General features: G+C 38.0%; 1 protein-coding gene across 1 annotated transcript; it reads right to left on the bottom strand.

The window, feature by feature from the left end:
• Positions 1 to 3,822: 3,822 nt before the first annotated feature.
• On the bottom strand, positions 3,823 to 61,085 carry LOC121300777 (caskin-1-like). The gene is made up of 21 exons (XM_041229635.1): positions 61,037 to 61,085; positions 46,173 to 46,270; positions 45,283 to 45,428; positions 43,958 to 44,053; positions 41,266 to 41,396; positions 31,813 to 31,921; positions 31,333 to 31,441; positions 30,677 to 30,771; positions 29,500 to 29,617; positions 24,866 to 25,084; positions 21,942 to 22,046; positions 21,172 to 21,290; positions 20,612 to 20,699; positions 19,143 to 19,243; positions 15,706 to 15,816; positions 13,460 to 13,561; positions 10,428 to 10,566; positions 7,647 to 8,887; positions 6,089 to 6,863; positions 5,414 to 5,849; positions 3,823 to 4,550 (listed from the first exon to the last, which is right to left on the bottom strand). The coding sequence occupies exons 2-21, from the start codon at positions 46,231 to 46,233 to the stop codon at positions 4,454 to 4,456; spliced, it is 4,398 nt and encodes a 1,465-aa protein (XP_041085569.1). The 5' UTR covers positions 46,234 to 46,270; positions 61,037 to 61,085; the 3' UTR covers positions 3,823 to 4,453.
• Positions 61,086 to 105,950: the final 44,865 nt, after the last annotated feature.

Here is a 105,950-nt window from a genome sequence, read left to right as displayed (position 1 = left end):
GCAAGGCACATATACAAATTTATGACATTGCATAAAACCAAGTCTACATATTTACTAATAGAATGACCATGTAATAGCTAAAGATACATCTGCAAAAAGCTTCCACAAATAATATAAAACTTTACATTTGTGCTGTATTTTCTTTTTGAACATGTAGTCTTTTTCTCCCTACCTTCACTTTTTCATATACTTTTATTGTTTTTCACTTTTAAAAGACATTTCAGATTTGGGGAGCTTATTTTTATAAATGATATGTTGTGCGCTTCAAACATTAGCATTCGGGCACAGCTGTTGAGAACATGTATACAGGGATCCAATGATATGTACTGTATATATAAAAAAAAAGATCAATGAAAAAAGGAAAACGTTTCTATATTCTAGCAGAATATTGGTCTTAGGGCCATAGTACACATGATACCTTAACATTGGTTTTCTTCTCTCTCATGTTTTTAATTTAGGAAATATTTTCTCTTCTATTTAAAAAAACAAAAACAAAGGCTCTTTATTTTTATATTTAAAAAATCGCCAAATCTATTGCAGCCTGGCAATTCTGGCACCTCTAGAAGTGACTGCAATCTATTGTATCACCACCAGAGGGGAGTCTTCATAATAACTAAAAAGTGGTTTTAGCTTATATCTGTACCTGTTCTAGTTTGTAAACAAGAATGCAGTATCCATTCATATCCTACTTAAATCACACACACACACACAAACTAGTACTGCTACAAAAAAAAAAAAAAAAAAAAAAAAAAGCCTATGCTAAAAACCTTCCTATCAATAAATAATCCAGACAACATGTACTTCCACATCTTTAGCAGCGTATACTGTATAACAAGGTCCAGCTGCAATCAATGCTAACCACTGTGCTTGTTTAATGATCGGTGTGTCTTGTTCTGAGAGATAGCTCACAGATGAAATCTGCACCGCACTGTGCCCTGGCTAGATTAATTACTACACGAGTCGTCTGCCAAAGAAAGGTAAAAACAGTTCCCACATGGTTCAGTGGGTACATATCTATAACTATAGCTGCATAACCACTGTACTGTGTATTTTCACCCAAAGTTAGTATAAGTGTATACATATTAACCCAAAGTTGTTGAAACACTGCATCAGAACTAAATTTAATAACCATTAAAAAACCATTTTTAAAAATTATTTTACACTTAATACACGACAAAAAAAAAAAAAAAAAAAAAAAAAGGTTGATATTAAAAATGGTCAGGTATTTGTGCTTACATTTAGAAGTGTTATAAGACGTGTTATTCCAAAAATAATAGTGCATTGCGAAGATGATGTAAAGCACGGTATAAAATAACAACCGCATCATAGGACAGATTAGTTTCATTTTGAACACTAGCAGAACCTCGCAGTGGGGTTTATTGTAGGACCATGATTGATACATATGCTGCTGCAGTGTGTCCACACTGCACAAAGGTCATTCAATTCATTTAAAGGAGCTGTTTGCGAATGCGTTATTTTAAAATTGTTGTATCACAAAACCATCGCTCATGTAATCTTGATTGGTGCCTTTGATTTAAAAAAAAAATAATAATAAAAATGTAATAATTAATTTGTTAATAGACAGCTATTAAAAAAAGTGACATGACATAGCTTCAAGCGTTCTTTACAATATTAACACTATGGGAACATACTCAAGCAGCACCATTTGCCAAGACATTATCTGGACACACACATACAGCGTCTTAGAAAAAGGCTACTGCATCTTTATAAACAGGGGACACGCAAACAGAAACATATGAACATAAATTAAACATGTCAGGGAATAGAAATAACATAAAAATGGCATGCCAGTGGTAGCTAGTATTAGCATTTTAATGTTGAACTTCATGCACAAAAAAACCATTACAAAAAATACATATATATTGTGCATTCAAAAGCAGAATACCATTTTTAAAATATAAAGTACAAGTTCAACCGGTTCGTTAAACAATTAGGTCTTTAAAAAGGTTGTTCACAAAAAAGCGTGGTCAAATTTAACAGCAGGTTATGTGGATACTTAAGCGGACACACATTTAGTGAGATTCAAACCCCCCAAATCCATATATAAAATATAATTGTGCTGAACAGGGCACTGTAGTTGCAAGATTTAAGATAGATGCATCCTGATAGAGCCACTATCTACAGTAAGCTTGGTTCTGTTTAGCTGAACTGCTGCTGTATAGTGCCATAGGAATCACACTTTATGAAACTTCTAGTCTTTGGAAGTAGTAAATAAATCGGTGAAGCTTGTTAGTTCATGCACGAGATTATCACACCTTTACAAACACGGCTTCAACGTGTTTTAAAAAAAGGAATTCTGCATGTTTTTAGAGGTCGACAGATAAATGACATGAGTATCTATGGTAGCAGCTTGTATTGTGTTACCATATTGATCCAATACAGGAAGGGTTACAAAAGCCATAAAACGAAGCCCTCAGTGTATGTCTTTTTACATCGTAATACAAAAGGCTATTATATAACTGTTCATGTATTTCGTAAAGTGGGATACGATTATGATTAACAAAGCAAATCCTAGAAGTGCAGTACTGTAGAAGTTGCCTATTCAAACCATGCCATACAAGTATAGAATAAAAATGATTATGCATTTTCGGCATACTGTACTGCCTTTGATGGTCATGTTAAGGTCGTGGAATTATTTCATTGTGTGCATGGGAACCTCCCATATAAGAAGTCGGCGATTTTCAGACCAGCAAACAAGTTTCAAAGGGATGTTGTCTGCAACAAGGCTTGGATAAACATAGCAGACTATATCAAGCGACCATTTTCTACGACACATTTACTAAATGTTGTGTTGTGTGAGCTCTTTAAAAATATAAATTAAACACAGCCATGGTTTAGAATATTCTCAGCCACCATCTCTAATTCCAACATGGTAATGTATAAATACATTTGAAATATATATATATATATATATATATATATTATAATATATGGGTTATATATGGGATATATAATATCATATATATATATGATAGGCATATATGCATTTATATATATAAAACGACCCTGTTCAACGATAATTTTTAATTCAAACGAATATTTTTTTGACATCGTGTTCGGATACAAAAATAAGATGTTAGTATTTGCTAGAAATGACAAAAATACCTTTTACCACCTCACCAGAAGTTGCACGACAGTTTCAACAATGACACATGAAAAAGTTCTCCGTGTGATGTGTTTGATTAATATATTTAAAATAAATAAATAAAAATAAAGCACAGCAGCCCTTAATCCTCTATTTAAGTTTTAGTCAGCAAGAAGTAAACAAACTACCATATGCACGCACATGCATAGTGATCTCCATGGAACGCCATCTGGGTCAAAAAATGCATTACAACGCCATTTCCATGTTTGTTTTATTTGATGTTTTTAAAGATAAATTTCAGTTTTCGTTTGCTTGTTGAGCTACAAAAAGGCACAAGTGAACCTCGTGTTAATACATTATGAAATGTGTCTATGGCTACTCTTTACTGCGAAGAAACATCAATGGTAAGGAATGAAAAAAGTTCCAAATAAATCAAATGCGGTGTCAACTTGATTTACTATTTATTTCGGGGACAAACAAAACAACATTTAACTTTAACTGCTATTTGGCAACCTTTGTTATGTAGTTAATTCACCGGCGTAAGAAGTAAGGCCTTCACAACGTATTCTTTACTCCTGGGATATTTTTCTACTTTCACGTGTTACATATTGTAACGTCTTGTTGTAAAATAAAGGCACACACGCCCCCTGCTGCTCTGCTGTCTGTGTGCGTTCTGAGCAATATAATGGCTTTTATTACTTTTTGAAAACGAAGACATATTCAAATGAATATTTAAATTATGAGCGAATATTCGAACATGAAAATCCTGTGTTTGTCCCAGCACTAATATTGTTTTAAACCGTGAACCGGCTGATGGGAGTCAGCTGTTTTACCACTCAGCAAAACAAAACATCACTGCACTAACAAGTTTCTCTAGCGGACAATTATTTATTTATTTATTTTTGTAAGATTTAAGATATAAACTCTTTTCTGTCTTCATGCTTACAATTTACACATACCATTGTTTATTTATTAACTTTTTTTTAACGATTTTTTTACAATAGCTTTCATACTCTAGACACAATATAGAAAAAAAAAGATTGATATATTTTCTTCTGGAAAGTCCCTCAAACTGACCCTCTTGATCCTCTCTGTCTAGGCGCTCTGATTTTCTTTAGCACAATCCTGAGGTAATTCATCTTCATTTTAACAATTGGTTAATTGTGCAAACTGATTTGAGTTGTGTTGGACATTGAGATGGGATCTTCAGTACACAACTCATTATCCATCAAAGGATTGGGAACAGGGAGGGAGGAAAGGGAGGGAATTCTATCGGAGATGGTTTTTGTGCCCTTGTACCCACACGAAGTCCTGAGGTTTGTGAATCTTGAGCTTTCCTCGCTGTATTTACTCCAGCATCGCATCGAGCTGGTCAGCCAGGTCATCGAACATGCTGCCAATGTCATCCAGGATACTGACTGTGCTCTTTGCCTCGGTGCCAGAACTGAAAGACAAGGGAGGAAACGACAAGCGTCAGGAAATCTGCAGGAGACTGCGGTGCTTCTGTCTCTTAACAAAGCTTTTGATTCCTGTTAGAAAATACAGGAAAAAATATCTGAAATGAATCAAATCTGCCCATGTGTTTTGTCAGGGCACCTGTTTCCACTGTGGCATCATTCACCAGCCCTTTAAACCAGGGAACCCTCTGATACCTATAGTGAGTATGTGCTGCTAAATCTTTCAAACATGGGTGATGTCAGGATATTTTATTTATTCAATCAATCGTTATTTTTATATAGCACCTTTTACGATAAACCGCCCCAAAGTGCTTTACATAGACAGGAACATTGACACATATTAAAAGAAGTAACAATAAGCAATAAAAGTGAACAATAAAATAAAAACAGTAAGAATAATAAAAAAAATATCTCCTTCTAGAGGAAGACATATATATGTTATATATATAATATATATATATATATATATATATATATATATATATATCCTCTATCTTTCTTAGAAATAATTTTAGGATATATAAAATAGATTATATCTTGGCAGTTCATTTTATAGTTCAGGGGCTTTATAGGTGAATGCTCTACAACTTGTGTTCTTTTTCTGAATCTTGGGACTACTATCCTGTGATCGGAATGAGCATCTAGGAATATATGGGGTAAAAGACCATTTAAATAAGATGGAGCAAGGCCATTTAAAGCCTCATAATTTAAAAACACCATAATAAACCTCTTAATCTGCTGTATCACTGGACATCATACCAGCACCTTGGGATGCTGTATTGCACCTCTGGGCAGTAGGGCTAAGCAATGAACCTTTTTGTCTTGTCAGTTGAATGAAGGCCTTACTCACTCTGCTTTGATCTTCTCCTCGACAGCCTGCAGGGCAGCAGCGAGTGAGGCGCTGGTCTCCTCCAGTTTCTGCTGTGGAGTGTCAGGGCAGGCGCTGTCTATGGAAGGGCCGGCGATGGAGGAGCGGGGAGGCTTCACAGGCACCCCATGATGGGAGGGCTGGGGGGAGGGCTGGGGGGTCTGAGCTGGTGGCGGGGCCAGGGGAGGGGGAGGAGGGAGTTGCCCCAGACCCGGGGGACTTTGCGGTTTACCCGGGCTGGAACATAGGGAGGGAGGTGTGCTTGAAGCCTTTCCGGAGCCTGGTTGTTTGGCAGGGGAGGGGGTTGGGGTCGGCCCAGTACTGATCGACTGCAGGACGGCTTGCACCTTGGCTGGCTTTGGCGCTGTAGGTGGGGGGGCGGGCTTTGGTGACACCGGTGGAGGAACTTGCTTCACTTCTGTGTGGAGAGAGAGAAAGAGAGAGAGAGAGAGAGAGAGAGATTATAGTGAGGCATTATAACATCAGCAATACATCAATACATTATTATAGCAGGAAACTGCTTCATTAGAATACTGGTAAGGATATTTTACACAAAGTTTTACACAAGATGGCACATCACACAAGTTTAGCCTATATGCTCAAGAGAAACCCCCTCCTTTCCCCTTCCCCAATGTCTGCTGCTTCACTTTAGTTTACCTGGACTGCCAGGTCCCGGGATGGGAGCCTTCTTTGAAGTGGGAGTCGGGGGTCCTTGCTTCTTCACAGTTCCCTGTTGTGTGAGTACTGGTTTGGGGGAGACAGGTGGCTTGATGGGCTTCCTGGTCTCTCCGTCGACTGCTTCCAAACTGTCTCTGCGGGGCCCCTGGTCGCCATTGCCCTCGGCTGCCAAGTGAGACATGAGGCCCTCCACCCCACTCATCTCTGACACTGGCCTTCGATTAACAGTGCCTGTGCCGTTTTGATAGAGGACAAAGTGTTGAGACTCCTGCAGGGAAACTGTCTGGTCTTTCTCCTTGGTTTTTGGTCGCCTCTTCACCGTGCTGGACTCGGTAAGATGGAATTTCACACTGTCTGGGTGATGCCTTGATTTCACTCTTCTCTTCAGAGTACCATTGGCGTCCACTCTGGAGAAGTCTTCCTGTTTCAGGGTGTGCACATTCTCTGGCAGGCCGTCGCCGGCCTCCGGTTTCCTGGGTCTCTGCTTGATAGTCAGGTTGCCCTCTTTGGCGAAAGGGATATTCTCACTGGAGCTGGTCCGAGAAGCTGGCTGCTGTTGGTCCTCTTGAGGCTTATTCTTCGGCGACTCAGGTTCCTTGGCGGAACTCACGCTGTCGGCCCTCTCTCTGCGCGCTGTGGCTATCAGTTCAGTCACGGGCCCGCTGATGGTTCTCCGCCGGTTGACCACTTCCCCGTCCAGGCCGATTGCATCTCGGTGCTTCACAGAGGCCACTCGCCCATGCTCCAGACTGGGCTGCAGAGTGATAGCAAGGGTGTCATTTACACTTGTATCGGTTTAGATTACTCTGTTCTTTAGACATTCCCTAAATGTGTCAACTGAAATCAGAGGCACAAGAACCAGACCCTATTTGGATAACTTATTATTACTGGAAAGTGTAAGTTCATAATATTTTGTATTGCTTACTTATTGTGAAACCTTCTGTAACTTTGCTGGAATGAAAAGTTTAAACGTGACTGCAGTTAGTCCACCCGTTTAAAAAATATAAACCTGGCAACATAATTAATATAATAATATACGCTTAATTTCAATTGGCCAAAGGGATGGACATATTTCTAGAAAGTTTTATTGACAAGTAATCAGAAACAGAACAAATCAAAATGCTAACATTTTGATGTGTGAGGTTTTCTCAAACATCCAGAGGGATAATAATTAAAAACTACAATGCTTGCAATAAGAGAGCTAAACAAGCTTCTTTCAGTCTCCACACATCTTCATAAGGAAGATCTTATAAGTAAAAGCAAATGGAAAAGAAATGGTAAAACTTTAGTTTAGGGGTTGCAAATCAAGGTTTATTATTATGGAATAAACACTGAATAATACATCAACAATATCTCTATACAGTTTATATACCACAAAAAGATTAATAAAACACCACAAAACTAATTCATTCATAAGTAAAATAAGCACCCCCTTAAATAAAGTGTGACCAGACCAACATGCAAAATGAACATTTAAGCTACTTCTATTCTGGAAACATAACATTCCAATTTCAGTGCACGGTTGTTCCAGCACTACCTGTAGATAGTGTATGCCGCTGCCACCGAGAGCCTTCTGCAGTGCCAGAGCTCTGGGTCCTCCGCCAATAGAGGACATTTCCAACATGGCAGCGATGCTCTTCACGCTGCCGGCACTTCCTGTGTCCACCATGCCCCCGAAGTCACTGGCCCGCCGCTGCTCCCGGTATACCACCACCAGCTCGTTGCCGCCACCCTCTCCGGTGACGTCATTGGCCAGGTTTGTGCTTGAAATAGCTGAGCTGGAGCGCTTGGGGGGAGGGGGAGGTGGGCCTTTCTTCTTGGGCCGGAGGGCGAAGGACTGGCTACGGTTGACATTCTTATCCCCGGACTGGCCTCTCACAGAGTGGCTCCTGCTCACACGGCGCTGTACGGTGGCATAAGGCGCGACATCCGGCACCGCTAACTCCTCACGGTCCCGCTCGCTGTCGGACATGGCGTACCGGTTCAAGCTGTGGGCCCGTTTCTTTGGCCTTCCCTGCTCCTCGTCAGATTCATCCCCTTGAGGAGGGAGGCAGAGCACTGGGACAGAAATGGGGACAACGGGAGCAACTCCAGTCCCATGGGTGACATTCGTTTCCCCTCCTTCTACTGGCTGGGGCAAGACATAGGCGAAGCCCCTCTGTGTGGGGGATTGTGGAAGAGACCTTGGGGACATGGGGCGGTCCATCTGGGGAAGCAGCTGGGAGGTGGGCTTCACTTTGGCCATAGTTTGAGAACCCCCCATAGTCTGTGGGGAGGACGGCCTGGCTTTTGTAGGGGTCTGGGGTGGTGTATAGGGAGGACCTCCAGCAGGGGGGAAGGACTGCCTGGCTTTTCCCAGCACAGGGGGCACGCTTGCCCTCTGCCTCATGGGCCTCACTTCCTTCCTCTGGGGAGTGCCCCCTTCCTCGGCAGGCCCCTCTGCTGGCGGTTCCTTGGCCTTGCTGCTCAGGCTGTTCTCTGTTCTCCGAGACGTCTGGGGTCGGTGGGGCATGTGGTTGCTGGCTTGCTTCAGATCCATGTTGTCCTGGGAGTCCCCTGTGTGAGTCATAGCAGCCTGCAGCTCGTTGCTCAGCTCAGTGTCCTGGAAGGTGGTCATCTTCGGGGAGAGGCACTCTGCCGTCTCTGGCTGAGGGGACTCGATGGCCACCACCCCCAGAGACTTAGGAGCCTTCTTTCTGAGCGTGCCCTGGCCATGCTCCACCGCCTTCTGTATCTCTGCCAGCTTCTTCACAGCCAGCATGAGCTTCTTCTGATGGCCTTCAAAATCAAAAAGAAGAGGAGCACCATTAGGGCGTTTTTAGTAACATGGAAATAAAACAATGGTTCTACTACTACAAACAAATACCTTAGCATGGCACTTTCATTTGAACCAATTTTCTAGATTTTTCAAGATATATTTACTTTGTATCAATCTTGTTCAATAATTATTTCTTCATACCACTTAGGGACTGTAAAAAGGGTGAAAAGTTCCAGGAACTGCTTTGTGAAGTAGTGTACAAAGATATTCAATCTAATGTACACTACTTTATTTTGCCTAGAAGTTTCTTTTAAGTTTTAAATGTGATCATGCGTCTGATGTATTTTTTTTTCTTCTGTCTTTTTTTTTTTTAATGTAGGAGGATATGTGGTGCAGTGGTTAACGAAACAGGCTTGTAACCAGGAGTACCTGGTTCAAATCCAAACTCAGCCACTGACTTGTTGTGTGACTCTGAGCAAGTCATTTAACCTCCTTGTGCTCCGTCTTTCGGGTGAGACGTTGTTGTAAGTGACTCTGCAACTGATGCATAGCTCAAACACCCTAGTCTTGTATCTTGTAAAGCACTTTGTGATGGTGGTCCATAATAAAAGGCGCTATATAAAAATAAAGATGATTATTATTGATGAGCCCCTGGTGTCTGATGACACCAGGGGCTGCAACATTATTTTAACAATGCCTTATGTGTAGCAAGGACACGCTGTGGCATTTTTAATTGAGCCATCAATATGAGATCGGGCAGACTGTGGCAGTGAGCCTCAGTCATCGACATGGTGGGATTGATGAGAATATCAGAGTGCAGTAGTAGAATAACAATAGGAGAATCTCAAGACAGAAACACTGCTCAGCTGGGTCTCGTGAACTCTAATGCAGCACTTGTGCTTAAAAATATAAAAATACATCTGTGTCTTTCAAGTTCAGAAAGAGATTTAAAACGTACTGCAGTTTCTTTACCAAAAGCTGAAATGAAAAGTATTCAGCTGCAGTTGTTTTGCTTCAGGCACAGTGTGTTTGAATGTAATGTTTCAGACATCTCTCATAAACACCTTTTTTGTACTTAAAATCAGTTAATGTGCAATGTAGGTCACATTAATCATTTAGGAGTACTGTATGTGAGAATGTACCGCATTTCCTTCTCCAGAAACATTTCTAAACAGCAACAGATCAATACATACTATCACCAATTAACCAACACAGATCATTATAATATAAGTGTGTATTGCCAGAATTATCTGGGCACTAGATGGCGCTGGCTCATAAAGGGCTGATATAGCCTACGATACTTCTATCTATGGATAGAATCTATCTATAGCTCCGACAGCACCTTAACAAAGCCTTATCAAACGTATTTCAATAATCGCAGTAAGAGCAACTCAGAATGATGGTACACATTGTAAAAATGCAAGGGGACGTTAACAAAATACATTCTGAAGTTACTGACTCAACATAATATAATTTGCAAAAATATACTTATGATTGATAACCCCCAATTATAATCTATTAACGTCTACCCTATTAGTCACAGTCTGTAGTTGTTTTTACCTAGTTTGGTGATGCCAATCTCCTGCAGGTCTTCCCAGGTGATGTCTGTAATGAAGTCGATGTTCTCATAGCCATTGTGCACAAGGATTTGATAATACTGGCCAAGGCCTATCATTGACAACCATTCAGCCAAATTGGCCTGCAAAAAAATATGGAAAATGGAACTTGAGTAAAGGCTGAGGCAGCATAAAAAGCTATCGCTCTTCCTCCCTGTTTTTAATAAGAAAAACAAATATCGCTTTTGAACTCTGATCTGGTAAATGCTGTCCTTGATTTTAAAAGTCATGTTTTTTAAATATCAAAAAGTAGAACCTTTAAACGCACTGAAACACTACATGGTTATTTTTATTTCTCACGTTGACTAAAGCACAGGACTTTAAACTCCAAAATGCTTTTAAACTCCAAAAAGGCATTAGACCAGCTAACATCAAACCACTTTGGAGGCTTTTCAAGAAAATACTAAGCCCCTCCTGTCTGCAAGGGCTTAAAGTGTTTCATTTCTTTGTAAAAGAAAACGTTATGTTGGATAACAGTGTCTGTAGGAAATATTTACCAAGGAGTTGGTTCGGAAACAATGTTGGGTCAGATTCAATGAACTTCAAACTGAAGGATTATCAATGGCTCCAATTAAAATGTTGTATTTATTATGTATTTCTAAGACGTGTTGAGCAAAAACTATTAAAGCAATCAAAAACAATTGTTTATTTACATGTGTGTGCACGTGTGATAGACATGCAATAAAAGCACAAAATTGAGACAACTGAACAAAAAGTGGAAAAAAAAGGCTGTGCATCTGTATGTCCTTTTCTGACATCCTCTCCAACACAATATTGTTGAACCCAGCCTGCCATCCAAATCTAGTTTGACAACCATGACGCAATGTCAAGCAATTTGGAGTGACCCTGGGTAACTTTACACTTGTGTGAGCACAGCACCGCAGTTATAACTCAAAATGAATTGCTTCAGTTCTGCAGCACTTTCCTCTTTTTGCACGACAACATCTAAAACCAAAAGTCTGTTTAATCCTGATGGTAGTATATATTGTTGATAACAGATATGTGGGCCCCACATAAATACATTGTTATGAATGGAAGATAAATAAAAGTGTACCATAATATAACTGAAAATAATCTTATTTCCTCTGAACCACCAAGGGCATTCAGAGGCTTTTAGATGCTGATACACTCCTTTTAGTGAAAGCAAGATAAAAGCTGTATTTTTCTTTGAAAACTGAACTGTACAGCCCCCCTTTCAATAGTACTCTAGAAGCCTGTTTGTCAGCATCTGACAGACACACAGCTTCATAACCATCGGATGAGAAGTAAAACTGAGGTTCTATTGTAAGTGACTCTGCAGCAGCTGGTTTTGTTGATGCATAGTTCACCCTCTCTGTAAGTCACTTTGGACAAAAGCGTCTGATAAATGACTGATTAATTAATAATAATAATTTAAAAAAAGTTTTAGTCCCTCAAGGATCACAGAAACAATCAAGGACTACACTGCAACACGAGTTACACATCCCAGAATGCCTATTTTAAATATTATATTATAGTTTTTCCTCAAACAAGCCATCTTCCCAACATTTCAGTATGTTGAACATACCTTTGTCAAAGGAAAGCGTGTTTGAAAATAAACAGTGGAGGTAATTATAGGCTTTTGATGCCATGGTAACTACACATTATTATTGTCTATTAATGTGTTTGTCATTTACTACGTAGTTAATGATGTAATGCTCTACCATTTATGGTATTAATTTATTTATTAATTTATGGCATTGAGTCTATTTATCCATTTATTTTCCTTTACGTTATCTAATTTTCTTTCTACAAAACTACAAATTGTAGTTAATTTGTGTTCTGTTCATTTTTTGTGTTTGATTAACTATTGGTTAATTTATTTTGTATTTCTTATGTTTGATAGGTGATTCTGTATTCTTTTATATAATGTTGTACCTGTCTCTCCTACATATATTATTGTGTTACATTTTTGGCAAAATATACCATACACAATTATTATATAAATATAAGTATAATATATTATATATTATAATCTTATACCAAACTATCTCAGTGCTTACTTACTTAATAGGAGCACTCTGTTTTGGTTTCCTGATGCAATCAAATATGAACTACCGCTAGTTTTAGTTTGCATAATTACATAAATACATGTTCAATATATACATATAATATCCTTGATCAAATTCACACTGTGCCTGATATATAGCATAACCAATCACAAGTAAAAGATAAAGCACAATTAGGTCCCCATGGACTGGATTCACAGAACCTCAAAAGATTGCAATAAAGACAGTCTACACCAGGGATCCTCCCAGTGTGATGAACGATGAAGACAAGTGAGAGCTCACACGGAGATGGGTACTCACAGGACTGGTGAAGGGGAGTGAGCTCACATGGAGATGGGTACTCACATGACTGGTGAAGGGGACTGAGCTCACATGGAGCTGGGTACTCACAGGGAGTGAGCTCACATGGAGCTGGGTACTCACAGGGAGTGAGCTCACATGGGGCTGGGTACTCACAGGGAGTGAGCTCACATGGAGCTGGGTACTCGCAGGGAGTGAGCTCACATGGAGCTGGGTACTCGCAGGGAGTGAGCTCACATGGAGCTGGGTACTCGCAGGGAGTGAGCTCACATGGGGCTGGGTATTCACGGAGTGAGCTCACATGGAGCTGGGTACTCACAGGGAGTGAGCTCACATGGGGCTGGGTACTCACAGGGAGTGAGCTCACATGGAGCTGGGTACTCGCAGGGAGTGAGCTCACATGGGGCTGGGTACTCGCAGGGAGTGAGCTCACATAGAGCTGGGTACTCGCAGGGAGTGAGCTCACATGGGGCTGGGTACTCACAGGGAGTGATCTCACATGGAGCTGGGTACTCATAGGGAGTGAGCTCACATGGGGCTGGGTACTCACAGGGAGTGAGCTCACATGGGGCTGGGTACTCACAGGGAGTGAGCTCACATGGAGCTGGGTACTCACAGGGAGTGAGCTCACATAGAGCTGGGTACTCACAGGCTTGTGTTCAGGGAGCCACTCCGCCACATTGAGCTTGCTGATTTCAGAAGTAATTTTCTTCCTGTGCCCAGGCTTGGTTACTCCAATAGCTGTCAGATCCTAGGAAACACAACAATGAGAATTACTGCACAGGAAAGGGAAGACGCAAGGCACAGTCATATTCTATACAACCTTTAACATATCAAGGAATTGAAAGAAATGGATGCTGACACATTACTATATTATAATTTTTTACCAAATATAGTTTATTTATAAGAAAGTTGTGAAAATTAAATGATCAATGGCTTTTACACACCATATATGAAAAAAAGAACATTTTTTAACCAAAACAGACAAAATAAAAAAGTAAGAAAACACTAGGGCATTTTATAGTTTATTAACAGTTAACAACAACATGTTCATGATTAGTTAATAAAGAAGAACCTATTTATTGACTAATAAAAAAGGTCAGCAAACATCAACATCAAGTCCTATAACATCACCGAATGAGGTTCTGCTTGTTTGAAGGCACTTTTAAAATTGGTGCTGTATAATATTTTGTAAATGAGATTTGGTTTATATTATTATACCTTTTTTATAAATATGTTGTTACGTATTATGTAACTATTAGCACAACATGAACAACAGATAATAAACAACAAAAGTACCCCATAAAAAAAGTACAACCAACCAAATAAAAATCAAGAAAAACATTCTAGGTGTATCTAGTGTCCTAGTGGCTAGTGTCCTCCTGTCTGTGCAGCATATATGCCAGGTAAATCCTTGCTTTTCCTGTATTATAAAATGTTCACTATTTACTGCTGCTCCTTAACTATATGTGTTGCAATTGTTTTGTCCTGGCTCATGATTTAATTGGGGTATAGAATTTGAAACATTCAATACACACTAAGTTGACAGGTTTAAGATAAACACCTAATAAAGGTCTTTCACAGCCACATTGTAGACAAGCACTGGGCCAGCCAGCCTTTCATGGATTATAGATTCATACCACTGTTGGTGAACCACTAATTTCAGATGTGAACACTACTGTGCCATACTCTACACAATTATGTATTCCACGGCTGTTTATCACACGTATTCTACTCTAAAGGTACTGTACTGTAGAGCAAAGCTTCACAATCTTTTCATTTTGAATGATTTGAATAGGATCCCCTAACTGGAAACTGAGGAAAAGGCAAATCGCAGAACAACGGTTTTGTTTTGCTGTTGTTTTATCACAAGGCCTGTCTTTCCTGTCAAAGATAAAAAAATTTGTACGTTGAGTGTACTGTATGTGTTGTTTTTATAAAAGTGAAGTTTCCAGAAGACAACTGCTGGGCTCTCTGGACATCAGTGTTAGGTTAAAATTTTAGTCTGGGAAATAAATTTGCTAACACTGATAAAATATACTAGCTCAGTAATAAAACCACATGAAATGCCAGAAAAGCAGCTAATTATCCCATTCAGAAAGTTCAAACAAATGCAAATCGAGCACAAATGAACTCTTCTTTGTCATTAATAACCATAAACTGCACACAGAGAACTAGGGTAAGAGCAAACAATTAGCACGCAGCTTTACTCTAAGATCTAAAATACCAACACTGCAGACACAAATATCACAGATTACAAAACATTACACAAAATACTCTTTCCATATGATTAGAAACATGTTTTGATCATATTAAAAACCATGAATCACACAACGCTGTATTCAAAAAACATTAGGAAGGCAACAAACGCATAGGTCTCCAATGCCTTTCTATTTACACACACACACACACACACACACACACACACACACACACACACACACACACACACACACACAGAGAAACGTGAACCTTTACAGCATTTGGATACTCAGCTTAAAGCTTTTTGAACCAACATTTCCTCCTCAAAGTCCGTTTTCATTTGATGATGGGAAACACTAGCCCTGAAACTTAAGTTGGTCCAATAAAAAGATCTGAAAAACACAGTTTATTCCGAAAGGCTTCCAATGAGGAAACAGCTTGGATAACTGTCCAGCATGCTCTCAGATTTAAGTGACAAACATTCCTCGTTACTTAGTCTGAATGTTCTGCTATCAAATAGTTACTGGGAACAAATGTTGGACAGGGAAGAAAGAAGATTCTCTCAGGAACTGGAAAGCAATAAACAAAGCACTGGAAAACAAAGTAGATTGAATATTTAGGAACTGGAAGTAGACCAGTGTTTTCAGCCCTGTATCCCTGCTTGTTTTTCTTGTGGGGGTTTGGGGGTCTTACCTCGGGGGTCATGCGGCTAATGGTGGGAATGTCATACCCGGCGGTGATGAAGTTTGGAGCGTAGACCTGGAGCTGAAACTCGCTCAGCCAATGGATAACAGCCTCTGAGCTCTAGAAGAAAAGATGTGGCATACATCACTCACTAGTTCCTGCAACTACCCTGTTCCTGGCTTAACACTCCTCTCAGAGATCTCATTTACTCCTCTTTTGCACCAGTGATGCAGAACACTTGAGCAAAGAGTGGAAATGCGGTGTGACACTGTCTGCAAAATGATGAAAAATAAACCATGAAAACCACATCAATTCTGACTGCAATACCGACTTATTCAGGTGCATAATTTAAGCGCTAAAACAACTTTGTAGAAAAATATAGGACAGCAGTAATACTTTGTATTGGAAGAATGAAGAATAAGTCTCTCCCTTTATAAAAAACAAAAAGGCGTCCTACAGTAGTGGCCAAAAGAATAGAATTTTCACACGGCTCATTGTAGTCGTGAGTGGTTTTACTCTGGGTTAGTAACTCAGTTATGTGTCGTTATTTTGGTAAATTTATTGTTAATGTGCTAAGCTTTCTCTTTTCTTCCTCTTTATTTTTCTGTTTATGTGGATTTAAGTACTGATTAAATCTGAGGGCCAAATCCCGGCAAGACGAGTTTCCCTACAAAAGCTTTATTAGAGCATCATCTGCACAGATTAAAATGTAAGCTAATTTTTTTTTACATTGACTACAAAATTGAGTTCTCTCCATGTATGAGGAACATTGGCCACTAAAATAGTTCAATTTAAACTGGGTTGTTTTTCCAGCACAGACCTATAAAAAAACAGTGCATTGAATAGCATGAGCTGCATTCACCAGAATTCTCTGGCTGCTGTACTCTATCACTGCAACACACAGTTGCAAAGATGCCAGCCAGTTAGCTGTTATAAAGCTTGTGTTCCTTCACCTTGATACTTACGTGGAAAAATCGTAAATAAAACCCCCCAGCAACTTCAGCCACTATCTGCAATAGTGTCACTGATCTTTATAGGTGGCCCAGTCAACACTCCCCACCTCACTCTGGCACCTAACTAATAAATTAGGTGCTACTCTATGACCTTTGAACAGATGAATGCTTTGCAACAGTGGCAATTTAATAAGGTTTATCCTCCTGGTGAGAAAAATTATAAAAATCCCTTTGTCATTTGCCGCCCTGTATTAACACCACTGACAGTGCGGACTGATGGAATCGAAAATCTTCACGCAACAGGCCAAGTGCCACCAAAAGGATGAGGAGGAATCACAGATTATGTTGCAATACTTAGAGCTCTAAGGAACTCAATAGTTAGTTGAACTGGGTAACTGTGTTCTTTGGAGGTTGGGGAGAAGCATGGTAAAGAGAGGCAGGCTTAAATTTATGAAGGTTGACATGAACATAGGTTTCCTTCTTGCTCCAAGGTAGGCTTGACTTTTGCTGGTGGTTCCAAGGATTTTCAGGTTAACCAAATAATCATTTTTGCAGGTGTATTTACAGTGCCCCCCCCCCCCCCCCATAGAGTGTGCTCTATAAGGTCTTTGTGTTATATAGATCAAGGGGGCGGTATATTAGAGTTATAATTTACAGTAATTACCAGGCTGGTTTAAAATCACCCTGTTGAATTATATAAAATAATAAATAAGTTAGCTGACTGCACATAATGTCTCACTGTGTACAATTTGTTTCATTTAAAGAACTGGCATGTCTTTTCACCAGAATCCTGACACACACACACACACACACACACACAAAGTAATCCTGAGCCATTGATTTTAGCTGTGGTACATGCTACAGAGAAGATTGGCTTTTTCCTCTAGAAACAGACGCAGTATCTGATTGCTGCCAAATGCTAGCATGGGGCTGCTGAAACAGAGCAGCATGCATTTACACATGGTTCTCAGTCATCACAGATTCAGGGGGGTTGTGGAGGTAGGAATCAGCTAACACTGGAAAAATAAATAATACTACATAATGTATTAGAAAAAGAAAGGTTCAGTGCTGTATTGTGATCCGATACACTGTCCTGCAGCATAACTGCACTTGTTTTGGCACAGAAAGAGATCCATAAATAGAAAGCTGCTTTACAGAAAAGATTGTTTGCTATGAAATTGCATTGGAAAAAAACCCCACCCAACTTTATATTGCAGAGGGTGGCAAGTGCTACTACAGAGGGGTGATGTCCTGATTGTATAACAGATGGTCGTAAACAACAGACGTCATTAATATTCAGAAATTAACACTGTTGATAATGGCGTTTATAAATAGCCACCTGTTGGCCACTCAAATAATTACATTTATATTCTTTAATATTGTAAACTGCTGGTCCAAAATAATGTGGATTCCTTCTCCAGGTAGAAGCCCTGCCTGTTTAACTATTTTGTTTATCCTTAAAGGGTTTGACTAAAAGGTACCTAACATCCTAGCTCCCCTAACCCAATTATTATTATTATTATTATTATTATTATTATTATTATTATTAATTAGTCATTTACCAGACACTTTTAACCAAAGTGATTTACAGAGCCTAGGGGGGTGAACTATGCATCAACAACTGCTGCTGCAGAATCACTTACAATAGGACCTTGGTTTTATACACAGATATATAGATATATACAGGGAAGAAACGAAAGTGTGAATTATGTGCACACATACCCCCCCCCCCCCCAAAAAACAAAGTAATGACCTAACAATCATAAACAACTATTACATATTTTCTTTAACTAGTATGCCCAAATAAATAAATAAATACAATCAAAATTTAAAAAAACTAAAACAAAAACAATAATAATGTATGAATGAATAAACACATACACAAATAAAACATTCCTGTCATATCCAATTCTATCCATACTATCAACTTAGCACTGGTCATTTTCTCTTTTATATTTTAGGAGGTTAACTGCCAAATTACCCAAGTTTAAGAAAAAGGTAATACCAACAAAAGCAAACACTGTGTGCAAAGCTATTAAATTCAAATTCAAAGCTTGGTTTTGTATCTACAGGATATCATTTTAATAATACATAGTACGATATGCATATACTGTACATTGGTTACTGTTAGTATACTGCTGTATTAGTATATCCCAAGGTTGTTCAATAACAAGCATTGCTGCTTGATACAGTACTGAAGCACCACATAAATACTGTCAGGAAAACAGTGACTTTAAAAACAGTTTAGTACACTAAATTTTTACAAAGAATGACACATATTTGCATTGGAAATCACACTCACCGATTCCTTGAATCCAAAGGTCTTTAGTATAGAGGCACTGAATCGGGACAGGAAATGTTTAGGCAGCATCTTCTGCTTTCTATAGACAAGGCTGACCCATGAAGTTTGATTGCTACAGCCTGGAGGACCGGTTTACACATGTGTTGTTGCTGAGGCTGCTGAGCAGCCTTGCCTTCCCGAGATGGGCTTACCTTCCCCTCAGACACTGCCTCAGATTTCCTCTGTGGTGGCTGGTCCCCGTACGGCTGCTCGTGGTACAGGCAGCTGGTTGCGCTCTGTGGACGTAAGGACCCTGGTGGTGAGAGAGAAAGATTAGGGGTTCTGTCAATGTCACAACAAGGCCCTCCCTCTCCCCCTGGTGTCTTTAGAGCTGTGCTGATGAATGGGAATACACTGGAATCAGAGCAGCGCAGATATGCTGGAACCGTCACTCAGGTCAAAAGGAATTGGATCGTTAGTTAGACTGGGTCACCAGCTGGCTCATTGAACGAGGGATAATAGATTATAAATTAAGCAGCCTCTTCATTTATCTTGAAAAGTACAAGGAAGATGGCTAGATGGGTTTTATTTTTTCCATCTAAATACATAATCAAGGCAAACTACACATTTATATTCTGAACAGAAAACGAATGCATTTAAGTGGGTAGTTTTCTCTCTTTAATGTGTTGCCTCTGAGATCCAAGAATGAATCAGTGAATTAAATATTATTGTAGCTTTGTGTTTCTGCAAAAACAACCAAAAACATCATGCTCTGTTGAAGTTTTAAACGATCTATTTACCTAGAGAAATCTACTTCATTTAATTTTCATGAATGCCTATCCGCAGTGATGGCCTGCCTGTTTTACTATCTATAGTGCAAATGTGCAGTTAATGACAAAGGCCAGTTGATCTGTATAACTAGTGGTCATTCTCACAATAGAACAGCTGCCTTGAGCTGCAGGGACTCAGAAGTATGTAAGTACATTCTACCACTATAAAGGCACTGAAGTATTTACAATTGTACTTAATGAAAGGCAAAATAGGCAGAAAATCTTGCTTTAGTCTTTCCAAGTCTTTGAATGGTATAGTGCAGTATGTTGTTTGACAAAATAAAATAACAGTCTACACACACAAAAACATCTGTTAGCCTATTATAAATAGACCAAATATCTACAAAAGTATATTAAGTGCATAGCGTGTTTTTAATTTCAGCTACATTCAGTCATTTAAAAAAAAAATAACCACATGCACATTACTTGGTTTAGTACTGAAATAATTAATCTTGAGGTGCTTAAAAACTGATTCATATTCTTTAAACTGAACCATTTTCCCTTACACTTTCAAACTAAGTAGATAGCAGCTAGTTCACAACTTGTTACAGACAAGAAGTAGCTGTTATTTGAATTGGGAATGCTTGAAAAACGACCTGACCAAAAACAGTGCAAGGAGACCCGAACTTCATTTTTGGCAGGACAGTGCAGTTATGGTGAGTATAAAAAGTAATCTTGGCCCCTCTTTACATTTTCAACTGTCTCTATAAATCATAGCGGGTCAGAATCAGAAAAAAATTGATTTGGGATTTCAAAAGTGAAGCATCCTGTTTAACATGACACAGGTGAGAGAAACACCCTTTAATCAATGGCTTGGCAGTAAAAAGTCATGATATTAAGAACAGTAGTACCTGCAGGTTGGTCCAAAGACTTTCCAGAACCTTCAGCAGCAAGGTGTTCCTTTGCCTTCTGGGACTGGGACAGGACTGTTGCCAAAAGCTTTGTTGATAAAAACAGAACAGGAATAGATATTTAAAAAGGGGGCCAGGTCAGTTACAAGTATTTCAATCCAACACGGCAGAACGTATAACAACGGTTCCAGACTGTACTCTAGACAACTCATTGGGGTGCTCTTAATGCAACAGGACAGGATATAAAACTAAATTGGCAATATTGTAGGTTTAATGAGAATGGATTTAAAAAACATAGGAGGATATGAAACTGTATCATAACCTCAAACTTAGAATAATGCCAGTGATAAGAGGCAATGTAAGTCAGGGAGCATTTAGACTTGAATACTAGCTTAAGTACTATGCATTACAACACTATTCTATAGATCCAAATGGGAACCACAAGGAAACTGTTGGATATGTAGTTTCAGAGCCTCCTGTATAAGACTTGGAGGTGTTAAGCACTGCTCAATCCAGAGAGTACCTCACAGCTTGTCTGTGGTATTTCTCTGTGATCCTACCTTGACACCCTCTGCCTGGGCGTGAAGTGTGTGGGCGCTGCTGCTTGCACTCTGTCCACTCCCAGACGATCGGGCACTGGCCACACTTCCCGTGCTGCCCACACTGCTGCGATCACCACCTGCCACCAGGGAGAAAGCACAGGGGAGAGGTCAGCTGCTTTCACACGCTGCTGAAGCCCAGGGACCTCCTTCAGGGCTGAAGAGCCATGTTGTTTTAATTGATCTAATTGATTTCCACAAAGCCAGGGCTCTAGCTCTGATGCTTTATTGATTTTTGATGTTTTACAGTTATGTGAACGTAGTGATGTTTTATTTTTTAAAAATGTTTTCCATAGTTGACTCTTGGCCAGGTTACCATTGGAAATCTCAGATCAATTGATGTGTTTATTAAAAGGTCCCTCCTTCAACACACACTAAGTGTAACCTTATCAGCACTACCTACAGCTATGGCTAAAAGTCTTGCATCACCTAGAATTTTAGGATTGAGACAAAATAAAAACTAATATATATATATATATATATATATATATATATATATATATATATATATATATATATATATATATATATATAATATTTATATATATATATATATTGTTATATATATATTACAATATATATATACAATATATATATATATATATATATATATATATATATATATATATATATATATATATATATATATATATATTTAAGTGTTACTTAGATGTAGTTGTTAAGTACAGGGTTTCTTTGATTGATCAACAGATGGGAGCGCCCGGTGTTACCTGCAAAGGGCTTGCGCAGAACCCAAATCTCCTCGCTGGCGCCGGCGGAGCTGCCCGTAGCCAGGGTGGGTGAGCCATGTGGACTGGATTCTGAACCTCGGGGACCTTCAACACAGAAACCAATGTTACCAGCTGGCAGAGACTGCCGTTTGCACTGGGCACCCTGGCCATGCTCCTCACTCCACAGTGGGAATGGACTAGAGGGAAGGACAGCGATGGCATGAAAAGAATTTCTGCAACCCCGACAGGACGGCTGAAGAGTGATTTTGGGTCAGAGCTGCCCTCAAAGTTTGGAGGACTGTTTTGTTTTTGTCGAAAAAGAACAATTGGGAGTTCAGTTTTATTGAACTACCCCTACTGAACGTCTTGATTTTTCAAAAGGAATTTGTACATGCAAGTTTTTCCCTGTACATGTCAATCCTCCAGTGCACTACTGACTGTACATTTTGTTGTTCTTTCGTTTCTTACCTGCTGTTGATGTTCCATGTCGCATGTCGCATGGTGTTTTTTATTCCTATTTCCAGTTTGTTGTTGCGAACAGGAAAGCCTCGGATGAGTTTGTTTATATTGTGCTACACGTTCTATCATTGCCCAAGGCTGTTGGAAGAGGGACTCAGTATAATCTGAGTGGCGTAACCTATTGAATCTTTCAAGGATAACAAGGGTTTATTTTCTCTATGACAACCTACAGTTGGAGGCGTGGCTCTGTTATGGTGAGAAACACATCTCATACCCCCTACCTCATCTCAAACATCAGGATTATGACAATACCCAGCTATTCAACAACAGATAAGACCTTTCAGTTACACCGATGAAAGTCTGTGGTCTACTGAGTTTTCTTGAGTCATATTTCAACACAACGGCTACCAGCCTGACAGACAAAAGCGGACTGACACACTGCACTGAGCTATCAGATTTTGCCCCCGCTAATTGGCTTAAAAGGAAGGATCTAGTGCTAATGGATAATCAAGGATACTCACAAAAGGGACCCCTTGGGGTTGGACCTTGCGCGATCATAGCAGGCAAGGTTTCGCTGCTTGATGGACCTTCAAGGAAGCGCAGGTGGTGGCAGCAGTATATGACAGGGTGGTGTCTAGATCATAACTAACACACGGAACGCCAACTCCAACATGGACGCAACAACCAGAGAAGCTAGTTCTCCGAGCTAGAAATTCAAACTCTTTGGTTAATAAAACACTTTAAAATCCTATTGTCCGGTTACACTGTATAAAGAAATAACAAAACAAACACACAAAATCTGGGTGACTGCAACCACACATTCCTGTTTCTGTGTGAAAGATGAATTTGTTTCTGGTTTCCGACAGGATCTGTGAAGCTGGTTTAAATAAAATAAACGAAGAACCCGAGGCGAGCAGGTCTGGAGTCTTTCGTGGCTTCAAGGTCACAGTCCTGAGTGTCTGGTTCACTTGCATGTTCAAATTACTCTCTAGTCTGTTAACCCCAGTGCTAAACATAACAAGTAAATGGTTGGAGAATTAATGAAAAATGAATCAGAAGGATAGCTCAGAGAGGAAAAAGAAAAACATGTATAAAAAAATAACAAAAATCAATCAATAAAAAAAGTAGACAGAGGTGAGGAGAATGGCCGATGCATGTTCCACTTCAGTACCTAGCAGCTGCCCCCACTCCCACTTAAAGCTGTACTTGCTTGTGTTTGTTTAAGAGCAGTTTTCACCATTCACCCAGTCATTAGAAAAGCTGACGTTACAGAGGATTTTTAAGAACAGTTCTGATTGGGTTTTCATACACATCTACTGTTATTTTAATGTATTCATGTAACCCTAACCCTTACGCTAGCAAGTACACCTTTAATGGTGTGACAGAAACAAGATACAGGCCTTCAGGGGTTGAAATTCCTAGAAGCACGTGGCTACCACGATGCATTACACTGGCTACAAAATGTTTGTTTTTGTTTAGGTGACTGGTTTTCTGTTTCTGCCATTTTATTAAATGCTAATTTAAAACTCTAGGGAAAAGCCAGGCATGTTTCAGAGCTCAAACAATTCATTAATTCTGTTATGTTTTTAAAACTAGTAGCAATTAATTTGGAGGGGTGATAGAGTGGCTGACTTGAACAAAATAAAAGAAAAGAAAGAGCTTCTACCCCTGAAATAAAACATTAATATGGACCTTGGTGATTCATACAACAGTAATTATGTCAGTAATAATAATAATAATAATAATAATAATAATAATAATAATAATAATAATAATAATAATAATAATAATAATTGTATATTGAGATGGGTCACCTAAAGATTACTTCCTTGCGATTTAGATTGAATATTAGTTATTTTTATTCATTCTTTTGTGAAGCTTTTGTTAATTTCACTATATACAGTACAGATTATATCTGTGACTATATTTATAACTCACTCATAACTTTTTCTCCAGTCAGCACAGTTAAAACTGAACACTGCAGGAACCACAAGCAACACAAGGTAGGGTAGAAGTGGGGAAGCAGTTTAGATCTGCACCTGACCTTTGGTGCTTCCTGGCAGGCTTTAGAAACCCTTGGAGGTGGCGATCTGAAGAAAGCCCACCAAAGTTTAGTAAAGCTTAGAAAACACAAAGTAAATCTCAGGGGAGTAATCCTTTATCTATCTTGTGCCTTGGATTTCGCCTTACTCCACGGCAGGCTTTACCATTTAACAAAGAGGAGATCGTTCAGCCACAACAAAGGTGAATGGAATAAGGCAAATTCCAACTGGTCACCACCAGGACACACTTGAGAAGCGACAAAGTAGAAGTGAATGAATAAAAATATGATACATTTTATTTGAAATAATAATAATAATAATAATAATAATAATAATAATAATAATAATAATAATAATAATAATAATAATAATAATAATAATAATAAATAAATAAATAAATAAAGCAAGCCGCTAGTCCTCTACCTTGTCCACAGTGCAGCTCTTCTGAAGTACTATAGGACCTGTGATAGCCAAAGGAACTGAAAAGTGGCTGATGGGAATGTGGAGGTGGAGGTGGAGGTGGCGGCAAGTAATGGAACTGATGGTACGTTTCGCCGTTAACCATGGCCCCAGGGCCGTGCGACGACGCAGAAATCTGAATCTTTTGATACTGTTGGGTACAAATGACTGTATTCCATGAACCTAGCAGCAACAAAAATATAAGAGAAGGAAAAGGGAAACAAATTAAGCAACTGAAATCAAAAGAAAAAAGAGAATCTAAAATGAAACAAACTTTTTTCTTTTCCTGAAAGCAGCAAGCAAGCATTTTTGCATTCTCAGTCAGAAGCCTTCACTGCCACATTGAGTCACGCCATGAATTATTGTTTTTATATATATATATATATATATATATATATATATATATATATATATATATATGTATATATATATATATATATATATATATATATATATATATATATATATATATATATATATATATATCTGTGTTTGCTCTTTCAAAATACAACTGGGCAATTCCCTGATTATGGCATTTAAGAACACTAGTGGTCTTGGTGTCAGATACACCACTTTATACTGCTGGATTTGAGAAAGAATCTACTTTCTAAAAACAAACCTGTTCCCATGATACACCTCAGAAATAATTTTCTATAATTCCCCTCTGATTACAAACTTATCGTTTCTGATTGCAACTCTCCTCATTAATGGAGCTCGTATTAAAACCACAACTTTATAATAGACATAGTTTTAATTGACTACAATTGCAACATCTGATCATTAGGTAACCTTTTAGGTCTGCACAGTATGTTAATCCTAAATACCATTTAAACAAATAATAACACTAATACATTTACTTAATACACACTTAATAACACTACACATGTCACCCAGCTGTAAAAACTAGCGATTCTAACTTGTAGAAACATTAAGGTGGATAATATGAGGTATGAACAATTCGTAACTTGCTTTAGTAAAGAATAACTCTCTTGAAAGTATTTTTACACTGCAAACCCAAGCTTTATATCATCATTTCAGACCAACAGTTCAACTCTCAATTGCAATGAAATTAAATAACACTGTATTATTATTTAGTGAAGAAGTTAAGTCAACTCATGGTAATCTTTGTAAGCAATTAAGAACGCAAGAAACTAGTATTTCTTTGTGCTTTAAAAAAAAAAAAAAAAAATATATATATATATATATATATATATATATATATATATATATATATATATATATATATATATATATATATATAAATGCATATAAACATGGAACTCCCATATATTTTACATATGGATTTCAACATTGTATACAGAGCATGAATCTCCTAGACTGCACACAGATGTTTATAACAGCTCCATTTAAAATGAGTCCACTTAATGACAGATCACTGAGAGACAGTTAATGACAATGAAACCAGGCCACGACCTTGTATCCCATGTGTTCCATCACCTCTTATGTACAATGGAGTTAGAGTTCTGGAAATTCGATTAGTGTGACGATTACAGTGAGAACATTATTAAGTAATAATTTCCAACTGCTGCAGATTCTTTGTCTTAACCAGATCATCCGTCATCTACTGCAAAGTCATTAGTCACCTAGGAAGGAAAATCTTGTTATCACAGTAGATGAACCGATGTCTCAAACCCTAGGGGCCTAACATTGCAGTGGTCTTAACAACAGATCTTCACTACCCATATAAATGCTAGTTAAATATTCATCTCCTTTAGACGATTTACAGGGGATAATTGAATGAGTCTTTTAAATTAATTTGCTGTTATTTAAAATGTTGGCTTTCTAGATCACAAAATGACCATTTAAATTATGGGCCTTATTTACGAAAGGGCCCTAAATGTAGCTGTAACATGCACCATAACCCTAAATTTACTGTCCCATTTACTAACAGAGAATGCATGTAGTGTGAGTGATAATTTCATTAACCTTACATTGACCAAAAAACACAACAGAAGCAGCCCTCCACAGACGACAGGCAGAGGCATGACTTTGTTTGGTCCAGTGTTTTATTTAATCACATAAAATAAATTATAACAGAAAAATAGGTTTAAATGGTGTGCCTATCAATGGTTAAAGCCTGGTTTCCAAACAAACTAATTATCTCTCACTTTAAGGTGCACACTATAATTATCGCCCTTCAGTAAATATGATGTGAATGAAGCTCTTCTCATTATTCAGAGTGGGGTGCCTCATTTAAATACATTATCATGCATTACCATACAAATCACATGTTCATTCTGATTACCATAGTGTGCCACAATAAAATCAATGTGCACCACAATATACTCACTATTTCACGCGATAATGAATACAATTGCAATAGCAAATATGGAAATCATGAACTTGCACACTAATTGCAAATATGGTGCAGCCTAATATTCAGTGCAATTTTGTAAATGAGGCCCTGTGACCCAAATTTAGATGCTCGATTTTTAGTACTCAGCACTGCAGTCCTGTATCTCTAGAAACAACAAAGTTAAACACAATTAATCTCCCTGCAAACTCTGTTCACTTTTATTTGCCTTTGCTTCAAAGCAGGACACAGAGCGTGTTGCTGTAAGGGTTTCTACTTTGCGTTTTCCAAGTAGAGCTTTGAGTGAGCTAAATTACCTCTTCGATCTTGCTGTCAGGTTTGTGTAAAGGTATCTAGAATATCAAACACCTCTTCACCTCAAACACTGCAGAACTATTATTGCAATGCACAACTTGCTGATAGCTATGATAATCAGTTTTGAAAATATAGCTGTTTCTGAAATCATTAGCTTTTATATTGTCGCAAAGCATAGTTGCTTAAAGCCCAGCGGGGCAGCAACCCGGTATTCAAAATGCCATTCTTCTAATACAGATCAACCACAGTTTGGGAACATTTCTAGATGACATTAAGTCTCTTATAAAAGTTGGCAGCAATGGCCTGTTCTTGCTCACTTATTAAACTATGTCAAATGTTCACTACATTACAGTAAATACATTAAACGATGTCTAGTTCTACAAGTTGGTACTTTAACAGCTGTAATAGACTCATTGAATAATGTTTAATTTACTACAACTGCTACATAAAAGCTACATGACATGGCTCTTGCAAAATCTAAATAATACTACTGATACAGTCATTGTGGCACTGTAGAGAAACATTACTTAATTTAGTGGCACCACAGTGCTTCTATAGCTGCAGTTGTGCTTTCATTTTTTTTTTTTTTATTAATTTAGACAAATGTCAGAGCAAACATAAGCTCAGCACACCCTCCCTTGTTGTACCTGATTCTCTCTTAAATCAGTCAGTCCCATGTGTGGATCGCTTGGCCTGGTTTCTGTTTGTTTACTGTACATGCAGTTTTTTGGGTTACTAATGCTGTGATGTCAACAGAGTCTGTTGGACCTCTCTTGGAGAGAACTGGAATTCTATTGGTATGAACTGGTTTTCGACAAAGAAGTCTTGTTTTCATTTCCTTTTAACTTTTGTTTAGACGTGAGCACATTTATACCCACAAGACACATTTGGGATAATGCACATCCATTTTGGTTACTTTCATTTCCTTTGTGGTTCTTACCAAACCCCTAGTAAAACCATTCAGTTATTTCTACTCCATACCGTAATACTGCAACCAATGTGTTCAATAACAAAACAACATACTATTTCTGTCAACTTCTGTCTTACCAACCAGCCAACCAATAAAAACAGCAGCCAGCAGCAGTCCAAAGACACAAAACGAACGCAGCAAAAATCGTTTAATTGTTTTTTGCTTTACTGAGTACAACCCTCTCCAAGGACAACAGGATACCGAGTACCGTGACATGGAAATGGAAAACAGTGGTAGCGCCAACTTAAAAGACCCATAGAAGGGAGGGCTGTCACCCAGGTGATGAAACATTCACACCCGATGTGACACATGCCGTCTGTAGCGTCAGCCAAGCAACCAGACCTCAATACCTGCAAACAGGGTGTCTGAAACTCAGTGGCCATCGATTCCTACCAAATGTTTTCGGGGGCCACTTTGTTTCAGGTGCCAAACATACACATGCATTATACAGTGTCCATCATCACACTGACTTTGTCCATGGGAATCTGTGCCTTTGTTGCTATCTGACTAGGTTTTATTACATTTCACACCCTTTATTATTATTATTATTATTATTATTATTATTATTATTATTATTATTATTATTATTATTATTATTATTATTATTATTCTGAGATAGTCATATAAACCTGCTGTTTAGTAACACATGCCAATATCTTGTCTATGGAGTTTGTCATTATTTTTCCTTTAACCCTTTAAAGATCAGGCTTTCTACTATCAGCATTTAGTAAAAAAAAAAAAATCCATCTTTCTTTGTAGACTGCTGAAAAAAAGGTTTTAAAATATTAACCACCCCCCTTCCACCACAGACAAAAAAGTGCTCCATTGAAAACCTAGCATTATATAGCCCATCCCCAGTTCAACCAGTTTAGGTCTACTCTAAAGGACCAATCTTTAAAGGGTTGTACAGTACAGCTCAGCCCCCTTAGTCCTGACAGTAACAAAGGTCAGATCCCCTCGTACCAGCCCGTCCCGCCCTTGAGAACCTCAAGCGCACACCTGTCCTCTTACTGATCACCTCCACGATGCTGGAAGGGAAGGATCCCACTCTGTCATTTCCTGTCCTGTTGTCATGGATACAACCCTTCCATCGGCCATCGGGGTGCTGCTCTAGCACCTGCAAGAAAAGAAAGAAAAACAAAAAAGGATTGCATTATCTCATCACTATCTCAGCAGGAAAGATTTATTTTTATGGTCGTTCTTTCAAAACTACAACAGAGAGGATGTTTATACAGTACAACATAATATACACATTATATTGAAAATGGCTACTGCATACAGTGTGCAGATATTTTTATCAGCAGCAGAATAATACAGTCTACAGTGCCCTCTACAGCATTTGGGAAGTTTTAACTACAGTCTATACCTGTATTTTATTTGAACAATTAAAACAGACGTTGGTGTATTTGGCATAACAACTAGAAGGTTTGCTTGCACCTGCCTTTAGTTAAACACCAGAAAAAAAAGCTTTATACTCTACTGCTTTTCATATCATTTAGGTTTCTCCCATGAACAAGTATAATACTAGTACAGTTGCAGTCACTCTACCTACATGCAACAGGTGGCGCTGTTGTAGACAGTGCCACTTCATGTCATAAAATATAATGGTGGAATCATCTGACAGAAGCAATACAAAAAATAAATTAAAAAATAGGATATGGGAGCAGTGACAAACCTAATCTTTTTACAAGACTTGTTCAAAAGCAGTGGAGTAAATAAATACCAAAGATTACCCATTAGATTAATGATTTAGTCATGCAAACATATATTTTAAACTCATATGGGTGGATAACTATTGTTTAACTTATATGAACAGGAATAAGGGAATGGCTAAAAGATTTAATTAATGAGATCTGGCATTACATTACTGCAAGAAAGCAGCTGTATTATATATACACTGAAATACAAAATGTAAAAATGTCTTAGAGCAATGATTTTTGGATAATGTAATTAACTCATGCATTTTCTATTTTGTATAAACATTAATTTTCAAAAACAATATCACAAAAGACCAGCAATAATTGTTTTCATATTATGCATTTGTTTGAATCGATTCCAACAGTACTGAAAAGAGAACCACACAAATCCCACCCTCAGTGAATGGCTTTGTGGGGACTTCACTAGCATGCTGTAGTACAATCAGCACCTTGTTGTGCAGAGTGTCTCTGATACTTACTGTAATTACATCTCCGGCTTTGATATTCAGGCTGGTCAGGTCGTAGTTGTTACAATAATCCTTCATAGACCTCACCTGCAGGGCAGCCGAGGCATCTGCCAAGAACAAAAAAGAAATGTTAAAAAATGAGTTAAAAGATGCAATCAGTGCTACATAGATACAGCCAGGATAAACATGGTTACATAAGAACAGAATGCAGCAAAAAGAGAAAATCTTTACCAACATATAACGTATTTTGCCTTAGTAGAATTTTATCATTTTTGCAGTGCAAAACATAAAAAAATTTAACTGCTGTACAGCTCTGGCCAAAGGTTGCACCAACTAGAATTTTAGGAATGAGACATAATTAAAAAAAAAACAAACAAAAAACCCCCCACTATATTAACATAACTAATATATTCTATTTAACATCATGTAATCAAACTGACTACAAGATGATATTGCAAAAGTCTACTGGAAGCCAAACAGTTAGATTTCGAAATGTCAAATTTTTTTTTTACGTATATGGAAAACTACAAAGTGATATGTAATTCGATATGTTAACATTATTCATCAGGTTTCATTGGACTTTATCAAGGAAAATGTGTTAAGTCTATAGGGTGATGCAAAACTTTTGGCCATAGCTGCAGACCATCATAAAGCAACTCTCTCTTCACCTCTGAGCAGCTGCTTGATCTCCTTGCTGGCCTGGGTGGCAGTGAACTGGTTAACGATATCCAGGGCAGTCTGGCTGTATGTGTTCCTGACTTGGGCATTGATACCGCTCTGACAAGGACAGAAACCACACCCACTGAATCACAAACAGCAGTTGGAACGATGGAAAAAATTACTACGGTTTGTTCATGCATACTTTGCTTGTTACATTAACCTTATTGTAATCCTAGTTTCCCATAAGAGATATCCCGTGCTGAGGTTTTTTTTTATTACTTATTTTAGTGCACTTTGCAAGGGGGTTGACAAAATGAAATAATCTAAAACGTTGATAAAATCATTTTGACAAACAGAAGTATGTATTAAATAAAACCCTTTCAGAGAGAAAGCATCAGGTGGCTCTCTCTGTCTTACTAGATTCCCTCCGGCACGAGCAGACACTCAGCACCATCAGGTGTCTCTAAGTTTTCCACAGTGAGACTCACATCCAGCAGCAGGCGTACCACCTCTGTCTTCCCGCAGAGAGCTGCCTCATGCAGTGCGGTGCCAGCCTTGGTCTGCCTGTTGATGTTGATGCCAGCCTGCAGAAGCAACCTGTGGGTTTAAAAAGAAGAGAACCCCAGGTCAAATCACATGACTTCATTTTCATGATGCACCAATACTTTGTTCCAGGATTGTCAGCTAACAAGCTAACAGCTTGCCTAAAGTGCAACAAAATTCTTCCAAATTGAAATTTTCCAGCCCTTTGCCCTGCCACCACACTATAAATGTACTTCCTGTGCCACAGGTAACAGGAGGAACCTACCTGATCCCCACCCTCACAGTCTACAGCTCAAGTGCTTGGTAAATACACCTTTAAAGACTGATGAATTATAAATTAGTAATGTTACCCACAGAAATATGTGACTGATAGAAACATGGGCTTAATTTCCTTTGCTCAGCAATTCCCAAAACAACAGTAGCAGCAGTAGCATAATCTGTTGACATACACAATGGCAGTAATCTATGCTCCATAGACAAACCAAACAAATGTCCATAAATGTAACTAAAGAAAGACACACATGGTTCAATAAGTATTAACTTTCTATCCTTCATGACAAGTACTGCCCCTCAATGACTAGCTCACTAAGATACAGTTCAAAATAAGCAGGTGCTAACATAATTTTAATTGTTAAATTATATGTTAAATTAAAATTTTAAATTATTGTTAAATGATATGTTTTTAAGTTTTAGTTTTTAATTGTTCAGATTTCTTGTGATTTACAGTACTTGTTAATCATTTGCAAAATTGTATATAATAACTCAAAAAGTAAAACACAACTGTTGTCTATATTATATTTACCAGATACAATAAACGTTCAAGTCCTGAAGTCCAATCGTTGAATTTATTGCCACTGTCAAAATAAAATGACCACTGCACTGAGAGTAATGGATTAATTACACAATGGATTGCCTAATAATAAAATTCTATTGCGATAGAGGCACCAGCTCATTTGCATAGCAGCCCTTATCCTGCCTCGTCAGCTCTCTGCTCTCAATCTCGTTCTCGCTCCAGATGAATGAACATGTTGCCCTTCATTGTCACAACTGATAGTCACAACTGATAGGCACAGCAAACCAAATGATTAGACTGCAGGGGCTCTGAAGACAGAATCCCAGGTAATTTAATGATATATATCCCAACCTGAGCATATCGACTGCGGCAGAATCCTCTGTCAGGGGTGGGTGGTTGTGGAGGAGGTTGAGGGGTATATAATATAGGGAATGCTAATCACACAAATCACCTCAATGCCCTTCTGTCCTTACAGCACTGATGATAAGAGCCCAAGCCAGGCTTCTGAGCCTAATATTGCTTGAAACATCAGAACATTATTTATATTCATAACTTCTGCAAGCACTAATCTGAAGAATTAAGCTTTGTGAAACCAGCTTTTAATTTTTTGTTATCACTTTGTTACAATAGCAAGGCTACCTATGGGCGACATCTGATTGGGTTTCTATAATGACCTTCTCTCAGTTCTTATTTACAAGGGGTTATAAGTTCATATTGACCAAAAAGTGGCAGACTGAGGAGAAGTTACTGTGTGGTTTAAATTACATGACAGTGTTTCAGGGTGTGATGCTAATTAGAATCCTTTCAAGGTACTGTTTGTATAAAACAAGAAAAGTAAAAAAATCGACAAAAAATAAGGCAACAATGGCCATGAAACTAAAACTAGCTTGAGGTACCGACATTCATTTTATAAAGACAGTAAGTCCATTTATAATATTATATCAGTGAAAAGACTTCAAATTCTATATAAACTACACAGTGGTGAATGACGAAACAGTGCAGGATATGTGATTAATGCAATTGTTATAAAGGGTTGCGTAGGCTAGTAAATTTCAAATATAGGTTCTGTCATGTCTGCTTTTTCCACAAATTCTTTATTAATTCAGCTCCATGTTTTCCTACCATTTCTGTGCCCACGGAAACATGATTCCAGGTCTGTGAAACCAGGCCTCCAATTTAGTGAGTATATCAGACCACAATACAATACGCCCATTCTACTGGCTGGCCCAAGAGAAGTCCCACCTCACTATAAACACACATTCTTTCAGGGGGCCCACCTGCTTAAATATTATGGTTATTTTAAGGAAAGGTTTTATTTTAAGTTTTTGCTTGTATGAAAAAAAAAAAAAAAAAAAACATGGAAACATTATTTTGAAATGGTGTTTTGCTTGACTCTTTTCCAAATACAGATACAAGTCAGGACTACAGTTTAAAACAGTCTTCCAGATTTCGAAATGCTTACCCTGTGAGCTCAGATACTGCAAAAACACCCTTAGAATGGTGCTAAACGAAAGTGAACATTGCATTTTATTGGAATAGTTGCTGCATTCATTACTTCCTCTCCGTCATTTCTGCTCATTTCCCTCATACACAACATAGATGAGAGTATGTACTGATTGCAAGGTGGATATTAATGTCCCCTTTCTATAAGGATATGTGAGGCTGCTGTTTAACACAAACCTAAACAAGAAGACAAACCCCCCCCCCCCCAAAAAAAAAAAAAAAAAAACTGCCAGTTTTAGCTGTAATGCAATTGCAAACAACTAAAATATTACTGTTAACACACCAAGGCACCATAGGTTGAGATTAATGTAGCTTTTACTGTGTGTGCCAGTAGTCAGTATTGAAGGCATCTCCGATGAAAGACACAACAAGACGCAAAGCACCTTTTCAAAGGTCTTGGCTCCCTTCAGTAGAATTTCCTGGAGGACTGCCTAATCTTCTCTTGAAAATAGGTACAAGCATTTTGGCATGACTGGAGCTCAGTGGAGGCCTGTGTTCTGGCAGGGGTAGAGCTATTTATTGGAAATATATACCCACATTCCTTCAGTGGTGTCTGCAGAGGTGGGTCTGTGTTCCAGGAAGAAATGCTTCCTTTGCATGAGAACCTTAGCCAACTGAGATTACACTGCATCTCCTGATGCATGCGCATTTTAGAACAACATACAGTGGAGCCCATAAGTATCCCTGTAGATAATCATTTGGCTGGCTGGACTTGTTACTAGTAATTAGATAAATTAAGGACATAAATTTCAACGATAAAACATATTTCACAAGTGCATAATACCAATGAACAATAATACGTTCAGTGATACATGTGTTGATCATAAGTACTAACATCCATTCAGTTGGCATTTTACTGTATATATTCGTTGCTTTAATCTGTTATCCATTCAAGGCCAGACCTTTGCTAAGCATATGGGAACAAGACAGTACTCTGTAAGACTTCCTAAAAGCAGATTAACATTAAATGTCTAATTATACTACAGAGTTTATTCGCTGTGATTTTTACGCCCGACATGTCGCTTTGATTTTTGTATTCAGACTTAAACGACAAACGCAACTCTCTTCTTCATGCCCATTTGAGCTCCAAATATCACAGGCAAGAGGGGGGAATGTCTGATTATAGCAGTGCAGCAATATCCTGTTCTTTATGATAAGCAGTACAATAAATATTTTGATAAATAATTCCAGGTAAGCATTATGTTTGGTACGTTCAAATAAACACACTGTTTTCACTACAGGTTTCTGTTAAATGTCCGGGTGTAGCTTCTAGAAAGTGCAGGAGATACCGTGGCCCATTATTAAATATAGACTGAACAACAAAACAAATCACATATCTAATTCTATCCAGTAGCATAAGCAGGTAAGTGGTATTTAGAGCAAATTAAACTGTCTAAAGCGGTTTTATGTCAATCATATATGTTAGTATACATATTTTTCCCCAATAATGCAAAACACTGTCTGTGCAGTTTGACGTTGCATCTGCGTTGACAGTACTATGTACCTGCATTTACTGTATAATTTATTAAGTTCATCAGTATCAGATCTCCCTCTCTCATGCTTCCTTTTTACTGGCACATTTGCACCACACACCCAACCTATCAGTAAAATCTAATATTAATGCAATAAAGTAAACTTTTAAAATAGTTTCACCTTATAGATAACAGATAACCAGAACCTCTTTAAACGTACTGCAGCCAGAAGTAGAACATTATCCATCCATTTTAAATGCAATCAAGGGGTATTTAACATTTTCAAGAATGGACAAACCATAGCTCTTTTAAACTATTTACAGTATAATTGTAAATCTCGAAAAACTACTCACTTCTAAATCTTTTGTAGTCATTTTTGTACTACTTTAGTATAAATACATGTTAATTTGGATTCATATGTTGTTTTTTTCTGACTTTATGTGAACGAAAAGACACACATTTGCCCATTTTCCCATTGGAAATAGTGATATTTTGAAATATCACTGTCCTGGTCACAAAAGCAAAGTTTGTGGGGAATAATAGCCATTTTCTATACTTTTGAGGCATAAGCAATTAGGAAATAACACTTACTACCCAGGAACAAAAATTGTGTTACATAGTGTAGTCACTGGACATGCAAACATCTGCAGTCTATTATAATTCAAGAGGCATAAACTTGGGACGTTCAGACTACTTGAACACTGCCACTATAATCACGTTCTCTTTATGTTGTTAGATTGGATTCTAATGGGAATTTACAGCAACCAGGTGGCTCAATATTACCATGTTAAACAGGGATTTCAATGGTGTTCTTACCAAACCGCAGCACTACTGATGACTCCAGTCTCAGTAAAACATGTGGAAATTTCATTCAATTATTGATTTAATAAAATGTTGTCTGAAAACCTTTAGAAATGGGTAATGTAGTTCAGCACTTACATGACTGGTTTTGATAAGGAATTGTACCTCAACCAATTGAGTCAGTTGCATAGTATTTCATAGTATATAGAAAGGGCTACATACTGTTAATATTATTATTATTATTATTATTGGTTCTTGCTTTAAAATTTGCATAAAAAGCAGACAGAAATGACCAAACACACATCCATTAATACAGCTATCTTTGAGCACTGTGTTTATGAATCACAAGTAACCCATTGGACTTCTGTTATTATAATTAATTATTATATCAGTTTATAATAAATAATAAAGAATGCAATAAATCTGCTCCACGTGATCTGCAGGCCAAGTACACGCCCTTTCACATTATCATATTGGCATTCCAAACACATGGCACACATGGTTTATTTACAGCTCGTTCTGGAAGAGGTTTGTATTGATGTTGATAATAGACAGCACCTGTGACATTTATGATGATGAAACCCCCTCTAGTTTGTTGATATACTGTATTAATATTTCCAGCTGAAAAGCAAAGTACAGGCTCTTTCTGATTGATACCCAGAGCAGATTTAATTGCGATGCAAAGCAGACTACAGGGAGATAAGAGTCTAACTGAATATTACAAATGAAAAAAAAAAAAAAAAAAAGATTATTAGTAGTATTATTAGAAGAAGCAGTAGTATTACTAGTATTTAAGGATGACAATGCTGACATCCTGAATCTTATTTTGCCATCTACAGTGGTGGTGGAATTGATGACTTACTTTAGTGGAATTCAACCATTATTGAATTAATCCATTATTGATTTTTACCAGCCTCAATTAAACATTTATGGGATCATTAATCACCCTGGTGCTCTTTTTGCAGTCTCACATACTGTAGCTAGCTACCCAGTAAAAATATCAGAATACAGTGATTGCTTTATAATAACATAATTAATAATTTTACCACTGTATAATTATATGCACATGAATGCTTTCAGTTTTATTTGAAAGCATTTGTGAAGAGTCTTTCTTCTTGCTTTTGAATTATACATGGTTGCACCTCTAGTAATTAGCCTGGGCTGGTAGAGTTCAGCTAGGCCAGTCAATGTCCACACAGCATACATTTTGTCATTGTGGTAGTTTTCAGGCCTTCACGCTCATCAAATCTTGAAGGCTGTTTTTTCTGTTTTGTATCAGTATTGTACTAATCGCTGCTCTGGGCTCTCTGTGACAGTTTCACTGGATTGGAACTAACTTTTAGCTGGCATTGCTCAGTGAACTGAAACATCTACACTGGCATCCCAGTGTTTTAGACTTCTCAGAGTCTAAGGGTGAATGAGTAGAGAGAATCTGGGCGTACTCAATCTGGACATATTCTTATATATTGCTGTTGCAAGCATTTAGAAAAGCATTTGCAAAACCACAGCTATGCCAGGCAGCTGTTATCTTTTCTCTGGTCTTTTTGTTCTGCTATAGTTCTCAGTGTGAGTGAAATGATGGAGAATATCGCTAAGAAACTGTAATAAATCCAGTGACAGACAGACACTATGGCCAACATTTATAAAGGGGAAAAACCGACCGCAAAAGGCCACGTAATGTGCGTGTTCAGTACGGCCACACCCTGCGTGTGTAGGCTACACATTCCAAAAGAAAGTGGATGGCACACAAAGACCTCAGTCTGGTAATAGCCATGGTGATGAGGATGCTCGGAAGCGAAAACTGAAATTTACCAATATGGAATTGGAGATTTTGGTACAAGCAGTACTTGTAACACATGAAGATGTGTCACAAGCTCAACATACATCACCAGGACAAAGGAATAAAATATGGAAAGTGTGGTGGCTTCTTAATAAACAAATGTACCACTTTACATTATGACACATCATCCAGTTACTGTGCTTCGCATATTAGTTCAACTTCTTATTTCATATAGAATAATTCCAGACATAAAGACTTTTCAAACTTCTGAAACAATACATTTTATTTACTTACATCCATGGCAGTCAAACAGGTGGAAAATCCTTCCATTTTACAACAATATGTTCAACAACAATAAATCCATACAGCTTCATACGAACAGTCTTCAGTTTAACTACGACTTATTTCTTACGCAGTTACAATGCTCCTATTTCTTATGTATATCTATATTTCTGTCTCTATGTATGATTTTAAAGCATATCTGTATGGTCTATAATATAGCTGCATTATTCAGATGTGCCTTCAACCAGCAATACTGTATTTGCTCTAACTCGAATTTAACAATACTGCATGAACCAATATTGTTAAATACCAGAATGCCGTATTACAAAATATAAACTCTGTAGGCATTACTAAAATAACAGTGGAGGATGAGCCCTCATTCTATTACATGTATATGAGACTTTTTCTTTAGTGCGCCTCGGAATATCGTTCCATATTTTCTTAATCTCCTCCACTGTTCTTATAATAATGCCTACACTCTAGAAGTAAAAGCTCTCATTAGAACCTTGCTTTGCCACAGTGGGGAGACCTTTTTAGGTGCTTCTAAGAACCTTTTTTTTTACGTGGATTCTATATTCTCTATTTGCAGACTTTCTTTTTTGTCATGTAAGCTATGAAATATGTATTGAAAATTGAAGTTTGTAAAACAACATGGTACCGGTCTTATAAACTTCAATTTACAAACTGACTTAATCAGAAGGGTTAAAAAATTAGCTCTTTGCAAAATGTTATTAAATGTTTCTTTGTCCTTGCAGACAACTCTATCACATCACCTTGCCTTTTACATAGCCTACTGTCTTACTGCGGTAAATTAACACCTGCTTTTCAGAGTTCTTAAAATAATCATGTAAATACGAGGCCCGCAATTACCGGCAGCTTTAATAAATTAGGCGGAATATTTAATAGACCTCATTTGCAAAATCCCCTTCCAATTTTAGCGGTTTCAGTCAGAAACGCCTCAGAATTACATATACATATACAGAATGTGCCTCAAGGGCTAAAGCGCAGAGACATTGCCCCTGCAAATCACATATTAATTGCGTGTTTATGCCATTGTTTTATAAATCCTATCCAAGAATTCAGAACCCTCAGCGCCCGTTTTACAGTCATAAAACATGTGCAATCCTTTTATAAATCTGGGCCTAAATCTCACAAGATATAGCCGCTTCATAATACACCTCCAGCTCCCGAAAGGGGGGTCACTCAGCACTATCTGAGAACTGATGCAAGAGAACCCCAGAGACTTATTCTGCATAGTCACAATAGATTTCGCTTCCTCTTCAAGCGCGATACACATTTTGCTGCCTTTTCACACCTAGGAAGATTCTGGTGGTGCTTTTCAGTGACTCTGTTACTCTGAGTGCTGCATCTGAAATTGTGTTTTCTATTTCCCTCAACCTGCTAAATGTCTGTATGTACTAACACATGAGATGTACTTGTATATGTTTTAATGATGGACAACTAATAACATTTTTACTTTGAAATAAAACAAACAAAACAAAGTGGTACTACATAACACTACATCCACACCTGAAAAGCTAAATTATGGCTTCAGACAACCTGAAATCCCCTAGGGAAAACAGTGCAACAATGTTCAGCAGTGCGTCTACTGTATTTTAGAGATTTGACAGATTTAGTGGAGAAGCTATTTCTTTACAAATAAAATATAAATACATTATCATAACAATGTAGCTGAGTATTTGAATAAACAAAACACATAATTTCACAGGTCATTTGACAATACAAAATACAAGCAGTCACATTTTCATCTGTTAGATGAAGGGCACTGGTGGCAACACTGAAGAACCATTTTTATTGTGACTTATATTGCGCTGGCTTGCCTCGTTCTCAGGAGCAGGAGCTTATTTTGCGGTGTGCATAGGCAAGGTCAAAGCTAAGGTGCAGGGTGTGTGTGTGTGTGTATACGTTTGGCAAACGTAAGGTATAGATGTGAAACATGATTGTATTTTAAGATATAGAGGATTGTATTTTAACATATAAGTTAACATTTTAGGACAAAACAGCTTTTAGACAAAGCAATGTGAATCAAGGTGGGGTATGAATTGCTTTCTTGACAGTTCTGCTCATCAGAATCGCTGTAGTTTCTTTAAAAAGTCTTACAATGCCAATGAAGTCGAGGAAACTGAGGAAGGCGATCTCTTATCTTGGAGATGAGCAGAGTGAAAAAGCTCTGATTGCACTGGAGTGTCTCTAAATGATTTCTCCAAACTGGCTTTTGAGATAAGCAATTTGATTTCTCAATTTACCCTGACATCATAATCTTCAAAAAGAAAAAAGAAAAAGAAAATAAATGAAAAATGAAAAAGTTCTTATTTAATACCTGAATCCCTGGGACAGTTTAAACTAATTCTGCTTACCATGATTCTTTTTTCATGACTGCTATATATCGAACCTTCATGGTTCCTATAATTCTCTAAATCTAATTCTCTGAATCTAATAGACAGACAATATGGCCTGTTTTTATATGATACTTTAAGCCCCTAAGCCAGTGGTGGCTCATCCAGTCCAGATGTTGCTTCAACATGTCCTTATTTATTGAATTGAAGAATCCAGAGCCTTGTTCAACCTGTATGTTTACTTGAACCTCGATGTTCAAAAATATATTGTATTGGAATGCTCTGAAACAGCACACGTGAGTACCACTGATCTCAGCCAATCACAGTTCTGGTTGGCTTAAGTACCTCTTCTGATAAAAGAAGAGCTGGTGCATGCATACAGTGCTGCATGTGAGCATCCCTGTCCTCACCTGATGATGTCGATGTGGCCGTTCTTGGCTGCCTGGTGCAGGGGGCTGGTGCCGTTGGGGTCGGTGATGTCACCTGGCTTGGGCTCCAGCAAAGCAGCGCACATGTTGCTGCTCAGCAGCAGCTGGACCACCTGTGCAGAGTCAAACACGACCATGACATCATTAACACAGCCGCAAGTCATTACTACAGGTCTGGAACATTCTGCATTCCATCTAGTGTTCAGAAAAGTGGTACCATGCTTCACACAGTACAGGGTTCAAAGCGTGGCCTGCTGGGAGCCTGTAAAACAGCTTACAGTGTGGTGGTATGGAAATCTGTCTGGAAAAAAAACAGCAAAACAATACAGGACTATTTGAAATGGTGTTATTCTAATATGAGCAATATCTTTATATATGGCCACTAGGTGGTGCTAATTAAGAATCCTGTAAGAATCAAAGGTAAACAACATCACATCGAAGTAAATGGTCTTAAAATCACCATCATTAATTGATGTTCCCTGTGCCTAACCTATTTAAAATGCAAATATAACACTGGTATATTATTCTCCTTAGGGGACAATGATTATGACATTGTATTTGGCTTGCTAGTTAAAAATGTAGCTTTGTGACAGGCAGCGAGAGGATTGGAGCTATAAATCTCCCTCCTGACCCAAGAAGGCGCTAAGCAGAGGTACTTGCACGTCTTTGCTGAGAGTGGCTGGCTTGAAGATTGGGGCACAAATGGAAGTCGGCTGTCTCAGTGCTGGGCGGAATGCCCATATTAAGGGATAAGATTACAGTGATCAATCGCTTTGCATTAGACAGTGGGCAGGTGTAGAGTCGTGCTGATCGTGGGGTGAAGTCTCCTGATATATAAAGGCTGTCATTCTGTGAGTGCAGGACCTTTGAGATTAGATGTGTGACCTGAGCCACTGTGTGTTTTTTTTATTTGTCCGTTTGTCTACGTGTTGTGCTGTGGGTTCTTAGCACTGGAAAGTGACTGACCCCAGGGAACTGCTTCACCACTGCCAGTTATCCCAAACCCTGGAGTGGTTTACCTTGTCCCTGAACAGCTTCCACTTGAGCACACCACGCCGGGGAAGTGCACCCACAACTGAAAGGGATTCGTTCTGTCGGGACTTTCATTTTTGTTAACCCTTTCAATTCCTTTGGCTTGTGAGCCCATTTTAAATAAAATACACCCGACTACCATTGTTGGTATTGGGGCTGTTTGTACCGAACCCTTGACTTGGTGATGTCATTTCTACCACCGTACTCATCAGACCGTCACAAGCTTATAATTAGGGCTCCTGTTTTATGGTTTTCATTAATTTCATTTATTGGTGCTTATATTTAGCGATTTTTGAGTTTTACGTAAATTGTTTTTTTTTCAGGGCTTTCGCTTTTTATAAACTGTATGAAAATATTGTTTTTGGTTGCTTTTAAAATGTGTGGGTTTCTTTTTTTCTGCCACAATATGTTTATAATCTCGACATTATTTGCAAACTTCAATTGTGACAAAATCCTTATGGTCAGAGACATATTCTTCTGGGGCTTTTGTGTGTTTAGGCATTTTTTTACATTTCGCCACAGTTTGCAATTCTGTTTTAAAGTATTCAGAATGAATCAATGCTAGATACAAGTCTGGAATAAGGGACATTGCCCAGCAGCACTAGGATTTTTTTAAAGGTTTTTTTTTTATTCTGGTTACATTTGGCAGTTAAATTGGCTTCAGCGTAAAATCATTCAGTTTAACCAGAGCTCAAATTGCATTAGTGATTAGTTATGTTGTAGTGATAAGAGCCTGGATTATGATGTGGCTAACCAGCAGTTTTATAGAGCTCTGATTGTTAGATCATCTAACCACGCACAATCAAACACTGTAGGTGAAATAAAGTGATTAAATTTTCATACTGCTCTTAACTTTTTTTTTTTTTTTTTTTTTTTGCTTAATTCATATTCAGAATGCATTTCTTTAAGCTTGCTATACCACGCATACCTCAAAGCTGCATAAGGCTCGAAGCTCTTACTAAATAACAGCAGGATTTAAAAGTTAGGTACTGTACATTAGCTTGAGTTACAGAATGCAAAATGACATGTTAGAGAAAAGAAATATAACCATTGACATTGAAAGTGTCCATATTTATGAAATATTTGTATTCCAATGTGTAATGAAAAACAACTCAGAAGGTAATTTCGTAACCTTACTGGTGTGTCGGCTTCCTGCAGTTAAAAGCTTGGATAAACAGAGGCTATTACTGCTTGGCATTAGATTGGTCCATCAGTCTAAAAAGCAGGCTGAATGAAATTGCCATGTGTCTGCACGAAGACAGATATCATGTAACACCACTTGGGAAGCTCATATTCCATTCCTGTCAGTTTTATCTTCACTTTTCCAGTTCTCTGTCATCTTGCTAGGCAACCACCCTGCTCAAAAACAAGGAAAAATCGATCTATTAGGGACAGGAAAAAGATCGAGAAGGTAATGTCTGAGTTCTGCAGTACCCAGACTAAACGCTCTTGGATTATCTCTGGTACCTCTGCATCTCTCAGCAGTGTGCTAGCCACACCCCAGCAAAGCCTATAGACTGAAGAGAAATTAACACAAAATACCTGCAGGAAACGACAATGACTGTCAGATCTACAGGACTAGCATGTGAGGAGTCGTGCAGAGATCATGGTACTCTATGTTAAAATGAATACAGGAACTCACCCCGACTCTTCCAAATTCACAGGCCAGGTCTAAGGGAGTCTTTCCTGCATTGTCCACAATACACGGATTGGACTGGTGCTGCAGCAGCATCTCCGACTGCGGCAAGGGGAGAACATCACACAGAAATTAAACACATTGAAAAGCATATCTGATTAGTTAGGTATTCATAGTTTATCTGCACTGTGTTTGTGCTTGGCACGATTTGTGCTGAGTGTACAACAAAACGTAATAGAACCCATGTTAAAAAAAAAAAAAAAAAAAACTGCTTCATTTTGACATAAGCCAGTGAAAGCAAACATTTATTGTTCTTTTATCTACTTTTTTTTTATCTAATTCCATTATGTCACTTAGCTTTCTCAAGCATTACTTGACAGCTTTAGCTGGATGAAAACAAGGCTGGCGTAGCCCATGCCTCTCCAGCAGTTGCATTCAGGGACTCAGGTCCTGTGGAGACAACTGCACCAGCTCTTACCCCAGACTACAGGCCGCTAAAACTGTTTATTTGAACAAGTAAAACCACACACCGTACGAGAAGTCAGTGTTTGTTAGGGTAGCCTAAGTCAGAATTCCTGTCACAATTTACATATAGATTATGTTATGTAAAGTGTGCTGGTCTGTGTGAGTGCATGCTTTTAATAACCCCTTAATTATATTCAATGTATCTTAATTACAGTGAATGTGTTTATGACAACGAGTCAAACTTGAAATGATACATTTTCAGATCCAGTGCTGTACATATATGTATGTATTGTTGTTTTTCATTGATTATGCACGTAGTTATACACTGAAGGTGTTAGGAATATTAATACTAGTGTTACATCATATTTAGCCAAAATGCTCTAATTCTAAGCGAAATTCTCAAATGAAGCACTAGATTGGTCATTGTTGCATCAGTTTATATGTAAATCCCCATGGTTGGCCTCTCTTGCCATCAGATATCTGTTTCTGAGAACTCACAACTGTTTTTCTTTAAATTTTTATTGCAGTTTTAGCTTCAATAGGTGTGCTCTTTTGTTTTAATCAGATATATTTCATAATGAAATTAATCTTCTGGTGCTCCTTTATCGTTTTCTCTTTGTTTAATTATTAGACGAGTCCCCAGCACTTTACTACTTTAATATTTCAGAACTAAACTTACATCAATATCAGACTGCAGGCAAGCCATGAACTGACATTATATAACGTTGCGTTTATTGCATTCATCCATTAATTCAACCAATTCATTGTGTTCCTTAAGTTTATTTACTGGTTTATTTCTAGAATCCCACTCTCTTTCATATACAGGTTTTATTCCAGATATTCGGAGAAAATCTTTCAGGACTTACGACATCATAATGCCCGTGCTGTGCTGCAAGATGAAGGGGGATCTGTCCTTCATCTGATTGGCTGTTGACAGAAGATCCCGACTTGAGCAGCGTCTTCATTGGTTCAACTTTACCCTGCCAGGCCGCATAGTGCAGTGGACGCATTCCTGTGGAAGAGAACACCAGTGTGCTGTAAAATCCTGCACTGCAGCTCCAAAGAGAACTCTCAAAGCTTTTCCACATGATCTCCAGCACCACCAATCCATATTATAAACATTTAAAAAGACAAATCCTGGAATCTGACCATCCAGGCATGCCAAATCTGTATCACAGATATTTAAAATCAGACGGATTGCCAGTAAATTATATTTACAGTACCGTACAGTATTGCACGGTGGTCATTTTGTTGGCTCAAGAAGTCTATGTTTTGGTGATTACTACCTATGCAATTTCCTGCTTTTACCATGAAACAACAATGGGAGTGTTAAGTTCCAAAACACTAATAGCATTCTCAACCCCATACTTGATTACAGGAAGCTGAGATTGATAAAGGTTGGGTAGCACTCATGTATTCTGCAAAACTCCACTGTACTGACTTTGTCTGGGAAACTCTGTGTCTTATGATGAAACGTTTTTAAACCAAAGATTAGTAAAATATACAGCTTCACATTAGTAGCCTCGGCCATGAGGGTGTCTGACAGTTCAGAACTATACTTAATAAGGGATAACGACCACTAAACTATAAAAGTTAAATTTTATAGTTTTAAAATTTGCTGCAGTTTACCATCATTCCTGTCACAAGGACAGAGAGCAGTAAAAATAAGAAATGTCAGAGAAAGCAAGGTACTTTGACTTCCTGAGGTTATTACTGTAATTCCTATTGAACTAATCAATGACAAAGAATCACGTACCTTTCTGGTCCTTAATATCCACCGTAGCCTGTGACTCCAGCAGCAGGGAGATGAGCTCCATGTTCCCATTGAGGGCAGCATGATGCAAAGCAGAGAACCTGAAGACAAAACGAAAAGAAACATGAGTTCAAGAACATGGGCTGCTGCACAGCACTGGAGCACAGTCGAGATGCCCCTTAAACCTGTCCCAAACACGTACTGTATGCCTTGGTATTGTGCTTCATTAACATACATTTTGTCTCTTGATTTTCAGTTTTATTGGGCTGCTTTACATTTTTTTTTTTGTAGCACACAGAAAGCCCAGGAAAAGTGGGAATATACAGAAGCATGCAAGTTTGTAAATGCTCTTCAGTGTTGCTTATTTTGCTTAGATGTGGTACGTGAAAACATTTACCAGGAGAAAAAGTTGCTTTAGTTTTCTCTGCACAGGTACTGCACATATCTTACAATGTATAGTAAGTTTACAGTTATACCACTACAATTCTTTCTGGGATGTCTGTTCATGAAGTGTGCAACGGAAGCACATTGTATAGTAAACTGAATAACAAACTTACGCATACAGTATAACTTGATTTTAAGAAGATTTCTTAATTTCACTTTACTGAATTTGCACTTAAATTTGTGGCTTAAGCCCTATGTAGCTGATACCCAATGCTACATTCTGTGCTATTTAGTGTTATAGCAATTTACCTATTTTATAGATTCAGTGAATCCTGGCTGCTGAACCCAGAGGTCATATTTGCTCAGTATTTCAAAAAGTGAGAAAGTATTTGGGCTCTAAAATGAAATAGCTCATACTTAATCCCATCCAGCTCCTATCCTCCTTTATTAGATTGTGCCTTTCTGCTTGGCAGTCTAGGAGGAAGCAGAACCAAAGCGTTCAGCTCTTTCCTTTTCGATAAATCAGATTAGCTTGGCCTGAATTCAATTACATTTTAACTTGAGGGAAAATTTGGGGGGAAACTGTAAGTTTATGCAACTAAGGGAGTAAACATTGAGCAATAATTGTAAGCATTAGATACACATTAATATACATATCAATTTAAGTCATATATATATATATACTATATATATATATATATATATATATTATTGAATATATACTTATCCTAACTACTTTATGATACTATCTTTTCCTAACTACTTTCAGATAGTTACAATGCTAACTCGATTGTGCACTTCTAGTTTATAGTTTGAGGTTCTGTTGATGAATCCTTTGTAAGGTTGACCCAATGTTCTGAATTAGAGAATCTTTCTCTGTGTCTTAATTATACAGGAGCAGAATGAAGTTGTCATTGCAGAAGGAAAAATTGGGAAAAAAGGGAAAACTATGATAATCCCTTCTGTCTTGGTGGTTGCAAAGAAACAGGAGATAGAAGGTGCACAGGAATTTGTCTAAAACATCCATTCTTAATCCTCCATAACCTAAGATCATTAAACAGTAAAGAAAGAACGGAAACTGTGCAGCTCTGACCATCAGGACACCCTCTAGAGTTTACTGTAGTGTGGCTAAATAGATACTTGTATCATCTACATTTTCTTTATATTTCATGTGAGTTACCTGGTCAATACTGTGCTATGTATGTTCTATATGATAGTCCCTGCCTCACTTCTTTCCTCACAATCAGCCTTGATTCTTTTCAGAAGCAATGTATGCAAGTGGGAAAACAATATTTATTGAAAACACATTTTGCATTGCAAAAAAAAAAGTCTGTGTAAGAGAATCCAGTGTATTCGAAAGTGGACAGGCAGCCCAACGCAGGGGTCAAACAGGCATATGCACTGATGGAGAGCCATGGGAGAAACTGTAGACACAACTCTCTTCTTTTGTGCTGATTTCTGTAGGTCTCCCCTGCCACTCAGGGTGCAGAGGGCCGTGATAACTGGCTTAGCCTCCAGACTCACTGTCCTGAGTCTCTGCCCTTATAATCGATAAACTGTGAAGTTTGTTTCCAGAGTCTTCCCTGCAAAGGAATTATTCTACTCCCTATTACAGGTGGTCCAGATGTTCAATATCTTTTAGACTAAAAAGTAATCCTGTGACAACCACAGATTGTTCATGCAAACCAATGTTATGGAATTCCTTAAAAAATCCAACCACTTCATTTTTGTATCTGTTTTACCTTCTATATTTCATTTAGTGTTTAAAACTTACTGATGTATGATCTTAATTTCCATTTTGTTTCCTCTGGGAAATGAGACTTAGCCTGATTTATTAACAGCAATTGAGCACTGCAGCCAAGACAGACAGTCAGTCCTCCAGCCAGGAATTCATAAATAATGGATGTCTTTTTCTTAACTTACATAGGCCATACATTTTGTGTAAATACACATTCATATTCGAAAAATGTATTAATGTTACAGCTAAATCTTAACGTTTAAATGCAGCTGTAAATTGCATGCAGAATTAGGAACATTTGGACCATATTGGTCTCTCCAATATCTGCAGCATACATGAAATATCCAGTATTTTACATGAGAAATCCAAAGCTGTATTGCCAACATTTATCTGAGGAGAGTAAGAAAATGAACAGCTGGTTAATGGCACATTTCAGAGAGACAGGGTTTGCTGTTAGGTGCTCAGAATTTGCACTTTACGTGAAACAGACATTAGTTTTGAGTGTCAGGTAAGAGATTGATGATGTGACCAGATTGCTAATCCATGCTGTCTGTGCCTCATTCCCCTGGCTGATGCCGCGTGGTCTCTCGTGGCATTCTGCACATAAAGGGTATGTTAACAACAGCTCGCAGCTATCTGGGACTGCTGAAAATGTCTTGTCAAAGTCAGAATTTGAGTATTATCCCCAAAACCGACCTTACTGAGCCTATACACACTTTACAATGCTTATTCATCCTTTTTGAGAGAAAATGGTGCTGCAGTATAGGTTTAGCAGCCACACTCCTCTGCCCTCCCTCTGTTTTGTATAAAATAAAACACCACCCAAATCAATCCCTCTGTGTTTGACCAGTCCTGGGATTAGTAGTGCTACAGATTTCATGCACAGAGCTTCCATCATGATAGGAGCTAATGCAGAACAAGTGGGATGAGGCCCGGCTGCAGAATGGTTGGTTCAACTCAGAGGGAGAAATGTTTCGTGCGTATATTGAAGAGGAAAAAAAATAATGTTAGCAATTTAAACCACCACGAAAATGCTCTTATGCAAAATTGTTATTTGTTGTTTTAAAACAATTGCCATTGCATTATAGCATCACTTTTATCATTAGGGTCTCATGTGAGTACCAGCAGAAGTGGTTTGGTACTCACCAAAATGAGGAGTCACCATCCAAGTCGCTGTTGAGCTCCACCTCCTCTATTCGACAGTTCAAGCAAGTGGAATGGCAGTCTCAGAGACCACAACAATAGTTTATGAATGTTTAAGTAGGAGTCCGGATTGCTGGTTATTACAATTAACAAATTATCACACATTCCCTATTTATTTCAATAGTCTACCACCCCGGGGATTCAAATACCAAAACCTAAACACTCTGTCACTTTATTAGTGTTGTTGAAAATGTTATTTTGACAGCACAGTATTTATATAAGGATATAGCTGAGGAGCAGTGGGGGATATATTCGTTTTACTGAGTCCACAGTAGAAAACCGATTGCAGTCATGTAGTCTTTCCAACCCTGCAATCACAGCTTTACTTGGCAATAAAAAGCTTGCCGATTTTCAGTATTAAATCAAGTGATCTGGGATTAGCTATACTACTTACAGCTGGGCTGAAACCAACAGCGTGCATTACACCAGTGGTGCTAAAGAGCTTTCGCCTTAGACTGATGTCAGGTTGCTCCGATCTGGGCAGGGTTTCAAGTCCCAGACATGGAGGAACACGACCCTGCTTTGTTAGGGCCTCTGGCCTGTTTCAGAAGTACTCTTTGCTCAATGTCATTTGCACTCATATTTTGAAAGTGTGTTTTTAGTCCTGATGCCAGTATAAGATTTTCTGGATCCTTGAAGTACATTGATTATTTAATTACCTAAATGAGCTGTTGTCTACAATATTGATGGAGTACATTTTAATTACATTACTCAAAAAAAAAAAAAAAACAATTGTTCAGAACATTGTGGCTAGACATAAGGAGCCTGCTTTTGTGGGTATGTTTTGTCTTTATCTTCCAAAATACAATTAATGGCACTTTCTCCCTGGTACTAAGAAGTTACATAATATCTTTCTCACTTTGTTGGTCTTATTGCTGTCTTTGGTTTCTACGCTGTAATTAAGTAACAAAATAACACTCTTTTCTTAGGTCTCAATTAAATAGAAGTTTATGGAATTGCTACAGCTATTCTAAATAATAAAATAAAAAATTGTAACCTACTGATGCAGTGTGTAATTATGCGTACTGTATTATCCAAGGGCAGCCTATCAAAGGTTTACTGCCTCATTCAATTGTACTCCTGTCTCTTTAACTGGTGCCATCTTTCTATCAGAAAAATCGAGAGCCTCCGTCTGTGTATACATGACAAACCTAATGCCTCTCAGATAGGTAATGTCCATAGAAACTTAAACAGTCATAGATGCAGAGATAAAAGTACAGAGCAGACCAACTTGTCAACTTGGTTTACAGTTTCTCATACCTTTACCTATATTTGTAATCTGCACATAAATTAAGAATTGAGTGCATCCACGAATGTCTTCCCAATCATATCAAAACTGCCTGTAATTTTCGAATTTTGATTGACCTATGATTAACTGATATTGAGCAGTTTTTTTTATTTTTTATTAATAATTTAAACAAAAAAAAAGAATAAGGGTTGAATTCAATTTTAGGGATGCTGATTTAAACTACATTTTTACCGACAAGACAAAAACATTAAGATGCAAATATATTCCATGCAGTAAATATTTCTTGAAAGTTTGGTGGAAAGACTAATGACACAATTTCTGTGTTTTCCTTTGGGGCATAAACCATGTTTACTCTGCTGCAGTGCTCGCAGGCTCCAGGCATTGCAAGCAAAAAAAAAAAAAAAAAAAAAACTTGTTTTAGTGGCATCCAGCAGAGATGAAAGGTGTTGTTTCATTATTATGCAACCAACTGTTTTAAAAATTGTTAGAAAAACACTTTTGAAGGAAAGGGAGAGTAATTTATAAAATGAATGGCTTCATGCTTTAATTATACACAGTTTTTAAGGATGATTCTTTTCCCATTGTCTGCCTTTGCTGCAGCTGAAGCACTACTACTGCCTTCTGCTACTGATATTCTAAGAAATAGGCAATATCATAAATAAAGTGTAACACATGTAACAGCTGTTGGGAACCTAACACAGTACAGTTTAGTTTAATGAATGAAAAATAGTAATGGGTAGTAGTGTATGACCTGACTCATTCCCTCCAATAGCACATTTCAACGTCCTAGATTCTTAACAGCCCAGAATTGGTAAATGTCAATAGCCAAAAAAAGTTGTTTTTAGTTGTTGTCTGAATAGCCAGTAAATTCACCATCTGCACACCTGAAATGGATATCCAGTAATACCTCTACTGCAGCGAATAGGTGTTATTGAGTATTCAGGGAAGCAGGCTATGAAAAGACCAATGACTTGTCCTGCAGTGTGATGACAAAATAGATTCCTGCAGTAAAAGTGCAGAGCCCAGAGCATCTATCAGGGGAAACAAACACATTACACTGTCTACAGTATTAATTAGAAATACAAAACAGAGAGATGGAAGAGATTGCAGGAAATAAATCAGTGCTGACAATGGGTGAGGTACTGCGTGGCAACAGTAAGATGAGGGTAATCACTTCTGAAATACATGACTGCCATTTATACTGTACAGTTTTTAGTGTTGTTAAACTCCTGAACAGTGTATAGAATAGGCTATCATTGAACGTTGCCCCTGCATGCTATGTTGAGATTGTCCTTATTTCAATTAATCTCTCATAGACACTCTGTCTTCTGCAGGCTGTCAGTGAGTTGTGGATTTGAGAGAATGCTAACATTGAAGAACTGCTGAGATTCAGACAAAAGTCAATTTCAATCTCAATAAATCCTAACACTGATTGGTAATTCATCTCTTGAGAACTGAATTAAACAGTCAGTGCTGTATGTGATGCTCTTTGACTTATCAGACAGACCGTGTGAGAGGAGCTTAACCCTTCAGTGCAATTGATACTTGTTCACAAAGAGGACAGGATCCTCCTTGTGGATTAGTTTAGTCTTTTTACTGTATTGAAGAGTAATAAATAAGTATGGTTCAATAAAACTGCAAAATCTTTTAAAAAGACGACCATAAATGAAATCAAGTGAAGTATGGAATGTTTTTTTAAAACAGATTGGAATAGTTGTGTGGGATAAGGATAACTTACTATAGGACTAAAAATAGTATAATTACCAGTAACACTACATTAACGTGCTGTTTATTAATGTTTTATAAATATGTAATATATGCTTAACAACTATGTTATAGAGTGTTAATAAAACATTGTCAATTGTTTCTAACCATGCAATAGCCATAGACAGAATGATGTTTTTATAAAGGGGATAGTTTTCAGCCACCTATTGTACTTTGGGATCTTTAAACGTAATTCCACCTATGGCTATTGCATTTTTTATAAACCATTTATAATGCTTTATTAAAATTACATGACAGTTATTAAGTATCTATTATATATTTATAAAACATTAATAAGCAGCACCTTAATATAAAGTGTTACCTACTTATCTATATAATGCATTCTTACTATAATTTCGATTCACTAAGTTTAATTTTCAGTTTCAAAACTGAGAACTCGGAATCTCAATAAATGGCTATTATTTATGCCAAAACAAGTGCTAACACTATTTGTCATATAGCTTTGCCGAATACTACCACTTTCAATTTACAACCCTGCAAATGATCACCATTCTTCTCGCATGGTTACTCCCAGCAAGCACAAACGGGCTATGACAATATCAGCTAACTAGACAGTACTTATTTGTATGTTAATAAATTACCCTGTATTGCAGCAATAGAAAAAATAAACATTCAACATATTGCATTCTGAACAGTAATGAAGGGGACTACTTTCTATGGAGTTAAAATTAAATTAATGAGCAGGGAAGAATTAAAATAGGTATATAGTTAATATAATTTTCTAACAGTAACCAAACATTACACTGGATTTCATAATGCTTTTTTAATTAGCTTTTTGTTACAGTTTGCAGACAGAAAATGATTTACCATCACACAGTCCATTATCCTTCTAATAATCTGAAATCTTTATTGTTAGTTTTAAAACTGGGTTACTCTTAGTGATAGAGAGCTTTGTAAGCCTGTCCTTTAGTTGAGTATAGTCTTAACGATCAGTCACAGGGCCAAATTAAAAAAAGAACAATGTGTCAACGTAGCGCAACTAGACTTGAACACAACCCCATGTACATCCATATTTCCTTACTGAAGAGACGGTCAATGATCAAAGACCACATGACCCCAGTGCTGACACTGCAGGAGATTAGCACCTGAGCAGTCTGTATCATAATCAATTTAGCTCAAGTATTATAAAACACCTGCTGTTACACATGCTGTGTATGATTAGCTTTCAGAATTTGCCTTTTTGTTTAGAGGTGTTTGTTAAAACTGTACTTGCTTGTGGTTTAAACATCACTTTCAACTGTGCTGTCATTAGTTTCTGAAGTATTCCTTCTTGAAATCCCTACCAATCATTGTGTAATTGAAGATATGTTTTTTCAAAAAGCGTCAGTCTCGTTTTTCTACAGCATCACACGGTGAAGTCATGGGAGATTCTCAATCCCTCTATAGGCTCCCCTTGCAACACCAATGCAGAGGACTTTGTCAAGCATAAAGTAAGAATCTCAAATTAAATCTTACACCTTGATCACAAACAGAGTGAATTGTACTTCTCTGCTGGAGGGTTAAAATATTCCAATGGGCAGTCATGCAGTGTGACTCGACACATATTAAATATGACATATACAACAGTACATAATAAAAACAGGCCAGCTATGCAAAGAGTCTAATCAAAACCCATTCAGACCTGAAATTAGTTGTGATTGAGCTGAAGACACGGTTTAAAGAGAAACACAGGACACAGTGGCCATTCGGTTAACTGCAACCTTCAACACCTGGCTCTTGTGATGTCATATGCATTAAACCGCTTTAGAAGGGAAACCGGGTCAAGCTTTAATGATCCCTCACTGATTTCATACACAGATCAACAGTGCATTAGAATTAAAAATGTACGGAGTTTTCGCTCCTAGTATCCTGCAAACAATGAGAAACTTCCAGACAATGTATAACTGGTTTTGTACGCCAGATTAGATTTTTATAAATTTACTGTTTCTCACAAAATGTATGACAGCTGATTAGCTCAGCATGCGTTATTGTATGAAAAAAATGTAGTGTGAAGGAAATGATTAAATAAAGGAGTGGTGAATCACAAGGAAATCACAGTGTCATACTGGATCATGCTACGTCATACATTGTAACAATCGCAAACATTTTGATTCAAGCAGACTGTACTTAGTATGAACGAATTCTGTTTTTGAAGCAAGATAGGGCTACAGAAAATGAAATACCACTGACACAGAGGGGAGACTGCTATTTCATTTATTAAAATAGTTTAACAAAATGTTACCTGCCAAATTGGTAATACTGTGCTTTGCAGTGATGCAAATGTTAACCTTTACAAAGCTAATCAGTAATCCTTTTAATGTTGTTAGAATAATGATCAAATATCTGAATGCACTGACGAACACAGCCTGCACAGTTGTAAACTCCAAATTAAGTAGCTTGTGCACCAATAAAGAATGCAGATCAATGATTACTGCACTGCTGGTTGCTGTCTGTTTCTATACAGCTGAACAAATAAAACACAATAAGAAGAAACTAGTGGAGTGCAGGTCACCAGTCTAGTCTGTGGTCTCCATTGCAGGTAATGTCCTATCTTTTACTTTGTGATATGCAACAGTGTATTTAACCCCTCCATCAGCATTATTACCAGCAAAGTTTGACCATATATATGAACACAGGCACTGTAAATGAGAAATACTGGTATGCCCACTTTAAGAAAAAAATATTTATTGAAGTGGTCTGTAACAGGGGGGGTTGTTATGTACGTGGGTCGTCACTGAATAATAAACAGAGCATTGGGTGTTGACATGCCACACAGGCGAGCAGATTTAATTCAACATTAGGGTACCAGCAATGGCAGCCTTAGTGTCACATTTAATAAAAAAAAGAAAACAAAACAAAGCTAAAAATAAAAGTTTGCAGAGTTCCCACTAAAAGGAACGTCCCACTCCAGGAACCTACTACACTATGCAAATTCTCTCTATACTGTTTGGGATCAACATCCCCTAAACTGACCTATTTCTGGGCTCCCGGTATCCTTACGGCAACTACGGCCTCTTTAAAGGGTTTTGTGTAGTAGTTCTCTCTGTGGAGTGGATACTCTTCTCCTTGATGTCACCACAGCACGATTTCGCTCAGTGCCTCTCTGTATGGCTATGGCCGTGCAGTAGCCATGAGCTGTAGTACAGACACTTTTTGAGCTCCGTGCAACCTCCCCAGACAAGCCTAACTGCTCAATTGGTTGCCTAGCAACGTGTCTCCTGTTCAGCATCCCAGCTGTACACAAATCGGTACAAGAACCAGCGACAGGGATCTCCCTGTCACATGGTCATAAAAATATAACTTAAAATATTTTATTTTACGTTTTTGTTCTTCCCTCAAACAGCAGTAGGTCATTTAAACCTCTGCTGAGTGCCCTTAATCTTGATGATCATTACTTTACACCCAGCTGGGGTCGTCTAGATGAAGGACAGTTGCTTTTTTAAAAAGATGCCAAAGGCATATATTGAAAAAACTGCTGTGATGTCTGGAGGATCCAAATAGCACAAAATACAGCAAATTTTTGAATAGCTGCCTGTGAGATAGCAGGGAGGGGGTTAAAATCCTCCCTGCTTAAAAAACAAACATGTGAAAATGCACTTTTGTGTGAATGGGCTAAGGGTTTGTAATTGTTTAATTGTTTTATTGTTTTTAATCTCCTGCACCTGGTGCTAATTGTAAATTGGAGCCAGGTGCAGGGTATTTAAGAGAGGCAGCCAGTCTTTTCTGGGCTGATGCTGAGTGAGGAGCCCGACTGTGTGTGTGAGCAGTAGTTTTGAAAAGGTATTGTGAAACTTGTGTGAGTTTGTATTTTGTGTGTTTTTGGCAGGTAAACTGCGTATCCGTCCTGCGAGCTAGTTAGGAACTTGTAACAAATGTTTAGTTAGTGAGCCCAGCTGCCGCTCCCAGAGCCCAGAGAGGAGGAGCTGCCGCTCCCAGAGCCCAGAGAGGAGGAGCTGCCGCTCCCAGAGCCCAGAGAGGAGGAGCTGCCGCTCCTAGAGGCCAGAGAGGGAGAAGCAATGGACAAAGAGGAGGAGGTGAGGTGCCCACCTCCATCACCCCAGCGAACCAGTCCGGTACTGCCAGTTGTGGTCCCGTGCCCCTTACTCCCGGACACCCTACCGGTCTTCCTAGACCTTCCTACGCTAGACCTGGAGCTCCGGAGTCTGCAACACTGGCCACAGCTCTGCCCCTGGTTCCCTGCTCCGCTCTTCCCGAGCACCCAGACGTCGCTGGGCTACTGACAGACGTCGCTGATGCTCCCCCTTTTCGCTGTTTCGCTCCCCCTGGGTGATCGGAAATCACTGCGCCGGTCCCCAGGGGAAGATCTCTGTCCACTGCTGCATCCTCCTGTTCCCCGGTCGTCACTTTGGTCGGCCCTGTTATCCTGGTGGGGGTCCGTTGTCGCTGGTTCATGGTCCCTTCCTGGAAGTGCCGGAACGTTCGACCCACCCTCAAGTCCGCCCGTGCAAGAGGGTGGAAATACATTTAGGGACTTGAGTGTGTCAAAAACATTGACAAACATTTGTCAAAAACTTGACAAAACATGTGAAAATGCACTTTTGGGTGAATGGGTAAGGGTTTGTAATTGTTTAATTTTTATTGTTTAGATAATCCCCTGCACCTGGTGCTAATTGTAAATTGGAGCCAGGTGCAGGTTATTTAAGAGAGGCAGCCAGTCTGTTCTGGGTCAGCCCGACTGTGTGTGTGAGCAGTCGTTTTGAAAAGGTATTGTGAAACTTGTGTGTTTTGTATTTTGTGTGTTTTTGGCAGGTAAACGGCGTATCCGTCCTGCGAGCTAGTTAGGAACTTGTAACAAATGTTTAGTTAGTGCTCCAAAACGGAGTTAGGTTTTTTGTTTGTTTGTTTTAATGTGTTTATTAAATGCGCAGCAGCGCTATTTTTCTATCAATCTTGTGTGTGTCATTTGTGATTTGAGAAGGGAAAAGAACCCAAACGGGTCTGTTTGGAGAGCCGGCTGTCACACACCACATGTCTTTACACAGTGTATTAACATTTTCACTTTGAAAAAACTAATTGCAATTTGAATCTTGCGGCTCCACTGGCCTAGTTATTCTTACTCTGCAGTGAATGTTTATATATTGTGGCAGAGTAGAAAGAGGGAAAAAAAAATAAACTCAAATGTAACTCCACCGTGGATGTTAGCTAAACTTTAACAGTCCTAGCTATCAAGGCTACGACGTTTACCAGTAACCAAAAAACATAAGTATCAAATACCTTTCAGTAAGGTTCACCCTCACAGGTCTCTCTGTAGGTCCTCACCTTCATACAGACTTCTCACAAACATTTCAGACCTGCTTTTATACCGACCTGCTTAACCACAGGGAGGTGTCCCTCATTTCATTAGAGCCAGGTGTTTCCACTATAGCCCTCCTCTCCAGTCAAGTGCGCTGAAATGCTGGGTGAGGCACACTCTGTGGCTCGAATGAACTGAAGAAAGAATAATAAATTAAAAGTAAAGAGAGAACAAGTAAAAATATGCACAATTTTATTATTTTTGTTCTCTCTATTCCTTTGTGTTTATTATTATTTCTTCTCTCCCCTTCTCGCTCTTCTTTGAGCCTGTATGTTCACTACAAGTACATTTTGTCACTTGATGACTTTTGACTTTCTACCCTGCGTGCTGGCGCATGCGTATTTTGATCACCTCGAGGGAAAGCTGGGCGTGCAGTTAAAAGTCAATTTCATAATTTTGAATTGAGTGCTTGTTCAGTTTGACAATGCAAACCTTCCATGAGTAATACACGAAAGTATGAGGTTTAAGCTAAAATAGGGGGAGTTTGCTTCCAATGGAAACAGTGGTACATCTCTGTGTCTCATCTGCAACAAATCGCTTACACACTAGTCTGTATAAGGACAGCAGCCTCAAAAGTCATTAGTAAACAAATCACAACCAAGTTTTGTCTGAATATCCTCCTGGATCAGACTAGAGGAGAAACAAACTGGCCTCTTTGAAAGCACGCCTCAGCAGTCAGCAGATGCTCCTTTCGGTGTTCAATAAAGAAGCTGATGCAACGACTCAATCGAGTTTTGTATGGCATGGAATATTGCTTGTGCTAAACATTCTTATTCAGATGAATTAATCTTTTTATACAATTGGAGTTTGGCACTAGACTAGAAAATGTATGTTTAAATTTTATATTGCAGGTGTAAAATGTATATTATATTTACAGTGCCTATAGAAAGTCTACACCCCTTTTTAAAATTTTGTTTCCTTATAGCCTGGAATTAAAATTCATTAAAATTGTTTTTTTTTTTTTTTTTTTTTTAATTATCTACACATCCTACCCCACAACTTCCAAGTAAAAAAAATATTATAGAAATTTGTAGAAAATTAATTAAAAATAAAAACTGAAATAGCTTGGTTGGATAAGTGTTGTCCCCCCCCCCCCCCCCCCCCCCCCCCACCACCCCTTGTAATAGCAATCCTAAATTAACCCAGGTGTAACCAATCTCCTTCAAAATCACACATCAAGTTAAGTGGCCTCCACCTTTGTTAAATTGTAGTGATTCACATGATTTCAGGATAAATTCAGCAGTTCCTGTAGGTTCCCTCTGGGTAGTGCGTTTCAAAGGAAAGACTCAACTATGAGCACCAAGGTGCTTTTAAAAGAACTCCGGGACAAAGTTATTGTCAGGGGATGGAAATAAAAAAATATCAAAGGCTTTGAATAGCCCTTGGAGCACGGTCAAGAAGATTATTAAGAAGTGAAAGGTGTACGGCACCACCAAGACCCTGTCTAGATCAGGCCGTCCCTCCAAACTGGATGACCGAGCAAGAAGGAGACTGATCAGAGGCTACCAAGAGGCCAATGGCAACTTTGCAAGAGCTACAGGCTTTTATGGCCAAGACTGGTCAAAGTATGTATGTGACAACAATATCCCAAGCACTCCACAAATCTGGCCTGTATGGTAGGGTGGCAAGAAGGAAGCCATTACTCAAGAAAGCCCACCTTGACTCACGTTTGAAGTATGCAAAAAAAAAACACAGGAGATTCTGTGGCCATGTGGCAAAAAGTTTTGTGGTCTGACAAAACTAAAAAGGAACTTTTTGGCCTAAATGCAAAGCGTTATGTTTTGTGCAAACCCAACACAGCACATCACCCAAAGAACACCATCCCTACTGTGAAGCATGGTGTTGGCAGCATCATGTTATGGGGATGTTTCTCATCGGCAGGTACTGGGGAACTTGTCAGGATAGAAGGGAAAATGAATGGAGCAAAGTACAGAGAAGTCCTTGAGGAAAACCTGCTGCCCTCTGCAAGAAAGCTGAAACTGGGACTGAAGTTCACCTTTCAGCATGACAACGACCCAAAGCACACAGCCAAAGCTACACTGGAGTGGTTAAGGAACAAAAAGGTAAATGTCCTTGAGTGGCCCAGTCAGAGCCATGACCTAAATCCAATCGAACATTTGTGGCATGGGGGATTGCTGTCCATCAACGCTTCCCAAGGAACTTGACAAAGCTTGAACAGTTTTGTAAAGAAAAATGGTCAAATATTGCCAGATCTAGGTGTGCAAAGTTGGTAGAGACACTATCCCAACAGACTCACAGCTGTAATTGCTGCCAAAGATGCTTCCACCAAGTATTAACTCAGGGGGGGTGGATACTTATCCAATTATGATCTTTCAGTTTTGTATTTTTAATATAGAATTATTATTATATTTTTTATTTATCAATAAAAACTTTTTTCCCCTTAACAGTCTGGAGTATGGTGTGTAGATAAAAAAAAATCCTCATTTAAATGAATGAAACTCTGAGGCACTGACACAACAAAATGTGAAAAAAGTTAGGGGGGTGTGGACTGTACATATCTTACGCCCCATCATGAGCATGTACTGTAATCTCTTTCAAAATAAATACAGTGCATTTGTCATCCACAAGGCTCTCAAAAGTATTTGATAGATGCAGCAGTCACACACACACACACACACACACACACACACACAAACACAAATGCTACTTTTTTTTTTAAACCGAGCATTCTTCAAGGATAGCTTGTTTTTATGTGATGTTTTTTGTGAAATCAGGGCAGTTATCATATTTTGCTTCATAATAACTGAATATATTTTATTTTTAAGTGCATAACGCATACAGTGTAAAAGGAATAATGGAAAAACACCATATTGTACAGTACAATAACATACAGTACAATACAAGTTACTCAAACTGTGTAAGGCTCTGCAAAGTTCTCCCTTGCTGTCGTATATTTTGCTGCCGTCAAGAGACAAAAACTACTGCACAGAGTAAGTGCAAGATTCCATTATCATACTCGAGAGAAGGTGGAGATTGGCACCAGTCTTTTCCTGTCCCACAAATGTCTTGTATTGCTTTCACATTCTCATAGAGAAACTATGACTAAAATCTTTTCGCCAATAACTGAACTGAAACATGTAATAAAGCTCTTTATTTATAACTCTTCTGAGCAGACCTCGCTGGCAACAACCTCTCAAGAAAGTTGCCTTGGTAGATTGCTGTATCTCACACAGTCGATTTGGTTTTTCACTTACCCATCTGTGTCTTGGAAGTTCACGTTGACTCTCTTAGTGGAGCCTAACAGCTCTGAAAGAAAAGGAAAAGAAAAGAAGCATCAGTGCAAAGAGAAACTCCACTGTGTTGTCAAGGTCTGATTAGGGAACACAAGCGATGTTACAACTGTGAAAGTCATTTTCACTCATCAACACTGTGCCTGCTGCCTAGAGTGACAAGGTGCTGTGAGTTCTGACTCACACTGGCTTCAAAGGATTTCACTTGGAATACAAAGAGTGGCAAGGTGAGGGGCACTGGAGAATACAATATTCTTGTTTATGAATGTAAAGACACTGAAATGTTTAATGTGGAAAATCTTCTTCATATTCCTCGGTCTATGAGAAAAATTAAAAACACGAGGGGGCGGGGTAATGTCATAATATAACCATCCTGCAGCATCAATGGAAATAATGCTGGCCATATCATCAGAATAGAAAAATGATTAGGAGCCGGATGGAATAAAAACTTGGACTATAATGATGGAATGATATAATGAACTACTGGCATCGCTATCTAGCCTTCTGGCACCTTAAAGCTGAAACTGGGGAATGATTTACAGCAAGTGCAGAGGATTGTGTAATACAGTACTTATTCCAGACCTAGGTTGAGATTGTTAAAACTCTGCCTTTAGCAGCTGTCAGATGGAAATATGTTTTTAACTGGCAGCCCAGAGAGGGCCCTTTAGTTAGGGTACATTTCTATGCAGCTCAATAACCACAACCATAGGCCACAGAACACCCATAGGACTTGCCACTGGAACACCCTTTGTCTGGAATCAATGTATACAAAAAAATGTAACATTCTGAATATGTTTCATAAATGGTTGGGGTCTTCGAGCCACAGGTAACCAAACGTCAATTCATGAAGTGTAAAAGCTATTTATTTAGGAACCATACTTATAAATAAACAGTGTAGAAAGCCACTGATTTGTAAGTAGCCACAGTGGCAGCCCACAAAACCCATAGCCCCTGACACGGGAAGCAGCCAACCATACCGCTGCAGTCCCCGTCAATCCGGTACTTGCACAAGAATATAGCCCAGGCCGGGGAATAAAAGGTGAATAATCCTGCTGATACGGCACTTAAATTCTCTCCAATTCCATAGCAGCCAAACTCACTCCAGCTACTGGGTAGGTAACCCTTAAAAGTCTATATAAAGAATCACATATTCCCATATGTATGGAAACCCATGATTCACAATAGATATTCACTATAGAGCAATCATGAACACCTACAGCATCAGCCACTATGTTGGGATACTCAGTTTACTAAACACATTTTGCAATAATTGAGATGGCTTTTATTTGCAGCTTTATCTAACAAGTGGGAATCATGATAGAGGCTTCTTTTACTCCAGCAATCAGAGGCAAATGCCTGTTTTTTATTGGAATCAGATCATGAATATGCATTGCTACCCAGTGCCAATAAAACACCTCTTAACCTCTGAGTCTTTAGAAGGTATTCAGCCTGTGTGCGGAATCAGTTATATGTACTTTTAGAGTAACTTATTTTATTCAGAGCAGGTTGAAAAGCAAACCTGGACGGTCAGAGGTCCAGAAGACTAGGATTAGGAATTCCAGCATTTGGGTTCAAGGAGAGCTACAGAATATCCTTTTAATGGATACATGCTGCAGGAAATGGCCCCTGGCTGTGTAGCCGACTAATTACCGCCACCACACCCTGGGACTGACCAATGACATCTGGAAACAAATGGCCAAAAACCACAAGTGTTGCTGTCGCACATTGAGAGCTGGGGAATTTACATCAGCGAAGCAGAAGCCAGGAAAAATAAAGAAATCTGCAGCAACAACATTTCCAAGACAACCAGATACAGTATCAGGGGGTTTCTATTGTGTTCTGTTCTACTGTTGAATCTATTGTATATCTTGCTTAGAAAAATAAAACTGCTAAAACTGTATGTTGTACGGAGCTGAAAGGATGCTTGTCAGTTAGGCAGGCAGGCAGGCAGGGAGGCAGTGGAGTGCATTAATCTACAGCAGCTGTAACCCACACACCACTTTAATTCACTGAATCACTGAATTCAGCTCTGCTGGAAGACTGGAAAACATTGGGAACATCTCATTTCCTGTGCTCATAATCTGCAGTTATAACAGTGTTTGGAAGTGTGTTAAAAATTTAACATGAGCATGAACAGGGATATAAACACACAGTAATTCATTTGCTCATCACTATGGATCCAATGATCTTTAATAAAGGAATGACTACATACCAAATTGAAACAGACACAATTACTACTATACTTCGCTACTGCTTTCTAACCCATCAGTTGAAAAAAATCTGCCGTTATTGCCGTCGGATTCCAAGCCAGTTCTGGTGTCCATTTTCCTTTATGAAAGGTTTTATAGCAGTCTTTTATATTCCTGATGGGAGTTCATGCTGCTAGCTACTGTGGTGACACTCTGTGATAAGTGCCTCTTGATGTCAGTGCAAGTTAGGATTGAAGTTGTGGACAGGACTTCATATCATATGGTGTGGAACTATATAGGAACAGCATGCGTGATTGTGTGTGTCATCAAGCAGCATAAAGAGACACTTACTGAAAAGTGTTACTGGATCAGCCCACTGCTTCTAATAAGTCTCGGCATAATGACAGCTGATTAGCACTAGAAAAATACATGAAACAGCCACTCAAACCAACCCACACCGTGGTTAACAGCCCTGTGATTCACATATACAGGACATATCCATTGGAAATGTTTGTTGCTACTGCTTTAGGTTTTGAAAAAAAAAAACTTGTTTCGTAGCTATCATTATTCTGATTCTTCTAACCTTCTTCCTTATTTGATTGTATCTGCACCCTTTTGCTTCCTTCAGTGCCTCTGAAAAAAGTATAAATACAAGGCATGTGCAACAGAATAAATCACTGCTGGTCAGAAAGCTGCTAAACTACAACTATATTTTCACCCCATGTTTCTTGCTCTTTAACTGTTCACACTATATGTTTTATGTGGTCTTTCCTCTTGTCTGGCACGGAGTTGATTTCACTTTGAACCCAAGCTGTTTGGGAATCCATGCAGTCTGACACAGATTCTTTTTTGTGCTGAGGGAAACTGTAAAGACAGAGGGCATCTCTGTTCTTTAACACTAATGACGTGTGAGCAAAACATTGGAATGTGTGCCCCAAATAACACAGTGCAGACCTCCCTTCTGAATTTAATACATCCAGAATATCCTCAGTAATTACTGTGGACACTCAACCAGAAATCTGAAGGAGCAGCGAAAGACCATGCAGATAACCTTTAACAAGCTATGACAGTTTTGTGGCTAGGAGGAGCGGGTTGCATGAATTAGTCAAAAATATAGTTAATCACCTTTTGGCTAATCACAAAGTTGAACAAAACACACATCACTAGACGAGGCTGAATCTTTGTAAAAGAGCTCCTGGGTAAAGAAATTCAAACTGTAAAGTCAATATCAGGTTTAACATGAAAACCCCAGAATAGATCACTATTTGCTTTGCATTCTTATATAAAATTTTGCTGAGAGACAAAACTCAATACCTTAAGCCTAAGTACAACATAATTAAAAGTTAACACAAGTCAGTAGAATGATGGATGGCAAACCCAACCTTATTGAACTGGCACGTGCCCGTTTCATGTAGCATCCCCCATGGAATGCAAGATGGTTATAGTTCATACTGTTTTCAGAGCAATCTTCTTAATCCATTATTACACTTGTTAAGATTTCATTACAATTTGAACATGTTCTTTTCAAAGACCTAAAGTTGAAAACCAACAAATCTTTTGCAACAATAAACGTCTAAAATTAGCAAAAAGCCCTGTACAGCGGACCTGATAGAGAAAGGGAGAGGAGAGAGAGAAAAACCACACCTTACTCACATTGCCAACAATCTGTGTCACGGTTGAGGCTGGTTACTACTTTGTTCCCAACACAACTGAGTCCATCTGTCCGCAGATTAAAATACTGCTGAGGGCAACAGGGAGGGTTTAAGTGAATAAATACGGTTCTGAGAATTTCATACAGTGCCTGTTAATTTTCAACACATGGGAAGACTTGGTTACCAGCTTCATTAAAGACAGCTATTCCAAACTAGGAATGATTAAGCTCCTTTTAGAATTTACCCTGGTGCGGGCTTGGTTGTTAATCTTTTCTCGGGCACAAAGAGTCAGACAAAAATGAGTAGCTCTGTCCGCAAGTGAGTCATTCAGAATATGGGATAAACAACTGAAATTATGATATGACTCAAAAGAGTTTCAAGTTTAAAAACTAAAAAACAGCTCCTGTATTTGACTTGCATCACAGCGATAAGTCCTGATGGTTCAAATTCAAATCTTCAACATGAGATACTTTACAATAACAGGCTCAATCACTATCTACAGTTTAACACATCTAATTAGCTAGTGTTAGCATAACCCAAAGACAACAGAACCGTGTCTCAGAAGCTCTGACTGTGTAAAAATGTGTAGCTGATGAGACTCATTCCAGTGACAGAAAAGATGTTCTCCCTGTGGAGGGGTCTTCATTGACCAGGAATATTTTAATTAGCTGTCTGTCCAGATGGGAAGCCATTACTGCATTCCAACGAAGCGTTAGTTAAGATTGCCTATGCAGATGGGGCTCGAGTGGTGCATCCAGCAAAGGCGCTCCACATGGAGTGCAGGATGTGCCCCATAGCTAGGGGATCGCAGGTTCGAGTACAGGTTATGTCACAGCTGAACGTGACCGGGAGTTCCTAGGGGGTGGCACACAATTGGCTGACCACTGCCCAGGTAGGGAGGGCTTAGGTTGGCAGGGGAATCCACAGCTCACCACGCTTCAGCAACCCCTGTGGCCGATAGGGCGTCTGTGGTGCTGTAGTGGAGCCTCCAGATCTGTGTTGTCCTCCGGCACTATAGGTCTGGTGGCCTCGCTGTGGATCCGCAGTGCGAAGATTGGCAGGAGCAGATTTCGGAGGACACAGGCTCCAGCCTCCGTTCCCCAAGTCGACAGGGGGACTGTGAGCGGTGAGACGACAATACAGATAATAATTGGGCACACTAAATTGGGAAGAAAACCGGGGTAAAAAAATGGAGACGACTAAATTATAAAAAAAATAAATAAAAAATAAATAAAATTGCCTATGCTGGATATTTCACAATGCATGTTCGAATTATCTTCTGGGTTTTTTTTTTTTTTTTTTTTTGCCTGAGGAACCTGAAATGACTCCCTCTTACCTGTTTACAACACCGTTGCAAATTCAGTCTTTTCATTATTTATTTATTTATTTTTAATTTAGAGTGACCAGTTATTATTTTTAATAATTTCCCCCCCAATTTGGAATATCCAATTATGTTTTTTTCTCCTCACCGCAGCAAGTCCCCACACAGCACAGACATTCTGAGTGCATGTGAGTGTCCTCCAATTTCACAAGCCTAAAGCCAGAATCACTTTTACACCAAACAATCCAGAGCAGAGGTGGGCGGGCTACTGATCCCAGAGAACAGAGGCCAGCCCTTCCTCTTATCCACCTTGAATGTGCTCATTGTCTGGTTGTTGCACGACCAGGATAAGCAATCCCTGCTGATTTCCCATCTCCCACCCCAGGAGTGCCACAGCCAATGTGAGCCAACAGCTGACTTTTCTTATACATCTCTAGCATAACTGTTATTTACTAATAAACAAGGGGCAACACGTAACAGGACTTGGGATGTCAGAACAGGTAATTAAGAATCTTGATCTTTTCTTCTCAAGATTCACTTAATTTGACATTTCCAGGTTTTTCTTTTTTTTTTTTTTTTTTTTTTTATCTTTCCAGAGAGGTAAAAGAAGAAGTTTAATCCAGTGTGAGTGCCCTTGATGCCTGTGTGGCTGTGATCAGTGGCAAGACAGACTCAGGTAATTAGAAATTGAAAACAAATCCCTGTCTATCCACCACATAAAAGGGGACAGCGGAAACACTGGAGGAGCATCAAATAAGACTCTTCTTTCATTCCAGGTTTTACAATAAGCCTTATAATACATGCTAGACCCTATCACACTGAGCAAAAGTTTTTATTACCATTTTTTATTATCATCATTAGTCCAGCATGCACAAAATAGACTAATAGTAAGTCTGACATTTATTCCCCATCAATCACATTTATGAATTGTACACGTCTAACATTGTCGCTGACAATAATGATCCACAGCTGTGGCCAAAAGTTTTGCATCACCCTATAGAATTGACACACCTATTGCTTCATAAAGTTGAATGAAACCTGCTGAATAATGTTTCGTTAACATAAAATGAAACACTGTCCTTCTATTATAGCTCCCAGTAGACTTTTGTAATATATTTTTTGTAGTTTCTTTGATTACATGGATTAAAATTATTCAATAAAATACCTAAATTATGTTCAATCCTAAAATTCTAGACGATGCAAAACTTTTGGCCATAGCTGTAATTTCTGGTACTCTTGATTAGCTTTGCATTAATCAAAGTGAAATTGTAAGGTTTAAAAGGCATGTTTATGAGCTTGATCCCCAATCCAAACAAATGATCAGTCCTGAATATGATAATGAATAATTGATGTTCAGGAATATTTGACTTTTGTATTGAAATATTCTAAGCATAGATGCATGACAAAGAATCAGAGCTTTTATGTATTGTTTCTTGTCTATAACAAAACCTCCCCTAGCCGGTCTAGTGATGGCTATATACAGTACAGAGTCATTTACCAGCTGCAACACAACAGTTAAGAACATACCTGAGCAGTGATTTTGATAGACTGTGTAATTATATAAGTCAGCCATTATAGTTTTTAAAGATATTGCAGAAAACCCATTTGAAACATTTAGTATCCAAACAGCGCTATAATCACAGCAACAGTACAACATTCTGCTGTGTGTTCCACATTTCAATTTGTTTTTTGTTTTTTTAAATCTCTGCAGTCTCTATATCTACAGCATTTGAGGTCGATCATTATGTTGTTTCCTAGCTGCATCAATTCTGAGGTTAAAGTATTATGAAGATAATGTAGTGTCCTTCATGTAAAACACAATATAGCATATGACAAAACGCACCTGAGGTCATGTTTTGCATAATACTATTGTACCCTTTATTCACACACACACACACACACACACACACACACACACACACACACACACACACACACACTTGTGGCGACTTCTCATTGACTCTCACTATATTTACTTTATTTACTATTTCTAACTCCAATCAGACAAAAAGCCACACAAGATGAAAGTCGACAACAAATATATAATATATTTATTTTTGAAGGCATATTTAGTTCTTTAAAAAGTGTTTTACAAAGTGCGGACATCCAAACAATATTGTTTTTTAAGGAGTTACTGTCTTTGTGAGGACATTTTCTCAAATTTTGTCCGCACCTTGATAGTAATACCTGCCCACGCACACACACGCACAAACGAATGCATATACACTTGAGCTGCTCAGTCAGGGTTGCCCACCCAGACAGAGTGTCCCGAATCCTGAGAAAGGAGCTCTCCCTGTAATAATGGGAGCTGACAGCACTGCACACAGAAATTTATTTTCAGATCAGTGTTTACAGGAATGCCAGGAGGTCTGTGAGTCCTGGGCTGTTGCCATGGCAGCATCATGGCTGTGCAAGAACCAACCAGCACAAACTGAAGAAACAACACTTTAATGCAGAACCTTCAAATGCAGCCCATATAATATATATATATATATATATATATATATATATATATATATATATATATATATATATATATATATATATATATATATACACACACACACACACAAAATCATCAAGTTTTTGGCAAAGTAATTAATTTATGAGTATAGCTTGGTATTTTGAAGTGTACTTTATTTACACATAATTGCCTTTTGCAATAGACTCCTGCTAATTGCATTTTCTCAATTACCCTACCCCACTATAAAACGTAAAGCTGCGCTATGATTCATTACTGGATTTAACTAGAGGTGTTCATCTTTAAAACAGCATTAGTCATCCCCTTCTGTTCTACTTTAACACGTTTGAAAGTGTGGAGTGGAGAACATTTGATTTAATAAAGCTAAAAAAACAAACAAACGGAGATTGCAATCCATGATCCATGCATTAAATATTCTGTTCTGTTGGGGGGGTGGGGGAGTGCTTCCATTCAATACCCTTACCAGTATTTGCTTCTTGCCCAGTCCCCAATATTTGTGTAATTGAAGTTCGCCTTCTTTATTGCCTGCACTTGATGTGACTCAGATGGGGCTGTTAAGGTACAAGAGCAGGAGAATTGTTGTGAAGGTCCTACAAGTACAGCACAACTTTAAAAACTGGGTTTCAGGATGTTTTAGCTAAGCTTGGCATTGCTTTCACAATCAGCCGGTAATTAACACATTATCAGCACAAAAATATATGTGCTGGCACATTTTGATGCCATAAATTGGCTTTGTGTGGATTGATGCCATGAGTTATGGTTTGGCATGGCCTGGGATGTCTACAGTAATATTAAGGGCTTTGACATATTCAAAACCAATAAACTGATTAAACTGTTGTTAAAGGAGGTTCATAGTGACCCTTTGATCTGCACTGCAGAGACAGTAGTTTAGGAGATTCCTCTAAGCATGAAACAGATTAGTCTTACTACTGTGTAAATCCCATTGCGCCCTTCACAACCAGAGACCTCTAGCATCCATGCAAAGCTGTCTTGTCATTGGCCAATCACCTTGACATGCTGTGACTGAATGCCTTGTGGTGATGTCAGACCAGGAAGTACTACGGGGTATGAGGTGCTGTCGCACGTTTGAATTATGAATAAAATATTTAAACAAACCAAAACACTTTTGAAAAGGGCATGGCGGCCAAAACAGACAGACAAAACAAACACTAAATAAAATCAGTATCATGCTGTTGTAAATCCAGCACGAGTAACAATTATTATATTTCGCTCTAAACTCACGTCTCACTTTCTCATTCCACCTCTGAACACCCAACCCAGAGTGAGTGATCTGTGCCTCTTTTATGCAGCTGTGCTGGGACTCGATTGCCTGTTGATCATTCAGTCGGGTCCAGGCACAGTCTGCACGTGAAGTGATTTGGCAGGGAAGGTAATTACTCCTTCCTTGCCGACCTAAAACACCTGTGCACACCAAACATACATACATTTAAATAATAATAACAAGCCACAAATACAAAGTATAACATATAAACACATGGACAGGGTGTCTTGTCACACATGCTGAAGCAGACTTCGCTGAAAGCTACCATCAAACACTCCATTTGTGGTCTGCATACTCCCTTGAGCCTTTATCATTGCCTATGGCTGCTGTAGGAGCTCAAACCACTAAAATTTTAGGATGAAGTGTGCAATCATGACTTTAAATGTATAATTTATAGGCAGTAAAGGGTAATGGGAATTCAGTGTACCTGGACAAGGGAGATATTGATAGTGCTGAGGACTGGTGGCTGGTTTTCTGATACGAAAACTGGGATTTCAAAACATATTAAATGGCCATTAACAGCTGAAATGAAATGATAATAGTGTGCTCAGCGCAGTTTCATCCCAGTCAGGTAGTCAGGAGCAGGCAGACGTGGTTATTGAGGTGCATTGTCAATGGTTTGTGTGGTGGCTCGAATAAAGGCTTTGCCAGACTGTGCTAGACTGTCCATTTGTAATGAACAAACAAATGTAATCCTAAACACACCTGCCACTTCTTAAAGCCTTTAGAAGATCTCTCCTGCCCTGTTTGAATCTAAACTAATTGGGACTGTGGCGCTTCAATTATTAACAGCTGACCCCTAGTTGACCCCTCAGCGTTTCATTCTGACAGTGGTTCTACAGACACACCTTATAAGAAGAATCCAATTGATAACCCATACACTCTGATTCCACCACTTTCCAGCATGTAACAATGCCCAATAAATCTTCCCCAGAAGCGCCTTCGCTGTATTTACTCCCCTCACTGCCCTGGTGTGATTGGATCCGTCTCTCACAGAGATTGTTTCATCCTGCTGTGACTCAGAGCAGAGCGTTCAATGTCTCAAGTGGACATTGTCTACACAACTGGCATTTGTATGGCTAGAACACTGCACACACTGCCACATGTACAATCTTGTAGGACAATATGTGTTGGACATGTATTGTACTGCTTTGACGGATGCTACCAGTACTAAGTCAATGTAATGTATGCTTATTATTTAAGTGCCCTTCACTAATTGACTGTTTTCAGTATTTCCTTTTTTATGTGTAAATCAGTTTCTGTGAGCTGTAGGATCATTTTAGGCTAGCAAGTTGCCCAAGTGAATTTTGCACACCAGTAGGCCACTGAAGGCCAGCACCAGCTTTCTCAGAAGCACCTGTTCAGAATCTCAGTAGAATTCATGTGTCTAGTTATAAGCAGCCACATTGACACATCTTCATTGCCAGGTCATCACTATACTCTTTCATCTATTTCACTTGTTGGGTGATTGACTTAGAGATCAGAGTTTTCCAGTGTGGCTGGACAGCAGAGAGCCAGCAAAATAAACTGAAGAACAACATACTTTCAACACACAGTTAACATGTCAATCGCAATTTCTAAATTATTATCTTTGGGAATAAAGCTGGTAAGTCTTTTTGATGACTGAAATGTTCCGAAAATCCCGGCTCTACTTTTATTTGCAAAGTAAACTACGTACTGAATCCACTTCGCAGCACAGTGCTAAGTCTAGCAGCAACTTACAAAAACACCTGTCAAAACTATTCAAGTTCATTTTATAGGCTTTCAACTGGATTGAGATCTAGGAGATTGAGCAGGCTAAGCAAGCGTGTGTGGAGTCTTGAATGCACTTTTTCAAACCAGCTAGACCTAAGTATAAGGCTTTAAATTAAAATAAATTTAGAATATATCTGCACCACACCAGAGTTCATCCCAAAATGTCTTATACGCTTCCTTAATAATACTACTCTCTAGTTAGTGACTGATACACATTGCTTCCTGCTCTTAGGCTGTCAGTTCACAGCAAAATGAAAGCAGCAGCTTTTTTTTCTTTTCTACAGTAAAACTTTTTATCATTTGTGAAACTAATTGTGCAGCCAAGCATGAGGGCATCCTGAACTGACTATGCATATGCTGGATCAGGCTTCCAGCCAATGCCTTGAAATAATCTCAAATATAAATACTGTACAACTGTTGAACCTGGCAGGGCACACTAAACCCCACACTAAACAGTTCAACACATTTTGGTCTTTGACCCTAGTGTGAATATTACAAATATTAAAATAACACAAACACAGACACATTTTTAATTTTACCATAACAGCTCTTCCATGTGCTTAAAACACTCACATTTTGAAAAGCAGCTATTATAAACAGTGGCACACTATCATATCAGAATGTTGTAGAAAAACTTATTTTTAAACTTATTTTTTATCAAATAGGAAGGATAAGATTGTTATGAATATGAGGGAAAAATCCAATGCAAAAGAATAATATAATTCCCAGGATATAAACAGGACTGCCCTATGAAAACAGGTATTCCATCAAAAACAGGACACCAAACACTGTAAAGAGCTAAAAGATCACACAGACATGTTTTACATTTTCTATACTGTACCGCATATCCAGTTTTCTCTGAGACTTGAAAACACTGAATAAGTTCAGGCAAACTTACGAGGATATACAGTAACCTACCAAGATAGTGTATACAAAAGATTGTGACGTAATATTGAGATCTCAAAACCGGCTCCTGATTTTATCCTTGTAATGTACATTCAATCAGAACCTCTGTGTGCAGCAGCACCTCCAATCAACCTTAAAGCATCAATCAAAAATGCATATTTACTATATTTAAAAATAAAATCAAAAGACATGCAAACCTCTTGTGCCACAGGCTGCTGTGTTTCCCATTAGTTTTGCGCTTCCAGACTTTGATAGAAGCAACAATGTCTAAACTGTCAAGCAGCTTCTGAATTCCATGCTAGCTGTAGTTATTTCTTTCTTCTGCAGTCTGGGTAGATGTGGACTTGAGGTGTGTTGAAATTACAAAGTTGCTGCAGCACGCTTGTTCAGATTCTGGGGGTGCAGGTTAGCGTCTCGGACAATGCTCTGGGGGGAGAACCATCCCTGGTTTCCAGTTTTCTTCGCCAGGTCATCTGGTTGAAATTAAGTCCAGCTGATTGCTTCAGATGCAGTTCAATTGTATTTTATTGCAGCAATGGAAGCATCTACTGTACGGCAGAAACCTAATACCTGCTGCGTTTGACAAGGCAAATGTCTTTGTTGAGCACTGTTGTAAAGCTATTTCCAATAGGAGCTGCTGTACTCATTTCAGTTCAACCAATATATAACCAGTCAAGTCTTAGAAAAACACCAAAAAATACCTCTGTTAAGCCACATAGCCTACAAAACTATTGTATGGTACCAGAAATATCTAAGCTAATGTTTCTACATGAGACACTGGAGACACCTATTTATATACAAAGTACAAAGCCGTGCTAGCAGTTAGAATTTGGCTTTTGTTTACCAGGGAATTTTTGTAGCATTTCCCCCCAAACTAGACAGCAACAATTTAAACATTTGTTGAGCTTCTATAGTCAAGCTGTTACTCTGTAAACTGTCTGGGTCACTTTGATGGGGGAATTTCACACTCATTAAGCAGTTTCCTATCATTTTGGACCACTGCTCAACATTAAATAGTTCTTGGTGGTGGTTTGGAATTTTCTTACTACAGCGCTTTAATATTATCAATATTTTTTTTACATATTCTTAATGAAAGACACATATCTTCACAAGAAAACACTGTCCCAAATTATTTGCAAGCACGTGGTTAAAAAAAAAAAAAGTTTTGAACACACCTGACAAGTGCCTGGTCATGATAAATAAATGGTAATTAAGGATTTGATAAAGTAATATTGTATTATGTACTTTATAACTGCATTATGAATTAATGGCAATTCTTAGCAGGGGTACCTATAATCGAAAGCAAGCGTATATAAAAAATATCAACAAAACCTTACATTAACCTGTACTACTTGGGATGATATATGCACTTTGAGATTTAAAATTCAATTTTGCATTGCTGCTAGGCAATATATGTGGCGCCGCTGAGCAAAAAGTACCATGCACAACAACTACAAATCTAATATCCCTTAGCAGGTAGAGAATGCTCATTTCTGCCCTTGGCTGGAAGTATGGAAAAAGATTAGTCAAACACTAGCGCTTTCTTTGCTGTGTTTCTTCGCAGGCAAGTGCTTTTGGACACTCTCAGTAAAAACTCTAATCTAGTTCACGTTTTTCGTATCCAATTTGCAAATTTTTTTTTCACATTTTCCAGTATATCTTCTTACCATACTCCAAACAAAAGAGGTGTTCATGTCCTGCTGGCTTTGCTCACTGTAGGTTTCTGAGCCGCTTTTCTCATTTAAGGTGGCTCATATGGCAGTTTTATTTTTGTCTCTTTTTTTTCCCCCAGAGCTCGTCCAATAGGGAGCAATAGAAAATAATATAAACCAAGTGAAATATGCAAAAAATGTGGTTTATATCCCCTTCTGTCACCACTTGTATAATTGTACCACGTTAAATTTCCTATCTATGCATCTATTTTATAATGCATGATGTTTTTTTCAAAGTTTTGGCCGGGCAACGTCTCAAACTCCAAAGAGTTCACACAAACTGTAAAAATGAAATAAAAAATTACGATAAAAAATCGTGCCCGAAGGGGATATAATAAAAGTCCACATGCACTACAGCATACCACAGAGAGTAGCAAATCACAATCGAGACTGATCTGCACAGTGTGTGAGTGAGTACAGTACTGGAGAACTTGGTGCTACAGTACTACAGAGCCACATACTTACTATTTTGTTAATGAATAGTGTACTGTATATTTTACTAACCACCACACGCCACCCTGACAAGCCTTCTGAGATGCAAATTGTAGTACCCTGGTAGATAACTCAGTGTTTCTGTAGCAATTCCACAAAGCATTTCTCTTACCACAGGTATAACTGAGGTCAGCATTCTTAAGTTTTAACCTTAGCTTTCTGGCTCCTTGTTTTAACTTGTATCAGCTTGTATAAACTTAGCAATGTACTGATTTATTTGTTCAGGTTTACTTGTTCATCTTTAGTGTCATTTTTAGTATCTTAAAGTTATCCAAGTAGACAATAATTTAAAACAAACTAACAATTTCTGCAGTAGGCTAAATTTGTATTAGTAAAAAAAGGTTTAATTTAGTTTTCTGGACTCCTTGCAAATTTATTATTCCCCTCCTCCTCCTCCTCCTCCTCCTCCTCCTCCTCCTCAATCCTCTTTACCAAATGGTAAAACTGCCAGAAATTTAAATCTCAGAAGACATAAAAAATTGAATGCATTCTATTTAATTTGGTAAAAGGTGCATAGAGTACTAAACACTTGACATTTATTTAGTTAGTCCAGATGACATTTTATAAGTAGCAGTTTTTTAAGTTGTCATGGTAAGACATGATGTCTGAACTGCTTTATTGTTATGTATATTGTTTTTATTTGTTGCTTTGTTTTATTTTGTTAAATAAAAGTCCTGAATAGCATCACTTTTTCAATGGCTATCTGATTTCCTGCTTTCTGCTTGATTATGTTCGTCTAATCCTTATAGTACAACATAAACAGACATTAAATGTCCTTATTCTTTTCTTATATTCTTGCTTCAATTTATCTATCCCTACAAGACATCAGTTGCATAGTATTTTGACCACAGATAAATATTTTTCTTGTGTGGTATTACTCCTTGTGCATTGTGTGCTTTCTCTCAGAAACCCAATTAATACAATTCCCATTGTATTGTATTTGAAGGTGTGCAGTATGTTTATGAAAAAAATATTATTATTAATTATTATTAATATAATAAAATTATATTAGCTCTTCTCCTCTCAGATCTATCCTGGTGTTTTTGTTACTTCAGTGGTAAAATACTATAGTATGCCATTTTTTGCCTGCATAACAATAACAGAGTATGTTCTTAATACAGGGATTGAGGAACTATCATCAAGGATTATTATATCTCCGGTATAATTGAATACAAAACATTAACTGTTAAATTCAGTGGGAAATGAAACTGTTATCTACAGTAGATGCAGCCATTTCAGCATGCATTGAATCTATATTTCAGGAAGATATATTTCAATCTATCTGAGCAATTGTTAAATGTTTTAACAGTCTCACATTTATAGTGAAGCATAATACTGCTAAATGTCCTTTCTTTAATCACTATCTCAAAATGTACTCCGTTTTTGAAAACATAACTGTGATTTTACATCAGCTAAGAAATGTGAAGCTGACGTCTCGGAATCAGTCAAGTTAGAGTACCCAACCTCAAAATAAGCTTTTACGCTAAAGTATTCAAGCAGCTAATTGGTTTGGCAATTAATCCCTGCATGAACAAGAAACAAAGCAGTCAAGCCTGTGTTTCTCATTGCTATTACAGTCGAGTCGAGGGGGGGTACAGTACTGAACCTGCTGTGGTAACAAGCAGCGTGCTCTTAGAGGTTCATGGATTATAATTCTGTCTGTGTTGTGACTGCTCCACTGCAGCATGCCCAGATCCTGTCCTATCTGCACCCAGGGAAAGATTCAACCTTCAAACTACATGAGACCCAGGTCAGTGCAATAACATAGCAAGCCTGGGATACAGCGTCTCAGGATTCTCTCTCAAGAGTTGTAAAAATGACTGCTTTATGACTTATAAAATATTCAGATGATATTCTATTTGATATAAATGCATCCAATTTGTATATCACCCATTTTCTGTGGGCAGATCAGTTTGACAAACATAGGCACACGTACACATAGAGTACTAACTCCACCACCACCCGCCACACGTGCCCTGAATTCTGCCAGTAGATTTATGGAGGTAGGGAATGCTCAGCTGCCTGCCAGCCATTCCAGCTCCACACTTCACTACCCAACGCATGCACACCAGTGCACTCCAGAGAAAATAACAAACGATCGCCATTAAACAAGCATGACCCTTAAAAACACTTCATATTCTAACTGCCCCCACCTGCTGTAAACATTTCTGCTGCATTTCAACCACAAAGAGCCACTGCAATCATATTTATGCTTCTGTTATCTACAGTAAAAAAATAGTGCTAACCAGTCAAAACTGCAGTAAATATATATATATATATATATATATATATATATATATATATATATATATATATATATATATATATATATATATTGAACAAAACTTTTCTGTCTTGGTAGCTTTTAAAGATGCTTTTGATTATCACTGCTTTTGTGAAGCAACTTGCTACAATTAAACTAATTTCCCTTTTTTAACAGCTTTGCTTCCACAATGAAACACGTGCAGAACTTTTTCAATGCTGGGCTACTTTGAAGCACAGCAAGAGGTGAAAGGGCAAGGCAAGGCAATGCAGTGGTGCAGCATGTTAATCGGTACCTACAAGGCAGCTGTTATCTGCAGGCCAGTTCCAGCAGCAGTCAGCTTTGAGTCCTGGGAGAGGTCCGCATTTCAAAAGGATCATTATGTCCATGCAGAACAGTGACTGGGACAGCCTGTGATCATTATTAAATCAAGGGTCACTCTTCACTCTTTCCCTTGCCTTCAGATAAGACTGCCCAAACCCCAAGGGTAATCACTAATGTCAATGAGGTCCCTGTCTACTGCTTGTGTCTCAGTACCTCATTTTAAAAGTCAGACCAAACAGCGTGCTGTTTTATAATAGATTTAAGTTTGCTCATGCAATCTGTTTAATATATATCTGTGATTTTTTGTTTTAAAACAAAACTGTGTTTGATGCAGTAGATCTATGTTGGTAACACCTGGATAGATATTTTTTCTTTGCAGCTGTGAAACTCCCAAGAAATCAAACCATGAAAACGTAAGCACTTTCCCATCAAGCTGCTTAGCTGGATAAGGGAAAATTGCCAGAATTGCCTGTGTGCAGACTAAAGAAATGCCAACTAGTGTATCATCATCACTACAATGTAATAGGAAGACAAAATAAAAAAAGATAAAATGTCTTTCCAGGTATCTGTTGAGGTATCCATTAATATTACAGGAATGCACTTGTCAATGCAGCTGGTTATTTGTCACGATAAATGTGACTGCAGCTTCCCAAGCAAAGGAGAAAGGATATTACAAACCAGTTGCTAGGATACATACATCTCCCTGCACTTTCCATAAAGATACCAATTAAAGCAGCACACTGTATTATCTGCCATTTTATATCAAAATTAACTGAAGCTGCTTCTCTGTCCCCCTCCTCTCTCTCTCTCTGTCTCTCTATTTCACATAAACATATGCACACCTACACATGCCCACGCACACACAGAAGCACACTTAAACATATACACAGAGCTTCTGTTTCTAAGCAACAGTGGTGGTGTTATCCCCGTTTGAGACTCCTATACCTCAACAAACACTAGGGACAACACATGCCAGTGCTCAGGGTACGTGGTATCAAATCCAGTTCTCTAATTCAGATATAACCATCGGCAGCGCTTCATTTCCTGTCCTCTCCCTATCTATCTGATTGGCACACATTTCTAATATGTAGAGGGCACCAACACTGACACGTTTGAGGCAACTTGTGAATGTGCATATCTTGGCTATTGTTGTTAATATCTGTTATCAAAGGTTTGAAGCAGGAACTGTGAGTGATGAGGCCAGGACTTTTCATGGATCCTGTAATTCCATCAAACCCTGAGAAAACAAAACAACCAAACAAAAAATAAGCATTTCCCTAAAGAACTGTGTTATCCTGCATTTGGTGGCAATGGATTGGTTAGCTGAATATCTTGGATATAGCAGTACTGCAGGCCACAAAATCTCTGTGTATAATGTGAACAAAAAAGGTGATCCCAAAATAATGGATCAGTGAATATGATTGGTTAGAAAATGGAGGTAAGCTAGCCTTTATATCAGTAATCTATACATATGGCCAAAAGTTTTAGGATGATCCTGTATGCTTAGATAGTATGTCACTGTGTTTAAATGATTCTAAATCATAGTCTGTGTATGTTTCCTGTGGATTACTGTTCAAAACACCGCTTTAAAACAACAGAACTTTCAATTGTGTTTTCAGTCTGGAATCAATAACACAGTCCAGTATATTTTAAAAATAAATCTAGTTGTCAAGAATATGCTTCCTCTGTTGGTTTAATGACAAAGAAAAGTATGCTGTTCTCTAAAAGGGGACATGAATATAGCATATAGTACACCAAGGATAGAATTTGGGATATAAGCAAAAGTAAGTCATTCTATTTCAGTTTCTATAATAAAGCCTTCTTCCCTGGCCTCGCATGATCCCACCATATAAGACTTCCTATATTTCCAATTTCCACAACTTCTCTCCACTGGGATTTAAGACCACTTGAAATTAATTGAAAAAGTCATTTTTCTTGGTTGAAGGAGTTTCATTCAAAACTGCCATATCCTTGAAAAGACAAAAACGAGTGAGTGCTCAAAAAGCATTTATATCATCAGGTCAGATATCAAAGACACTCCAGATACAGTCAGATGAATCCAAATTCATGTCCATCTTCAATAAAGCACTGCTGTTTTATTAGGGTTTTTAAATCAGTTGTTTGTATTGAGTCAAGGTTGTTCATAGTGTGGAGTCATGTGTTCAAGAAGACCCCACAGTAAAATGAACTCCACAATAAATCTGGGCAAGTGTGAAGAATAAATTGATGTTTAAGTACTTACAAACAAATAGTTTTTACTACAGGTAGCAATTTGTGCTGAAATGACACCATCTTTAGTGCTAATAAAGTATTTAGAAAGTGTGCATTACATATTTGTAAGAGCTGCTGTGAATCTTTACAAAATTACATCATGTAGGTGATTTTTGATACTTAATAATTGTATCAAATAAGAAAAATAACTTAACATAGAAGCAGGAGGCGTGTAGTATCTTGCCTGGTGTTACATCACTGTTCACAGCAGGGTGTTACATCAGTAGATTCTTGTATCATTTTTAATAGCATATAACACTTCTAGACAACATTCATAACTGCATACATGGGAATAAACAGGTTATTCACAAATGTTTTCAGCTATTATCTGGGACGCAGTCTCGGATGGAGAGTCACAAGCCAGATTTTAATTTTCTTTTGAGATGATAAATTGGCAGGATGGCAGAGCTTTACATAATGTAAAGATATGTGAACATGGCCCTCCCCCCAGCCCCACTTCTGCTTCCTTTACAGTATATATTGTACTGCTGATCAAGAGCCAAGGTCCACCAGCAAATATAAATCACGTTTGAAGAAGTTGAGTGGAACATAATCCTTTCCACAGCAGGCATGTTTTATTTGGCAAATGCATTTGTGTAGTTCAGAAAACCATTATTAAAACAGACAGTGGTGTATTACAATCTCTTTCTTTTTGCACAGATATTACATTGTTCTTATAGCTTGCTGTTGTTTTGCCAAGGGAAAGCAAGTTCAAATAATGTAGTAACCACCAGGAGGTCAAAATTCATTCAATAAAATACCAACATAAAAAGTAAAAATATATATTTCTGGGATATCATAAGTTCATGTAAATAAGTAAGAAATATTGGATATAATTTCATCAAAATAGTTCTCTATATTAAAAGTTTTAAAGTGTAACAGTTCCAGAATGTAAGTAACTTAGAAGTTCTACAAAGACAAATAATTACTGTGTCTGCTAATGCTTTGTATGTCTTAGAGATTCATGTCAAATTGCAAACACACATGCATTTATCACCTGCTAAAAAAATACCATTTGTAGTTTATAGAGGAAACAGAGATATTATAGGTAATTGATAATTTGTTTTTTGTAACTCAAATTTATATGTCAGGCACAATGTGCAAGGGGGCTGAAGTTTCATTGCTGGCTTAGAAGATTTAAACGCTCAGCTGTCACAGTTATTTTAAGCTCCCACAATACCCTCCTACATGAAATCTGTTTGGAACAGAGGCTGCCATGGTCCTGATGTTTTGTGTCACTTTCAATTAAAACAGCCACCCCTGTTTTTGTCTTGGTAGTTAAGTGGCAAGAGGGATCTCAGGTGGTACTGTACCCGACAAACAGAGAGATTGTGGGTCTAAAAGATGTAACTTCTCTTTTCGGGAAGCTTGATATTGACAAACAATACTACATTGTAATCTTCCAGGATATACCATAGCTCTTGTTCTACACATTTTTTGCAGACAGAAATGAAACAAAGAGGCAGACTATTAGATACCGTTCATTACCGTGGAGCATTTTTTATGATCTCAGTGGAATTATTTAGATCAGCCATTGATTAGATCAATGAAATAGCCTAGTCTACTCTTTTTTACTTTAAAACTATCTAACTGAGTGTGGCAGGGCAGGGCCCTGTCTGTAAATTATAATATTGTTGTGTGGTGCTTTGGTGGTGGTTGGCAGGGATGGGGTTAATTTCCTATCCCTGCCAAAATACATGTGAGAATGTGGCTGGAGCTAATTGAATAATTGATAATTAGGCTCCAGCCACATGCTATAAAAGAGGAGAATACATAATAGGTAATACATGCTTCACCTTTCAGAGATGATTTTGGTATGAATTTTCAAGAATTATTTATTGTTTCATTATTTATGCTCACTGGAAAGTGTTTTTGTTAATATGGTGAAAGCAAGGCATCTGGTCAACATCCTATTTAAATGTGTGTCAGTTCCAGCTAAAGCAGCATTTCCCCCCATTTATAATAACCCTTAAATTAACTTTGAAGATCGTCCTCTGAGTCACTAATATCGTTTTAAAGACATTCATAAATCCAATTTCCTGAACTTAATTTTGTTATTTTGGAGACATGAAACATTATGAAATAGCTTTTGTTATAAATACTGTACTGTGAATTTGGATCCATGTTTCTGTGGGCATTAACTCTCTTGGTCATATATATTTGATATAAAAGCGTACAAAACAGCTTCTAAAATAAAAACAGAAAAGCCATATAGTAAACCTTAATCAACAATTTAATTTTAAACAGGCACTTAAATTAAAGTGCAACCATCAAATGTGCAACTAGATGAAAACACACAATCAATAGATAGTTCTAAAATATCACTGAAAGATACTAGCAATGCTTACTGCAGGGATAAGATACAGAGAACTCACTGAGACAGCTTTGCATTAAATCCTATGCAATGCAGGACTATTTTTTGTAATATTATCAAAATTGGCCACCTTTTCAGCAGGGATTTTCAGGAGTACTTTCAGCGAGCATAAAAATCTTGTTTTATTTCCCCCAAGGGGTCCTAAACTAATTGAGTTAGGTTCATCCAATGCTGGCTTTATATAACCAAAGCACTCATTCATCTTCCTGCCCTGTTCTTCGAGTTTATTCCAGATAAATCACTGATATTTCTGCATTGGCAACAAGAGCCTTCATCAGGCAGCATGATTTTCTGAACACATACATACTTTTTTTCCCATCAATGTAATAAAATTTAATTTCAGCAGCACCTATTAACGTGTGAGCAGCACAGGCAGAGAGCTCAATGTGAGTACCTTCCTGCTGCTGTTAGTTACGCCACTTAAACCCAATTGGGATCCGCTGCATGCTGTGAGCTGGGTACTGTACCCAGCTGCTACACTTTAATATTTATTTAACGTCATTTATTTCACAGGTGCACCGTTACTCACAAAGGCTCTTTCCATGAAGTCCAAGGGATAGTTACAACAATAATCTGTACGCATATACTGTAGAATCTGTTAACAAACAACGCAATATCATCAATCATCACTTGCATTTAAAGGGTGCATAAGGACCTTTTTATTTTATTGTGTTACATGTTCCCATGTGTTGCTACAACTGTTTATGTAAGGTGTGTGTATTGTTTTATTTAATTTTTTTTTTTTTTTTTTTTTACATTTTTACCACTTTTTTAAACTTTTAAATTGCATTTCCTGCCTCAAGATGGCTTCACATGTATCTGCACGGAACTCTCAGAACTACATTTCCCATGAAACGCCTGTTCACATATGTAACTGAGATGGATTTTACCAGTGACTTGGAGGATGATGAGAAATGTAGTTCCGAGAGGTACATGCGGGTACATGTGAAGCCATCTTGAGGCAAGGAATGCAATTTAAAAGTTTAAAAAAGTGGTAAAAATGTAAAAAAAATAAATTAAATAAAACAATACACACACCTAAGATATAATACCCCCCCCCCCCCCAAAAAAAACCAAACATCTATATGATTGAGACCTTTTAGATGGTCATTTTACACTCAGTGGTTGTTTTCAAAAGCCCCTAAAATGGTTGAACAAAAAATCAAGCTGACATTGTATTTTTTGTATTCAATTAATGGGCAACACCAGGAACAAGGCTGCCTGGTTTCAAATTGATTCCAAGGCCAAGGCAAATGATGACTGTAATGGTGGCAGCTAGAAATGCACACAACCAGGTCTAACAGTGAAGTGTGGATTTTCTTCAAGCAAAAAGCAAGTGTCTCTAATTTTTTAGTTTACTTTTTTTTTTTTATAATTATTGTACTGCATATGTATATTCAATACTGTATATCACAATGCATACTGAGGCTTGGTAGTCCAGAGGTTAAAGTAAGGGGCTTGTTACCAGGAGGTTCTGGGTTCAATCACAGCTCAGCTCCTGACTCACTGTGTGTGACCCTGAGCAAGTCATTTAACCTCTTTGTGTTCTGTCCTTTGGATGGGATGTAAAACTAAGGACCTAGTGTAAGTGACTCTGCAGCAGCTGTTGTGTTACCTAATTCACCCCCTAGTCTCTGTAAGTCACTTTGGATAAAAGCATCAAAACTACAAATAATAAATAACAAAATAATAATATAGTTTAATTAGTGCACAAATGTTTATGTTACAAATTCATAGACACCACAAATGTTTTGTATTTATGTGCATGCGTGTTTTTTTGTATGTTACACTATAAAGTGCATCACAAAAAGGGAAGAAAAAACTGTGTTTCAAAAACTGAAAATTACAATTATTCAGGACATCAAATCCTAGCATTGGGAAATGAGCAGGCCTATGCAGCATGCCTACCAGCTGTTCCCAGCCTCACTACACCACAATGTCTTTGCTGGAATGAGCATGCAGATCATAAGGATAGAGGATGGCTCTAACTCATGTGCACACTCTAAAACCAGAGACTTCTTTGAGTGGCCTGTCATGACCTGCCTCACCGACACTGAAATGGGTGACAGTGGTGCAGAGGAGAATGGAGTTCTCTGGGTGTAAAAGTGTATTGAACCAGGCTTGTAGTCTGGCTGTGGTTGCTTTGATTAATTACACTGACACCCAGCATCCATCATCTCAAACCTGGCCCTGACTGCCTGTCCACTGTGGCTGTGTTTCGTTATCTCTGAATTGCTAATACTGATCACGCTTTCACAAAACTTCAGGGGCCGTGAATGTGCATGGAATTTGCTCCAAAGCAGAATGCTTTCAGCTCCCTGTTATCTTTAGTCATTTAAGCATTCGTTGCTGTTCATTAGTGGATTTCCTATATACTAATTCAAACCATTACTGCAAAACACTTCATGTCAGCTTACAGAAGGCTTTACTGCATTGCATTTTCTAAACCCTAAAGGTGACCATTCTGGGAGCTAATTAATTATTATTATTATTATATTATTATTATTATTATTATTATTATTATTATTATTATTATTATCATATTTTAAAATGTTGCTTATAGAAATACATAATACAAATACAATTATATAAATATATTAAAAGTTGGAGAGCAGACAAAGGGTACTGATAAATGATCTGTTATTAAATTAAAAAAAAAAAAAAAAAGTTAGAAGACAGCTGTTTCTGAAGGTATATACGACTCCTTAGAAGTTTCCCACAAACAACAGCTCTCAGGAGATCCAGTTTGAAACCTCCAAACAATAGCCCAGTCCAACACTGACAAGTTGCACAGGGGGGTGCAGATCTCCTATCGGAATTGAAGCTGATGATGCACTTGTCCAATTGAGATCAATGGCCTAATGCATAATTGTGCTTGTCTTGTAACATCCCCAAATCTATCGCTAAGTTGATGATCCAATGGTCTAAACCCTTTGATGTGAAGAAAAGCTGATGACCAATTCCGAGATCAAAAAGGCACCCTACCCTAACCACCCACGTGCCTGTGCCGTATAAAGGGTTGCCTTTACTTTGCACCAAAGGTGAGATTTTTTTTTAAGTCAATAAAGAATATGGAGCTGTGACAGGACTGGAAGGAGTCCCTGTCGTAATTTGCCCTCCCGACCACCGGCAGCGCTGTGTAGGGTTGACCGTGATTGGATCAGGAGGCTGAACTCTGACCATGCAGGAAGTTCCGGGTCAGGCAGCCATCTTGGCCCAAGGTAGAACCATGCGGCCGTCGGGTCCCATCATTGCAATCAGCTGTGCTGTTCTCGTTGATTGGCTGACGTGGGGCAGCGTGCTGATTGCAGGGGTGGGACTTGGCAGTATTTAAGCAGTATGGTTTTGCCATTCGCGCTGTCTGGGCTGAACTGAAAACACATGCTGTGCTTGCTTTGTTGCTTTCATTCACTGCTGTTATTCACAGAAGCTTGAAAATCTTGGACACTGTTGGATTACTGGAGTGAGGAACCGAGGACTGGCCATTAATCTGTGAAAGGGAGCTAAGAAGCGGTGAGAGGAAACCCACCGCAGTACCACAACGAAACCCAGTGCTTCCTTTGTTGTTATTTTGTAACCGTGACATTTTTGTTTACTCTTTTTATTTCAAACCTGAGTTTACCATTGCTGGTATTCCAGGTGGTTTTCTTGTTTATTTTTTGCAATACTGGACTGTTCTATTTTTATTGTTTTTGTAAAATAAAACCCTGCCCTGATACCATTGATGGTACAGGGCTCTAAGGACTAATCTCCATTTCCGGCTCCTGTGTGCTGTCATTTCTGGTCCTTCCCAAAAGCTCCACCCACTACCCTCCCACAGGAGCAAATGCATGCAACTTTTAATTCTCAAGTCATTAAAACAGCTGCTGTAAATCATCACAACTTTGCATTGATATTTGTGGGGTTTTTTTTTTGTTGTTTTTAAGTGGATAATATTGAACAGTATTGACACAAAATGGTAAAGTATTTCTCTATGGCAAAACATGCTTGAGACCAGAAACATGGAGTCTCATGTTACACAGCGTTGTATCTGAAGAAGGCACACTCTGGAAACCTTCAAAATCAAAGAAATAAAATCAAGACCTGATCAAGTATCTGATGTGATGTGGTGTCTTTGGGGTTTGCTTCTCTTGCTACTGTACAGCTGTCAATACTCAGCCACTCAGCTTCTGAGGTTCATACTGAACCTGATGCTTTCTTTGTGTCAAATGACTGTAAAAACTGAGATGCTGATTCTGTTATATTTTGGCACACTATACTGGTTCTCAAGTACATTCAGAATAGGAACCAAAACTTTATTTTGTTTAATTTTCTATTTATTTTGGATTTTGGATTTAGGTGTTTTTCTAAAGTCTTTGGCTAAAATCCCTTTTAATGTCATGATTATCTTGAATTTTGCCACAGTAGTAAAATCCAACCAAGTCATATTTTCTGCAAATCTCTGGTAAGATACATATAGCCTTCTCTAGAGTGACACAGTGTGACACCTGAGGTTGCTGATGGAAGCAGTCTCCATGGCTACAAATCAACCAGAAGCCAAGGAGAACAGGGCAGTGAGTGGAAAGCAAGGTCAACATAAATGTGGTAATTGTTTGCTTTTAAACCATTTCCTCAACTAAATAGTATGCAATAAAAAAAAAGAAATCAACTGTATCAAGACACACACACACACATTAAGTCATTGGGTTTTATAAATGTTCCAAATTACATAATCATCCCTGAAAGATGGGTTGGTTTGGCTTTGTGATATCCAGTCATCTTTATGGGCCCTATCTGCTTAAAATAACACTTTTGTTAATTAGTTCTTTCAGTTCTGCCAAAAAACACAGGATTTTCTCCAGGCATAAATACTGCAGACCTGGTTGGCTCAAATGAGCTGGAAGATGAGGAAACCATCAGGACTCAACCTTCATTAGCAGCTTCCTGTGGTCAAGCTAGGTGGGTGAGGTTTGACTATTCTAGCAGCCTGGGAATGTACACGCAATTTTATTTTTTCGTTCACACGGTTGTATAGAATAGAGTGTACAGGCCCAGAGATTGAGGGCTGGATTTATTAAACACTCAAAGCTTTAATCAGAAGGGAAAAGGAATAATTCTTGCATTATTCATAAAATAAATTACCTTTATCACACCTGCAAAAGTGGGGATGGATAGCCTGTTAGAAAAGCCTGTCATTGCAGAATAGGTTTGGAGCCAGAGGTGGCTCCGGCTATGAATACATAATATATATATATAGTGTGTATTTACTTTAAATACTGCTTTTACAGTGTGCACAGTAACTGCAAACAGTATTTTTCTTTTTCTTTATCCTTCTATTTTTGAATTGCAGATCTAGGATTATTTAAAGATCTGCATGTCTGACATAAACAGTCTTCTTCTCTTTAAGTATTTTGTTTCCATGGTCCACACAACATACTTGAATTTCCTGACAAAAAGCTGCTCAAGCGCCAAAGCCTGTCAGGGTTGATCAGCATGCAGCCACTTCACCTGAGCAGAAAAAAAAAAGAAAAACGTAGGGGGGTAGTGAATATGAAGAAAAATGACTTCATACTGCAGTTACAATCTGCCACGAAGGAAATTAAACTGCTAAGCGGCCTTGCTACTTGAATTGGAAACAGAAGTGTAACAGTAAAAGCAAAAAATATGGACAACGTGACACTTAAATCAATACGGTAAATGTTTTATAACTTACTGTAAAACTAGCACTTTATTTATGGTGCTGCTATCATCAACAAAAGAAACAAAAACTGCAATAAAGATAACAGATGGCCTTTGCAGATATAATCCTAGGGTAGTTATCTTTAAAGTTAATTTGTTAGGGATTTAGCTGCACCTACTGAATAAATCCTATACCTTTAGGATAGGTATACAATAATAGGTGTAAAAAACACATTTTTCAGATCACCTTTTAGATCATTTCTAGGGTAATTTGTTTTACGTTATTGATTTTTAACTCTCCCCTCTTCATATATGACCATGCACGTTATAGTGTTGTTGGACAAAGTACAGTTTAATACCACTTATAATAATAACACACATTTTCTAATAAAACAGTTAATCCGCGAGAGATGTTTTGAGTGTTGTTATGATCTCGATAGACCCCAGACAGAATAAAACACATCCAATCTGTGTGAGGTCAATATGTGTACATTACTGAATGCATTTACAGGAGGTGGAAAAGGCTGCGTATGTAGCAGCGATCTGGAGTAGAAGCTGCCAAATAAAAAAGAGAGTGCTGATAATTGGATTTGATAATTGGATTTCCCTTCCTTTCTCCTTACAAACAACAAAGCAATTCCAATATCTGAGGAGTTCCCAGCTAGGCTCGCGCAGCCCACAGAATACAAGATGATAAACTGATTTGTGTAACCTGAAGATAATTTGAACACATACTGTAGGGCCAGTGTCTTCTTTTCCACTGTACAACAGACCCACACTGGGGCCGTACCGAGCCCTCACGGTGTGGTTAAGGAGAGCCTGGGTTGTTTTTCCACTGCAGAGCTGAGCCGTGCTACTGACGTCACATGCAGTGAAAAACAGTTGTTATTAGTTATGGTTATTAATTAACTCAGTTTGCCAAAAGATGAGCAAAAAAAATAGTGTTTAAAAATTAATAGAACAACAGTACAGCTATTTTTTGTACATATATTCAGGAATTTCTTTATAATTCACAAATTTTACTGATTATATTGACTTACTAATTAGTTCTGTTGAAGGGGAAAAAAGAAGGTTTTAAAAATATGATTTGCCAAAGATATCCTGTTTTTAAGGATAGTTGTTGTTTTTTCTAGCATTGTTTTTTGTTTTTGTGCTTAAAAAAAAAAGAAGTGCCGTGAACGCAATGAGAGACGGATTTCTTTAAATAGTACAGCTGTACATTATTTAGTTTGACTATTATTTTCCACATGTTTTTCTTTATATTAATATAATAAATCTCAAGGATGAGACATCTGATATAATTTTGTGTGAGTTAAGTGTACCATACCCACGGTTTAATGTCTATTTGCTTCAAATCGTCAGAAATTCGGGCATAAACTTTATCATTTCTGACGCAAGACTCCAGATCTTCCTGAACACTTCTATCAGTCCACAGAGAAACTAGAGCCTGCACTTCCTCAGCGTCCCAAGGCTGTGCTTTTCTCTCATCACACTCACTACCCGCCATGTTTGTTGTTTTTCTTTATGGAGTGTACTGACTGATGCAACGTAATGACAAAAATCCTTAACCCTGCCCCTGAGACAGATTCAGGTGATTTGTGAGGCTGGAGCTTCACAGTTTGGTTCTCGCTCGGCTCGACAAATAGCCAGTGGAGAACCACCCATACCTATACCAAACCAAGTCCTCATGGGTCGGATGTGCCAGTGGAGAAGGGGTATTTGTGCCATCAGATCTTTACCTTGAATAAATTCCCACAGTTGTGTTGTTCAGTGATGGAGTTCCCTGTTCTGTTCTCTTTGGTCAGTTTCTGCCAAGAGTATTTAAATAATCTACTTAACTATTAATTATATGCAGGATGAAGTTAAATTATTTAGTACAAGTGGTCTCCCGACCGTGGACCCGAGTCAGCGCAGGGTTGGTAGAGGTGAGCTAAGCCCAGATAATAATTGGGCGTTTCAAACTGGGAGAAAATAACAAAAATAACTGGCAATGACTAAAGACTAAAATTGTACATGAGGGATGTATTAGAAACATCTGTGAAATTGCATGGTTTGTTCAGAGTCAAATCATTTTTTAGTGCTGTTAAGAAACTCTGTGATTGGCTGGACAGAATTGTCTTGAATTCTAACTAAGAGCCTGCTGGTACAGATGAAAAATGATCACTGTTAGTGTTATTCCTTGATGTACAAATAAAGCAACTCATTTTGTGCTGTAATGAAAAATAATGTTAATGCTTTAGAAATCCAAGCCTTGCAAACCTTGAAAAAAACATACCATTGCAAGGTGTCCTATCAAAGAAACAAAATAGCATTTAAAAAGAAACGTTCATATAAAGTCCCAACAAATTAGAATTAAAAAAGTAGAATTAAAAAAGTATTTCTTGAAAGACTCCTCAATATATAAAATAATGTCAGAAACAATATAATAAAGTATGCACTGCAGTATACTGTAAGACTCTGTGATGCTTTTGAATGGTACCATTAGGTGGTGTGTATAAGAGGCTTAGATAAATAGCCCAAACCATCACAGGAAATTGTTCTGACCAACACAAAAAAATATTAGTTAGAGAAGAAGATCGATTTTTTTTTTCCCCACAAGTGCACAAAGCAGGTTTAACAAACATATTTCTCACTTTCCTACTGCGCAAGACCTCTAGGGCAGCTGGGATATCAAAATCAACGCTGTAGTACAGATGTGGGATTTAGTTGCATTTCAAAGTCATTCGTGGAGACAACATTTTGCTGGTTTAACGTCAATTCTTCCCGCCGATCTGACCCCCCCCCATACCGCTGCAGGAGGCAGTCGACGAAAACTCTGAATCCTTTTCGCTCATTCCCTTGCCTGGAACATCCTCTTCACAATTTCTACATTTATTCGAATTGCTGTTATCTATACAAAGAGCTTGATCTGAATCTGATTTTACAGTACTCGTGGCAAAATAGTTTCGTAGCATACGGTCTGCTTTCACGCAACATCGAATTTGATAGATGTGATTCTAATCAGAACATACTTCCTTAGACTGTTTGAACAAATGCCACCTTTCAGAACACTGTTTGTGGTGCCAGATTATGTTTCTGAAATTTTTTTTAAAGATTTTTCCGTCCTTCACTCCATTTTTAGTGAAAGCGGGATCTTTTGTGTGCAAGGAAAGTAGAAAACCACATCTGCCTGCTCAGTGTACTCTAAATACGAAAACGTATTTTAATATTCTGATGAAAATTAATGGTTATACTTACCAAAGGCAGTTTTCTGATACACAGGTAAACAAGGCTATGACAGTCCTGTTGGAGTATCTCCAAGGTCCAAAATACAGGATTTAGTTGCATTTCAACGTCGTTTAAAGAGACATGCTTGGCTGGTTTAACATCCATTCTTCCCGCCAATCTGAGCCCTATATAGATATTCGAAAGTTTACGATAGGAGTGTAAGAGGTTTTGCAAATATACCTTATGAAATACGTTGAATGCCCCTTGACTATATGTATGATAGTAAGTGCATGTTTAGAAGCTTAATAGTCAGTATTAATAATTGATTTCAATTGGTGTGAAGTGATGGAAATGGTGTTTGAAATTGGTATGGGTACTGTAGGACTGCAGAACAGGTTAACGGATTTAAAGGTTTTAAAAAACAGTGCAGTTTGTTATCCTTACTGTTTTTCTAATTTGCTTAAATAGGCATAACATGTTTTAGAGTACAAGCTAGTGCTATGTTAAACTTCATTTATTTGGTCGCCTTATGCTGAAAAAAAAACAAAAAAAACAATGTCAAATATATATGTAGCATCCCTGAGTGGTTTGGAGGTCTGTTTTGTGCTATCAATTATTATACAGTACAAGTTCTCAAAAAGACGCAGAAGAATGAATCCAGTTACAGCAGTCTGTCAGTCCGACTATTTTTCAAGCTCAACACAATGACTGAAACGGTATTCAATAAATGCAGGGGCAAAATTTCATTATTAGCTTGGTTTATTACCTAAAAAGGTTCTACAATTAACTATCCAGTAAATGTTCCTTTTGACATAGTATAAAGCTTTAAAAAACAGTAACATCCAAACATGATATTCACACCCCACTGTAGGCCAGTGTGAAGGCTTATATAACTAAATGGAACTGTCTTCACTCTGCCCAAGATTTGGACTGTATTACTTGCCAATTATGTTAGAGATTTCATTTATTTATTTGCAATTCTATCTGAACATCTGGTTAATTTATTACCATACTTAAATGACCTATACTGGACCACAGCAGGCCTAATTCAATTAGCCTTTAAAATAGAATAGTACCATATAACTTTAATTTCATATTTTAAACAAAATGAGTCTGAATAAATTATGGTTGTATAGAAATAACTAAAAAATATATACATTTTGAAGAGATATAAGCATTTCTTATAAAGCTTCATATTTGCATTTAAATAAAAACAGTAGTTCAACTATAGTGGGCAAGCCTACTTTACATCGGAATCTGTAGGGCAAACACCTTCTAACAAATAAATGTATCTCTCATAATTAAATCACCACAACAGTTCAGCTACAGTCAGCAACAACTTCAGGACTTTACGGAAAGCTTGTTTCATAGACATTCTGGCTATTATTCATGGTAACCCTGGTGCCGGACATGGAAGCTTTTATTCCAGATGTTTACTGAACACTTAAGCCTAACATCATTAAAACCACTCTCTTGAATTCAGAGACAATCTGAAGACACTCCTGGTAGTGGTTATTTTAATACTGGCCTCATAACACAAATTCCACCTTACTCAGGATACCTCAGGTTCGCTCAGAGATAGTACCAAAGACACTATATACTGCTGACTTTATTAAGAAGACTTTAGCTTGTCAAAATTCTGGCGTGCAGAAAACAGTAATAAATAATGAAAGTCGCTCGTTATTTCATCATTTCAGCCTTTTCAGAATCTTTGTAATCCTGCAATTACTTGATAATGGTTTGACGCACAGCCTTTATTTGAATTGGCATTGTTTAAAAGTTAATTCAATCACACTAGTTTATACTAAATCAGAATATCTTTACGTGCAATATATTTCCTGGGGAGAGAAGCAATATATATGTAATTTAACACTAACGAGTGCAACTGAATTGATTCAGTAATTGCCCAGCAAATTGTCTGAACAATTAAGCCTGTTTCAGGAATAAAGGCATTTTGTTCCAGTAAGTAAATATTAAGTGGAAAGGTTTTAATGAAATGATTTTTAAAGAGTTTGAGGTTGTGTTTGTAGTTTTTCTTATGTTCCCTCACTCCTTTGTTGATAGGCTGATTTCCCCTATATCATAATACAGTGGTGTCTGTTAGATCCATAATGAAGCAAGGCTGTATAGTTAACAAGCCAAATGGTTCTGCAATGCATAGTATACCCTCCCTCACCCAAGACAGAAGACCATTTAAATAGAATAAAACAGGATAGATTATTTGCATGTTTAAATATTATTTTAGTGAAAACCCTGCGTGGAAATTCTTAGTGGGCCTGGCAGCAAATACTTAAATATTCAATGAAGAAATGTACCTCCAATGGAAGGGAGATTTTCATCACAAACTAAAATATGTCATTTAAAGAGCACCTGCCTCTATATTACTGCTACCTACACTTCTGACTGGCATAAACAGAAGGGGTTTGTCTAGCATGACTGAACACATCCACAATATTCTTAACTAGAATTCTTTGCCTTTAGTTATGAGTGATTTCCCTTAACCCTTTATATTAGTTTCTCCTGAATTGTTTTTTTCTAACTTTGCCGTGAGTCATACTGAGCTGATTCGCTTGTAACGAAGACTACAAGCCAATTTCAGAGTTTGTGTGCAACGCAATCCAGCAATGTTGAGAGGGAAGGAATCCTTTTATTAGACAGTTACTTTTAACAGCCTTCTCTTTTCCGAATTCCGTCTGGCAGGAAGACAGGCACCACTCCCAATTTCTTTGCTTTCTTTTATCAAATTAAATATCGGGTCAAATATTTAATAGAATTCCTGTTTTAAACAGACCTAATTTAAAGAAGATAAATGACTTTTTAATTGGAAGACTTTCAATTGAACACTGAAAGTGACATTCAACACGTTACCTTTCGTGGCTCAAGTGAATTATCCTTAAAATACATTTGTCTTCAAAGTCTTCACATATCTGAGAATGATTTTCTGCTCAAGGGAGTAAGAAAATGGCTCCTAGGGATAGTCCAGTCCAGGTTTTAGTTCCTATACATTGCTCTATAAAAACATAAGAGTATATAGATAAAGTAGAAGAACTCTGCTGGGTGCTGAGTCTCCTAGCAACGAAAGTGCTGCTTCCACAGATGGAGATTGCAGTCAGCTCAGAGAAAACTAAAGATTTAAAGGGTCAGTAGCCTGGTGACCTTTACAATCACTGAGTAGCCACCTGGGTCGACAGGGAATCTATAAGTATGAACTATTGAAGTATGCAGGGCCAATTGGCCAATTGCTGTGTTTTGTCTCCAAATAAAAGAGCAGAGCAGAGCAGAGTTTAATGAGTTCTGCCAGATGAGATGCACAACTGAGTGCGAGCCAACATCCAAAGGGTGAGGCCAGTTGACAAGTATTGATCTATGCAGGCTAAGCTGTTCACAAAGTTAGCTAGCTCAGTGTATACGGAGAACAAGAACAAACTCAGAACTTGCCAAATGCTTAGTGCATACTGTAGAAGTGTATGTTTTGTACTGTTACCCCGCTACCCCCAATCAATGAACCCTACCATGTCACTGTACACAAAGGAGTGAACTGTACCTCACATTGACTCAGTTAGCAGCACCAAGCATTGTGACTCCCTGCAGTGGAGTAAAAGGATAATTTCCAGAGACATAGGTGGGTAACCTTAATGTAGTGGTGCACAACTCAGGTCATGGAGGGCTGATGTCCCTCCTGGTTTTTGCTCTAACCATACCCTAAATTAGTTAATTGGACCAATTAAGCTTCTAATAAAGTCCAGTAGAGTACTTTAGGGTGCAGTTGGAATAAAAATCTGCAGGGACACCGGCCCTCCAGGACTGAGCACCACTGCCTTAATGGAACTATTGCAGTAGAACCCTAACCCATTGTGAGGCAATGATAGTGCCATCATAACCAGGTCTTCCAGGCACTGTCTTGCTGAATAGTCCATCAGCTTTTAATATTGTTGCATGTTGTATTTAAGAGTAGGGCTGCAGAACTCTGATGTCTTGATTGTACAGTCAATTAATTATCCAGCATAAAGAGGTCAATAAAATGGAAAGAAAAGTAAACACACATCAATACAAATAGAACAACAGTCCTAGATCAAAATGACAAATGTTTGGCAGAAATTATTGAAAAAAGACATCCGTTTACAGAATACAGATAAGGGACAAATAAGTTCATGACCCTGACCTGATCCCAAATGCGCCAATCAAGGGGGGAGCAGGACACAGCTGGGCTCAGTCTAATCTGCATTCACACCCACACACCCGCCCGTGTACAAACACCAATGCATACACATACACATACACATATACATACACATGCACATACAGACAGCATGTAGCCAAGTTAACACCAGTAAAGCTCTTTGAAATAACAAACATAGCTGGTATGATTAAAGACAACTAGTATGTTTAATGTCCTCGGATTACATGTGTAAATGATCACTGCTGTTCTTCATATTGCCTGTCCGACCACGTTTTTGGAAAACAAATAAATAAATAATAAATAAAAGCATCACCTTCTATTGTAGTGGAATGCCAGTATTCTTTTTAGGTGAACAAAGAGAAGACCGCCTTAGAAACTCCTGAAAGACAGTTTACAGGGAAATGTTTTTTAATAGATGTAAGGGCATGCACATGATCGTTTCTTCTTAGACGTACGTTAAAATCGGATGCATGATCGGATCCAGTGTGCAATGGCCTTTAATGAGAAAGCATTGAGTACTTCACACTCCTCTTATCGCTAAATCGTCTTTGCATGCTGTGCTCAATGATCTAAGTAATCAGGCTGATATTTTTATCATCATTACCTCGGGCGTGACCCTCATCACCACAAGACCACTTTTTTAAGCCGAGTACACAAAATTGGGGCAGATCCAAATTCCTCACCAACACGTCGAAGAGAAGCCCTCACCTGTTATCTTGTATTTGCTGATTTACATCCCGCAGGAGATGAAAATTACTTTTTGCACACTGCATACTGAACATACTATCTGGCAAATATTGTCAATCTGGGGTTTCTCAGGTTTGTGCAGTTGTTTTCATGTCAAAGGGTTTTCATGAAGCGCCAAGAAAAAAAAAAAAAAACAGCATTTTTTGACATATAACATGCCCTTCAGCTAAATCACCCTGGAAGATGTAAGGCAGCTCAGCCTGTCGTGGGTGCTGAAGATTGAGTGCTCAGCGAGCATGCTGGGAAATGGCTGTTAGTCCAAGTGGCCAGCCCCTGAGATGTTCTTCAATTAACTTTATCAGGACACTGCCTCCACTGACTGCCGTTTGTGCTGCCTGAATTAACCTGCTTTGAAAACAGCTAAAATAAGGACAACTCGAAATATTTTCCATATTTTCTGTTGTTGACTGACCAGCTCATTGGTTTTACCTATTATGTTTGATACTGAGATGAGAAGTGAGGACTGAAAAACAGCCTACCACAAATCTCTGCACCGTTGGATTTTCTTATGAGAATTAGTCCTATATATAATAGCAAAGCCGTAGCCAGCTATGAGGCATCTGAGGCACGGGCCTCGATTAAAATCATAGTAATAATTATTTATTTAGGCTCTTTTACGCTTTGCTTTGTCGCAAAATGAAATACATTTCATCCCTCGTTGTGTGCACACATGAATTCCCAAGTCCCGTTGATATTTATAGCCTCTGTGGTCTTCAAAATAATTTACTGTCACAGACTACAGTGACATGACCGTACAGCTTAATTCATACCACCATACCACGACCAAGGCTTATTAGAGACTATTTTACAAGGCGAAGGAAAGTAATAACATTTATTAGAAATAAGTACATATCAGCCTAATAATAAGGAATAATACATTCCATTGGTAGTCTGCAGTTTAGCAAACCCAGCTTATTAATATTCCAATGCTACACCGCTAGTGGAAGTGCCTTGTAAACTGCAGCGATAGACACTAACTTACTCTACATAAATATGCCTTTTACATGTAGGGCCTTCTGCGAGACCCATTGGGCTCTATGATGAATTAGCCAATACAGTGGAAATTGGGTGTATAAATGGTTATTTCATGTTAAGTCAAGAGGTGTGCAGCTCGACATACTGTATGCTTACTTATGTCGAGTCTGTGTATAGCCCCTACTTCTACCTCCTTTTGTATTTCAATATAATATCGGTATTTAAATTATATCTAGAGTTTCTGTTTTTTTTTTTTTTTGATGAATGTACCTGTCTTTAAATATGTTTTTTGCCAACTCTATTTTTATTAAAAACGAAAACGAGTTGATTAACTAAGACTTCTTTCTACTCCAGCGAAGAACGTGCAACATGAAGGCGGTGGAATGAAATGTATTTTCTGGGTTTTAAGTAGTGCTGTTCTAAAGCAAGCACATAGTTAATCATTGCAATTATTATTAATAATGTTATTTGATGAGTTTAGCCAGGCTGCTTTATGAAACAGAAACCTGTTAACTCAAGTTTTGTATTCAAATAAACAACATATAGTAATCTCCTCATATCTTACTGCTAGGGTTGCCACCCGTTCTGGTTTTGTCTGGATTGTCCTCTTCCTGAGGCAGCTGTCCTGGGAAATCTGTAAGGCTTCCCGGGTCACTATGTCATCAAAGTATATGATTTATTTATTTATTTATTTATTTATTATTTTTTGTATGAAATGACTCTGGTGTCCCAGTTTTTTGTAAATCACAGATGGGAACCCTTATTGCAGCAATGATTACAATTATCAATTTACCATTTTCAACTGTTATTGATGATGTCAAACTAAATACTGATTATTTCTAACCAGAATATCTTTAAACAAATCACTACAAAATGTTTAAAAAAAAAAAAAAAAAAAGATTATTGAATGTGCTGATTTTATCCACCTATTCCCTATCACAAGTATATATAAATAGTAGCCCATGAAGAATACTATGCTTGTGTGAGGGCCCTGATCAGAAGATTAGCAAGGTCCTATCGATTTTACTATCTGGAATCTCTTTTAAGTTCATACAGAAATACATTTGAAATACCAACACATATAATCTGTAACAAAGGACTAAATAGTACCTGCTTTGAAGCCCACATCATCAAGGGAATAACATAAACGCAGAGTAGACATCCTCAGAAGAGCAAATGACAAAAGAAGGTCACATTTAGTTCTGATCTAGTTAAATAGTGGCGATTGTGTGTGTCTATATATATATATATATATATATATATATATATATATATATATATATATATATATATATATATATATAGCAGAGCAAGCTTTTGCATTTGACATGTACACATATAAGCTGCTTCTGAATAAGCACATGTAAAATGCATGTTCTGGGATTATGTAAATGTAAAGCAATACAAGCGAAACAGATACTGAATGAGAAGCGTCATATAATTTTTAAACACAACATGGATATTTGCTCATTTGAGGTAGTAACATTACTATATAATGCATCTTATTTGGCACAGTGCATAAATATCTTATGACGTTTGAAACTGCAATGTATATATCTCATTCATTCTGTCAACTCCATGCATATTATACAGAGCATTAATAAAGAAATATCTAATTCCAAGAGTAAAAATTATTATAGGTGCAGCCTACAGGCATTAATGACATAGCTATATTAGAGGTTGGCACGGGTAGTAAATTCGGAACCTGGTACCCTCTATGAAAAATACCTGGATACCCGTGCCTTTTTAGGGTAATGAAAAAAAAAAAATTACATATATTAATGTTTTTAAGTGCATGATACAATTTTATACTATATAGTAAACACAGCCCTTCAGATCTGTATACTTGTTTAGCCTTTTTAAGTATAGGAAACATAATAATAATAATAATAATAATAATAATAATAATAATAATAATAATAATAATAACATCTCAGTTTGAATACAATGTTAAAAGGTCTTCATGCTGTGGGATTCTTTGCAACATCTATTGCTTTATTCTGCTGATTATGTTTTTTTAAAACATGGCATCCAGCAAAGGACCACTGTGTGGAATTTCTTTACCAAGAAAGAGAAAGCGAAATTTGCAAACTGCCAAGGAAATATTTTATTCAAAGGAGGAAGCATTAGCACACTTAATGAATGTGCTCCACAAATATTTCTTATTTAACACAAAACAAAAGAGGAAAACATCAGGTAATGTTTATCTCACACTGATTTCATTTTGTACTTTGCACCTTAGGCATTTTGGAGTGTGTATGCTTTTTCTTTGTTAATCAACTTAAAAAAAAAAAGTGAAAAAAACTAAATTTCTATGTGGTTTTCAGTCTGTTTTCTGGGGTACACTGCTCACAATACTTTATTTCTTTATTTTTAAATAAAGACTACTTATTGATCTTTTTGGTATGAAACTATATCTCTATAATAACTGCCTAACGCATTCCGTATTGGAAGCTGCATGGTTATTATTATTAATGAATCACAGAGTTATGTTTTTTCTTTTCGATTTAGTTCCTGAGAGGAGTAGTCGCTTCAGTTATTATTATTAAGGTGTACTTGCCACTCACTGTGTGTTGTTGTTTTCTGTAAAACATTAATATCTTGTCAGTTAAGAAAAGGCTCAATGCAAAGCTTGCTTTAACATTGTCTTTACTACGCCGACCAGAGACCTGCGCTTACAACTGTATTGTCATATTTTCTACATTTTCTTTAAATTCTTAAATTAATATTTGATACACGGGTAGTAAAAATTGACCCAGGTCGGGTAATTTAAAACTCGACAGGAACCAGGGTTTTCGGGCACCCGTGCTGACCTCTAATATATATGGTCTGGGATGCATGCTATAATTAGGGCTTCTGATTTTCTGTGTTTTACCTTGACTTTTCTACTCTCCTTTAAGAATTCAATTGATACCTGTTAAGCCAATCACAACTGAGAAACGTGTTAATAGTAAAATTTAATTTTGATTGAATTCACTTTTTTTTTCTATGAAACTATTAAATTCGCTTTTAAAAAATTGGCCAAGCCTTCATTTTTGATTAACAAGCAGAATGTACAAACGAGATTGCAACATGCTAATAAGCGACTAATCTTTATTAAAGCTATAATGAAAAATAAGGTATTTTATGCTGGACACACTTTCTAACAATTGTTATGCGTGACTGCATTTACATTAATAAAGAGGAGTCACTTCTGCTTCGAAATGAAAAAGTTATGATTTAAAAGCCCATTTAGTTACATAGAAAAACCCTGTAAATGAAATCCATGCTGTCAGCAGCCCGCTTTACACACTGCGACTTCACCACACAGGAGGACAACGCAGCTCCCAGGCAGCTAACAGGCAAGCCCGCAGGTGCCCAGCCAGACTACAGGGGCGCTGGTGCACGGTGAGCCAAGGACACCCTGGCCGACCTAGACCTCTTATTTCAGTTGGTTTTCCCTTTTTCCACATTTTTTGATGCACATGGAACTGCAAGGCCTTTTCCTGCTGATTTCCTGCACCCAATGCTCCTATGAATAATGGATACTTTTGTTCCTGAGCAGTGAGTGTCTTCTTGCCCACCTAACCCCAACAGGAGCCGATCAAAGTGGCTGTGTGGTCTGGAGGTCACAGTGAAGGACTGAGCCAAGAGGGGATTCTGGGTATCAATCCAACCCAGACTAACTCACTGCACGACCTTGTCCCCTCACCTCCCTCTGTCCCTGACAGCCTGAAGATTAGAAGGACCTAGCATAAGTGTTCATATCATTTTGAAACCTTCAATTAAGCTCTCTTAAGCAAACAGACAAAAAAGAATGTCAGCTCAATGCTCAAACATACATTAATTTCTAAGGGTTTATTGTAAGTAAAGCTTCACATTAAGATAGGAATTAGATGGAGGTCCTCAGTCAGAATTAATGCCACAGGTGGCTGCAAGCCAAGAAAGTTTGTGAACCCCTGTCTTATTTTACCTCCTTATCTCATTATTAATTAAAATAGGTATGGGGATGGAGAGACAAAGCTCTTTAGAAATGCTGTACCTAAACCACAGGCAGGGAGCACTGCCACTGACAAGGTCATGAAACGTCTTCAAAGCATAAACTGTGCACTTACAAATTAATTCAAACACACACACACACACACACACACACACACACACACACACACACACACACACACACACACACACACACACACACACACACACACACCTTTACACAGCCACACACACACACACATGCAGTCGGGGCAAATGGATAAATTAATTATTTTAATATAACTTTTATTACCTTTAAGTCAATGTTCCACGGTATGTGACAAATAAATGTTTGTTCAGTTTATTCATTTTGTAGTGCCGCCTCGTGCTTTGTTCAGCTCTCAAACTCGAATAAATAAATAACTCAAAAGTTTGAACTCGAATAAATTAATAAAAAAACCTGACAATGACATAAAAAAATTATATATATATATATATATATATATAATATATATATATAAATAGATATATCGAAGTTTTCTACAGCTCGAAGTCATCCTTTCAAAATGTGAATGTAATAGCACTGCTTCTCTGAGCTCCTGTGTCAGAAGACACCTTTATCAAGGGGATTAAGTCGAGAAAGGAGAATGCCAACTACCACTAGAGCTTTCAGCATACAAAAACAGGGTCTCTCCTGCAACACCCAATGTAGTTACACAAAACGAAACTGAAGTGCAACGACATTAGGTGTTAAAACAATTTAGCATCATCTAAAACATTTCATTACCCTGTTCATGTTGCTTCTGTATAACGAGTCATCGTCCCCTAGATCAGGGGTTCTCACTATTCTCACTATTCTCACTATTCTCACTATTCTCACTATTATTTTAATCAGGCCTCCCTATCATCCCGCACACTGAACATCACAATAACCAATATTTAAAATAGCAACAAAAACACAACAACTGAGTGATTAGAACCGGTAGGAAACCGACTGGCAGCAGGGTTTCCTATTACCAGCCCATATGGAAAGAAATTATATTTTACATACGTATATTAAAAGCAATATATGTTACACTTATATGCCTCTAATTTTTTTCATTTTTTTTTTATATGTATATATAAATTATATGCGGACTGGTTACAAAATTGCCCTGATTTTATAATATTTTTAGATAAGGATTTTATGTATTAGTATATATATATTACAATGTCTCCATAGAGGTTTTTTTATAATCTGAATCTGTGACTATAAATACATATATTTTGTATAATCCAAATATGTGCATTTTATAATCAAATACAAATATTTTTTTAATCATCTAAATATGTTTTTTTTTTATAATCTAAAAATATGCCTTTCATTTGATGAATGATTCATACAAATTAGTACATAACTGTTTTGAACTCTGCAGATAAGTTTCTGTCAGTTTCACATTGTGTATTTCATGAAAATTTGTTAAAACTGGACATTTATAAATATTAGTGTATGTTTAGATTAATGAAACACTAACAATCCAAAATACAGTGCTGTTGTTCCAGCACCACTCGTGAATGCATAACCCGACATTTCTGTCATAGCTCACAGGGTACCACTGTTATTGGGGTCTGAAGGTATTTCTTTGGTCAAATGTATTGTAGAAACTTATTCGCTGCATTCTTTTTAAGAAACTGCCATGGGCATTTACTTGATGCAGGCTGTGGTCAAAGGGAACACGGTAAAAGAGTGATAGAAAATACAATATTTATTCAAGGGATGTTCCTTAGTAAGATGTTAAATGAAATGGTATGGGTGTTACGCAGCTTTAATTGTGTCTTGTGTAAACCAGCTATCTTATATCATATATGCCCTATGGGTGTTTTGACATAAGCTTTGCAGGTTTAACACAGAACATAGTTTAAAATGTGTTCTTTCCATATGGGATACTGCCAGTAATGTAGTAGCCCCAAAAAGACTGCTGACAGTAGTTTAACATCAGGGCTGAAAAAAACCCTCAGAACTCCTTATATTTTTATTGACTTTAAGTTTAGAGAAAGGGAACGGGTGTTTTTATTAAGACTTTTTGTTTTGGGCAGCTACTACCTGCAGTGGTGTCAGCTGCCTATATTGCCGGTAAAAAATTCTACTTTTAGTAATATCTGACAACAACGAAAAAAACGTCACACACACAAACAGTACCATTTTTCTAATCATGGATCTGTTCCTCTTACCTCACTCTTTCTTAAAACTTTGGAACTTGACCTAGTAGCTCCGAATGGAGTGAGAAATATTTTGAAACTACTACAACTGCGATCAAAAGCTTCCGTTTTCTCTGGCTTTTATTTTTTAAATTTTTTGTCTATCAATAACCAGTACATCACCACAGATGACACGTGAGGTTCATCTGCAGTGCCAACAAAGGTAAATGTAATTTCCAAGTTGTTCGCCATTTACATTAACTTCATACTTCCAAACTTTTTGGTTTGTAGATGATGAGGCACCTGTTCACGCATCACAAACCGATTCATTATGTGTTGAACAAGGGTACAATGCAGCAGGAACAGAACTGTCATTGCTTCTTTAACACAGAATCACACATCATTGGGTCTCTGCATTATTGGGCACGATTTTCCAAACTAACTAAATAAATAAATAAATAAAAACATTTGCAAGTTTGTAAAATTCACATTTAGAATTATTTGTAAATCTGTATTTAGAAATTGTGCATTACTGCTATAATTACAGTATTGTTAGACAGCAACTTTAAATAAACATTATGCTTTAAAAAAATTCCACCAATCAAAAATACAGTAATAATTGACCAATACTAATGAATATATTGGCGCATATGGGACTGCTTATACCTAATTTTGCAGACTCATGATTACCCTGAACTTCTACACTATTTAAACGGTTAAATACTCCAGGCCTATATTCATGAGCCAACCCATGCAGACAATGATACTGGCTGGCTGTGGTTTCAGAGAAGTTTGCAACATACCCTTAATCACTAAATTTTTACCCCTAATCATTAAATACTTCAAAGTCCTAAACGCTTATGTAATTTATGAAGAGGGCTTTCTGCCCACTTTGAAGTCTCTATAAACTTAACTGACTTGGGCACTATACTTCCTAACCACTAATATTATACTCACCACCTGGACATATAACGCCCACACTGTTAAGACTGCACCACTCCAGGAATCACAGCAATGCCATGGTTACCTGACGCACTTATCTCCACAGCATTTATGGAGGCCACAAAGGTCTGTTCATCTAGAGAGTAAACAAACTGAAGGACTCTTTGGCTTGGTTTGCATGTACTTGAAAGTCGACTCTAGTGTACCAATTTTAATTGGTACGTGTACTAAAACCAAGACACAAGCTACGTATTTCCTACATTGGTGGCTAGTCATTTTACATTAGTGGCTTATCATGACAATGTATTTGCTTGTAATCGCTTCTTATGCTCAATGTAATTGGTGCAGTGCCAGTAACCTTTGATGTAGTATCATTTTGAAAAAAAGACATATATTCAAAATAAGGAATATTGAAAATATGGCAGCAAGAGATTTTCTTCTGCGCTGCAAGCATACTGTAGCGATCTCTGCTACGTGTGTGTGTGTTGTCCTGTCATTCCTGTCATTTGTGTGTCACTGTGACGAAGTGCCCGCCCCTGTGTGTATTTTCTGTTATATGTTGCGTGTGGTGTGTTAAATGTTGGTGTATAGTCATTGGTACACGGGACATAAACAGGTCTGTGTAACACAAGTGTTTAAAATGTATATTTGTATTTAGGCACGAGGATTGCACAGCACTTCACGTGCAAGTAAAATGTAATATGTGAGCACAGAGAATTGCACTTTATTAATTCACGTGCAGTTGTACCGCGACTCCAATTGAATGACTGATTATCAGTCGAGTCTCGGTACAGCTGAATAAAAGCAACATGTTTTCACATACTCGGGGTTGGGTGTTCAGTGAGTGGCGAACGGGATAGGAGACGGAGGTAGTAATTGTAATTATAATAAGAATAGTAAAATATCTGCTCACCATATTTTTGTTTAGTATTAGTCCATTTTGTTTGTCTCTTTGTTTTGGCGACGTGTGCTGTGTTTGTGTTTGTTTGTACAACCTTTTTATTTTCTGTTCTGTTTTCTAAATGCTGAGCGAAACATTTGCTCAGCTCCACCAAACCACACCTCTCTGTCGTTAATTCCTTGTCCTGGTTCTGACGCCGCCCACTTCAGCCGTCTTTGTGACAGTCACCCTGCATGAATCTGTGAGTAAAGAGCGTTTTGTGTCTAGGCAGTGCTTGCGCGCTGCCTGGGGTGTCATGTGCACAGTGCAGCTGTTTGTAGATGGGGTCTGTGTTTGCTGCTCTGTGATTTATGTTCGGTTCCGCCAGTCAGCTGCTTGCGCGGGACTGAGGGTCTGAGCGATTGGTCAGTGTATATGTAAATGTGTCCTTGTGTGTGTGAGCCAATAGGGCTCAGGGGGGATCTCTATTTAGGAGCTGAAATGAACAAGCAGAAGAACGAAAAACTAAATTGTTAATAATGACTGTTAATAATAATAAATACAATAAAATCCACCAAAAAGACTGCATCCAATGTAGTGTTGCCGTTTAAAAGACCCGCAAAACAATTGGAAAGGCAAGTTTAAAAAAGTAAGTTTTGAGTCAGCTTTTAAAAATATCCAAAGGCTCAGATTCCCTGATCACTTTTGGAAGAGCATGGAAAATGTGAGGCGATTATTCATTGGATCATTTAGTGCACGCACTATTTTCTTGGCTCTTATTTCATTTCTAAAGAACTGATTGGCCCAAATTTGCACGTGTTGTAAAAATAGAATGTGTAGTGTATCGCAGTAATAGATGCAGTAATTAATTTGAAACATGCACTAACAGCACACAGTTTTGACCCAGATGGCCTTCCAAGTGAAACAGCAAAATGACGTCCTTTTGGCAGCACAACTTTAGGGCACTTTCTCATGATACAAATAGCTGTAAAAACCCATATAAACTGGAGCAGGAATCGTGTTTGTGGCTCACGAGGTTTCAGCAGTCAAGTTCCCGTTTTCTGATTTAATATCACGTAATCTCCAGCAGAAAGGCCGTACAAAACGCAGACAACCCTCAACACACACACA

The sequence above is a fragment of the Polyodon spathula genome, chromosome 26 (assembly GCF_017654505.1).
Source record: "Polyodon spathula isolate WHYD16114869_AA chromosome 26, ASM1765450v1, whole genome shotgun sequence".
Classification (NCBI taxonomy): Eukaryota; Metazoa; Chordata; class Actinopteri; order Acipenseriformes; family Polyodontidae; genus Polyodon; species Polyodon spathula.
Note: the sequence above shows the minus strand (reverse complement) of the source record. Positions and strands in the feature narration are given on the sequence as shown.

Excerpts from the sequence above, each read along its gene's own strand:
- LOC121300777 (XM_041229635.1), bottom strand. The coding sequence starts at position 46,233 with ATGGAGCTCATCTCCCTGCTGCTGGAGTCACAGGCTACGGTGGATATT. Across the intron at positions 8,888-10,427 it reads GATTGGCATCACCAAACTAG|GCCATCAGAAGAAGCTCATG; the intron begins GTAAAAACAACT and ends TTGATTTTGAAG. Across the intron at positions 5,850-6,088 it reads CCCGGGACCTGGCAGTCCAG|AAGTGAAGCAAGTTCCTCCA; the intron begins GTAAACTAAAGT and ends CTCTCCACACAG.